Source organism: Panthera uncia (assembly GCF_023721935.1).
Source record: "Panthera uncia isolate 11264 chromosome B3 unlocalized genomic scaffold, Puncia_PCG_1.0 HiC_scaffold_1, whole genome shotgun sequence".
Classification (NCBI taxonomy): Eukaryota; Metazoa; Chordata; class Mammalia; order Carnivora; family Felidae; genus Panthera; species Panthera uncia.
In genome coordinates, this window is record NW_026057582.1 from 12,337,078 (window position 1) to 12,480,391 (window position 143,314).

Consider the following 143,314-nt stretch of genomic DNA (forward strand, 5'->3'; position numbering starts at 1 on the left):
AGACCTGGGCCTCTGGTGACTCTGTTTGCCTACACAGTGGTGGCGAGAGGACACCAGTTCCCTGGCCCGGGGAAGCCCAGCCAGGGAGCGGTGGCTTGAGCGGAGCAGTCTGGCGGGCTGGGTCGTCACATGTCCCCCGTTCCCGCCACCCTGTCCTACTAGGCAGCCTGCCGTTCTGGCTCCCACCCACCCCCGCTGTGCCTGCCTCTTATGTGGAGAGTGGTCTGAGTGGCAGTGAGGGTTCTGGCTTTGCAGGAGCTGGTCTTGTTCCCCTTCCTCTGTGGCTCCGCACACAGAGCCCTTGCAACGTGTCTGAGCACAGTGGGCTGACCGGGAGAAGAAAAGTGCGGCCCTGCCGGTCAGCTTCCCTCGGCCCTGCGCAGTAGGAAAGCGAGAACAGATTGGAACAGTTGGCTGTGGTCGGGCTTTCAGCCCTGACCTTTCCAGACACTGGATGAGCTTTGTGGGAAGTCCTTCCCGTGTCTGGAGGTCTTTTGTTGTTGTGAAGTTAGGGGGCTGCCAGAGTGGCGTCTGGGGTTCTCTCCCTGGTGTTCTGTGTATCGCCCCCTCCCCGTCTTGACCAGTGTGTGGGGGGCACGGGCGATGTTCTGCCTCAAAGAGGCCTAGCGGGGGCAGGAAGCCTCAGTCCTGGCCACCTGTGCTGCCCAGGGGACGTCCTGGGGTGGGGAGGGCCGTTGGAGCGCCTGTCGGGGCCTTGTGCCCACTTCTCACTCCTTCTCTCTTCCCCGTAGGACACTCCCAGCTGCCCGGATGACCTGCTAAGTGACTTCTTCAGAAAGGCCAGCGGTCTCCCGGCCATTGGAAGCCAGCCGGGGCCACCTGCCAGGAGAGAAGGGGCCAAGATGCCCACCAGCTTCGTGGCCCCTACCATCAAGATGCCTGTCAACACCCCTGAAGGGAAGTTGCTGAAGCCTGGACAGTACGTGAAGCCAAACTCCAGACCTGCCGAGGCCGAGGCCCCACCCAGTGCCCCCCCGAGGCAGGCCCAGCCCCCCCAGAGCCTGTCACTGGGCAGACCCCGGCAGGCCACGATGCCCCCGACGTCCCACACACCGGCCGGCCGGAGTGCATCCCTGAGCCGTGCCTTTAGCCTGGCCTCGGCCGACCTTCTCCGGGCCAGTGGGCCAGAGGCTTGCAAACAGGAGGCCCCTCAGAAGCTGGGGGGTCCTGACACCTCAGGGGGCAGAGAAACAGGCAGTCACGTCCTGCAGAGCCCCACGCCCCCCACCTCCCACAGCCTGGCCCGGGAGCGGACCCCGCTTGCCGGAAAGACCTGCGGCAGCTCCGGTCAAGGCTCAGCCCCCCGCAGCCGGCCCCCGGACGTGAGGCGCTTCTCACTGGCTCCCCCAAAGGAGGAGAGGCTGGTCCCCCTGCAGCAGTCTGCCACGGCCCCGGCCATCGCCTCCGGAGGTGGCGGTGCCTGTGGCAGCAGCTCCCAGCCCCAGCACTTTCCATCGGCTGCGGTCCCGGCTGCCAGGACCAAACCCCAGACGCCCCCCCACTCGGGGGAGGCGGCCACCATCGCCCCTGTCCGGGGGGCGCTCAGCCTCTCAGAGGGAGACGGGGTCCCGAGGCAAGGCCACGGCGAGGGCCTCCCTGCCAAGAGTCCGGGTAGGTCTCCCGACTTGGCTCCGCACACCAGCCGGGCCCCTGAGGACTTCAGCCGCGGAAGCAGCTTGAAGAGCACACCGGCGTCCCCCGAGCCTGGCGGGGACCAGCAGACGGTGTGGTACGAGTACGGCTGCGTGTGACTCGTCCGGACCGGCGGCCCCTGAACCCTGAAACTACTGACTCCCCTTCTGGCGGTGACGGCCTTTGCTTCTGCCCCTGTGGTGCCAGGAAAGGGCTTTAGAATGAGGATGGGGGTTCCTGTGCGTCTCTCCTGTTAATGAAAACACTGTGCCAAGCCCTGCGAGGGTTACACTCCCAGGTGTGTGTCTTCTGTAGCTTCCAGCACCTGAGAGCTTTTGAACAGATCCACACTTGACGGGGACACTCAGAATGCAGTGACAGAACCATTGAAGCAGACACTATTTGAGCATGTCCCGGTAGAACACTCATTTGCAACTCGTTGACCTCTCTTAAGGCACGGGTGTGTGTATGTGCGTGTGTGCACATACACTTTCACGTGGCCAAGCCCCCGCGGCTCTGGAAACTCCATTCCCTCTCCCCAAAGCCGTTTGATCCTAGGAGAAGTCCAGACTGGCCAAACTACAAAGATCTTGAGGACCTTGGTGGGGGGACCCCAGAATTAGGCTTGCTGCTGAAAATCAGGGGTGGGTGTCGCCATGCCATTCCTGGGGTCCCAGGCAATCCCCTTCTGCCCCAGGGCTAAGGTGGCCTTCTAGGCAGGTGGCAAGTGGCTTCAGGCTTTGGCCTACCCCCCCCCCCCACCATCCCCCTGCAGCCGGCTCCTGGGCTCTGCATGGTGGGCTCAGGGGCCACGGGGAGACCTGCCTTCCCTGACTCACTTCTCTACAAACACTGGATCTGCTGGGGCTGGGGGGCTGGGGGCAGAGAGAGGGCCCTGCCCCAACCCCGACCAGCAAGTGCACATAGTGTACAGAGGGGAGGTGTGTGCAAGAGTGGGGTACAGCCTCTCCACTTCCCCAGTCTCAGATGAGATATTGATTTATTATTTCTGAATAACTTCTTGTGGTAGAAACCAAATTTCTTTTAATATATTACATATGTATGTACACGCCCCTGTGAGATATATGTTCTTTGAGGGGGAATCTATTTATGTTCCACTGGGAGTCCTTCTTTTCCATCAGGAATCTTAACCTGCTGCTTTTGTGTATTTGGTCAGATTCCTGACACGTTTTGTTTTCTGTTTAGTAAAGGTGCTCTTTCTGGGATATACTAAACTTGGTGATTTTTTTTTTTTTTAAGATTTATTTTTTTTTCTTTTGATTTAATCCGAGGAAAAAATGGGATTGTTAACAAGGTCAGTTTTAGGAGCGCTTTCAGTTGTGTATTGAATAGCCATTCATTCTGGAACACACGGACAGGATTGTAATAAAATGAGATGGCAGAGAACGGAGTCCTGGTTTTCTCACTGGACAGCCTTGGCATTATGGGACAGGCTGTCGGGGGCTCCCGGGGCTCCCTGCTTCACCTCCAAGAGCCTTCTCGGCCTCTGGAATCTACTCTTTGCCAACAGGTCAGAGAACAAGTTTTTCGTGCTTACTATACAGCTTTTTCCCAGACTTGTATTTTTTTTTCCTAGAGTTTATTTTGAGAGAGAGGGTGAGTGAGCAGGGGAGGGGCAGAGAGAGAGAGAGAGAGAGGAGACAGAATCCCAAGCAGGCTCCTCACTGTCAGCACAGAGCCGGATGCAAGGCTGGAACTCACAAACCGTGAGATCGTGACCTCAGCCGAAATCGAGAGTTGGATGCTTAACCGGCTGAGCCACCCAGACACCCCGTTTTGATGTGGGATTCAGCTCCAACTGGTCCTTTGGATTTTCCCAAGAGTACTCGACTAGGATCTGGAATTTAGATCTCCGGGACCTCAGATCAGATGCTTAAATAGGAGGGAGGGAGGATGGGAGGCATATACATATCCACACATGGTGAAGTCTTTCTTCAAATGGCTTTCTGTCTTGCTGCCTCGGTGTGTCTTTCCTCACCAAGCTTTTTTTAACGTTTATTTTTGAGAGAGCACAAGCAGGGGAGGGACAGAGTGAGAGGGGGACAGAAGATCCGAAGCAGGCTCCGTGCCGACAGCAGAGAGCCTCATGAATGGCTTCAACCCACGAACCGCGCAATCACGACCTGAGCTCAAGTGATTGAGCCCCCCGTGTGCCCCCGGATTAAGAGTCTCCTGCCTCCTCTTCTGTCCTTTCGCCTGTCCTTTCGGAAGCTTGCAGCCTGTCCCGTGTGACCGCTCAGCGGGGGGCTGCCATCCACAAGGCTCGGGCCAAACAGCAGCAGCCACCTCTCCGCTTCCTCCTGTGCAGACTTTGCCACCTGGCCACTTAGCACGTGAACCTCGCTTGGGATTCTCTGCTGTCTGGAACGGGTCTCCAGGGCTCATACTTGCCAGCCCCTCATTCATTCATAAAGGTGCCTTCAAAGTTAAGGTGCTAGGTCCCAGAGGCTGCCCCTTCTGGACAGCCCCCCGAGGCTAGCCGAGGGCTGACTGCTGAGCTGTAGGCCTGAAGCCCCACCTGCTGTCAGATCCTCCTGCCTGGACCTGCAGGCCTCGCTCGACTCTTCCACCTGGCCACCCCCACTCCCAACCCCACCCCTCTGGCTCCCTTGCTCATTCAAGGACCAGCTGTCCTGTTATCACAAAAACCAGAAGCCCGAGATGCAGGCTCGGCCCTTCCTCTCTCCGCACCCCACACGTTCTAGGTCACGTTCTGGACTGTGTCTGGAATCTGCACCCCCACCCTTGTCTTAGTTTTTCTCATCTCGGGTCACACACACACACACACACCTGGCCCTGGGTTTGGGCGGTAGCTTGCCCAATAGACTGGCTGCCTCAAACAACTTAGCCCTCGTGGCACCTCTCAGGGCATTCACCCCCGGTGACCTTTCCTTTTGACCCATTCCCCTAAGTCTCTGCCTCCGCACTAGTCACACCCATGCCTTTGTGGACTGGGCCGCTCTACATGGCTCACCGAGGTGCACCCAGCCCTCTTACGGCTCCCTCCCCTCGCCCCAGACAAGCTCGTACACATCCACGATTTTAATTACAGTCTGTTCCCAGAAGGCTCCAAACAGCTCCAGCCCCAGCCTCTCCTTGGAGCCTCCGGACCTGTGTTTCCAGCCTGGATGTCCCTCCAACTCAATGCTCAGCATACTGTTTACCACCTGCCCCCCCACCAAAGCCTCTTTGTGGTTCCCATCTCGTCTTCTCTGTCCCCTAACCTCCAGATGATATTTGACACCCCCCTCCCTCTTCTCTGTGTCCTATCCATTACTTTATCAGCTGGTTCCAGCTCTGACACCTCGCTCACATACGCAGCCAGTCCCAGGCAATGGTCCCCACCCCCGGGCAGTACCACAGGGTCCTGTTGCTAAGCCAGGCATCCCAGATCATGCCCTTCCTGAGCTCCAGGCACCTCCCTCTGCACTGGCCTGGGAGATATGGGACCTGGCGTCTGGGGAGCTGACTAGCAGTTGGCATTCGTGCGCACAGCTCCAGGTTGAGGTCTATACCTGGAAAGAGATTTGGAATCATCTCTGGGACAAGAGGGGCTCACCCTGGGTAGAACACTAAAGTGAGAAAGCACAGGACAAACCCTGGGAAGGATCTAGCCAGTGTAAAACATCCAGCCCAATGTTCATCAACCGAAGGAGAAGGAACATGTATACATCCATAAAATTTTATAAAGATGTGTAATAAAATTTACAGATAGTAAAATATATAATACTTTCTGCCTCAGAACCCGTACAGCCAATTGATTCTCCGAGAAAGCTCTCATCGATTTCTGCCACACTTGTGTATTTGTAGCCAGCCTGCGCTTGCAACGGACATCTGTCAGTATCATTCCAACAGGGATGTTGGTTGAAATTTCCCTTTATGTTAACCAGTACCATGAAAGCAAAACGAACCAGAAACGCATGGCAGAACTTCACTCCTTTGTGGATGACACGGGGACTACCTGGTCACGGAGGAGGTCTGAATGCAGGATGAGCAAGTTTCCTCCATTTTGTGCTGTCACATCATGGCTACAGACGGAGCACACTTTTTAAAAAAATAGATGTACCGCCTTACATGCCATAAATATTCACCCAAGACATACTTTTAAGTTTACTCTGCACTATGAACATTTTCTCTGCCATTTCCTTAAGTCTAGACACTGAGAAAAACATAAATCAAGCCCTGATTGGTAATATCTGCCAATTTCTGTGGTGTAAATATTCTCACCATGGCCGATTCCAAGCTGCCAACGTGGTGTCATTGACCACAGAGGTGGGAAGACATGTGTGGCACCTGTTACAGAGCATCACCTCCACACCGATAAAGTGGGTGTAAATAACCTCAAGAGTATGGGTACTGGTAAAATAATTAGGAAGCAGCAAGTTTTATGTATTTATTACCTTTGTTTTTAATATGCAGTATTTAGGGGTTGCCTGGGTGGTTTGGTCGGTTGAGCATCCGACTTTGGCTCAGGTCACGATCTCATGGTTGACAAGTTCGAGCCCCACGACGGACTCTGTGCTGACAGCCTGGAGCCTGCTTCCGACTCTGTATCTCCCTCTCTCTCTGCTCCTCCCCCACTCATGCTCTGTCTCTCTCTGTCTCAAAAATAAATAAACATTAAAAAAAAAATACAGTATTTAATCAAAGGTTTACAGAAGTTAATTTTTTTTAATATTATTTATTTTTGAGAGAGAGAGACAGAATACAAGTGGGGGAGGAGCAGAGAGAGACGGAGACACAGAATCCAAAGCAGGCTCCAGGCTCTGAGCTGTCAGCACAGAGCCCCACGAGGGGCTAGAACCCATGAACCGTGAGATCATGACCTGAGCTGAAGTCCGACGCTTAAACCGGCTGAGCCACCCAGGTGGCCCTACTAAATTAACATAATTAAATTAATGTTAATTAAAATAAGTTAATTTTTAGTGATGACTGTTTATCAACTGGCTTGCAAAATTCCTGCACGCTCCTGGGAGCACCACCTTTTTAGAGATGGGCTGAAAAAGCAGAGACAGAATTGAGAACCGAAGAAGACCAAAGAGGGAGGAAGCTGTGAAGAGCTGACCGCCTACTCCGTGTCGGTGTGGGTGGCGCGGTGTTCTTCCCGCACAGGGCACAGGGAGCCATCGCTGGAGGCTGAAAGCTCGGACCCGGGCTTCTGGGTCTCCTTCCATCGCCCCTCCCTGCCCTTCTGCCCCAGGTAGAGGGAAAGAGTGGGCCCGAGGAAAGCCCGCGACCTCTGCGTCTGTAAAATGGAGCAGTGAGCGACGTGAAGTCAGGCAGGAGCCCCGGGTGCCGGGCAGGCCTGGCACGTGCTGGGGAGGGGTGAGGAGGGATCATGGCAGCGCTCAGACCCGTCCTCCCCTTTCCAGGCTTCTTGGCCCAGCCCACTGAGGTGAAGATTACGGGGGTCACCTGGCGCAGTGTGAGAGCTGGCAGAGGCAAAGCCGGCCACCTGCTCCCCAAATCCTCTCCTCCAAGAGACCCCCAATAAAGAGCCGGGAGGAAACCCCTGGGCCCCTCGGCGCTCCCCGCGGGAGAGCAATGGTTCTGGAAGCCGCACCCTCCCCGGATCCCTGGGGCGGCTGCTCGGCGCCCGCCGGGAGCCTCCGCCCCCTCCACCTCCTCCCGCGGCGAGGCGGCGCGCGAGCTGGAGCCGGTGCGCAGGGCCGCCCGCACCTCGTCCCCGGCCTGTCCCCGGCCCGTCCCCGCCCGGTCCCCGCCGCCCGCGCGTCCCTCCGCTCCCGCCCGCCGCGATCCGGCCTCCTGCGCCCGGGACCCGAGAGAGGTGAGTGCGCCCCGGGGCAGCGCGGGGTTGGGCCGGGACGGCGGGGCAGGCAGCGCGCGGATGACGGCGGCCCGGCCCAGGGGAGCACGGACCCGCAGCAAGGCCGGCTCCCTGACATCTCCTGCGGCGGAAAATTCAAAATCCAGTCTCCAGATAAAGGCCTTAGCGGGGAGTGGAGGAGGAGGAGGAGAAGGGCTGGGAAGTAGGTCCGTGTCATCCCAAGGTCCACACTGATAGTGCTTTGGGGGCCCAGGGACCTATCACGAGAAGGTGTGTCACGAGAGGGGCGTTTGGGGGTGCAGAGGGCCGGAGGGGGCCGCCCTGCCCAGGGCCCCCACGGTCCCCGCAGATTTCAAAAGTCCAACACCATCCAGGTTCCCGGGACACACACCCTGACCCTGCATAAGTGCAGCTAAGGCCCAAGGAAGTGCGCCGTGGGCGAAGTGCAAGGACCCGGTCCCAGACTGGAGACTTTCCTGATGGGGGGGGGGGGGGGGGGGGGGCGGGGAGGAGGGGGCAAACTAACGTCTCCCGAGTGCCTGCTGGTGCCTGGTGCTTCTCCAGGAGCATCTCCACTGTCTGTCCATTCCCTATGGCCCATTCAGCAGCCCCACATGGAGGGAGCTGGTCCCCGCCCCCCTGCCAGTACAACTCACACTCTAGCTGGAGAGACAGATCCACCTTGTTTCTCTTTCCTGCCCCAAAAGATCAGAATCTAAGGGGGCACTCGCCACCAGCAATATACCCTTGGACTAGTGAGAAATTCTTAAGCCCCCCACCATCAATACTCAAAGGACCCCTTCTGTAGCCACAGCATCATAAACACCAGTCACTGGGAGGAATTCCAGGATGCTCCTGCCCCCTTGTGGGTTTCAGTTTAGAAGTCACCTCTTCCAGGAAGGCCACCTTGACTGCTGTCCTCTTGATCAGATGCTCTGGCACCTTGGGCTCCCACAGTATGGCCCTCCTGCCCTTCATCCTGTGATCATAGCTGCTCTCAGAGTATTGTCATTGCCGTATCACTCCCAGCTTTCCCTCCTAAGTCAGTTTCAAAAACTCAGCCACTCTAGTTCCATGTTAGTATATACATAACATTTTTCTTGATTTTACTTTGGAAACTGGATTGCAGAACCTCTATTCAGGAAATAGAAACTTTTCTCTGTTGGTCATCTCTTCTCTCTGGCCAGCCCGCACTGGCCCGGATGGCCCCTGAGTGGCTCTTTTGGGGGCACAAGGCAAAAAGTTACCCAGAGGTCCCCTGAGCCTCCCCCTCGGTCCAGATCCCATGGGCATCTTGGCTCTAGCACCGTCTCCTCCTGCCCCTCACCCTGGTTCCTGCCCCACCAGCTGGCCCCCCCGGGAGCTCAGCTCCTCCCCTCACATCCTCTTAGCCACACAAGCCTGCATGACAAGTGGAGGATGGCATGCAGGCCACTCACTGTCCCCTGGCTGTCTCCTGCTCCTCTCCAGGCTTCTTTTCTTCCCGTCCAAAAAGGCACACTGAGCAGTTTACTGTGCCCCCTGCCTTAGCAGATGGACCCCAGGCTCCTCTCCTTGTAGCAGCCCCGCCCCCCTCCACGAGAATCCTCTTAGAGAATCTCAGCCTCTCAGTGGCCACCCAGTTTCCACTCGCTGTCCCCAGCCCTGCACACAGCCCAGAATAGGATCTGGAAGTTCTAAGGAGTCAGGCCCGTCGCTGCCCCGGGCACACACTGTGTGCCCCTCTTGGTGTTCAGCTGGACCCCAGTGGTCAACTCCGGGATAGGAGGGAGAACCCCTCACTGACTTACGGTTCCATCCACTTACGTACAGTTCTTTTTCAAAGGAAATTGTGTTCCGCTCGCAGAAGTGGAAAACCAGTACCCTCTGCCACAAAATGAAGGTAATTAAACCAATAAAAACAAGGAAAACCAAGAAGTGTTGTTAGACTTCAATGGGCACCTGTTGCCTGCATAGCACACCCGAGTCTAGCTCTCCAGGTTACAAAGCGAGATTAATAAAAATTAAAGAATTCAAGACACACTAACACCCAGCTGAGACTTTCTCCTTAGTGCAGGAAGACGAGCTAAGGGAGAATTAGCTAGAGGTGCCTGGTGGCTCAGCCAGTTAAGCATCTGACTCTTGATTTCAGCTCGGGTCATGACGTCACAGTTCCTGAGTTCAAGCCCCGCATCGGGTTCTGCCCTGAGGGTGTGGATCCTGCTTGGGATTCTCTCCCTCTTTCTGTGTTCCTCCCCATCTTGTGCTCTCTTTCTCTCTCTCAAAATAAATAAAACTTTTTTTTTTTTAAAAAAAAGAAAGAATTGGTTAGTGAATAATAAAATATATGGCTAAACTCCTCTCAGTCAGCACCTGCTGAGAGTACAGAGCACCACATACAGCCTGAAGTGATACGGAACAAGCCTTCAGTTTACCTATCCTGGAAGGGCCACTTCCTCCAGGAAGCCCACCCAGATGTGCTTCCTTAACAAGCTGTACTCATCCTGCTATAAGGGTTGTTATATGCTTTACTGTAATGGGATATTGGCTTCTACTCCCAGTGTAAGTTCCATAAGAACCCCCGCCAGGTCTGTCTCAGTCACTTACTATCCAGGTGTCTATCCCCCACAGGGCCTGGAGCACAAGCGCTGAATAGGAAGATGAATGAGTAATGATTGAATGACTGTGTTGACCTCCTTGACTTCCGTCCCCCTGGGCCTCTTCCCACAATGCCTTTCCTTCCTCCTCCTCCTCTTCCCTGTCCAAACCCCACACCTTTCATCCTTCAAGGCCCACCTGAGGGTCTAGATTTTCCAGGAGGACTTTTCAACCCACTGAGCCCACCGGGATGTGTCCTGCCCTTTTGTATTCAATCCCTGGCAGTGCCTGTGCCCAGAGGAAATTCAGTTCCATGGTCCAGGGTGTTCCCCACACCTGCACGGGACAAGCAGAGTGGGTGACGTCACAGATGCTTCATGTCTACTGTGGAGTGAGTCAGCGTGGTTCTTCCCTCAGGGATGCAGCTGAGTCGGGTCTCGGCAGCTGTATGAGTTCCCTGCTGCTGCTGTAACAAATTACTACAAGCTTGGTGGCTTAAAACAACGCAAATTTAGTCTTGCAATCCTTGAGGTCAGAAATGGGTCTCATTTCCTTTTTCAGTTTCTAGAAACCTTGTAGAGGCTGCCTGCATTTCTTGGCTGGTGGTCAACTCCCATGTTCAAAACCAACAAGGGCTGGTTGCGTCTTTCCTACCTGTGGAAATTCCAGGATACTCTCCCCATCTTGAGATCCTTAAATTAATCACACCTGCCAAGTCCCTTTTGCCATAAAAGGGCAACACAGTCACAGGTTCCAGGGATCAGGACACGGACATCTTTGAGGAGGGGCATTATTCTGGCTGCCGTAATCGCTGTCCCTGGTGGTCAGAGGGCACTGTGGCTGGTGGTATAGTAATAATAATTGACATTTACTGAACACTTACTCGGGCCACGGACCGTTCTGAACGCATCACCCAGCACTCTGAGGTAGGTGCCATAGTTACCACCTTCACGGTACAGGTCAGGCACTGGGAGGTTAAATAACTTGGCAAGTGGCAGAGCTGGGATTTGAACCCACGCAGTCTGGCTCTGGTGCATCCTCCTGACCTTGGGGCTACACTCCCTCCCTGTCACCATTCTCACCTCCAAGATACCAGCCAGCAGCCTGCGAGAGGCCAGGCAAGGTCTGAAGCCCAACAACAGGAGAGGGAGAGTTTTCACCGAGATTTTCTGGGTGAGGCCCCATCTCTGGCCAGTCCCCTCCCATTTCAGCCCTCTCTCACCCCATTAGGGGTACCTAAGCCTATTTCGGGGAGCTGCAGGGAGCTTCCGATGGTTCTTTTTAGGGGCTCCAGGCAGGTGGGCCTGGAAAAGCTCCTGGGTGCCAAGTACCAGTCAAATTCACCTCTGCCCTCCCCCCACACCCCTCCCCCAGGCATACAAGCCCCATAGAAGGCAAGTCTTATACAACAAACCAAAGAAACGAAACCACATTTCTCCAGCTCGCCATTACAAAGAAGCCTGTATATCTGAGCCAGAGGAGAACACGGAAGCCTTCCACAGGCACTCGGTGAAGAGGGGTGCCCTAACATTTATTGAGCGCCCACTAGGGGCAGGCATATTTCCAAGAGTTTTATACTCAGTAACTCATTTAATACAACAACCCTATGAGGTACTGTTATTATCCCCATTTCACAGATAAGGCAACTGGGGCAGAGAGCGGTCATGTGACTGTTCAAGGTCACACAGCCAGTATGAAGATTCAGTCCATTCTCCATGAACAGGAGAACCAAGGCAGAGGCTGGTCAAGGCTGGCTGAACAGTCCCAGCCTGACTCCCTGTATTTCAGTTGGCCAAGCCCCTTTTGTGCCTTCCCAGCATAACCTGCCCTCTTTGCACTTGCTAGGCTGGGACCCTGGTTTCTATGACAATATATTTCTTTCTTTTTTTTTTTAATTTTTAATGTTTATTTATCTTTGAGATACAGAAAGAGACAGAGCACAGGTCGTGGTGGCGGGGAGGGGCAGAGAGAGAGGAGACACAGAATCTGAAGCAGACTCCAGGCTCCAAGCTGTCAGCACAGAGCTCAATGCAGGGCTCAAACCCATGAACCATGAGATCAGGAACTGAGCTGAAGTCAGACACTCAACCGGGTGAGCCATTCAGGTGCCCCTGTGACAACACATTTCTTGAGAACACTTTTATATTTCATCCTCATACCAATCTTTTTTATCACCCCCATTTTATTTATTTATTTATTTATTTATTTATTTATTTATTATTTAGAGTAAGCAGGGTTGGGGCAGAGGGAGAGAGGGGTAGAGAGAATCCCAAGCAGGCTGTGCACTGTCACAGAGCTTGATGCAGCCCCAGAACCCACAAACCATGAGATCATGACCTGAGCCGAAATCAAGAGTTGGATGCTTAACCGACTGAGCCACCTAGGCGTCCCATTGCCCCATTAAAAAAAAAAAACAAAAAAAAAAAACAGGCACAGGGAGGCCGCATAACTTGCCAGAGTTCTCCCAACTAGAAAGCAACAGGTTTGGGATTTGAACCCGGACATTCAGATGCTACCCCCTCTCCCAGCCCCCAAGCCTGAGCAAGCCCAGCCTGAAGGCCTCCACCGGGAGTCTGTAGCCTGGCATGCGACATGGGTTCCCCAGCTCTCCAGATGTGTGTGCTTGCACTTCAGCTGGACTTGTGCTGTCTTCTCCACCAGCCTCAGAGTTTCCTGCCTTTGGGTGGCTCCATTAGTCACACTCCGTCTGAGAGCCTGGGGATTGTCTGAGTGGGAGCGGAAACAACGTCGTATTAATCAGGTCAGTCTGATTAATCAGTTCAGGCCCGAGCCTGCCGGAGTGTGGTTGATGTCAGAAAAGATAATTCGCAGAAAAACCAGCTTCTTGCTGCTTGAAACTGTCCTGGCAGGAGCATGACTCCGCAGTGACAAACATTTCTCAAAAGGAGAGTCACACATACCCAAGTGAATAGCCAGGAAGCTCACGGCCACAGGCAGCACAGGGCAGGGGAATCTGCAAGAGGCAGCCATGTGGTATTGACATAGCAGAGTGAGGAAGCAGGGACTCCTTCAGGGGATAAAGACAGATTTCCTCTGAGGCTGGCCAGCTGTGCTCATTGGAAGAACGAACTGGAAAAACAGTAATTTTTTTAAAGTAGATAATCTGTGCACATTCTAAATATGTGCATATTCTTCCATTAGTGTGAGTTTGCAGTGAAGACGCATCTGGCCTGTGCACTTTTGTGTCACTCAGGGTCTTGGCAGGAAGCGGGCGCAAGGTCAAGCAGGGTGACCGAGGAGAGGTTAACACAGGGGACGGTTTTTAATGATGTGGGGATAGAGTTAAGGGAACCAGCGCAGGAGTCTGCAGCACCCTGGGCCTGGTGGCGTCGCTGCCCCAGGCTGGAGGGGGCAGAGGAAGAGCAGAGTAGGACAGGGACTCCGGCAGGAGCTAAAAGGAAGCAGCCAACCTGAAGCTACCCTGGCAGGGGGATAAATACTCCCTCCTCCTCACTCTCTTGCCATCTTCTGATCCCAGTTAGTGCTTCCCATTGGCCAAACCCAACAGAAGCCAGAGGGCAAGGGGGCCGGTGATCCGATCCAGGGAGCAGGATGGAGACGGGTGGACAGTGGATCTGGATGGGCCGATAAAAAGTCCTCGGCACTTTTCTGGCCCTCAGGAAACAATCCCTTTCAACCATCCCATCAGCTGCCATTTCCGGGCCCTTCAGCGGCCTCCCTAACCCAGACACTGGGAAAATGCAAATGCCGAGACCAAAATCCCACGAGAGACTAGAAAAGAAATGGACGTGAACGTCACTTATGCCAGGTATGGAGAAATTCTGACCACGTCTCCGGAGTCCAGCCCATTGTGGGAGATGATTGCTGTGGGCAAGGAAGATGGTTATTAGCGCAGTGTCTCAGATCAGCATTCCATGGGCCGTAATTTGCCATTCCCTGGGACCAGGAAGGTTCTGGAAAACAATGCATGCTTCATTTTAACATGGTGAGCTGTAGGTTGTTTGCAAGGCCAGTGCCAGGTTTTGTTTACAAAACAACAAATTCTACTGCTCCTGCCAATGACTGGGCAGCTTGACATCAAGAAAGGGCAGAAGTCGAGCCAGAAGGTGACGTTGCAGGCAGGGCGACGAATCTCTTTGCTTCCCCAAATCTAGCATCTTCCTAGGGAGAGCACAGCCAGAGATGCCAACCCCATCTTCCACAGGCCGATTCTGGATCTTTCAGTGAGTAGTATAGGTGCTATGCTGTTCGGTCTCTAAAGACTAAAGCATGAATCCAAACAGAGCTTTGCTTTAATCGAAGAGTATTTATCCTCGTGAGAGGTTCTGTGTTTGGAGATCTGTAAGCAGAGACTGTGTGCTAGAAAAAGGCAGGGAGAGAGGGCCACCAGACACTGCCACACCGTTCCAACTCCAGGGGACACCATCCGGTCGGTTCCAGTGTGTATGGGCCCCCCGGAACCGTGTGTCGTGGCAGCCCGGACAGGATTCCCTTGGTAATAACCTTTCCACATGGCATGCGCGGTTTGTACCCCTCGAAGCCAGAATCCTGCATCTGGCAACTGACGATGGGCTTTAGAACACCCCACTCCTTTCCTGGGGGACGGGACACGATTGCTGCAAGAACAGCTTCCCTTAAGACTCTCTCAAGTCCTGCTTCAGACACTCAGAACCGAGTGGCCTCAGGTAATTCACTGAATCTCAGCTTCCTGATCTGTAAATTGGAGAGAATAAAACTACTTGGAATTCAAAGAGAGCAGCGTGCATAGGCACTAAGGACAGTAAGCATTCAAAAGATAAGAGCCGTGTAGAAGAGGGTATTGGGAGGAGACAATAATAACAGCTAACATCTACCGAACCCTAATATCTGCTGGGTGTCGAGCTAAGGGCTTTGCCTGATTTAATTGTGGAATCGTTTCAACCCCCTTTTGAAGGGGTGTCCCCATTTCGCACGTGAAGAGCTAGGCACAGAGAGGTTAAGGGACTTCTCCAAGGTCACCCTACTGATAGGTAGCAGAGCTAGGACTCTAATTCAGACACTGGCTTTGGAAGGCAAACTTTTTTTTTTAATTTATTTATTTTGAGAGAGAGAGAAAGAGAGAGAGAGTGCACGCACACGCACGGGTGGGGAACAGGCAGAGAGAGAGAGAGAGAGAGAGACAGAATCCCAAGCAGGCTCCGCACTATCAGATGTGAGACTCGATCTCACTAACCGGGAAATCATGACCTGAGCCGAAATCAAGAGTCAGACACCTAACCCACTGAGCCGCCCAGGGTGCCCCTGGAAGGCATACTCTTTAACAAGTACTCTCAGCCTGGCAACTTTTAAAAAGCATATGTGCATTTTTATGGCCTGAATAGTTAATCCAGAAAACTCCATGTGTGAAGATGTTGCAAGAAGGAGGAAGATGTCGCACCAGGGGCCCCATCCAGCCTCTGCTTCCCCTGCCTTTCCTGCTGAGGTGTCCTCTGCCCTCTTGTTCACTGTCCATCTCCCTCCAGAGACTCCCCTAGGGGCCAGGTCACAAAGTGAGCAGCTTTGAGCCACCCAGAGGGGTTAGCAGAAGGTAAGATATCTCTCCATCTCTTTACGTCCCCTGCCTGCTCTCTGACTGCCCTCCGTCCTAACCCCTGACCGCCGGTCCTAATGACCAATGGCACAAGTCTGCAGACTCCCGCAGTGACCATTCCCAGACACTCAGTTCACAAATAGGAATGGGGTGCCGTCCTCTGAGCCAGGCGCTGGGCCGGGAGTGAGAGTCCTACAGAGAGACGTCTGTGCGCCAATGACCCCCGTGGACGGTGCAAAAGACGCTGAGAAGGGGTCAGGGGAGCAGAGCACAAATTGCCTGGAACAGTTGTCAAGGCCCGGTAGCAGAAGTGACTTCTGGGTCTTAAAACTGGGGCTGGAGTTCAGAAGATGGGGACAGGAGTTCTTGTGGGTGGAGGGGGACACAGGAGTTGATGTGAACGAGCAGAGGTGCTGAGGGAACAGCTAAGGCTGGCTTGGCACAGACTGCTGGCTCTGGGCTCACCTGCCTGAGTTTGAAACCCACTGCCTCCACTTATTACCCGTGTGACCTTGGGCTCATTACTTGACCTTTCTGTCCCTTATTCCCCCATGTGCAAAATGGGGGTGATAATACTATGTACCTAATAGGGTCATCTAAGCCCTTGGCACAATACCACAAGCCCTGGCTGCTGTTTTTGCTGTTATCCCTGAGCCCCAGGGGCAGAGGGGGAGACTGACTGCCTCCTCGACTGCCCTCCTTGACCTCCACAGCAGGAGGTCTGTGTTGTGACTCAGGCACACTCAGGCCCTGGGAAGCACCAGCACCGGAATCCAGGAAGCAGCAAACCTAAGTGCAGACTCCTGGAGGGGGGCGCCCCGCTGAGGTCAGGGGAGGTGCCAGGGGAGGTGCCGAGAGGCTCAGGGCGGCAACGCGGTACCGCATTTACTGAGCGGCTACCGATGTGCTGGCGCTGAGGATAAGGACCCGCAAAGTACAGGAAGGTCGCTTCATGGACTCTTCTCTCAGCTTCCCCAGGGATGTGGCTGGAGAAGGAACCTTGTCCTTCTGCAGCCAAGACCAGTCTGGCCCACCCTGGCCACCCAGAGTCTGTTCCGGGGACACGGTTGTAGTGGGTGGGGAGTGCTGTGCCTCTAGGACAGGTCTGAGCCACTGCGGTTCCTCCTGGCAGGCGCCTAGCCTGTGGCCTGCGGTCAGAAAGGCTGGGTAAGGACCCGGCAGGGTTGGGTGTGCCCGACCGTCAGGAGCGGGAAAGGGGGAGAGGATAGAGGAAATCAGGGCACAACGAGGAGGAGGAGGGCCCGGCCAGGAAGTGGACCCGCCAGTGTTCCCAGACCACCCCTGCCAGCAGTGCCCACCCTGCTTGCTGGGCGTCGGCCCTAGGAGGGGGCGCCGACAACGCGCGGGGTGACTGCGACCCACACGCGGGCCCTTCACCGCGCAGGTAGGTCCCCCACCCCCGTTGCGCCCCCCCCCCCCGCAGCTGGGCCTCTTCCTCTCGCCAAGGTCGTGGGGTCCCTGGCGCGCCCGCAAACTGCTTGCGGACAGCGGCCGCGTCCTGGGCACTGGCAGCCAGTTCCCCGCCTTCGCCGAAGCGGCCCCACGAGCGCGCGATGACGCTTCGGGCCACCTGTGCGTGCGCGGAGCGCAGCCACCAAGCGTGGGAGCGACCTCGTGTGCGCGGGGGATGGGGGGGCGGGGGGCAGAGCGCGGGGCGGGCACGTGCGGGAGCGGCCGGGTGTGCGCGCGCCGGGCGGGGCGGAGGCGGCCAAGGGCGGGCGCGCCCTGGGCGAGCGGTACGGGCAGACGCGGCTGCGGCCAGGCCCCGCCTGGCCTGGTGTCTGCCCCTGAGCACCGGCGCGTCCCGGCCCCCCTCCGCGGTAGAGTGTCTCCTCCCGCGGTAGCTGCCTGGGTTAGCAGCCACCCCCTCGGCTGGCTCTGTGGCCACCTGGTAATTAACACATACACACACACACACACACACACACACACACACAGCTAACCCTTCTTTTCCCAGAGCTCGGCAGCACAGGGGACCCCAGATTCAGCGTGGGCCAGGCTTTCCCTTCCTTCCCCCAGGCCTGCGCGGTGTCTTTTACGTGAAGGGCAGGTGTCTGGCACAGGGAAAGCTTGTCTGCGATTGGCCGAAGGAGCGCCCGGATGAGGTTGGCAAGGCCACCTGCCTGGCAATCCGTGGGCCCGGGTACTCCTCAAGCTGGAGAACAGTGACGCGTTGGCCAAAAGGCACAGGAAGACACTTTGGGATTCAAGAGGAGAAAAAGAGGAGGGAGCACTGATTTGGAGCCAGAGGCAGGTCACTTCCTGTGGCTGGGCCTCTGTGAAATGGAAATAACTACTTTAGTGAGGACAAAAGAGATGTGAGAATGTTACAGATCTGAGATGGTGAGATTGTGTTGTTCTCCCCGCAGGTAAGCTTCCAAAGAGAGGATGGTGGAAAAAGGATTCCTAAGCTTAACAGGGGATGCCGGGCTGGAACAGTGTGGATGCTATAATGAGAGCTCAGTTCCAGAGCGAGATGACGGGAGTGCAAATCTCAGCTCTTACTCTTAGGAGAGGGATCACCTTAGCAAATCAGCTACCCTCTTTTTAAGCCTCCGTGTGATTTTCTACGAAATGGGCATGATAGTTGAGCCTACTCCCTAGGGTGTTACGAGATCATACTGGAGAAGATCTCACCTTGAAAGCCTTGCAGAGCCCCTGAGTGTTAGCTAGGAGTCTTATTATTACCGTCAGGTTGCACCCTTCTGGGTACAGCGCACACACCGTAGGGAGAGAAGACTCAGGGAAACGGTAGAAACCGGGTTTTATCTTTCCTAGCTGGCCAGTCTCAAACAAGATACCTTACCTCTCTGAGCTTTAGTATGTCGTGGGAAAAATGGAGATTATTATATCCACCTCACAAAGTTGTTATAAAAGTTAAAATAACCATATGAGTGAAACCAGCACATGATAAGCCCTCACCTGATTTTGGAGAAAAAGAATACTTGTGTTCCAGTTTTTACTGCTGCCTAACACACCAGTTTAAAGATAAGGGCTTAAAATAACAGTACTCAGCTATTTTGCTCAGGAAGCTGTGATTTGGGCAGGGTTTGGTGGGCGTGGCTTATCTCTGCTCCTTATTGCGTCAGCTGATACGGCGGCAGAGCTGGCGCCAGAGAATCTTCTTCTGAGATCACACACTTGTGTGATCCTGGCTGCCAGCTGGGACTGGGGCTAGGGTCTTGGCTCCTCTCAATGGGGCCACTCCAAGAGGCTGCTTGGGCCTCCCCATGACATGGCGCCCAGGTTTCAAGAGCAACTCTCCCAAGTGATAGGAAATGGGGGTTTATAGTCTCTTCAGCCGTGGACTCAGAAACCAGCACAGTGTGTTTCCACTTCATTCTACTGACCATGTAGCCACAGAGACCACCACCATTCAAGGGGGAGGGGACTTAGACTCCATCTCTCAATGAAAAAAGCATCAAACGATTTCCAACTATCTTGACTGTACCACAACTTGAAAGTCTTTTTTAAATTTTTTCTGGGTGCCATGGTGACAAATTAATTCATCCTCGCAAAGGAGAAGACCAGCAGAGATCCAGATATCCATAACGAGGGCCTTATCACAGAGCCTGTTTCGGTCACGGTCACTTTCTTGGGGCCTGGTTCCGGAATGAGGGAGCAGGCCTCCTATACAGTGGCTTCTCTAGGATCTGTTTCCCGGGAACCTCTCTGCTAGCCCCTTGTCTTTAAAACCGGAGGGAGAAGCCAGGCAGAGGATAATTTGGATTCAGAAAAGTAGATTCTAGCAGGTGGCCCAGGCTGAGTATAATGAACATCTATGTAGCGCTCAGTTCCCTGGAGAAATCTGTTTGTTTTTCACAAGGGTTGCTGCTTGGGTGCTTGGGGAGTGACTGTTGTCCTACATTATTAGGTTATTAACTGATGGGTTGGAGCCCCGGGGGGGTGGGGAGGCAGGAGGCCAGAGAGGGCAGCAGGCCCTAGGAGTCGCCATGGCAACCTTCAGGTCTGTGGTTTTGTGCTTTGGCTCCAAGCAGGAAGGATGTCCCAGACGGCTGAGACCTTTTCAGAAAGACCACAGACTCTCCAAAGAGAGACCAACGTCTCTCTTTCGGCAGTAGGTTTCCACCGTGATGCATTCTCACACGTGGCCACCCACCAGTGTCTTCAGAGTCGAAACCAACCCTCTTCCTGTGGCCTGCCCCAGTCTCTTAGCTCCTGACTTCAATTTCAGCCACACTGGGCTGCAGAAAGAAACGGATTTTAGATTCATTTATTCATTCAAGCATTCAACACATTTCTGTTGTGCGTTTATTTTGGGCCAAACCACCTTCTCCCTAAGAGAGAACAGAACAGACCCGGCTCCTCCTTCCGCACGGGCTTACTGTCTGGAGGTGGAGGTGGGCATTAGCACATAATCATACAGATTCCCATGCACTGCATTGATAGTTACTAGAATACAATGAATTTATTTTTTAAATATTTTATTTATTTGGGTTTTTTTTTAATTTTGGAAAAAGAGAGTGCAAATGGGGGAGAGGGGCAGAAAGAGAGGGAATGAATCTTTTTCTTTCTTTGTGGGTGTGTGTGTGTGTGAGAGAGAGAGAGAGAGAGAGGGCGCAAGTGAGTGAGGGGCAGAGAGAGAGAGAGAGAGAAGCTGGGCTTGCTCAAAGCCGGGCATGTGTTCACCTGAAGCGGGGGTTGAGCTCACCCAGTACAGCACTTGAACTCATGAACCATGAGATGGTGACCTGAGATGAAGTCAGATGCTTAACCGACTAAGCCCCCCAGGGGCCCAAAAATACAGTGGATTTAGACTTGACTTGAATCCCGGCTCTGCCAGCCCTGTGACCCTTGGTGTGTTCGGTGGTAAAGCCGGGATGATAATATTTACCTTCCAGGGTTGCTGCAGGGCATCAGTAAGGCATGTTGTGGGATACACAGAGCCTCGCACGTAGCGGTAACTCTGAGTATGTAAGCACCCACCTGGTGTCCCCTCGTCTGGTGCCTGTTTGTCATTTGGAACTCATTGGCCGCCTTCTTTCTGTATGGAGAGCCCCGGTCCCAGCTCCCTGGCAGTCACAGTCCTCCAGCTGGCCAAGGAAGGATGAAAAGAACCCAAGGAGGGATGTGTGCAGCACATTAAGCTGGGCCTGAAAGCCGTGGTTCTCGGACTTTGGCGTGTGTCAGAAAAACCCAGAGGTATTGCTCAAAGTGCCGCCTCTTGGACCTCATCCCTCAGTGATTCTCAGTGACCCAGGGCAGGGCCTGGGAATACTGATGCAGGTTTGCTGGAGCTCCCCGGGGAAACGGGATTGGGCCTGAAAGACTAGGGAGCAGAGGCCGGGAAGTGGGTGGGCCCTGTGTTGGGACTCAGAGCGAGGGTGATGGGCCTTCTCCCTTCCTTCACACTTCAGCCACCTCTGCCCACCTCACCCGCCCCGCCCCCCCCCTTCTCTCAGGGCACCAGCTCAAAGCCCATCCACACCCAGAGGCTCTATCCCAACTCACCACAGATGGCTCCACGTCTCACAGATGGCTCCATCATTCACGCCGACATTCCAGAAGCACTGCTCTATAGGGTTTTAGATAAGTGCGATGTGGTGGTGTGGTCAGCAGAGATAATGACCCTCAAATGATGTCCAGTTCATAGTCCCTGGAGACAGTGAGTATGTTACCTTACACGGCAAAGGGAGATTAATTAAGATAGCAGGTAGAATCAAGGTTGCTAATGGGCTGACCTTTAAATAAGGAGACTGTCCTGGATTATCCAGGTGGGCCCAGGATGATCGCAATTGTCTTTAAAAATAGAGGAGGGGAGCAGCAGGGTCAGAGTCAGAGAAGAAGATGTGAGGCTGGGAGCAGAGGCCGTGGTGACGCAGTGCGACACGAACTCAACCCGCCACTGCTGGCTTGGAAAACGAAAGCCAAGGGATGCTGGAAGCCTCTAGAAGCTGGAAAAGGCAAAGAAATGGATTTCCCCTAGACCTTCCGGAAGAAATGCAGGCCTGCCAATACCAGTGAAACCAATGTCAGACTTCTGACCACTAGACTCTAAGACAAGAAATTTGTGTTGTCTTAAGCCACTAAGTGGGTGGTACTTTGTTCTGGCAGCAACAGGAAATTCATACAGTGGTCAAGAGTCATTGGTGCCAAACAGCTCTACTCTTTCCCAGCTATGCGAGTCGGGGCGAGTTGCTGGCATGCTGGGTCTCCGTGGACCGAGACAGGGATAACCCTGGCTCACAAGGTTGGTGCCAGCATTAACACAGGAAGCATCTGAGAAGTGCTCATCCCAGGTACTAAGCACATGCTTCCACAATGGCAAGGACTATGCTCTTTGGCTCTATGTTGCCTCCACTTCTTCTCTGACCCCACCAGGGCCGTGGTGCCAGGTGCTCTGGAAGGTTCTCTGCTGGTTCTTTTCCTTGGTCCTTGGAGCCATCCTTACTTCACACCTGGCCACCTTTGAACCTGCAACAATATTGCACCATGTGTTAGCTCCCCTGATGTAAGCCTGTGCTTACAGCCTGTGCTTACAGCCTGTGCCGCTGATGTAGAAGGCCTGGGGAAGGCCAAGGCTGGCCTTCAAGACACAAGTCAGCAAAGGTCCCTGGTGTCAAACAGCCGATGGCTCATGATAAGACACTGGTACTTGTCAGAGCCCCCGGGGAGCCTCCGAGATCGTTACCCCAGCCAGCCCCAAATCGGGAGAGTAGCCATGGGGATGAGGTAGTGCACCATAAGAAAATACCTCACCAAGTTGGCCTGCCCACCCTTCACCCTTTCTAGGGGAAAGCGGACCATGGGGCAGGACCTTCTAGCCTGTCACTTCCATCATCACCATCCTCATCACCCCTGGATCCTCACTAACATGGAGGACCTACTGAGTGCCAGGCTGAACCTCATCTCCTTTGGTTCTCACAGAAGGCCAGTGGTCACAGGGTATGCGATTTCTCAAGGTCACATAGCCAGACAGTGGCAGCCCGGGGATCTAACCCGCACAGTCTGGTCCAGAGCCTCTGCTCTTAACCTTCATCCCGTGCCCATGGCATTGCTGCCATGTGCTGGATGGCTTGCATGGTGCCACCAGCTCAGGGCAGACTCTGAAGTCCTCCCTATGATGAGTCTCAGGCTGTCTGGATTCTAAGAGCCAGGGGTGCCCGAGAGCCTTCTTGCCTATGGTCCTGTTGCCCTCAAAATAGCCTCCAGAGTGGCTCAGAAAAGTCCGCCAGCCCCTCAGAGCCAAGGTTGTTGGAGGAGATGTTTATGCTGGGGGCAGACAGGTCTTCCCAGGGCTCAGTCCAACCTTCTGGGGCTGCCATTCTACTGGGGGCCTACAGGGCTTCCTGTCTGCTGTCACTGAGGGCTGAGAGATGGAGACAGTGAATTCAGGTGGCAGGCGTGGTCCAGTTTATGTCCTGTGGCTTTTCAGGATGGAAGGAGACACTGAGGTGGCCCCTAGCAGCCCCTATGAGGTCACCGTACCCCACAGAGCTCAGGCATTCTGGCCCTTCACTAAACTCCCCGTTCTGCTCAGCTGCAGCTCTAAGATACTATCACTTTGGGCTTAAGGACAGAAGTCTGAATGCAAGGAGGCAGTCCGGGGGCTTCTCTTGAGGCTGTGTTTTTATTACAAACTCATTACTTTGTACTTAGTTACAGGTTTATTTAGTGAGGTTTGGGCGACTCGAGGTTATGGGGCCCCTAGGGCCCCTCAGGCCCCTGCTTGATGCTTTGTGTTATCACGCTTTCTAGGCCTTCTTTCCTGTTTTAGGTTCAAGACAAAATCCTGGCAGCAAAGGAGAACACAGCACGGGCTCCTTTTTCTCTTACTGAGTGGGTGTCTCCGAGGATGTGGGCTCAGCTGACTTGAGTAAAACTAAAGCGCCACCCGCCCCCTGTGCGTGCGTGTCCTATTAGGCCGGGCCCCCCTGCAGAAGGAGCCAGAGACATTCTCTCTGGCCTGTGTGTCCACCGGGTGGTCAGGCATTCACCACTAAGTCAACCCTGCCCTCCTCACCCACGCATTCCTTCCTGTGACATCAGGAAACGCCAGCCACACTTCCGTGGCTCCGGAAGAACATCTGTGTGGAGAAGCATTTGCTCGGAGGGCCCGGGCCCAACCCAGGGGGATTTGTTTTTCCTGAGACCCCTACCGAAACGGTCCCCCCAAAAGACTACAGCAATTCGCCCTCTGGAGAGGACGAGTCCCACAGATCACCCAACGGGGCAGGGAGAACGCACTTTCTCAATGACCCCCATGCATGACGGACATTGGCTTTGTGGCCCCAGCAACGTGTCCCATGATGCAGCTTCCAAGGAGAGTTCTTCAAAGGGAGGAGGCTATGCCAAGACAGCATGATGTCTGAAGTCGCCAGCGTGTTCTGAGAAAATCACGGCTCTGTCATTTAGCTGTAAGGCCCTGGTTTAGAGCCTTTGCCCTTCTGTGTCTGAGTGTCCCCATCTGTAAGATGAGGGGGCTGGGCTGCGTAACCTCCAGGGGGGTCTTCCAATCCCGCTGTGCTGACCAAGCTTAGTAAATGCTCCTGAGAGACAGAAGACCCCGTGAAACCAGAGCCCTGTGCTTGCTCTCTGCTCTGGGCCATGCTATTTTAAAACATCGATGCTTGCCTTCTTCATAGCCCGGAACCTTCCCCGTTGCCCTGGCTCTATCAGTCTGCAGAACAGGATCCAACTTGCCTCCACCACCACATCAGTGCTTCTCCTGGCCGCCCACTGGAATTGTCCTGAGATCTTTGAAAAACATTGGTGCTGGCATCTCACCGCCAGAAAGGGTGATTTAATTCATCTGAGGCGGGGCATGGGCATTAGTATTAATTTTTATAAGTCCCCCGGGTATGTTCTTAGGTGAGTTGCGACCCACTGACCCAGATGTTGGTTGTTTGCCGCTGAAGGGTGACAGCCCGGGGCTGGGGGCGGAAACAGTCCCCTTCCCCTGTCCTTGCCGGCCGTCCCATCGTTCTTGCCGGTGTCCGCAGCATATTCTAGCATTGGCTTGTCTGAACGGCTCAAGCAAGGACTCCTGGGGCAGGGGTTCGACACCCTGTAGCTCCTCTCCTGGTATCTTGTAGGTGCTCAAGGTGGTTTGATGGGTAGAATTAGTGTGGTTAGCTCCTCCTGCACCCCCCACCCCCACCCCACTCCCCAGGACTCTTGCCCCTAACTCAGGCTTTCACATTCCTGGCAAGGTCTCTCCCTGCCCCCCTGGGGTCTGGAAGCATTTGGAGGATGCGGATGGTGGAGGGAGCAGTCCCCCCCTGCTCTCATCCTTGGCTGGCAAGTGTTCCTCGGCAACCACCCAGCCTGATACCGGATCGGAGTTCACATGATTCTGCCTCAGCTCGGGAACGGGCAGCCTCCAGCTGGGATTTTCTAGACCGAGCTGGGAGGTGTGGTCTGTGGGAAATCTCCGGAGGGGAAGCACGGGTCTTGGCTGCAGAGTGGCCTGCTTGGGGCCCTCCACCAGGCCTGGCAAGGTGGGTCCCGTCTCCTCCCCCGGGACTCTCCAGGGCCAGAGGAAGCCCGGCTATTTGAGGTTTGAGGGCAGTGCTCAGCCGAGTAGACAGTCAGAGAAGAGCCAGATTCCCCCTTTGCTGCCGCTCCCTGCCTGCTCTTCACCTGGCGTCAGAGACCATCGCCTTCCCAGGGTCTGGAGGCTGAGAAGGCGGGGGATCAGCCCAGTTGTTTCCAAACTGAGGATCGTGACTCATTAGTGGGTCAGGAAATCAATTTAGTGTAGAAATGATCAGAGTGCGTCGCAAGTAGTGGGGTAAGTATTGCTTCGGGGAAGTTTTATTCTCTGTATGCACGTGTGTGTGTGTGTGTGTGTGTGTGATGTCTGTATGCTTGGTTACAATGTCAAATGTATCCTTGCTACGCTTTGTGGTCAGAAGAGCTTAAAAGGCAGCAAATCAGTGCCGTGATGCCTGGGTTCTGGGTCCTGGATTCAGATTCGCCCGACTTACTGTGTGAACTTGAGCCACTGGCTTAGGCTCTCTGGGCTTCAGGTTCTGTGAAATGGGATAGCAGTGCGAGCCCCACCTGCCCCAGAGCGACTGCCTGAGCCCAGATGGCACTGAACTTCCCAACAGGGACAAGGGCTTGAGAAATGAGATTTTCTCCTTGTTGTTGTTGCCCGAGTGAGGCTGTTTGGGAGCAAGATGGGACTCAGGAAGCCTGCAGCCTGATTTCTACTCCCGTCCCAGAGGGAAATGTCAGCCTCTGAAAGCAGGTGGAAGTTTGACCAGCTAAAGGGAAGGGAAGCTGGGTGCGCAGGAAACTCCCTGCTCCGTGGGCTCGGGGCTCCGTGAGTAGCCGTCTGTGTGCGTGCCTGTGTGCAGCACGCGGAAGAAACGGCGACAGATTAGATCACTGTTTATGCACCGGCTCCAGGCCAGCATCAGGCACCTCCGCCTTCTGGCTGGGGATGTGCAGGAGGCTCTCAGCTTGCGTCAAAAGGCGCTTCCTTCCTTTCAGGGCTAATTTTTCTTGGTCGTTAAGGTCCTGGAAGACCTTTCTCCGTGCCGACGAGCATTTGTAGAAAGATTTGCTTTCAGGGGTCGGTTGTGTCGTGGATAGTCCGTGGATTTCTTAGCTGGATGATGAAGCGTTTGAGGTAGATGCAGAGACTCCTTGTGTTCATTCTCCGCCCCTCCCCCTGCCCCTCGGGCCACCACGGACTGGGCGCACTTTGGGTGCTGAGGACATGGGTGACCCGGTAGACATCTGCCGGGTGCAGGGGAGCAGGCCCGGGAGTAAGCCCGGTGGCCCTCCTGGTGGCATCTGAGGACCGGAGCTTGGCGAAGCCTGGGGGTGGAGGGTGGTTGCTCACGGATCACCGTGATAGACAGAAAGGGGACATGACACAGAGTTCATGTTCACAGAGTTTGGGCCGGTCTGAGCTCCAAACCTAGCCTACCACATCGTAACTGTGGAATCCTAAGCGGGTTGGTTCATCGCTCTGAGCCTCAGTTTTTTCACCTGTCAAATGAGCACTGATGAGAGTGGTATTGAAAGGGAGCGAATGTGCGGAAATGTGCCTGGCACGTCGAGCCCTCTCGGCCGATGTGGCTTGGTTCTTCTATTCCATCTAGGTTTTCCCATTCACGGAACACTTTTGCAGCCACTGTGTCCCTTGATTTTTGAGGAGGAAGTTTCTTATGGACACCAGGTAGAGAAGGGACCCTCCTGGCAAGGTGGAGTTTCTATCTGGGGGTACCTGTCCTCAGGAACTGGTAGAAGGGAAGGTTGGCTGTGATAAGACCTGAGTGCAAAAGCTGGACCCTCTGACCAGCTCTGGAGGCTTGAGCAGATGCCAGGCTTCTGAAGAGGAAACCCCAGTAATCCTTCCTCCTTACTTTTCTATTTCTATTAATGATACCCCGCTGTCCCAGCACCCAACCTCAAACCCATCTACCTATCCAGTCACCCATCTATCCATCTCTCTCCCCATTAACCCATCCATCTGTCTACCCCTCACCCATCTAGCTATACTTTTTTTAATTTTTAATGTTTATTTGAGAGAGAGAGACAGAGAGTGAGCAGGGGACAGGGAGAGAGACAGAGAGAGACACAGAATCAGAAGCAGACTCCAGCCTCTGAGCTGTCAGCACAGAGCCCGATGTGGGGCTCAAACCCACGAACTGTGAGATCATGACCTGAGCCGAAGTCGGACGCTCAACCGACTGAGCCACTCAGGTGCCACCCGCCACCATCTAGCTGTTTACATATTCATCCACCCACCCACCCACCCATTCATCCATCTGTCTACCCATTCACTCATTCATTTATCCATCTACCTCCTCATACATTCATTTACTCATCCACCTACCCATCTATCCACCCATTCACCTATCCACCCACCTAACAAATAATTTTTGAGAGCTTATAAGGACCAAGCACTAAGGAACATCTCAGATTTGTCCCTGACTGGGGTCCCTGCCCCCTACCTCCCTTCTAATTAGTTGTCAGTTTCTGTAGCTCCTTCTTGTCTCCTCTCCGGCCATGCTTCCTCATACCTAGACCCAGTCATGCCAAGCTACTCTCAGTTCCCCAAACGTGCCCATTGTCTCTCTCACATTTGGCCTGTTGCACACATTGTTTCCACAGGCAGAAACTCCCTTCTGCTTGGGTAGCCCTTCCCCCTTCTTCTTAGTCTGACTTGCCACTCAGGAAGGCCTCTCTGGCTGGGTCAGGTTACCTCCCATGAGCTCCCTTAAAGTCCTGTGCTCTCCTTAGGAGCTGGTCTCACCTGTCTTCTCCGCTGTCTCATGAGAGTAAAAGCAACTTGAGTTTCACTAAGTGATAGCGTCTAGGGCAGTGCCTTCCATACAATAGATACTCAATAAGTGTCTGTTGTATGAATGAATAAGTGAATGGATGGACAGATGGATGGATGCACGAAAGCATGGTTGCATGGATGGTTTAGAGGATGGCATTAAGGGCGGTCAGATGGAGCTAGGAAATCCAACAGGAGGCCATTGTACCGATGCTGGGGGTGAAGTCTTGACCAAGTCAATCTAGGGCATTGGTGTAGGAAATGAAGAGGAAGAGATTGATGTGGGAAATATTCAGGAGTTGAAAATGGTAGAACTGGGTAATTAATTGGATGCTTTGGATGAAGATAAGGGAAGAAGCCAAAGGCCATTCATCTGCACAGGTAGAGATGCCCCTTCCAAGAGGCCGTTAGTGCAGAAAATGATGGAAGGGGGCTGGGCCTCATCATGGAGCATGTCTTGTGAGGCAGCGGGAAGCTGATTACGTCCACTGTCCGCCTGGTGGGAGGCCTGGAGTCGTCAGAGTGCAGATGGGGTTGAAACCACAGAGGGAGGCTGTCCCACAGAGGCCGTGTGTGGAGTGAAAAGAACAAACCAAATTAAACGTGAGTATGAGGGGGGCTCACAGTACCACCGTGCGCTGCCTCGAGCGGTAGTCATTTGTGCGTGTTGTTCTGTCTTATGAGACTGGAGGCTCCCTGAGGGTGGGAGGAACACAGAGGAACTGGACTCTTGGACAAGCCACTCCATCCCTCAGTGTCCTCTTGCCTAAAATGGGGAAAATAACAGGGCTGTAGTGAAGATGGGTGAGAGGGCAGAGGTGAAATGCTCTGTAAACTGCAGAAGATTTTGCAAATATGAGGTGTAAGAACCCTGACAGATCCAGTCCCTATTTCTTGAGAGAGTGAATCAGGCTGTTGACCTCCCAAAGGCTGCATCCTGATTCTGCCCATAAGGGTTCTGTTGGGTCGTTAAGTTCCCCTTACAGCTACCTCTGCCTCCCAGCTTGGGAACTCGAGGTATCAGGGTACGTATCCTGCCCCTTATCAGGACTCAGATCCCAGACTTTCTAGAGCTTTGAGTGCCTTGCTACTCAGAGTGTGGTCAGCGGGCTGGCATACCAACACCACATAGGAGCATATTGCAAATTCTCAAGCCCCACCTCAGACCCACTGGATTAGACATTCGGTAGGTAAGGCTCAATAATTTCAATAAGGTTTTTTTTTTTTTTAAGTTTATGTATTTATTTTGAGAGAAGAGAGTATGAGCGAGGGAGGGGCAGAGAGGGAGGAAGAGAGAGAATCCCAAGCAAGCTCCACACTGTCAGCACGGAGCCCGACACAGGGCCCGAACTCGTGAACTGCGAGATCACAACCTGAACCGAAATCAAGAGTCGGACGCTTAACCAGTTGAGGCGCCCCTCAAAAATCTGTTTTAAACAAATCTTCCAGGTGACTCAGATGCACCTAAATATGAAAACCACGGCTCTGGAACACCCAAACCCACTTTTCGCTACAAGGGAACGTAGGAGGTGTTTTAACCTAAACATAGTAAATGTTTCTTCTCTGCCTTGCACGCTTGAACATTTTTTACTTTGGTTGCCAGAATTCGCTTATTGTTGGCCTAGGAAAGAGGAAGCCACAAGCCATTGCCCCAGCTCCCCCCTCACCCGCCATACACACATATATACACTCACCGCTTATAAACAATAGGCTTCAGCCTGGTGACCTTCCAAAGACCCGACAGGACGTGTTTTTCTTCACGATGGCTTCATTTGCCCTGTTTTGGGGGCATCTGGGGGCCTGTGCTTATGAATGAATTTTATCTTCCTGTGGGTGGACTTTATCTGGACTTTGGAGAACCTGAGGTAAATCTAGAGACGGGGGCTGTCCCGGGTGAGTGCTCTTGGGGACAGTTCAGGGACGTGTCCGGCTGTTGACCTCATATGTAAGCCAGCTGAACTGTGCGTGGGCTTGGGATTCAGGGATAGGAGGGTCGGCAAGTGGAGGGTGAGTGGAACCAAAGTTTGACTCACCGGCCGTGGGCAGAGTTGAAGGGTCACAGGGCTCATCTGCCCCCTTTCCCCCTTCCTCTCACCATCAAAACATATAAGCAAAACCAAAAAAAAAAAAAAAAAACCACAAAAAGCAAAAAATAAGAAAACACCCTCGTGCACTGTGGGTAGGAATGTAAAATGATGCAGCCACTATGGAAAACAGAATGGCAGTTCCTCAAAAGAATGAAAAATAGAACTGTCCTATGATCCAGGAATTCCACTTCTAGGTGTTCACCCCAAAGAACTGAAAACGGGGACTCAAGCGGATCCTCGGCATCCCTGTTCATTGCAGCGTTATTCACACTGGCCAGTAGGGAGGATAGAAACAACTCCGATGTTCATTGACAAATGAGTGGAAAAACAAAAACACAGTACATACACACAACGTAATGTTGTTCAGCCTTCAGGAAGAAGGAAATTCTGCAGTATACTACCCCATGAATGAACCCGGAGGACATTTTGCTAAGTGACATAAGCCAGACACAAAAAGGCAAACACCGAACGATTTCCCTCACACGAGGTCCTAGCATAGTCAAATTCAGAGACAGAGGGTACAATGGAGCTTGCCAGGGGCTGGGGGGTGAGGGGAATGGGGTATGGGGTATAGGGGAATGGGAATAGGGTATAACGGATACAGAGTTTTCCAGTTTGGGAAGATGAGAAAGTTCTGGAGACGGGTGGTGTGGTGATGGTTGCATAACCGTGTGAATGTACTTCACACCGCTTAAAAATGTACACTTAAAAATGGTTAACATGGTACATTTTATGTTATATATATCTAACCACAATTAAAAACAGCGAGAAGCACTCCCCTCCGCCACCATCACTGAGATTCCGGGCTTGTGTCCTGGAGAGGGTGGAGAGGTGAGCCCGACGGGAGTCCTGCCTTCTGGAGACTGACTGAGAGTTCGAGAGTGAGTCTCAGGTGGGGACTGGCTGGCCAGGAGGGGGGACATGGAGTAGGCAGACCTGGGTCCTCCTGCCCACGCTTCCTTCCTCAGGCCTGAGGCGCAGAGAGCTGGCCTTTGTAGCCAGAGGGTGGTGGTGGTGGGCAAGGCCGAGGGAGTCGGGGCCAGATCATGCTGGGCCTTGTAGGTCCCGCAAGGAGTTTGGGCTTTACTGTAGGTGTGATAAGAAGCCATCTCAGTGGGTTTTAAGCAAGGGAGAAGAAGAGCTGGTTATATTTAGAAAGATGGCTGTGCCTTCCATGTGGGTAATGGGCAGGAGCATGAAGGGGAGAGCCAGGGTGGGGTGGGGGGAGCCCCAAGGAGTCCCAGGGACTCCAGGTGAGGAGGGTAGCTTTGGACCAGAACCATCTCCTGCCCATTTAGAGGCAAGAGGCCAGGCAGGAGCCACAACAGAGCTGCAGGAGGGAGATGGCGGTGGGAGGGGGCCTGGTCAGCTGGCGGTGAGGTGGCTGGGGGCAGACTCTAAGGCTTTTCCCTTCTGGGTCCTTGCGTCCCAGATTGACTATTGTTGAGAGACCATGCAAAGGACAGGGTTGATCTGCTGATACTTCAAAATAGCTTAATTCAAATGTTACTCATTCAGAATTTGCAACCATATAAGACTGTATGTTCTCGGGGGGGCGGGGTGGTGAAAAAAAATCTGAGCTATTACGATGATTTGTCACCTTCTAAAGGGCTACAGGACACAAAGAGATATGCAATACATATGGGGTATTAAAATTTCATGGAAAGGGGGTGGTTGGGGGAAAAATGTCTAATGAGGGTCTTTGGGAGAATAATTCTTTTTCTTTTCTTTCTTTCTTTCTTTCTTTCTTTCTTTCTTTCTTTCTTTTTCTTTGAGACAGAGAGAGCATGAGAGAGTGAGAGTGGAAGAGGGGGAGAGAGAGGGAGAGGGAGAGAGAGAATCCTAAGCAGACTCCACGCTCAGCACGGAGCCCGATACAGGGCTTGATCCCACAACCCTGGGATCATGACCTGAGCTGAAATCAAGAGTCAGACACTCAACTGACTGAGCCACCCAGGTGCCCCCGGGGAGGATGACTGTTAAACAAGCAAAAAGTTGAAACATCCTGATTTAGACTCACAGTGAGATTTTTCACTGGAACCAGGAGTGTTTAATCAATAGAGGAGCTCAGGCTTTTCATTATATATATATATATATATATATATATCAGATAATTTATAAAGTAGGCTTACAACAACAATTTTTATTCTATTTTGTTCTAATGTATCTGTAAATAGACCAATAGCTGGGGCACCTGGGTGGCTCAGTCGGTTAAGCGTCCGACTTCGGCTCAGGTCATGATCTCACGGTCTGTGAGTTCGAGCCCCGCGTCAGGCTCTGTGCTGACAGCTCAGAGCCTGGAGCCTGTTTCAGATTCTGTGTCTCCCTCTCTCTCTCTGCCCCTCCCCTGTTCACGCTCTGTCTCTCTCTGTCTCAAAAATAAATAAACGTTAAAAAAAATTAAAAAAAAAATAGAGCAATAGCATTTTCTTTCTTAAATTCTCAACACGATAAACTTCTTGCAAATACCATCTGTGACTCCGCCTCTTTCCCTCTGGCAAAACAATGCCGTGCATTTTGACATCCATCATTTGATGTGGCCCTGATACTGCCCCTGAGGGTGAGTGCTTCTATCCCCACCTTCTAGTTGAGGAAACTGAGACAAAGGGTAAATGCCTTGCCCAGCCTGTAAGCGGCTGACCCCGGCCTCGTGTTCATTTCTGTTGGTTCCCGTCTTGTGCTGTTCCCTGCACTGGGCCCTCAGTTCTCCAGAGAAGAGGTGAGGGAGCACCTCCTGGGGAGCATCGGGAATCCAGGCAGTGGCCTGAGGGAAGCACGGCCTTTGTTTCTTGCCAGAGCACAAGAGGACGTGACAGGGTCGGGCCCTGCTGTCTGGAGAGGCCCCCAGAAGGGGCCGTGACCTCAGTGTTAACTGCCCTGGTACATGTCTTGGAGCAAGCAGGAAAGATGTGACGGATGCATAGTGCTGTCGTAGAGAATGGCTGGAGCCCTCACTGTCGTGCGTGGGTTGGAATTGAACTTTACCTTGAGCTTCCCTTGGAGGGTTTGTGCTCACAAGGGCTCCTAGCCTTGCTTGCTGCCCCGAGGGACCAGGAAAATAAATAAGGGACGGGAGGCCAGGGAAGGGGGACAGGGAGGCCCAAACCACATTTTACATTTTAGTATCCTGGTGTGCCACCCGCTCGGATAGGCTAGTGGAGTTGAGGTCGGTCCGTCTTCTCGATCGGGTGAGGCACTTAGAACGGGACCTGGCACACAGTAGGTGCTACAGAAATGTGAGCTGCTGTTATTCCAAGCCTCTCCCGCCTTCAGCTTTCAGGGACTTCCCCGCCACCGAGGAGGCCCAGCCTTTGAACCGGCTTGAGCCGCATCCCGCAAGCAAGATGGCGTCAGAGAGCCCGGCCCCTTCCCCGAGCCCATGAGGGGCGAGGCCCCTTGAGGCCCGAAGATGGGGAACGTCACCGAGAACTCGTCGCTGAGCTGTCCCATCGACCACACCATCCACCAGACTCTGGCCCCGGTGGTCTACGTGGCGGTGCTGGTGGTGGGCTTCCCGGCCAACTGCCTGTCCCTCTACTTCGGCTACCTGCAGATCAAGGCCCGGAACGAGCTGGGCGTGTACCTGTGCAACCTGACGGTGGCCGACCTCTTCTACATCTGCTCGCTCCCCTTCTGGCTGCAGTACGTGCTGCAGCACGACAACTGGTCGCACGGAGACCTGTCCTGCCAGCTGTGCGGCATCCTCCTCTACGAGAACATCTACATCAGCGTGGGCTTCCTGTGCTGCATCTCCATCGACCGCTACCTGGCCGTGGCCCACCCCTTCCGCTTCCACCAGTTCCGCACCCTGAAGGCGGCCGTGGGCGTCAGCGCGCTCATCTGGGCCAAGGAGCTGCTGACCAGCGTCTACTTCCTCAGGCACCAGGAGGTGGTGGAGGACGACAAGCGGCACCGCGTCTGCTTCGAGCACTACCCGCTGGAGCCGTGGCAGCGCGGCATCAACTACTACCGCTTCCTGGTGGGCTTCCTCTTCCCGCTGTGCCTGCTGCTGGCCTCCTACCGGGGCATCCTGCGGGCCGTGCGCCGCAGCCACGGCACCCAGAAGAGCCGCAAGGACCAGATCCAGCGGCTCGTGTTCAGCACGGTGGTCATCTTCCTGGCCTGCTTCCTGCCCTACCACACCCTGCTGCTGGTGCGCAGCCTCTGGGAGGCCAGCTGCCAGTTCGCCAGGGCCGTCTTCAACGCCTACCACTTCGCCCTGCTCCTCACCAGCTTCAACTGCGTGGCCGACCCCGTGCTGTACTGCTTCGTCAGCGAGTCCACCCACAGGGACCTGGGCCGCCTGCGCGGGGCCTGCCTGGCCTTCCTCGCCTGCGCCAGGACCGGCCGGGCCAGGGAGGCCTACCCGTCGGGCACCCCCGACGCCTCGGGGAAGAGCGATGAGCCCGAGTTGCTGACCAGGCTCCACTCGACCTTCCAGACCCCGAACTCGTCTGGAGTGGGCGGGACCCCCGCGGGCGGCTTGGCCTAGCCAGGGTCCCGCCGCCGTGTGGGGCCAAGTGAGGCCTGAGCTTGCCCGCCGCCTGCCGCCCGCGTGGCCAAGCGCAGGTGGGAGCGATGGGCCTGGGCCGCCGTGAGACCTCTCTGGTCCCGGGGGGGGGGGGGGGGCCTCTCTGGTCCCGGGGGGGCTGCTCCAGCTTGCTGAGCCCAGTGGGGATAAGCCCCCATCGGCTGATGGGAGTCATCTGCGGCCGGCTTCTGGGGAGAGGAAGACAGTGAATTGTCACCTCCAGGAAGTTCTCAAAGACAGGCTGGAGGGGGGGAGGGTGCAGAGCGTGAGGGGTGGGGATTGGGAGATGATGGGGGGTATCTGGGTTCACGCCTGCCAGGACCTTCCAGTGCCGTTGTCACCGATGACACCTGTCCAAATGCACGGGTGTTTCCTGAGGACATGACACACGAAGCTGTATTGTCATCATTAACACTTGAGCCCCACCCCACAAAGGGGTCGGAAGGGAGATGACCTCCCTGGAGGCCGGAGGGGAGAAGGGAGGTGGGGAGGCGGTCGGGCACTGGCAGCATGTGGTGGGGGGACAGTGAAGGGCATGTCTCACTTTCACAGGACAGGTGGGTGGATTCTACAAGCCCCAGGGCTGATGGAAGACAAATCCCGGGGCTCCCTGGGGCCATGTCTGTGGCCCTTTTAAACAGCCAGTCCTGAAGCGCAGGGCCAGGACAGAGGCCTAAATCCAGTGTGTCTAACCGAGTTCCCAACACACAGAGTTCTAATTATTTTTCTGTTTCCATTTGCCCAGAAGCACCAGAGGCAGATGCCAGGAACCGTATGTGTTTGTGTGTGTGTGTGTGTGTGTGTGTGTGTACGTGCGCGTGCGTGCAAGCATGCATGTGTTCACCGTTAAAATGCCAGGGTCTCCATGACAGCTCTGTGCCAAGACACTGAGGCTAAGGTTATATGACTACTGGCAGAATTGTCTCCCCCCCCCCCCCAGTCCCCACCTCAGCCCCCTGCCACACGCCCTGTGGAGTGTCTTAGCAGTCTCAGAGAGGACCCTGACATTCTCTCCGAGTTCTCAGATACAACAAAACAAAACAGAGACTCATTCTCTGGCATTTCTCAGCCCAAAGGCCTGGGGTTAAGCTCCATAATGGTTTAAATAGCCCCTGAGACAAGAAGAGGAGGTGGCCCCGGGCTCACCCTGCCTCTTTTGTTCTCCAGCACTGCTCGTCTGCCAGACGTCTCACCCCACCACCTGGAGAGTGATAGTGGGTCTGTAGGGCCGTATGTAGACCAAGGTACTGCCCGCCATCTTCTGTTCTGTCCTGGGAAGCTCAGTACCAGTCTCATTTCTCCTGCAATTTTGTGCCCGACCATGTTGAGCCTCCACCCTTGTGAACATACCAAGGACCAGAAGGACTTCTTGCTGCTCCAAGGATCTGCCCACCTTTACAGAAATGCTAGTCCTTCAGATTTCCTGGTCAGTGGGCTGGGGCCAACTCTGACTTCCTTTGGAGTTCTGGGATTCAAGCTCCTCACTGCCAAGGGGCTAGGTGGACTCAAGCCTGGGGAGGGACCAGGGGCAGGGAGACACAAGCTGGCATCCATAGGACATTTATGGAATCTGCTAAAAGGAGAGCCAAGGAGAACATCCTCTAGATCTCTCTGACTCTCTCCTCCCATCCCTTTCCAAGAGGTGGGTTTATCCTGAGTCGCTTACTCTCCAATCAGGGGTGCCCAGAGGCAGATACCCCAGGTTGGATGTGTCCCAGGGAAGTGGCTTTGGCTTTGACTGGATAGCCCTATTCTAGCTCCTTTTGGAAGGCCTCCCATAACCTGGGGAGCTTCTCTTTCCCTTCTTGGAGGAGGCAGTGACCAGGTCTGAAAGTGGCAGAAAAGTCCACCCAGCCCCAGCCCAGAATCTTACTGGGGCAATGGAACTGGTTGAGACCTCCATGCCTCCTCATGCCAAATTTCCCCCTATTTTGACCTTAAACATGGGTGTTCCCACCAGGAGGATGGACGGGGATGAGCTGAGGGTGGTTCCTTTTACTATCAAGAGTTGTATTTTTGTACGGTCCTCCCTTTTATGCCAAGTATATGTGTGCCGAATTGTGCAATGGATTTACGTAGCAAACTTGAGTCTGCAAATAAAGCAAAGTAAAAAGCCACAGCTGGAGTGTGCTGCAGTCTTTATGGGGAAGGAGGGTCTTCCAACACCAGGGGTATCTAGAAGGCTCTTGAAATACCCAATGGAGTTAGGAAGATCCAGGGATTGGTTTTCTTAGAGAAAAGTCAGAGAAATTAGGGTATTTTGCCTTGGTCAGCCAGCAGTGGCCAAAAACAATGGAGCCTTCAAGTGAAGTTGGGTCTTCTCTCTCTCCTCTTGAGATTCATAAAGTGTCTTCAGATCTGTAGCACATTGTTACAAATCCACATTGTTACAAATCCACTCCGGGACTTAACTCGTTTTCCTCCTTTTGAGGACAGAGTCCAGCCTTGTGATTTGGAGAATATCACTCCCTCTGTCCCCCACAGTGAGGAAGGGCTTGATGAGAGAGACCACCCCGCTCACCATGGAAGATTGCCAAAGTAGAAAGACCTGCTGGAGTCCTCTCTTGGGGATGTCCTCACTTCTTGGGTTTTGTTTGGGGAGGTTCACATTTGTTGACCAGCCCTTTTAGGTTTTAGCATCTTGCCAACAGTGGCAGGCTATGTGTTTATCGCTCAAGATTAACTGCATCATATTAAAATGTAAATTTGGTTTTGGTCACTTAATCCTTCTCTGGGTCAGATTCCTGGAGTCCTGAAGTATTCTGCAAGAATCGATCCTTCTTCCAAACAGACTAAGTGAGGACGTTATTGGGGATTAAGACTCCTTTCTCTCCTGAGGGAATGGATGGAGGAAAAGGCCCATCTGGTTTGGACGGAAGGTGACAGAGCCATTAGATTCCTTTCTTATTCACCAGTGTTGCTTAGCAAGATGAGGGCTCATCTTCCTGTTTATACACATTGGTCTGTGGGTTGGCCAGACAAGAGTGGGAGAAATTTTCAGCACAGAATGCAGCCCCATCTGCCGCATTCCCTCTGACTGGTGGAGCCAAGATAGCCAGAATGTGGTCCACTTGGTTCACTGCTTTTCTGAAAAATCTGCTGCTTGAAGCTGGCGATCCTACAGCCTCCATTCCTGGAATTCATCTAGCAAGACAATGGCCTTTGATGGCAATCACCTGGAGGTCACAATAGTACCCAATGATCTGGAGACATGGTGGGATTTTTATTCCATTTGCTTTAATTCAACTACTCTCAGAAGGACGCTGCTAGATTGTATGTTAGATATCATTGCTGGAATGCACCATACAGGTCATGATATCCCGTTTTCTCTCCATGAATTATCCCAGGTATATCCCCTCTCTCCCAAATGATGGTCCAGTTTTCTGAACAAATACCACCAATGGCACCAATTTGCTACTTCCCGAGATAAGTCGTTCCAGGGTTGGTCAGAAAATCTTAACTCTTAATGAGCCAAAGTGGAACCACTTTCCCCACTGGCCTTAAAGCACATGAACTGTGCCCCTGGAGTACATGGTCCTTCCAGTACTGGCATCTGAAGAGAATTTTCTTATCCTACTTCTCAGTATTAAACCTTGCAAGCTTGTATTAGACAAGGCTGGATTATACTGCAGTAATGAATATACCACCCCCCCCAAATCACAGTGCCTTAAAACAAGAAAAGTTTGTCTTCTGTTCATCCAAAGTCCAACGAGAGGCTGCCAGTTCTGGAAAATCTTCATCCAAGTGATGGCAGTGATTCAGAATCCTTCCATCAAGAGGTTCCCGCATCTTGGGGTACTGTTCCATCCATACAGGTAGGGGAAGCAGCACCAAAAGAATCTCACGGGGCATTTATGGCCAAGTCTGGAAGTGGTTGATATCTACTACTCACACTCCATTGGCCAGATTCCAATCACACGCTCCAACCCAACTGCAAGGGAGAATGGGAAATGTAGTTTTCCTATGTATTCAGGAAGGGGAAACAGAAGTGGTGAGCATCCAGCCAGTCTCTGACAGACGGCAATTTAAGTCACCTACCTCCACTTAACAGGTTTTAAGCTCTCACCTTCCTAAACCTTACCTGAACAAAACTCACTTCTTCAAATGTGATGCTTGGATCTGAAGTGAGACCAAGCCTGTCTGATCTGCACTGAGGAGAAAGGGACCATTTACCTCACACTGTGCTTCTCCTCCTCCTCCTCCTCCCTCTCCTCCTTCTCCTTCTCCTTCTCCTTCCCCTTTCTCCTTCTCCTTCTTTTCTTCTTCTTCTTCTTCTTCTTCTTCTTCTTCTTCTTCTCCTAATGTTTATTTTTGAGGGAGAGGGAGAGAGGGGGAGGGGGTAGGGACAGAGAGAGAGGGGAACAGAGGATCTGAAGTGGGATCTGTGCTGAAAGCAGAGAGCCCAAAGTGGGGCTCAAACTCATGAACTGTGACATCATGACCTGAGCCAAAGTCAACCACTCAACCGACTGAGCCACCCAGGCACCACTACCGCACTGTGCTTCTGTCGATGCATTGGCTTTTCTGGCAGACACAGCACATCATTGACATACATTGAGTCCATGTGAACTGCTCTTATGCCACATCTTCTCTGTCCTGCCTAGAGCGGTGGTCTCTTGAATCTGGGAATTATCATTGAGGAGCAGTGAAACCCATATGGAATGGGCAGGAAGGAGCAGAATGCAGTGGACTAGACGACGGTGGGGCTGGCCATCAGCAGGGCCCATGCAATTAGGGGCATGAAATGAATTCAGAGGAATGTCTTGCCCAGATGAGCAATAGGACAGCACTTGACCAGGGGACAGCAGGGGTCTAAGGAACCCTGACTCCATTGGTTGGCTTGCTTGCCTTTGAGTCCCACCTCCTGTAGGGTCTATGGGGCATGTGCATCTCGATGTGCCTAAGGTCTCCAGCCTGCCCTTGAATATCCAGAGAGCATCTCAGACACTGCTTGCCAGGATCCCCCTCTAACATTCCTGGAAGTGCCCCAAGATGCTCACCTGCCCCATGAATCCATCCTGGGGGACGTTCCAGCCCATCTTTACCCCAGGCTGCCCCACCATTCCCTGTAGGACACTCTTGTCCCACTGCAACTGGCTTCTCCAGGCCATAGCCATGCTCACCCAGTCACCCTAGACGTGAACACAGGCCCTTTATCAAAACACAGCCAACACTAGGATAAATTTGAGCCAAACTTTATGAAAGGCTTGACCAGGAATCATCCTGTGGAACGGAAATGCCTGAAAACTGGATCCTGGAACTCAGAGCTCCAGTGGTCCCTGGGCTGGTCCCTGCTGGCCCCTATTCCTGGCTCTTGCTTGCACCTTAGCCCCTTTCTCCCTGCAGTGTGTGTGTGTGTGTGTGTGCGGGGGGGGGGGTACGGGTACTGCGGATGTCTCACTCCAGAACTAGGACCCCCCACTCGCGGCCTTCTCTGGGCTCCACCCAGGTCTCAGCCTCTGTCCTAAACAATGTCATCATCATCCCATAAACTTCTGGCCACAGCGCACATAACCTATTACACAGTCATGCCTTAAACTTCTCCATGCCAGAACAGAACTCTGTTATTACTATTGCAAAACCAAAGGTCCATTAGTGTCTTTCCCCAAAATATGAATCAGAAGAGTGATGGCAGCTTTACCAAAGTGATGCTTCCTCGCTTCCTCTCTCCTAGTCATCGAGACTTCACAAATGCCAGGGCGGGCTCTCAGAGGCCCCCATTACGCGGAACTCTGTCGTCTCAAGTCAGGGCCGAAAACTGTAAGTGTGGAACACCTGGCCTGTAAAGCTGACAGCTGAGACAGTCTCAGTGAGCTGTGAGAAGTTGCAGATGGGAGGGACTGTGAGCTCATCACAATGAGCACGGCTTTGCCGTGTAAATGGCACTGGAAGTTAATCCCAGATTACTTACTACACGCTTAGGCTTTAACTTCTGTTGAGTAGACAACCTAGGGGTAATTTTTGTAGCATGTGTTTCACGCTTCACAACTAACGCCCCTTAAAGAGTTGAAGTGGACATGTTTAAGGAAATAAAACAAAGCAGGCCCAATAAACATTTGGAGCTGTAGCTGGGAAGCCAGACTACCCCATCTGGATGAGTGAGCCATCGCTCGGCAGTGAACTAGCACGAGATACTGTATTAGCTCAACAGGGGAGTGTAATGGGATGTGGTCGGTGATCCTGCTCCTAATTTTGTTGGGAAACGTGCACTGGATGAGTGTGAGTGAGGTAAGGACAAGCTGACTACAGTTGTCCAGGAGGAGCCTGTGAGCCACCTGAGCCCTAGACACTCCTGACCCCCCAACCCCCTGGCTCCAGGAGTGTGGCCGCCCTCCTATTCAGGGAGGCCAAAGCCTCTGGCTCTAGGCTGGGGCTGAGCCTATGGGGAGGAGGCGGGCCAAGAGTCAGGTTCTGTGGTAGGGGGTGTCGGGAGGTGTGGGGGTGAAGAGAGGTGAGGAACAGAAAGGAGGGGTGATGGTGATAAGCGTAAGGTTTGAAGACCCAAGGAAACAAAATGTTTGAAAAAGAAAGCATTTCAGAGGTATAAATATTTTGTTGGTGGTGGTAGTGAGTAAACCTTTAGTAAAGTCCCAGAGGTTTGTAAATATATGCTACATATTTGTACATTTAACAATTTCTTTTTTTTTTTAAGTTTATTTTGAGAGAGAGAGTGGGGGGGGGGGCGGTAAGGGCAGCGAGAGAGGGGGAGAGAGGATCCCAAGCAGGCTCCACACTGTCAACACGGAGGCTGACACAGGGCTCGATCTCACAAACCGCAAGATCATGACCTGAGCCAAAATCAAGGGTCAGACACTTAACTAAGTCACCCAGGTGCCCCCTCCGTTTTTGTTTTTGTTTTTTTTTTACTATTTTTTTAATTAGCCTTGGGATTATTCATGGCTCTAGTCATGCCTACTCTTGTCCCCATAAGTGGTGCCTCGGAAAACTCTCAGAGCAGACCATGTGGGTGCTCTGAAGAAGCCTGAGGAGGAGGGTTGAAATCAATCCCTCTTAGCACTTAGGAAGAAAAGCAAAGGACTGGAAGCCCTGAGGAAACATCCTCCTCAGTCCCCAACGTCTGCGCTGTCCCATCACAGGCGCTGCTCACCCAGGACCGTGTGGAAAGGAGCTCGGGGCCCTCAGGGAACTCCCTCCTAGTTCCAGGCACGGCCATCTGGTACGCACTCTACATGCACAGTCACACACCCATCGCAGTGACATCCACCAGCTTCTGGATCATCTGGGCGTGGGTGCCGTGGAAGGGCAGCCCATCTACCTCCGGGCCCACCTCGCCCGAGACTCCACTCTGGACTTGGGTGCCGCACCAGGATGCCCAACACTTTTTCTTCCTGGAAAAACAAGGGGATGGGGATAGAATGGGGGAGGGGGAGGAAAAAGAAAGAAACACATACATTTACAAGTGGAGGAAGAGTGTTTCACTTGGCGTGGACTCCTTTTTAAAGACGAATTTTTGCTTAACCACAGTAATGCCACTGGCAGACTCATAATGAAAAGTAAGTGTCCTGTATCACCTCTCATCTGCCCCAAACCTGCTCCCGAGAAGCAGCAGTTTGGAACAATTTGGGATGTTTCTTCCGGTAACTACCGTGGAGTTAGTGTTTGTTAAAGACACTGAAGATTCGCTTCTGCGGGGACAGCACAGGCTACTTACTCCCTGCAACCTAGCCCCTGCTCAGCTCCGGGTCATCCGTCGGGGGCTTTTGTGCCAGGGAGGCTCCCATTCCTCCTGAGTCGCCGCCCTTAGCCTCCTGTGGGGCGTGTACCAACCCCTGCTGCAGCCACCTTCTTGTCTTCTCCATACGACCCAGTGTGGATGTGGGGGCATCCGGAGGGAGCAGAGTCATGGAGAAAATGCAGCCTGACCTGAAAGCGCGGGCCTACGCCAGCCGACTCCATCTTGTTCTGTGTCCTTCACCTTGACCACGCCTCCTCCCCTTGAGTAACCTCCCGCTCACCTGCCTAACAGGACTCTGACCCTTCCCCAGCCAATCGGCTGAGGCCACAGCCATTACCCCACCAACTGCCCCTAGGCCCCAATAAAACCTTTGTCCTTTTGAAACTTGGCTCTCTCTCCCCGGTATCTCACTGCTGTGTCGGTGCAGGTAGGGGATTGAGCTCAAGCTAGCTCGAATAAAGGCTCTTTTGCTTTTACATCGGACTCAGCTCCCTGGCGGTCTTTGGGGATCACGAATTCTGGGCATAACAGACCCTGGGCCCAGCAGGCAGGGTTTAGGATCAGACAGATCTGACTTGGGTCTTTCCTGGTAGGTGTTTTAACTTCTCCTTGCCTCAGTGTCCTCATCTGTATAATGGGGATTTTGATGATAATAGTAGTAATGCCTCCATTAAATAAGACGATGGAAGTAAAGCACCTAGTGTGGTCCTTGGCACACAGTAGGTGCTCATGAAATGAAGTGAATTATTATTGGCAGCGTTGGGTCCCCTGGCCTTTAGCCCAGAGCTTTTTTTCCTTTGACATATTTGCTCATTTTTTAAAAAGTGATTTGATCCCCCTCATTTCACCTTCTGAAAGTAAAGGTCCCAAAGAACTACTTATCAAAGCTAGCATGAATTACTCTCTGGTTGAAAAGTTCTCCCTGAGGAAGGGGGTCTTGGGTGTGGGCAAAAGGAGAGAGGACAGTGCCTGAGGGGCAGAATTCAAGTACGTTCTCCCCCTCCTCCTCCTCAAGAAGCGGGGTGGGGGGGTGGGGGGGTGGGGGGGTGGGGGGTGTTGGAAGAGACATAGGAATCCACAACAGGAAGGTTAGGACAGGACTGAGAAGGGCTCTCATCTTCCTCCTCAGGCATTTCTCGTTCATTTCAGCACCCATCAAAGTTTCCTTGAGCACCAGCTGTGTGCCAGAGCTGAACCAGGGATACAGCGGTGAATGTGACATAGTCCCTGCCCCCCTGGGGTGTTCATAGTCTAGATAAGTGATCAGGCAGGCACAGTCTATGGGGATCACAGCACCAAGCAGGGGGCATCCAACCCTGGTTATCAGAGTGGCTCAAGAAAGACTTTCTAGAAGACAGACAGCTAGGATGTCAGATGACAAAAGAGCAGGAAGGAGCCAAGCCAGGGGCTGTGAGGAGCACTCACTGAAAGCCAGTCAAAACAATGGAGAGAGTGCTGGCAAAAGTCACCTGGGAACCGTCTCTACTCCCAGCTGGTGGGAGAGCCTGCATTTCCACCTGCCCTGGGTGCCAAGTTGGGAGGGACACCCACGGGCATTTCCAGGCATCTCTTTGTCCACCAGCCCCTTCCCAGGGACTACCCAGCCTAGAATGGCATTTCCTGCCCTTTGTTTGGGCTTTATTCTTCCATTTCTCTCTCCATTGGATCATATCCTCTCTTTCTGGGGGAGTGCTCCTGGGTCCCTGGAGGGGGGATGGGCATTGCCTCTTAGCACACTGCCCACTGGCACCATTCCCATCCTTCTGGGTCCCAGGGAGAGGCTTGGGGTGTCAGGGTGCATGTGATTAGACAGCAGCTTTGGAACTGGTTGGCACTCGGCCTCTACCAAGAGCCACAAGGAACAGCTGGGCCAGTGGAGACTGCCTGAAAATTTCCAGGAATCACTGAATGACCACACCATCTTCAAGGAGATGCCACCACATGGAGGAGGTGACAGAAGACAGGAGACTTGACCTGGAGGCAGAGCACCTGGAGGCTGTGACACCAATCCAGGCTGAGACAGTGTGGCATGAGAGGAGGGACAGAGGACTGAAGTGAGACAAGAAGGCCAGGGCTTGGGGCCTAGTTCATTGTGAACAGGGAAAGAGGCCCTAGGATGCCTTCTGGGGCTTAGTGGCTGAGTGTGTGGGTGGTCACTGTTGGTTCACACAGGGTGCGTGGTAGGGTGGTGTCATGGGTAGGTGATGTTGCTGTTCAAAGTGGGGTGGAAGAAAGGGGCCTCCTAGGAAGTTAGAACTGTTCTGTATCATGATCTTGGCAGTGGCTGCATGGATGTATATGTATGTAAAAATTCATCTGCTGTACATGCAAGGTGTATGCACTTCTTTCTTCTATGTAACTCAATTTTTAAAAGTTAGAAAGAAAAGTAGAGTGGGATGAAGGTACTGGAAGAGAAAAGGAGCCCAGGATGAAGTCATGTTCCTGCTTGTCTGTATCATCCATCCATCCATCCATCCATCTGGCCAGACAGCCAGCAATCCAGCCATCCAACCAGAAATCCATCCATCCATCCATCCATCCATCCAGGCATCCATCTATCCATCCATCCATCCAGGCATCCATCCATCCATCCATCCATCCATCCAGGCATCCATCCAGGCATCCATCCAGGCATCCATCCATCCATCCATCCATCCATCCAGGCATCCATCCATCCATCCAGCCAGCCAGCCATCCCGGCATCCATCCATCCATCCAGGCATCCATCTATCCATCCATCCATCCATCCATCCATCCAGGCATCCAGCCAGCCAGCCATGCATCCATCCATCCATCTATCCATCCATCCATCCTTAGTCCCTGTAAGGTGTCATCAATCAGCTCTTAGCCCTCGACAAGGTGTGGGGAATGCTCTCCAGCCATTTAGTGCCCTCAGATAAAACTCTCAGGCACAGCCAAGGGCTGGAGCAGGCAGGGTGTGCCTTAGATGGTGGTGGCTACCTTCCCTGGGCTCCTCAGCCTGGTGCCCACACCTGCTACAGTTACAAGGGGACCCCTAAGAACCGTCCCTGAATATGGGAGGCCCTGCTTACAAGCAACTCACAGAGCAGAGATGGGGGACATTCCTCATCCTGCTAATCAAGCTGCACCACCTGCTCAGGCCACAGCTCTGCCCACACCTCTCGATGAGTCAGGGACATCCATGGAGCCACCTACAGAACTCTAGCATGACGATCCCAGTTACTCCCCCTGCACACTGCACTGCTTCGTGTGCCTGCACCTTGGCTTATGTGGGTCCTCTGCCTGGAAGAGCATCCCCACCCTTTCTTACCTGCCTACTTATATCCCACTCATCCTTTAAGACCTAGCTCAGCACCACCTCCTCCAGGCAGCCTTTCTTGAGCCCCCTGAGGGAGCTGAGTGCCTGCTCTCTGTCCCCACAGCAGCTTGCCCTGCACACTTCTATCGTTCCATGAGTCCCCACACCTGACACCAGGGAGATCCCGAGGTCCCTACCCAGGGCCTGGGTCTGACCCCATTGCCTCTCAGAGCAGAACTGGCCTGGCCCAGAGGAGGGGCTCAACACACACGAGTTTGTACTTTTGCTTTGAAAACGTTTCCTCTTATTTTCCTTACAAGAGTGATACATTATTAATGTATTTATGAAGGACTGGGTGGAAACTAAAAGAATTTTCCATCCCCAGAGGGTAAGCATTTGGTCTGTGTGAATTTGTTTGGCTGGGTTCATTCTTTTGTGCCTGTGTGAATCAGGAATCATGTGTCAGGCAGCCCCCCTGAGTGTTTTTTTCCAGTTCAGATCCAGGAAGTGCAAAGAAAACACAGAAAGCCCTGTGGGCCCCTATGGGGCAGATCGTTTCCCCTGAAAATGTCACTTCAAGCTGCTCTAGTGCCCCCAACCCCACATGGCACCTTGGCATTAGCAGGAACCAGGAAACTTCTGAGCCACGGAAACAGAATGGAGTCAGAAAGACCCAGGCTCAGGTCCAAGGTCATCTCTTAGCTGGGTGAGTTGGGCAAGCCACCTCCCTTGTTGGAATCCCAGCTCCCTCATGTGTAAAGTGGGGACAACATCAACCCAGGGAGGTGTTGGAGAGAAACGGGGTGGCAGGAGGGAGAAAGAGACACAGAGGTAGAGACAGGGCTCTGGATGCATATGCTTCTCCAAAGTGAGGGGCTCTGGGCCTCAGCCCCTGGCTGCCTGGGGACTCATCACAACCACTCGCCCCACCTGAGCTGCTATGTCCAGGCTCGAGGCTCAGGAACCTTCCTGCCTTGGGATTGCCTTCGCTTCTCCCCAGACCAACCCTCTAACCCAGGGTCTCAGAGTGTGGTCACCCAGAACATGTCAGAGATGCCACTTCGGCTCAACTCAGATCTCTGGAGTCAGGTACCCTGGGGTAGGCTTTGCACCCTGTGGTTTACGATGCCCTGAGGTGATTCAGATGCCTCTAGATTTGGGGACCTGCTGCCCTAACAAAGCACTGCATCGGCCTGCCCGTTCGTTTATTCGTTCGTTCTACAAGAATTTATCACTATGTTCCCTCTGCTGGTTGCTGGGAAAGCAGACACAAAAGACCTGGTTCCTGGTCTTGCATTTAGCGATCCATACCTTTGGGAGGCCAGGCTAGGAAAGTGAGGCCTTCAGTTGCACGAGACTGCTTCTGGACTGGTTAGGAGTGGCTGCGGGGTCAGCGGCCCAGCCTGCCCTTGCACGGGAACCCCTCCTCCATCGGCCCACGTCAGAGGCTTCCTCCTTGCAGGGCTGCGCAGCTCTGCAGAGGGCAAGGTCTTCCTTACAGTGAACCAGAATCTGCTTTCGTGACCTCTGCCTTTTGGCCTGCTTCTGTCTCTCAGGGGGTTGAGGGCGTTGTCTGTCTCCCTCCTCCAGGAAGCCATTCAGGTGTGAGCCATCCATGCCCCCCAGTCTTCTCCCCTCCAGGCCAAACACCCCAGCTCCCTCCACTGTTTCTCAGGCTTTGTGGCCCTCTCAGCTTCCCGCCTGCCCCCAGGTGAAGCTGCTGCTCACGGGCAAGTCCCTTCAGGCCTGGGATTTAGACATCAAGTCAGGGCTTTGGCTCCAATTTCCCATGATCCAAATTATTCTGGAAAATTCTCCCAGAAGGTGCTTCAGGCTCAAGGAGGAGCAGGGGATGAAGAGGTGGGTTTGAGTCTGCGATTGGGGTGAGTGGGTAGGGCCGTGGGAACTGAGGCCCCAAGAGAGAAGGGCAGAGTCATTGAGTCCTTCTGTTTTCAAAAAACAATCATCCTAAAATAATCCACATGCCCAAGAGCCACATTTTGTGGTGGCAAATTTTGCTCCCCTACATAGGCAGGCTCTGCCTCTGGCTGTTAACAGGCAGCAGTGGTCCTGGCCCTGGGCTGAAAGCCTGGAGCATGCCTACCTCTCCTGCAGGGAGTGGCCAGCCGGGGTGTGTTACTTTAGCAACGGATGGAAGGGCCTGAGCCCAGTCCTGCTCCCCAGGTGCTCTGGAGGGTCCAACTGCCTCCCTTAGGTAATGTCTGTGGACCTCACATGAGTTGAGGATGTACAGCACACAGGCCAAGGCACAGCCTCCCCAGTTAGAAACACCTAGAACAGAAAAAGATTCTATCATAGAATTGGAAAGCTTATGGGGTCCATCACCCTGCCTCTAAGCAGCAGAACTCATCTCAAAGAGTGGCCCCAAGGGGGGTGTGGGTGGCTCAGTCGGTTGAGTGTCCAACTTCGGTGACCATAAAACCCATGACCCACAAGGAACGGTATGGCCATAGACCACCCCTCATAAAATGGAAACAAGCCAATCAGGAATGGACCACCCAGCATCTAGAGTTATCCAGTCAATAAGGGTAGGACCTGAGAAGAAACAAGAGGGAAGGGAAGGGGCTGACCAAAACCCTATAAAATAAAGACCCTTGTCTATAGTTGGGGCATTCACTTTTGAATGCTCCCTCTCGGTAAAGAGGACTTTCCTATTACTCTTACTTTGTAAGTAAGAGTAATCTTATAGTGTAATAAACTGTTGCCTGATGCTCATTTTGTGTCCACATCTTCATTCTTCAAAGCAGTGAGACAACAAACCCCGGGTATTGAGGTAAAAAAAATTCTGCAACACGGACAGTTCAGAGCCTGGAGCCTGCTTCAGATTCTGTGTCTCCCTCTCTGTCTGCCCCTCCCCCACTCACACTCTGTCTCTCTCAAAAATAAATAAACATTAAAAAAAAAAAAAAAAAAAAAAAAGACCAGTGGCACCAGGAGATCCTGGGAACTTGTTAGAAACACAGATTCTTGGGCCCCAGCGCAGACCTGGGCCTGACTGGCCCGCCATGTGAATACTCACCAGTGATGACAGCAAAGTCAGCCTCCACATCACAGGCAATCCCATCCCCATTTCGTATGTGTCTTTTCACAGCTTCCTTGACTTTGCCCTTCCCAAGCTGATTGCCCCATCACCGACCCCTGAAGGCAAGGGGAACCAAGTCAGTGGGTGTATAGGATTGGGCAAAATGGGGGCTCGTTGTGGGGCAGGACGGTCCCCCCCCCACATGTGTTTTGTTGCCTCAGGTTAGGGAAAAGGGTTGCTTCTGGGTACATTTTCAGACAACTAGGAGATGTACTTCTTCAGATCTTCTAGGAACTTCTTTAGTTAAAATTGAGTTGAGGGGCGCCTGGGTGGCTCACCTGGTTAAGTGCCCAACTTCGGCTCAGGTCATGATCCCACAGTTCATGGGTTCAAGCCCTGTGTTGGTCCCTGGGCTGAGGGCTCAGAGCCTGGAGCCCCTGCTTCAGATTCTATGTCTCCCTCTCTCCCTGCCCCTCCCTCACTAGTGCTCTCTCTCTCAAAAATAAATAAAACATACAAAGTTTTTTTAAAAAAGTGAGTTGAAGTTTGGAACTCACCAGAATGTGGCCAGTGCCCTACTGAGTCATGCTCTCTAGTCACAGATGGAATAACCCCTATACTGATGTTACCAAGCCCGAGGGAGACACAGCTGTGGTTCCTCAACTTTTGAGTGACTCCTGCTTACAGAGGGGCTTCAAGGAAGGCCCTGAAACCCATCCATGTGCTGGGGAGCTGATACAGATTGTAAAGGTCAATTCTGTAATTTAATGTAAATTAAAGACTGAGCCTGGGTGGCTCAGTCGGTTGGGTGTCCAACTTCGGCTCCGGTCATGATCTCACAGTTCGTGAGTTTGAGCCCCACATCAGGCTCTGTGCTGAGAGCTCAGAGCCTGGAGCCTGCTTCAGATTCTGTGTCTCCCTCTCTCTCTGCCCCTCACCCACTCATGCTCTGTCTCTCTCTTGAAAAAAAATAAACATTAAAAAAAAAAAAAAGAGTATGAAATATATGTGTGTCAGTTAATCTACACCAGAAGGGTGCCTGGCTGCTTGTGGAGTAGCCTAATGAGGAACACATACCACAGGGGTGGTTGGTTAGCACTGGAAAGAGACCACGGCCTAAAGGCGATCTGATAAGCAGCACCAGAGGGTTTGTAAATTAGCACAATAAATGCTATCGCAAATATGTTAGAATAAATCAATATCAGAAATGATTTAATTCTTCTGTGACAGGAATGGTGTTGAAGATAGGTGAACTGGCTAAAAATAATTACCAGACCGCACTACCCTCACAGGAACAGGATGCAAAAAAATCTAACCAGGGGCACCTGGGTGGCTCAGTCAGTTATGCGACTGACTTCAGCTTAGGCCATGATCTCACGGTCCACGAGTTCGAGCCCCTCGTTGGGCTCTGTGCTCACGGCTTGGAGCCTGAAGCCTGAATCAGCTTTTGTGTCTCTCTCTCTGCCCCTCCTCTGCTCTGCTCTGTCTGTCTGTCTCTCTCTCTCCAAAAAAAAAAACAAAAAAAAGTTATAACCAACTCTGCAGCCTACCCATCTGAGGTGGTGGTGCTAGAGGAACACCATTTGGTCCTGTGTCCAGGTATTTCTGGAGGATTCTGTAGGCCAGAGGTCAGCTGAATCTGCCTCCAGGAGAGGGTTGTGGCTGCCTTAAGATAACCGCTTACCCAAAGCACTTGTCCAAGGGCCTCAAGGGCAGAGGGCCAGGCCATGCAAGCCTGCAGAAAGGTTGCATGGCTCTTTTTGTGTCTGTTTCTAGAAAGGCCTGGGATGCGTGGAAGCATTCCACCAGAGGCTAGCATTCACTGTGAGATGGTGGACAGGGACCAGAGCTACCCCACCTCGAGCGCCAGAGACCTGGACGCAGCCCAAAGAATCAGACTGTTGTGAATGGCCAGATGCCTTAGGTCCACACCCTGAGGATTTCTCTCTGAAAAATTTTCTGGGTCCACGACGGGCTACTGAAGGAAGGGAAATAATAACAACCCCAGCATTGGTATTTTGTCTATTTCTGTCTCTGCTCTTTTGCATTTTATGAATTTTATCTTGTTTGCTCCTCAGGTGAGTCCTTGTTTTCCTCACTCGATGGCATTCCCAGAATCTCCAAGAGGGATGGCACCTAGGTCCTGGGTGGTCGGTAGTACGTCCATGACAAGGTAGCTACCGGTGGAAACTGAGGAAAACAGGGTGTTGATGGAGCAGAGGGGAGAAAAGACCAGGGGTGGTCCTGCTGAGAAGGGGGTGCTGGGGGAAATCACAGGAGAAGGTTGGGATCCTTTGGGTAAGAGAGGGGTCCAAGGGCCCACAAAAAAGGGGCAACTGGAAGGCACAAACAGCGAGCTCTACCTGCGTCCTCTGGGATCTTGGGGGGATGAGCAAAGATTAGGGGTCCATTCATCAGGGGAAGAGCAGCTCCTTCAGACCCTGATTGCCCCTTTGGACTTGGAGACCCCTTCCCTCCCCGCCCTGGGCACGCCTTCCTCCAGCCCTCAGGTCCCTCGCCTGGCCAGCCTCGAGAGACAGGAAGCCCAAGCCAACTGTGCTGTGGGCACCACACCCACGGCCTCTTCTGGGAAAGACCAGGCGATTTGCAGAAATTTTCTACCCAGCCAGGAAGACTTTCATTGTCTCATCCAACCTCAAAAGCCAAAGGAGACTAATGAGTCTGGGAAACACTCTGAAGTGTTTGAATGAAGAGAACAAATAAACACAGAACAGAGAAACTTGCCTTAATTACCCCAGGGTCTACACCTACTCCCAGGGGAAGAACACTGCTCTGGGAGTTACAGCAAGCCTTTCAGAAATTCAGTTAAAGCAACGTGATTCCATGAAAAGCATGTTTGGAGGGGTCCTGGGAGTCTGGACTCCTAATTCTACCAGCAACACTAATGGGCTCAGCGACCATGAGGAACCTCCCTAGGCCTCATTTTTGGACACTCTATCTTACCTACTTCCCAGGGTTTTAAAGAGGCTTCAACAATATATGGATGTGAAACCTCTTTGAAAGCGATGAAGTTCTGTACAAACACAAATGATCACATTATATTATTAGCAATCGGAATATTACACTAATCGTATATTCAAGATATATTTCAAAACTAAAGCTCTTATAAGATGAAGCACAGTATATACATGGTGCATTGGTCCTGCATGACTAAAAGAATATGTTATGCCTTGATTTTATTATTATTATTATTTTACTATTAGTTTTTTTTAAGTTTATTTATTTTGAGAAAGAAAGAGACAGTGTGAGTGGGGGAGGGGACAGAGAGAGAAGGAGACAGAGAATCCCAAGCAGGCTCCACACTGCCACACACAGCCTGACACGGGGCTCTAACCCACAAAACCATAGATCATGGTCTGAGCCGAAACCCAGGGTCGGATGCTTAACTGACTGAGCCAGCCAGGTGCCCCAATTTTACTATTAGTTTTAATATTTTAGAGTTGGGGGAATAGAATATGCTAAAGCATCATTTTCCTACCTTGCTGTGGGAATGTTGGATTTCTAAGTGATAATGTTGTTATTGTCTACACAGATCACAATAAACAAAGAACATCTCTGGAGTAGAAAAACTATGGACCCCATAGAACTCCTTCATGTCACCTGTTCAATAGTCAACTAAAAAGGCATTTAGTGCAGACACGCTCTTGTTGAATTCTCTGTGCTCCCGGCTTACCAGCAGCTGAGATTCCAGGAATCTTCTGTGCTGCCAGGAAAAGATCATCAGTGGGGTCAACCCAGTGCCTGATGCTCATCTTCCTCGCATTATAGCAATTACCATTGGCGGCCCTTCCTGTGCGCTCAATTGCCACCAGATGGTCGAATCTGCCAGGAAGCAAGGGCATAGGGGCTTTATGGAGGGTGTGGCTGACTTGTTGGGTCATGTGTTTGTGTGAAGGACCCTTGTGCTCTCTTTGATTCCTTCATTCCTACAGAATTTGACTCAACATTTATGTGTGCCACGGCCTGTGCTGGGGGCTAGTTGATCAGATCATTTTTTTTAAAGTTTATTTGTTTATTTTGAGAGGAGGGAGGGGCAGAGAGAGAAAATCCCAAGCAGGCTCTGCACTGTCAGCATAGAGCCAGACTCGGGCCTGGAAATCAGGAACCGTGAGATCATGACCTGAGCCGAAACCAAGAGTCAGATGCTTAACTGACTGAGCCACCCAGGTGCCCCTCGATCAGATCACTAAAAATCTCATCAGAATCTCTAGCGGTTCATTAGAGTCAGAGGCTGTGAGATTGAGAAGGCCAATGGTCAGGGTCACGTGTTTGACACTGCTGATGCCCTGCCCCATCTCTAGCCAGTGGGCACCAGCACCCAGGGGTTGGAGCATTGGCCGCTCCTGGCCCACTTCTGGCTTCTTCTAGGTTCTTGTTCGGTTTACGAACACAAACAGACTTAAAAAAGAGTTGAAATGGAAGACGAATGAATCTAATACAAGACGGAGATTAGATAAGAGGCACAGGGAACAGCGGTAAGCTTGTGGGCTATGGAATCAGACGGTGTAGGCTCTGAGTCCAGACCCTCCTGCTCCTGACCTTGGCCAAGTGCTTAACCTCTCTGACCCACATTTGCTACCTCGGATGACCTGACAAGGGGACCTGTCTCATACAGGGCTGAAAGCAGACTCCCTCGGCCTCATTTTTGGACACTGTGCCTGCAATATCTACTTCCCTGGGTTTGAAAGAGGCTTCAACAATATAGTGGAGAAAATGCACAAGAGGTGCTTAGCAGAGGGCCCTGCACCCACTCAGTGCACGGTAAGTGGTAGTAGTTGTGGATGTTATCACTATTAGGAGGAATATTATCTTTTTTCTCCACTATTTTTAAGTTTTTATTTAAATTCTAATTAGTTAACAGACAGTGCAATATTGGTTTCAGGAGTAGAATTCAGTGACTCATCACTGATCTACAGTGCCCAGTGCTCATCACAAGTGTCCTCCTTAATGCCCACCGCCATATAGCCTATCCCCCACCCACCTCAGGAAAATACTGTCTTGATTATCCAATTTAAAAACATGAAAATCACACTTCTTTATCTCTGCAAACCCTCCCATGATGGAGTTCTTTAAAATCTTTGCTACGGGTAGCTAGGTGGTTAAGCGTTGACTTCAGCTCGGGTCATGATCTAGCCGTCTGTGAGTTCGAGCCCACATCGGGCTCTGTGCTGACAGCTCAGAGTCTGGAGCCTGCTCGGGATTCTGTGTCTTCCTCTCTCTCCGCCCCTCCGCCGCTCATGCTCTGTCTCTCTCCCTCTCTCAAAAATAAGTAGACGTTAAAAAATTTTAAAAATCTTTGCTATGGGAAACTGTGTGGCTGTCGCTCAAAGCACATAAAATAGAATCACCACGTGAACCAGAAATTCCACAAAAGAACGGACAGCGGGGTCTCCAAGAGATATTGCACATCCTTGCTCACGACAGTGGTGTTCCCACCAAGCGAACGGTAGAAGCAGCCCAGTGCCCACCGACAGACGAGCCAAGAACCAAAAGAGGTGCGTCCTCAAAAAGGACGGAAATTCTAACACGTGCTACAACATGGATGAAACTTGTGGATAATTTGCCGACCGAAATCAGCCAATCACAGAAGAACGAATACTGTAGGATCTCACCTTTATGAGGTACTAGAGCAGTTGATTCATAGAGACAGGAAGTAGAAGGGTTGGGGTCAGGGGCTGGGGTCGGGGTGGGGGATGGAAAGTCACTGTTTAATGGGGACAGCATTGCCGTTTGGGAGATGAAAAGGTCCTGGAGATGGACACACGACAATGCGAATACACCTTAATGCCACTGAACTGCACACTTAAAATGGTTAAAGTGGAAACATTTATGTTATGTATATTTTACTACAGTAAAAAAAACCACTAAGCTCTGAATGCTTTTTCTGTACATGTTTTTATTTATTCTATTTTATTAAAAAAATTTTTTTATGTTTATTTATTTTTGAGAGACAGAGACAGAGACAGAGAGAGCAGGGAAAGGACAGAGAGAGGGAGACACAGAATCTGAAGCAGGCTCCAGGCTCTGAGCTGTCAGCACAGAGCCCGATGTGGGGCTTGAACTCACAGTCTGCAAGATCATGACCTGAGCTGAAGTTGGACGCTTAACCGACTGAGCCACCCAGATGCCCCTGTACATGTTTTTAAAAAACAAAATCTTTATGCCTAGTCTGTGCCCTCTGGTTGTGCATAATGTGGTGACATCATATATGCCTGGATGAATAGGCCACCGGGCGGGTTTTGGAATGTAATCCTGAGGCTACATGTCCACGGCAGAAAAAAGCAACCACTGAGAAGCAGAATCAACAAAAGGAAGGAGCTTTTTTTTTTTTTTTTTAAGTTTATTTATTTATTTTGAGAGAGAGGCAGAGAGAGTGAGCAGGAAAGGGCAGAGAGAGAGAGAGAGGGAGACAGAGAATCCCAAGAGGTCTCTGCGCTGTCAGTGTGGAGCCTGATGCAGGGCTCAAACCCACGAACTGTGACATCATGACTGGAGTTGATACCAAGGGTCGGACGCTTAACTGACTAAGCCACCCAGGCGCCCCAGGAGGAAAGAGCTTTGACCTTGAATTTCCTCTAGATCTGTATCAATGTTGTTGAAAAAGCTGTTTACAAGACCTCCAATTGAGATTAATACATTCTCTGTTCTGCAGGGAGAACACCATTTCTGGATCTTCCCCCCAGGAGAATTCAGTTATATACCTCGTGAAGGTGGATTGATTTTTTTTTTTTTTTCTAGGCCTGCAGGGTCCATTTAGCTACAGTGGGAAATAATCCACTCCTGGGAAGCCTGTTCCCTGGAAAGAGTTAATGCATCTTCTCCAAAGAGAGCAGAACCCTCTCTCCACCTCTCTCCGCTCAGCAAACAGAGCAGCACCTGTGTTAACTGCCATCGGGGATGCCACACAAGAGAATGTTCCATGGGGCGCCTGGGTGGCGCAGTCGGTTAAGCGTCCGACTTCAGCCAGGTCACGATCTCGCGGTCTGTGAGTTCGGGCCCCGCGTCAGGCTCTGGGCTGATGGCTCGGAGCCTGGAGCCTGTTTCCGATTCTGTGTCTCCCTCTCTCTCTGCCCCTCCCCCGTTCATGCTCTGTCTCTCTCTGTCCCAAAAATAAATAAAGAACGTTGAAAAAAAAAAAAAAAAAAAAGAGAATGTTCCAGCTTCTCCCCGGAGATCCGGAGCTTTGTTTATATGCCAACTGTTTGCAGAATAGAAACATCTCTAATATGAACCATACATGTTCTTGCAGCTTTAAGTAGCATATCAGCTCCATGATTGAACTTTTCATTGGTGACTCAGGGTTGTCATTATGATCACCAAATTCTGCTGTGACGTGCAGTAAAGCTATGCCCTCCAGGCCTATTAAGTCAGTGTTTTTAAGTTCTAATGGGACACTCATTAGTGGGTTGTGAAATAAATTAGGCCACGTCAGCATTTCCAGAAAAGTAAAATAGAACACCGAAGAACAGAATAGAACAGACTGGAATAGAAAATGTCAGAAAATACTGTTTTTTGAATCTTCTGTTCTAGTTGTGTGTGCATGCGTGTGTACCGTTTTGCAATGCAAAATGTATTATGTATTACTTTTGTCAAAAACGTTTGCAGAACACGGTATTAAAAATTATAAGATCTGAAATTCATCCCTACCTACAATAAAAATGTATTTTTCAAAATGTTTGATCATAACACACAGTAAAAAAAAATACACATACTTGGGGGCACCTGGGTGGCTCAGTCAGTTAAGCGTCTGACTTTGGCTCAGGTCATGATCTCACAGTTTGTGAGTTCGAGACCCGCGTCATGCTCTATGCTGACAGTTCAGAGCCTGGAACCTGCTTCGGATTCTGTGTCTCCCTCTGTCTCTGCCCCTCCCCCACTCACACTCTGTCTCTGTCTCTCAAAAATGAACATTAAAAAGGCACACACACTTGCATAAAGTTTCATGACAGTACTTAACATGATGACTTAAAACATACAATGGTATTTCTATTTCTGTTTCACCTTCCGAAGGTGCTGGTTACCCCCACTGAAGTGATTCACTGCCCTCTGATGGGTCATGACCCAGTTTGAGAAACTGTTAAGGTTTTGTTTTTTATAATTGTCCTATTGTCTCCCTCTACGGAGAAGACATGCCATCTCTCAGGGACCTGCCACTCCCAGAGACCCTCTGCGAAGCCCCCAGTACAGCTTGAGACCCTCCAGCCTGGCCCATCAGAACCCCGAGGTTCTGTCCTCTCTGGAGTTGTCAAAGTTAATAGCGTGTGGGCTTTTCCACCACCACCACTCACACTGGGAGGTGACATACATACCTGGGTGACTTGGGGTCCCCATCTTTGCAGAGAAATGCCTGAGCAGCTCCCGCTGATTCACCTTGGAGAGTGAATACGGGGATCTGTGTCTTCAGGACCCCTTGAAAGTAAAGGCAAAGGGTGGACGCATCAGCTCTAGTGCTGCATTTTGGAAATTCATGTTGGCTCTTCAAAAGCTTCTTTGGAGAGGATCATCATCATGGGTGAGCAGCACCTACCTGTAGAATACTTTGTTAGGAAAGCCAAGACCTGGATGCAAAAATACTTGCTTCCTTTTAGTCATGAGTAAACCCCAGGGCTGGTGGAGTGTGTGACCCTGAGTGGAACTGGGCTAGTGGCACCAATATTGTGGGCTAGCAAATAGGCTGCATGTAGATGTCCATAACACCATGTGATCGGAGGCCTATTCTGGCTCACTGTCCTTGTGAGCGCTGAGGACATATTTAGGTGCCCAGGTGACAGGGAGGCAGCTCTCCACTAAGTATGTGACATGCATGCTTTCATTTAATTGGCACAACAATTCTATGTGATAAGAACCATTATGAATCCCATTTTACAGAAGAGGGAAACTGAGGCTCAGAGATGCTAAACAACTTAGGCAAAGCTGAACGTGGAGGTCAGTGTCATGACCTCAGTTTCCACGCTAAGTTCTCATCTGGTCCCCACCCTCCCCTCCCTGCACACCCTTGGGGAAGTTCGAGAACAACAGAGGAGAGGTCCCAGAGTCTGGGCCTGGAGTTAGCTACTGATAGTAGAGTGATTTCCAAAAGTGAGTTTGACTCTCAAAAATGGCACCTTTTCTAATTACAATAATAATACATATTATTGTAGAATATGCGGGAAGCACACACAAATTCCAAATTAAAATAAAACTGACTTGGGGCAGCTGGTGGCTCAGTCGGTTAAGCATCCGACCCTTGGTTTCTGCTCTGGTCGTGATCTCATGGTTTCATGAGTTCTAGCCCCGCTTCAGGCTCTGTGCTGACAGCTCAGAGCCTAGAGCCTGCATCAGATTCTGTGTCTCTTTCTTTCTCTGCCTCTCCCCGGCTCGAGCTCTGTCTCTCTCTGAATCTCAAAAAATAAGTAAACATTAAAAAAAAAAAAGTCTCCTTCTTGGGATAGATTGAAACTAGTTCAATCTTTCTTAAAAAAATAAATAAATAAAAATAAAATTGACTTGATTTTCTTTAACTAAGACCTCACAGCAGTTTGGGGTGGAATCCATGTGCCTTCACTGGCCCAGGATGAGGTCTCTCCACAGAGCTTGAGACACCTAACAGAGGGCCTGCGACAGGGATCGGACCCAGCGCTCATGGTCCCCACTGGTTCTGCAGGACCCCCCAGACTGCTCTGTGGACCAGAGGGGGTGTCATAATCTCCATCATCAGCCCCTTACACCCCTCACATAAACCCAGCCCAGGTAAGGTCTATGTTACCACCACGTGCTTGTATAATAAATGTGGATTCGGGATGGCCCAGCTTCACCGTGTTGTTGCCCCAAGCCCTTTGGGAACTGCCACAGTGGGTGGAGGGGCCAGAATCATTGTCAGAGACCCTAAAGAGCCTCCCTCCAACCTCTCTCTCTAGCCCCACCCCATGTCTAAGGGGGAAAGACAGAGGAGGGCAGTCAGTCCACTAAGGGAAACTCACTGAGCACATTCTACATGGGGCAGGCCAGGGAACAGGCAGGGAGGGGGGATGCGGGGGGTGGTCACAGCAGGCTGAAAGATCCAGCCCCTTTCTGTGCTGTGAGGAGCAGCCTGGTGGCCCCGCACAAAGACTGACTAAAACACCCCTGGGTGGGAAGCTATGTTCCTAGCTGTGTGATCTTGGACAAGTCACAGAAAATCCCTTAGTTGTGGTTTCCTCCTCTGCAAATAGGGTTAATCATGCTCCCTGCCCCCAGGAGTGCTGTGGATGCAGTGATAGGATATGTCCCAAGCACTGAGCTGGGGGAGGCTGGTGCATAGTAGGTGCTAAGTTAAGGCTGGTGATTTCTTACTTTCTTGACGTTGGATCAAGGATACAGGATTCCTGTAAGAAGGGGTGCCAGGGGCCAAACAGGGCAGGGCACATAATATACCTCCAAGAGGGGGGCACACAGAAAGAGCCCCTGCAAAGGAATGTCAGGGCAAGATGAGAACCTGCACCTGAGCTACGAAGTACCAATTTATCAGTTTGGTCCATTTACGCTCAAGACGGGGAAGAAATGACTAAGCTCTTTCTTCTTTAAACATGTGCAGCCTTTGGTTATAAAAAGAACCGAAATAGTTTTCATCAAAAGGGCCAAATCTCTTTTGCTTTCTTCGTCCACATGTAATGAAATTTCTGCACAACCTAACACAGTAGATTCCACCTGCTAACCCGCCCGGCTGAGCGAGCCCCAGTTCTGAGCTCTTGTGCCGCCGGAGTTGGAGCCAGCGAGCAGGTGAGCAGAGAGCAGACCTGCTTCTGGGAACGCGTGCGGCTAAAAATACCGGACCCGGCTGTCAGATGGAAAAAAGACTGCCAGCCTGTTGGCAGTGGCTGCCACCGCGGCCCATCCCTTCTCCATGTTGACAACACAGTCGGTAAGTTTTCCTCTGTCCTCAGGGCAGCTACTCCCTTCTCCATCTCCCTGCTGGCTCCCCCTCTTCTCCTCAGCCTCTCCCTGGGGAGCGTCCCAGGGGGGCAATCCTGGGCCCTTTTCTCCGTCTCGTATTCCCTCGGTGATCTCACCCTGTGTCTGGACTTAAAAGACCATCAGTATGCCAACTGCTCTCCGATTTATCTTTCCAGCCCAGACTGCTCTCCTGACCTTGACTCGTAGATCTGTCTACTTGACTTCTCCATTTGTGTGGCTAATAGATTTCTCACCCCGAGGCTCCAACCTGCACTCTTTTAAAAACTTTTAAAACGATGTAATTTTGGTAAAATACATAATGTAAAGTTTACTCTCTTAACCATTTCTACGTGTGCATTTGCCCGGCATCAAATACATTCGCAATGTTGTTTGACGAGCACCCCACCATCCCTCTCCAGAATTTTTTCATCTTCACGAAGAGCTTCATTGAAGCCCTTTTTAGAGGCTAAAAGGAAAAAATGTGTCTCTAAAGAACACAGAGAGGTAGGCAATGGGAAGCAGGGTAGAGCACCAGGCTCCCAGCTGATGCCCAAACACCACCTGTGGAAGGGAGGACAGGTGAAGAGACTTGCTCACAGTGCCCCCCAGGCTGATCGTGGTGCACAGACATCAGCAGCACAGCCTCACCCAGCACTGTTTGCAGCTCTCGTGCCACCTGGGTGCTCTGGGAACCTGTGCAGCATGGGGCATCCCCACCCATGCGGCCGCGGGAGGGACTCTGCCACCTGAGCCCTTCAGCCACTCTGTTCTTGACTATCCCGCCTCTGACTGGGGGGCAGGGGTCCAGGGCTGGCCAGGGTTGCTGAGTCCTCTGCAGGTCACCAGGGCTCTTGTAGGGAGGGGAGCAGGTGCACAGTGGGACCGTGGGACCTGGAGCCTGAAGGACTGGGGTTCAAACCCCAGCTCACCATTCCCACCCGGGGAAATCACCTGGACTTCTCAGAGGCTCAGCCTCTTCATCCATAAAACGCGGATATAATGCTGCTTATACCAGAGAGTTGTTCTGAGCTTTACGACAAATGCCCCTGCCCAGTGCACAGCCCTGTGCTGGGTGCTGAGCAGGAGTTCCACACACGCTGACCCCCAGCCTCTGCCCACGGAGGTCCCCTTGGGGAAATGGACTGCCCTCATCTCGCTGCTCACCTTGCTCAATGGCATCTTCAACAAGTTTCTTGAACAAACCCGAAGATCTCAGGTCAACGATCACGGAGACCTCCTTCTCCAAGGCCTGTAGGCAGGCGGCCAGAGCAATGGTTCCTGATGGGCCGTCTGTCTCTTCTGGGGGCTCATGGTTGAAGTGAGTGGGGAAGCCGGTGGTGACGAGCACTGAGCGGGCGTGGGACAGTGACAGGGAGGCCCTCAGCAGCTCATTTTTACAGAGCAGGTGCCCGATCTTCCGGTGGCCTAAAATTATTTGGAAAAAAAAAAAAATCATAAAACAACGTCATTGTGTTTCAAGTAGAAGCTTATGCAAACAGCGGTTTGGTTTTTGATTTTCTTTTGTTTCTCACGTGGATTTGAGGGGTGTGGCAGAGACTGCCGGTCGTTCCCTGGAATGCCTTCTCCTCTGTCCCCTCTCACAAAGGGTAGCCGGTCAACCTCTGCCCAGCAGCAATTCCAGTTAGTGGGGGTGGGGGAGGGGGAGGGCACAGGACTGAGTTCTCTCTGCAGCATTCGGAGAGGGTCAAAGGGAATGTGAATGGAAGTCATGTGCACCCCCTCTGGACCTGCCACACACCTCCCTGCCTACCCCCCTTCTCGGGTGCTGGGGTGCGACAACCAGTGCCTGCTGGGGGTCACGGGGTGTGATGGCAGAGCTTCTGGTGGGGGCAGGTCCCCCTTCCTGCTGAACCTGAACACTCACCTGGGAAGGCCTGCCCTGGACAGTTGCGTGAGAGCCACACACTTGTACTGTATTTGAAGAAAGCATCTTGGGGTCAATTTATTATCGTGGTCTTAGCAAATCCTAACTCGTACAAGAACGTCAAAGGAGGAGAGGCAATGGGGCTGCCCTCGTCGGGGAGTCACCAGAAGAAGCCCTGAGACACGGACTTGGGGGCAGGGATTTCAGTGGGAAGTGAGCCCAGGAACATGAAGTCCGAAGATGGAAGAAGTGTGAAAAAAGGGAGAAAAGCCGCTAAAGAATTCGTGAGTGAGCAAATCAACTCCAAAGGCAGCTGGGGCCTGATCCCGCTGGAGATGCTCTAGGAAACCGTGGGGTACACACCTCAGGACTCTCCTGCCAGAGGACAGGGAGACTGGGCATTGAGGCACCTGCCCCTGTCCCCTGCTGGGTGCAGGTTACCCATCAGGACATAAACTCCCCATCACCCAGGGCTGTGCCTGCTGTGCTGGAGGGGGTCTGGAGGTACAAGGACATGCTCAGGTGGAGCACAGAGAGATGTGAGCCTAAGTGGGGAAGCGGTCCCATTGGGAACCCCCCACTGCAGCAGCAGGTGAACCTCTGGGGGCAGGGGAGACAGGTGGGGTGCCAACGGCATCTGCTGTGATGCCTACTGGTGACTGTCAACCTGGTCCCAACTGGGCAGCACAGCCTCCCAGGGCCTGTCACATTTCATCATGACCCTGTCCGTATTCAGGGCACCCCAGAGCATATCTGCGCCCCGTAAAGGCAGGATGTGGCTCAGAACTTCTCCCACAAGCTGTGGCTGAAACGAGAGGTGGGCTGAGGGATGCAGCCAGAGGAGGTCAGCTCGGCCTTGAGCTGCCTGGAGAACATGAAGGGACACAGGTTGGGCTTTCTGTTGTGGGGAGACAGTTCCAGACTTAGAATCCGGAAACTTCCATTCAAGCCCAGGTGTCGGAACATGGTAGCTGTGTGACCTTGGCCTCATCCCTGGATTGCTCCGGACCTCAGTTTCCTAGTGGAGCATGGGGGGGGGGGGGGGGGTCCAGGTGGAGGAGGGTGCAGGGAAAGGGCCCTTCACATACCTCCAGTAGGAGCGCCAACTGAACATTTGTCTGGAGGGCGCTTTGACCTTAGATTGGCACATTCTAGTGGCACCAGCAATTCACGTGTAGGAATTTACCCTCATAAAGTGATTGTGGGGGGGTCCACACACATAGTCAGAAGGCGTTCATCACAGCCTTGTTTGTGGTGCCAAGTGACAGGATAATAATATAAATGGTGGCACATTCCTCAAATGGAATTCTAGGCAAACATTAGAAAGGATGTTGTAGAAAGCTAATGACATGGAAGGATGTTTGCAATATAAAAGGAAAAATATATTTACAATTTGTTTATATATATAGAAAGAATATATATTCTTTCTATATATATATATATATATATATATATATATATATATATATTCTTTCTCTCTATATATTTCTTCAGTCTTACAGGTTTAAGACTGAAGTAAAAGACCTTAAGGGCAAATATTGAATGGCTGATAATGGTTCATTGGGATGAGATTTTGGTAATTTTTTTAATGTTTATTTATTTCTTTTGAGAGAGAGCGAGAGAGAGAGCAGAGAAGGGGCAGAGAGAGAGAGGGAGAGAGAGAACCCCAAGCAGGCTCTGCACTGTCAGCACAGAGCCTGAGTTGGGGGGCTCGATCTCACAAACCGACAGAGCCACCCAGGTGCCCCGATTCTGGTCATCTTTACTGCCTGTTTACGTTCATATATTTTCTGCTGCTTCTCCAACGAGTATGAACTGCTGTTGGTGAAAGGAAAGAAGAACATTTTTAAAGAAAGAAATTGGAATGTAACCTATTTCATAGGATGTGATAACAAAAGTGAGAGGAGGAGAGAGAGAGAACTTTGTCAAATTTAGAGCAGTGTATGATTTCATCATTTGCGATGATTTTATTATGAGAGAAGCATCGTCGCTATGAACCCTGTGTTCCTTCTTATTCCCCAGGCACCTCAAATGCAAGCCAACGTCGTCTCAAAAATGACTGAGTGGCTCTAATAGTGAGTAATGCTCAGTATACCACCATTAATCTTGTATCTGCTTATGTAATATAGTAGGAATCAAAAGCATCTATTGTTCTTGGGGATTAAAGATGTTCCTTAATAGACCGTACTGGCACATCCGGACAGTCATGAATCTGCCTTTCCCCCAACCCTCATGCTTCAAACCTTGACACAGTCTGACTAAGCACTGAAGGGGGGCTTTGTGGATGACCTCCTAGGTCATTCTTAGTAAGTTAGGGTGTGCTGGGTCTACAGTAAATTTACTTCCCACTTACTTTTTTATCTGAGCTAATGGCAGAGTTAATAATTCATCTTCCCTTATGACCCTTGTGCTGAGTGGAAGAGATATAGCCTGGATAAGAATGTTTGTGAGGGAGAAAGTATTGCAGAAATTAAAAAAAAATCCACCCAGGAGACCAACTATGTAAGAGGTGCTCTCTCTCTCTCAATCTCTCTCTCTCTATATATATAGCCATAAGCATTCAACTCCATATATACATATGTCCTTAAAGGTGCACCTGTGATAGGTATAGATCTCAAATTTACTGTGGGTTTATATGTAAAAGAAACCATACTCTTTGCAGAACCAATGAATGAATGAATGAATGAACGAACAACCTAACAGACATACAAAAAATCAAAAAGCTATGCCCTGTGGTTTTGAAGGAAATTTTGCTACTGTAGACCTTTGATCCCAAACCCAGGGGAGAGAGAAGACTTTTTTTTTTTTTTTTTAATTTTAGAGAGAAAGAGAGAGCATGAGCTGGGGAGAGGCGCAGAGGGAGAGAGTGAGAGAATCTTAAGTAGGCTCCATGCTCTGCAAAAAGTCCAACATTGGACTCAATCCTACAGCCCTGGGACCATGACCTGAGCCGAAATCAATAGTTAGACACTCAACTGACTGAGCCACCCAGGCACCCTGAGATCAGACATTTTTAAGGCTGGTTACTGGTCCTGGAACTATTTGATTTTTGGCCACAGTATTATTTAACATAAAAAGGCACCCTGGCTGGCTGCTCTATGACTCTGCCCAGCTGCTGCTCTCTGTACTGATGTTACTGTCATCAGTTCTGTCTAGGTGCTGGGACTTTGGCCAGGAGGGTCGATGTCTCCAGTCTGACCTTACCCCTCTGCTCTCCACAGGGGACCCACCACCATCAATCCAGGTATCTGCTTAGGAAACAGGGATCAGATGGGCCAGCAGGGAGACCACTATATGCCTTCACCAGACATTCAAAGTACAAAGAGCTACCAAGTCTAGAATTACAGCCCATGAGAAGGTGCAGAAGAAATGGGGTGTGAGCCAGGAGAGACCAGAGCACTGTTTTAACTGGCCCAGTGGGACCATGATATACGATTTAAACTCAGATTCCAATTTATCCAACATTTGTTGATCGTGGGCTTTGGAGTCTGTTAGCGTGGATTCAATATCTGCCCCGACCATCTGCTAGCTAGGTGGACTTGGGCAAGTTTCTTAACCTTACATGCCTTAGTTTCCTCATCTGTTAAAGTTAATAATAGCTGTCTCATAGGGTCACTGGAAGAATTCAATAAGATGAAATGTGTCAAAGCTTTTAAATTTTTTAAAAAAATTTATTTATTTTGAGAGAAAAAGAGAGAACACAGAGGAGGGGCAGAGAGGAGGAGAGAGAATCCCAAGCAGGATTCGCACTGTCAGCACAGAGCTGGATGTAGCGCTCAAACCCACAAACCATGAGATCACGCTTAATGGCTTAATCAACTGAGCCACCCAGGCGCCCTGAAATGTGTCAAAGCTTTTAACATACGGGGAGAGCAGCTGGGAAGGCTGCACCTTAATTCTCTGGGGAGCACTAGCCAGCAAATTGATGGAATTTCCATGCACATCAGCGCCCTCTGCTGGTCGTATGTTTAAAAATTAGACCTTTGGCTCTTACAAACGGTGCTGCAGGGGAAAGAGAAAAGCCCCTCAACTGGCTTACAGCCAACCTCCTCCTACTTGCAACCAGAAGACCCCTAGTGGGTCTCATGTCTAGGAAGCCAGCAGGCCGCAAGCCATAGAAGGAATGTCCTTTCTCTGAGACTCAATATACAATATACATGTTGCTTCCAAACTCTTGTGAGGCTGTCTCTTGCAGGGTCCTGCCCTTCCAGCATCTGCAAGTGAGTGGCAACCCAGCCCCCCGCACCCACCTCTGTTGCCCAGCACAGCCTATTCTGCACCCAACCTCAGGGCAATGGCACAAAAAGATGGGATTAGGGACACTGAAACCCAGGGGTGACTTGTTTAAATGGTGCCAGTTGACTACCTAGGAACCATACTCCCTCTTTTCTTACCTACCCGGTCCCAACTGAGTCCTGCTGGCAATGTGCCCAATTAATAAGCTCACCTTCCAAAGTCCCTCTTATCTTTAGTGTTGACAATTTTGGGGAAAAAAACATAAATAAAAACCCCAAAAATTATTCATAGTCGAACTACCCAGAGATCATCAACATTAGAATTTTGGTGCATTTTTGTGGGATTCATACACAGTATAAACATTTTTAAAAAATCACACTGTGGGGGCGCCTGGGTGGCTCAGTCGGTTAAGCGGCCAACTTCGGCTCAGGTCATGATCTCACGGCCCATGAGTTCGAGCCCCGCGTTGGGCTCTGTGCTGACAGCTCAGAGCCTGGAGCCTGTTTCATATTCTGTGTCTCCCTCTCTCTGACCCTCACCGGTTCATGCTCTGTCTCTCTCTGTCTCAAAAATAAATAAACGTTAAAAAATAAAATAAAATAAAATAAAATAAAATAAAAAATCACGCTGTGGGAATGCTCAGTAGAGGCAAAGAGGGAATTTAGGCAGCCGACCCTTGTATATGTAGGTGGAGGTGGAGGGGAAAGACGACTCAAACAAGTATCTTAATGACTCTCAAGTAACTTTTTAAAGAGTTTGGGAAAAAAAAAGTTTGGATTCTGAATATCTGTTTAAATTTTTTTTTTTAATTTTTTAAAGTTTATTTATTTTTGAGAGAGAGAGAGACACAGAGTGTGAGCAGGAGAGGGTCAGAGAGAGAGGGAGACACAGAATCTGAAGCAGGTTCCAGGCTCTGAGCTGTCAGCACAGAGCCCGATATGGGGCTTGAACTCACAAACGATGAGATCAATCTGAGCCAAAGTCAGATGCTTAACCGACTGAGCCACCCAGGTGCCCCTAAATTTTTTAAAATATTTATTTAGTTTTGAGACAGAGAGAGAGAGAGAGAGAGAGAGAGCAGGGTAAGGTCAGAGAGAGAGGGAGATACAGAATTTGAAGCAGGCTCCAGGGTCCGAGCTGTCAGCACAGAGCCCGATGTGGGGCTTGAACTCACTAATCGTGAGATCATGACCTCAGCCAAAGTTGGACGCTTAATCGACTGAGCCACCCAGGTGCCCCAAGGCTATGCCTACTTTCTTGGTAAAACAGCAACTTCTTCTCTTTGATAGTGCTAGTTAAATAAAGAGGAATAAATTCTTCTTTTCATAAAAAATTCGTACTATAGATGCATGTACTTTGCATGCTGCCTTTTTCACTGACCATTACTTCAATGATGAATTTCTCCAAGTCATTAAGGTGTGAACACTTTGTTTCTTACCTGGGTCTGTGGCAATTATAGTCTCCAGTTCTCTAATCTTCTGAACAGCTGAAGCCGATGCGATGCTGTAGTGCAAAGGATCTTGGGAAATGGGATGGACCTCAGGAATTCCCTCAGGGGTAAGACAACTGGGTGGAGCCTCTGTATTCTTCAGGTTGGTCATGACTGTGCAACCCAGTGCACTGGTGAAAGCCAGCAGGGTCTCTGAAACACACATCAAGAGGGCCTTCATTAGACTCAGTTCATTCTCATCTAGCCCACTGTCGGACAGGCAAGATGGCACCATGCATCGACTCTGCCAACAGTGCTTCACGGCTTCTTGCACCAAGTCAGAAAAAACTGTCTTAGGGCTAAATCAAGTCCCACTCAAACAAGTGCCTCCAATTTTTAGGAAAGTGAAGATGAGTTGGGTATGGAAGAAGGGAGAAGGGAGGTACAGCCATAGCTACAGATAGGGCTCTAGGAATTTCCGTCAATTTAATCCCACGGGTATCCGAAAGTACTTACTGAACTCTTACAATGCATGAAGCCATCTTTCTGTACTTTGCTAATAAATAGTTCTCCCTGAACATACCTCCTTTTTTTCCCATAGGACTTTTATTTTGATTTGGTATATGCTAACTTTGTTCTTTAAAAAACTCCTCCCCACTCCAAAAAAAGGGGCTCAGTCCGTTGAGTGTCTGGCTCTCGATTTCAGCTCAGGTTATGATCCCAGGGTGGCGGTATTGAGCCCCACATTGGACTCCATGCTGATCATGGAGCCTACTTAAGAGTCTCTCTCTTTCTGCCCCTCCCCTGCTTGCATCCTCTCTCTCAAAATAAATACATAAACTTTAAAAATATTTTTTAAAAAAGATTCCCTCTCTCTCCCTCTGCCACTCCCCCACTCACACCTTCTCTCTTGCACCCTCCCTCCCTCAAAACAAAACACAAACAAAACAACACGCCTCTCCCACACTAAATCCTGGGCAATGTGAATCCCGGGCACTCTAGTATAGTTATAAAGAACTGGCTTTAGTGTGCCAGAGTTGGAGATGAGACTTTATCTTCTCTAAACACGTTTCTTCAACTATATCATAATGATAATGCTTCAGATGGTTGTTGTCAGAACTGGAAAATGCACATAACAGTGTTTTCTCCAAGTGGTTCAGAGTAAACCTTCAATAAGTGATGGTTTGCCTCACTGAATCAGGCACGGTATCTTACTCGTCCTATGCTTTTGTGCCTGGCTCATTTAGGTGCTTAATACCTCCTGTCCTTCATTTACGTCTTCTGCTTTCTTCACTGTCATTATTATCCTAGAGTGCTTCCACTCCTACTCAGCTATGTGCTCCCAGAGATGAGGGACCTTTGTTTACTTATCTCAGAATTCGAGTGTCTCAACGCACAAATGTTTCGAATTTCACGGAAAACAGTCACATTTTTTTCAGATTTAACAAAAGTCCAAAGTTGGTCAACACTTCAGAAGGAAAACCTACTGATAACTGCAGAAAGCATTCTAACTTCATTTTTAGACAGGCAAGGACTAAGGATTTTGATGAATGTAATCACTTTAGACAGCATCTAAAACTGATCACTCTAATGCCAGGTACACATCAGAACAGTCAGCTCAGAAGATGACACAGGGTTTTTCCCCACCAGCTGTGAGGTGTGTAGCAACTAATCTAGCACCGAGAGAAGTTCAAATGTTGAAGTTCGAGCATGACTTTTGTAACTCAGAAATATTCAAGGTCATCCCTAAGCCAATGACGTCACTTGGTATCATTTACAGTCAGAAAGGCTATTTCCAGCCAGAGCTAATGGGCTGGGGTTTGCTGCAGAACAGGGCGTCCCCTGTGGCTGGTGGCAGAGAGGAGTGAGGCCACCGTGCTAGACAATATTTACTGCACGTGTGTGGATGTGTGCACACACATGAGCACACACACACTCAGAAATGACCACACACTCCCTGAGAACTGCATCTTGTCTCATGCAGCATTTTATTACCAAGATCTGGGTCCATGCCTGGTACATAGCAGGTGCCTCATACATTTAATGTTAGATAATAGAATTCCACGGATCTCATCACCATATTAATCTTCCCCTGTCATGAGGCCATTCTGATAGCTAAACTTATATGAATGATTTCAAAATCAATTAAAGTAACACTAAATTCTATGGATTGTAGTGTGAGTGTGGCTGACCTGGCTAGAATTTTCCAGTGTCTATGAAATAGACCGCAATAGTTAATGTTTTATCACATCCCTACCTTACTGTGAGCTAGTTAGGGCGCCCTCGTGTGTCGCTTCGTTGTAATAGCATCCTACACTTGGGGAAAAATAAACTGTATATACATCACTTTCAAATACGGAGGTCCTGCCGGCCGGACGAAGATCTGTTCCAAGACCCCCCGTGGACAGGAAACCGCGGATAGCACCGAGCCCTACAGACTATGTTTTTCCCTATATGTACATCCCTATGATAAAGTTTAGTTTATAAATTAGGCACAGTAGGATTAAGAAGGCTAACTAATAATAGAGCAATTATAACAATATACTATAATAAAAGTTATGTGAATGTGGTCTCCCTTTCTAAAAATACCTTCTGGTACTGTACGCACCCTTCCTCTTGTGATCATGTGAGGTGATAACGTGCCTGCGTGAGAGCTGAATGAAGCGAGGTGAGTGACCGCAGGCATTGTGATGGAGTGGTACGCCACTACTGACCTTCTGACGATTCGTCGGAAGGAGGATCATCTGCTTCTTGACTGCAGTTGACTGTGGGTAACAAGCCTCCCGAGGCAGAACTGAAGATGAGGTGGGGCCTGCTGCACCTTGCCAACACCACGTGGAATGGTGTGTTTAGCTGTGCTTTTGCCTTCGCTCTTGTTTTCACAAGCCCCACCCACCTTCAAAATGTCTCAGAGAGTCAAGCTAAATATTGGTCTAGATTATATCACAATGGGCTGGGAGCCCTCTGCGGTGAGAAATATTTTAATCAAAGCATCCTTGGGCTGAGAGACGAGCTGCTGGTGAGACCCAGCCCTGAGAAGGGAAGAAGGAAGCCAGTGAGATCTGTATGCTTTGTGTTCTGTTTTGTGACTCTGTTTCTTTTTTGTTTTTAATGTTTATTTATTTTTGAGAGAGCATGAGTGGGGGAAGGGCAGAGGGAAGGGGGACAGAGGATCCAAAGCTGCCTCTGCGCTGTCAGCGTGAGCAGGGCTCGAATGCAGTGCGGGGACTCAAAAACTGTGAGATTGTGACCTGAGCCAAAGTCAGACACTCAACTGACTGAGTCACCCAGGAGCCCATTATGACTCTGTTTCTTAAATCACTGCACTGTGAGTCTATGCTTTCAAGAACTAGAGCCCCACTGGTTTCCATCGTGGGTCATGGTGATTGTGCCCCATAAGCCCAGACATACTGCAGCTGCTGACAGCTTCGAGGCTGGTCATTGGAGAAGGTCAGAACACTGGGACGTCCCCCGGCTGACACACCACAGGCTCCCCATAGTCAGGTCTAGAAAGATCTTTGATTTCCAACCATTCTGCAAATGGAAAAAGAAAATGAAGTCCATCGGATCCTGCCCTAGTAGGTCCCATCCAAGTTGACACACATTGAGTGGTTTATGCTTCTTTCTCCCAGACAGACTCTGGTCCTAGGATTGCTGTCGATGGTACTGGAGAAAAGGAATTGGGACTTTAACAACCCAGGGCGCTTGCTAACTTCTAGCCCATTCTGAGTAGCACAGTTTCCGAACACAGAACCTCAAACCCCTGGTTTGATTGCTGGAGGAGCCTTGGGTGCACTTAGCCCAGCACCTTGTGCAGGTTGCTAACCAAGCCAGCATTTGTGAGCCCACATTTATCTTGGTACAAGCTGAGTCACATAATGCAGACCTAAACTCTGTTGCTTAACCACCAACAGCACCCCTACTGATGGTCTGGCATCAGAAGGCTCATGAGGACAGCAAAGATGGATGTGTTGGGCCAACCCAAGCCCACCGAGGAGAAGACAATTCAATGATTCATCAATGCACTTTGCTTTGGGGGGTCCTGAGATCATCTTTCTAAGAGGAAGGTGGCCCCGCTGTTGATTGCATCTTTAGAGAAAGCAGGTTTTGTCTGATTGGCTCGTTTTACACAGTTGAGCAAATTCAGTTACACTGAGCTTTGACTCTCACCCAAGACCCAATCCCAGGTTCTCACCAGGTCCTCTGAGAACCACAAAGAGGCCTGGACAGCTGTCACTCTTGGATCTGCTCACTCACTCTCAGACTGAGTTAATACCCTGGGGATCAGTTGAAGTGAACATTTGGAACAAAGCCTTCCCCTGCTAAATACGCTGCTGACCAACAGCCTGGATTAGAGGTTGCTCTCAGCTCAAGTCCCCGGACACATAGCCGTGCTGTCATTCTCTACCACCTGCTTCCCCCGACCCTTCAGGTTCACCTTAAGTTCATGGGAGATGATGGGTGAGGCTGACTATTCTGCCAAGGGCAACACCTTTAAACCTGAGGGGCCTCTGTAAACCCAGCCCGAAAGCTGCTGCGGGAGTCTGATCCTTGTCCAGGACGCCCAGGACCCCTGGGAAGATGAGGACAAGCCGGGGGAGTTCGGGAACATAGCAGGTTCCCGTCTTCTCGTGCTGAAGTTCAGGGGTGGCTGTCAGAATACTGAATGAGAGTGGACACTCACCCGGGTCGCCGATATGAATGGGATGTCCCTTATTCCCTGGGGAGCAACTGGCCGGCACCAGCCCTTCCAGCTTGTTATTGGGGATGGGCCGCATTGTGACCACCAGGTGGCAGCAAAAGCCAGCAATGGTAGCACAAGGCGCTGTCGTCTGAAAAGAAATCAAGGAAAACAAGTTGAAAAACAGAATTAACACAGATGGAAAGCCTGAACACCAGGAGTTCAAAGCAGCTGAATGAAAGAGGGGATCCAAGCAGCTATTATAAAATTATAGCTTCTACTTTTTGTTTGTTTTTAAGACTGATTTAATATATTATATTATATTATATTATATTATATTATATCATATTATATTATTTAGTGACAGAGACAGTGCCAGCAGGGGAGAGGCAGAGAGAGAGAGGGAGATAGAGAATCCCAAGCCGGCTCCTCTCTACCCACGCAGAGCCAGATGGGGGGCTTGAACCCGCAACACTGTGAAATCATGACCTGAGCCAAAATCAAGAGTTGGACGCTCAACCAACCAACTGAGCCACCCAGGTGCCCCGTGTTGCTTCTACTTTTATGTGACATAGAAATGAGAAAGCCTGCTGGTATTTATTGGTCTAAAACAGAGAACCTTGTATGTGCTGTGGATGCTCTGGTAGCTTAAAGCACTTAAAGCAATGTTTTTAACTACAGAAAAAGAAACGCATAGGTTTACAAAGCCAACCAATTATATCGCACATGCAGTTACCAACTTATGAAAAAATGTGATGCAGCGATATGTATCCTTCATTAACAGCTTGGGGAACAAGACGGCAGACCTACCATTATAATTTTGGTGTAGTGATCAACATATAGGATATTTTTGTGCTATCAGCATGGCCATGAGACATGAAGCTATCTGGGAGTTCTCTGGGCAGCCACAAAATCACAGGGTCTGCTGATACAACTGTAGTTCCTTGTCTGCATTCATAATCAAAGGAAATGCTCAGTTTCAGTCTGAGGCTATAAAAATAAAGATGTAATTTTTTCCCCATCCAATTTCATGGGTCCTCTGGATTTTCTCCACAGACTTCTAGGGGTCCGTGGACCGCAGGTGAAGACCTCTAAGACAGTCAGCGGCAGAGGGTTCCAAGGACAAGGGATGTCTCAGGAGGCATTGGGATCTGCTCTGCCTCGAGTCCACACTGGGGATGGGGGCCCCACTGAGCCCTGCCTCCCTCCTCCTGCCTTAGAATGACCTGTGTGACTTTCACTGGTGGTGGTGTTTGTGGTCTGAATGGTTTCTGGTGGCTGCCGTGGGGCTTATGAATGATTTAGAATGTGGCCAGGATGATGATCCACTGGGACGTGGCTGCTGCCCAAAGCGCTTGCTGTTGGCACTGAGGGGGGAAAATGCCACCCCAAAATACACCAGTTTGGCATACAGATTGTTTTGAATTAAAGTTACTTGAGAAACCGCCAGTGCAAGAAAAACACTCTACACCCCTTTCCAGCAACCCCCCCCCTCCGCTGAAAAGCAGGAAATAATCCTCCCACGTGAAGGGGCCCTCCCCGTACCAAGAGGGTAGAAGGCATCTTTATCTCCAGAGATGGGAAATCAAGGCCGAGAGGGCTATGTAAACAAACCTTGTGACTTCCTCGTGAATTTACTACCCCAAGCTCAAACTTGTCTTACCAATTCTTCACAAATTCATTGTTTCTTTGTCTGAAAGGTGTAAAAGCTATCTGTTTTGGTCACTTCTTTGAGCCTCACATATTTGGGGCTCCTGTAGGTATGACATTAAATTTAGTTTTCTCCTGTTAATCCACCTCCTGTCGATCTAAGTGTTAGACCAGCCAAAGGGCCTAGAAGGGAAGAAGGGACAAGTTTTCCTCCCTGGCAGTCCCTGGTGGCCGCAGGATGAAACCTTGGCGTGCCTGCCCAGTCGGTGTCTGAATCACAGCACTGGGGAAGGGACACGCGTCAGGGACTTTCACAGGGGACAGGCAGCGCTCCCCGAGGCTGCCCCTCAGGGCCCCACCTGAATCCAAGATGGCTGCCTGGCCGTATCTCCCAGGAGCCAAGGGCCAGAGGCAACCGTACTGAACAGAAGGCTATTTGGTAAGTGAGCTGTCATGGGAAAACCATGGCTCCCCTGAGCACTGACCATGGCAGTGATGAACATGCTGTGCAAAGCATCCCTTAATCGTCACACTTCTACTAGTGACATTTCATAAACGGGAGCCAGGAGTCCTAGGGTAGGGTCTGGCTTTGGGATATGGGCGGGTCCTTTTCTCTCTCCAGGCCTCAGTTTCCTCATCTCAATGACAGACTGCCCATGATGTACCCGCTGCCAAGGGCGGTGTGTTTGGGGGCCACCTCTGCCCCAGGGCCCCTGCCAGTGACTGCTGTCTCCGCCCTTCCCTACCTTTAAGAAAACTGCTCAGGCACATGCTTCACTCATGAAAATTGTTTCTCATCAGAGGCAGCTCGGGCTTCTCTGGCAGGAGCCCAAACCAGGCAAATTTCAATAAATGTCCGGAAGCCCAAGACCAAATCTGCAGTCCAAGTCCTCCATAGAGGACCCTGCAGTTGGCCGTTGACGTGGGCTGATTCACACGATGTCCTGGAGGGGGGTCAGGGGAATGAGGGAATCTGGTTCTCCTGCCTTGACAAGCAGTGGCTGGAATGGAACTTCAGAGACACGGCAGGGAGGTGACCCCTAGCAGCGGGCACGTCCCAGGAGAGGCGACCCCCAGGGGCCACCGCTGGCCAAGAACAGAACCCAGCTTTCCTGACAGAAACATAACCCGGCAGCCAAGAGGCTGGCCAAGGCCCTGCCACAAATCCCCGGGCCATTTACCTGGCCAGGCACATTCTGCCCGATGCCAGGAAGTTTGAGCCAAGGAGGATTTTCAAAAAGCTCACTGAGATGCTCTAAGTTAAAGGAGCCAGACAAATTCCAGACAGGTTTGGTTTACACAGTTGCCACAATGTCTATAAGGGCTTGACTTGAACACTCAAGGCCACCCTGGGAGCTCACAGCAATCCCAGAGGTGGGCATGAGAGAGGCTGGACATTCCATTTTCCAGATGAGGGGACAAGCTCAGAGAGGTTAACCACTTGTCGGGTTGCACAGCAAGAGAGTGGCTGAGCTCAGGTCACTTTAGTCTCTGACCTCCTGAGTGCATGTTCTCCCCACCACAGGAAAATACAAGGTGATGCACATTTTCAGGTCATTCTGCCCTTGGAGATTGTGTCCTACCTCGTACGCACCCACGTGACCATGCCCTACGGAGTCTCTTCTGGGGAGCCCCACCTTCTCCAAGGCTGCTTCCAGGGAGGAGCTGCACTCCGGGAGGAAGGTCACCGTGTCCCTCAGCTGCTCTGAGTACTCCTCCAATGAGGTCAGGCTGCCTCCTCGGGCACCAAACTCGTACTTCCGGAACTAGGGACACCCTGTCCTGGGGGGAAGCTCATAGTTCCAGAATCAAGATGGCCCCTGACCATGCATTTTAAAAAAGAATGGGGGTTGGGGGCCCTGGGTGGCGCAGTTGGTTAGGCCTCCGACTCTTGATTTCGGCTCAGATTCATGAGTTTGAGCCCCATGTTGGACTCTGCACTGACAGTGTGGAGCCTGCTTGGGATTCTCTCTCTCTCTCTCTCTCTCTCTCTCTCTCTGTCTCTCTGCTCTTCCCCCACTTGTGCTCTCTCTCAAAAATAAATAAATAAGCTTTAAAAAATCTTTTAAAAAAAGAGACTTTTCTGTAGAATTAAAATATGGTTTGGTGCGCCTGGGTGGCGCAGTCGGTTAAGCGTCCGACTTCAGCCAGGTCACGATCTCGCGGTCCGTGAGTTCGAGCCCCGCGTCAGGCTCTGGGCTGATGGCTCGGAGCCTGGAGCCTGTTTCCGATTCTGTGTCTCCCTCTCTCTCTGCCCCTCCCCCGTTCATGCTCTGTCTCTCTCTGTCCCAAAAATAAATAAAAAACGTTGAAAAAAAAATTAAAAAAAAATATATGGTTTTAAGCCAGTTCTTTATTCACTCCAAAATTATTTTGTTGAGCCATTCCTCTGTGCCAAGCACAAGCCAGGTGATGGGACAACAGTGACAGAGAGGACATCGGCCCAGCCCATAAGAAGTATGCAATCCTACGTTGGCGGTGAGACTGCACTGAAAACAAATACTTGCAACACAGAGCAGTGAGTGTTAACAGTGTGGGTGGAGGAGTGACCCACGGAAGGGAGGAACTCACTCTCCCCCACAAAGGGGAAGGTGCTGGAGCTGGATCCTGAGGGATGGATAGGAGTTCACCAGCTGAACAAGGGGGAAAGCACATCCTAGGCAGAGGGAACAGTATGTGAACAGCATGGAGACATCAAACATGTGACACCCCGTGCGATCTGCTCTAAGAGTCCCCAAGATGGTAGTCTGGGGGGTGCTAGGAAAAAAACAGAAGGAGCTGACCTCAGGTCTGGGTGGCGTCTCTGAAGGACTCTCCTAGCCCAGAGTCCACAAAATGGTAGCAGCAGAATGTTCGGGGGGAGCTTTCTCTCTGGGGAGATGGCTGGGGATGGCTGGCGTGTCATGGGGGAGGGGAGACACTGAGCCAGGGCCTGGTCACTACAGGTGACCAGGTATCAGGCCAAGGTGCAAGTCATGGGAAGGCACTGAAGAGTTTATTTATTTATTTATTTATTTATGTTTTTAAAATTATTTATTTATTTTTGAGAGAGAAGAGAGACAGAGCATGAGCAGGGAAAGGGCAGAGAGACCAAGATACACAGAATCCGTAGGAGGCTCTAGACTCCGGGCTGACAGCACAGAGCCCGATGCAGGGCTTGAACCCACAAACCATGAGATCATGACCTGAGCCGAAGTTGGATGCTTACCCAACTGAGCCACTCAGGCGCTCCATGGCACTGAAGATTTTAAATGGGGGAGTCATGTGATCAGACCTAGCATTTAGGAAAAGTCACTCAGGTGGGCGAGCAGAAGAGATGTGAGCCTGAGCTGGGGTCGTGGGAGAAAGGTGGGCTCGTTGGGATGCTATGGAGGAAGCAGAATCAGTAGGCCCATTTATTCAATATGTTATATTTTCGAAGTCTGTGAGAACATACCCACAGTGTTAATAACGGCTCTCCCTGGGTAGGTACCAGTAATGCAAGTGTTTTTACTTTCTTCTTCATCCAGTGCTTCCGATTTCTGGCTTGGGTGAGGAAGTGGATGACGGGAGGTGCCAGCGGCATTTCTGCAGCCAGGGCAGGACTATCTTGGTGATCCCCAAGATTTTTCCCATGGCAAGGGACAGGGACAGGGATGGGAATGGAGGGGAGGACAGCTCATCCCTGAGCAAGAGTCATGGGTGAGGCCTTGAACCAGGTACTGAGCATCCCCATGACTGGACAAAGAGGTCCCCGTTGACAGACACACCTGGCTGCTGCATGTGGCCACTCCCAAGCTTGAACCCTGGTAACCCAAGCATTTTACCTGGTGTCCAGAACAGCGTTCGGGGCAGGCAACGTCCACCTGCCTGGCTCAGTCAGGCCCAGTAGGGGCAGAGGGCCATTGTTGGCTTGGCAGAACTTTTCAAAGGCTGGAGCCAGGGACCTGTGCAGGACCACCATGCTGGCTGGTCGGAGCCCTGAGTTTGGTGAGAGAAGGGACACAGGCATAGTCGGTTGCCTCTTGGTAGAGCCTTTCAATTTTAACTCTTTATCGTAGCACAGCACAGAAAAACGCCCATAAGTGTACAACTTGATGAACACGTAACCGACACCCAGGTCAAGAAACAACATTATCAACATTCCAGAATCCCTCTATGCCCCTTATAGTTAATCACCCCAGCCTCGAAGGTGGCCGCTACCGTGGCTTCTAACACCATGGGTTACTTTTGCCTGTTCTTCATATATTGGAATCATACAATGTGAGCCTTTTGAGTCTGGCTTCTGTCACTCAATCGTATGTCCGGGAGATCCATCCATACCTTTGTGTTTGACAACAGCTGGTTCATTCTCATTGCTGTGTGATATACTCATTACCACAATGTATTTACACAATCCTGTTGTGGATGGACATTTGAATGGCTTCCAGTTTGGGGTTATTATAAATGGTGCTGCCATGAGCATTTGAATACACGCATGTTGGGGTGCATTTCTGTCTGACATACCCCTAGGGTTGCAGGGTATATACATGTTCAGCTAAGCGGTTTCCAAAGCGGTTGTACCAATTTATATTGCAAGTTCTTGCTTGTTCCTTATCCTCTCCAGTGCTTGCTGCTGCCTATCTTTTCCATTCCATCCACCCTGGCAGGTGGGTAGTGGCCTCACACTGCGGTTTTAATTTGCATTGCCCTGAAGACCAATGCGGTTGAGTGACCTTCATAGGTTTTATTGGCCATTTGGGTATCCTTTGTGGGAAAGACACTGCTCATGTCTTTTGTCTGGGCAGATTCTTGACTGAGCAGGTTCACAGAATCCTTGACTCCCCCTCCAAGGAGGTAGGCTTACTTCAGCTATGGGGGAAGACCCCCCACTTGCATGACACCATCTCCTCTGGTCAGGAGCCCTTTTCTGGAATGGGAAGTCCTTTGACAGCTAAACCTGTGTTTGAATCCCGATTCGGCCTCTGACCAGCAGTGTGCCCCTGAGCCTTGGTATTCCCAAGGAGGAGATGGCAGTAATGACACCTGCCTCAAAGAGAACTCTGGGAGTTCATTCCTGTGTGTTAATAACCTAACACACAGGTGTACAGGAAGTAGGGGTTGGAGGCATGAATATGGACTCTTGCATGGACATTTACAATTATGGTACTGAAGGAATATTTAATGATGGTTTGTAACGTACGGTTAAAGGAACAAAACTAGATAACAAAACCGTATTTGGGGCATATTCTCCTTTTTATACAGTTCATGAGAGAGATAACTAGAAGGAAATACATCTACATGTTAATCACAGTTATCTCCTGTATCAAGACTGCGTGATATTTAATGTTCTCTTCTGTGCTTTTCTCAATTCTAAAATGTATGTAATAAATAGGTATCATTCTGTAACTGGAGGAAAAAACAAACAAGAAAACTTATGGTTTGTTTTTTTTTTTTAAGGGATTATTTCCTTTAAACACACCATCCCAAAGAAAAACATAATTATGCTGCTTTTGGAGAAATAATCTTGGTGACAATTCTCCTAAATGCTAGGTTGCCGTATCAACATGTGGGCATCTCTTTTCCACAACGATACTGTCTGCTAGTATTTTCTCTTTAGCTCTGATATTTTCCTTAGCTCTCTGTGCTAAGTCATTTGTAGACGTAATCACTTATATTTTATACGTAAGGAGAACAAGGCTCAAAGAGATGAAGTGACTTCACATGGCTGAGGCATGGCAGAGCCAGGATTTAAGCCTGAGACAGGGGACCGCTGAGTCCCTCTAGGGTCACCATTGGACTGAGGGCATCAGACCTTTGTAGGATGGGTCCACCACCCATTCCGGCACCTTCCTCCTCAGGGATGGTAGAAAGAAGTGGATACAAGCAGATGCAACCATCCGTACGGAAAGTTCTAGCACCAGCTTCTGCTCTAACATCCTGGAACTCATTGCCTCAAACCCTCGGTGCCTGCCAATGCTACAGACTTTGAAAATGGGGACGAGCTGGACACTCCCAGCTGCTGAAAGCCCAAGGAAGCTGACTGCATGTCTCGAGCAAGCCCAGCGTGTCTCCAAAAATAGTCTGGAGTGAGGTGGAAGGGAATCCAGCCAGCCTAGAAGCCTGGCTTTCCCTAGCCGCCTCCTTTCTTACCTCCAAAGCCTGTTGTGAGAGCAAATTGGATTTTTAATACCGCAAATCAGAGAGGTATTATGAGCACAAAGCTTCTTTGTTTCCTTTTTAATTAAACGCACTTCAGAGGGCATTTTCATTTTGTTCATCTCCACTGCTGATGGTACCAAGTCCCCAGTTGTTCCCATTAGTAACAAGACACCAATAGAGGGCTCAGTGGTGGCTTTGGGGGGGGGGGGATGGGTGAGGGGAGGGTCTGAACTGATTCCTGTGTTGCCTGGGTCTCTCCGGCTCCATCTAAGGTCATGACAGCTTTTTCTTTGTGAGGAGAAACAAAGTGAGCCTTCTGAGTCCTTTTACCTCAAAGCAAAGTTGTCCATTCTTTTTTTTTTTTTTAACTTAATGATGGGAGAGGGAAAAAAAAAAAAGCACCTCTAATGTCCCTAATCTGATCTAAAGCCCCGGAAGACGTAGTCCCGAACTGAGGTGCTGCAGCTCTTCTGCAGAATGAGCTTCTTTCCTTGTGGAACATTCCATGACAGCGGCTGATTTGGATGGTACATCTTACCCCCACGAGCTCAGTTACCCCTCCCGACAGCTCCTGAGGGAGGACTGAACTGTTACTTTCAGGGTGCAGGTGAGCTTAGAGAGGTCATACACCTTACCCACAGCTACAGCCAGAAGGAGCCAAGCTGGGACTTACATCCAGACTGGTACGCTCTGCTCTCTTGGAGCCCCGAGGTGCTAGCAGGCAGTGGGGTTCAGCTGGTGTTTGCTGGTACGTCGTGTACAGGGTTGGGGAGACTATGACCCTGGTGGCTCTCTACAAAGCACGCTCCCTAGGGCTCACAGCCCTGAGTGGCTCCTTCCCCGTTGACTCTGTCCTTGGCCACATGCCTTGCTTTGCCAACGGGACGGTAGGAAGCATGACGCAAGCGGGTGTTTGATACGTGCTTGGGCATTACAGCCCCTCCTCCAGGAATCTTGAGCTACCCTGGAAAGAAGTTTGGCTACCACTGCTGGCGAGGCTTCCTAGCAAGAGAGAAGCATTAGGCCGGCCCCAAGTGCTCTGGGCCTCCCAGTAGACACTCCAGACATGTGAGGAAGAAGCCATCATGGATGGTCCAGCCCCAGCAGACGTGGTACCACATGAAGCAGAAAAACCCCCGGCTAAGGCCAGCGTCATCGCAGAATATCGCTTAAGCCGGTGAGTCTGGGGTGCTTTGTTATGCAATAATAGAGAATTCTGTTGGTCCAGAAATAGCCACAGAGGCCAGATACGTCAGTGAAAACTGTCCTGCTCCAGAACTTTAAACCATGCTACTGGTTTTTCTCTTTGGCGATTCCGGTAACCGGAAGTCTTTTGTATCATGAAATTTTGCTGGGACTTGCGTCAGTGACAACTTTGACGGCTGTTTTCTCTCACAGGACCTTTCAGAGCCTTGAGTGTCACTCCTGGAAGAGACTGGGGAGACGGTGCACCCAGAGAGGAACAAAACGGGGAGACGTGGTCTGAATCAAAAACCAGATTAAAATGCAGTGTTATCTGGGGGTGCTTTTCCCCCCCGAGGGAAAACCCCTTTCATCTTCTGAGGCCATTGGCAGGTCCCCCCGTGGAGTTGGGTTGACCAAGCAGAACTGGTGGTACCGGAGCCATCTGGTAAGGTGTTCACGCCTGAGTCTGGCCCAACTGCCAGACCTGCTGGGACATTAATTAGGGACCCGAGCAAATATCATCCTGCTCTTACTTCCTGTCTCCCAGGCAGAAGCTACAAGTTTCAGGAATTCCTGGGCCCTGCACCGCTGGTATTTCTAGGGATTTTCTTTCTTTCTTTTTTTTTAAACATCTATCACTACTTACCCCCAGCCACGCTGGACATATTTCTGATGTCTGGTGTCTTCTGTAGGATCAAGCTCCTTATGGCAGAGGGAAGTGTGAAGGTTATCATGCCATCTTTGAACGGGCCAGAGTCTGGGTGAAGGAAGGAAGAGGAACAAATGAGAAGCTCAGCTTCCTTGCAGGGGGCAGATTTGACGTCAGGTATCCATCACCACCCCCCACCCCCGGCCCTACCTGTCCTGGCCCGAGTGGGCATTGTTTGGAGCAAATTCTCCCCACCCTATTCCCATCCCCTTCATGTCTCAGTTTCTAGTGAGAAACTCCTAACACTTCAAGACCTTTGTCTTGACCTCTGTCATGACCTTCCCCTGGCCCAGGATGTCCTCCCTCCCTCCCTCCTGAAGACCTTTCCATTCCTCAGTACAGGTTCCAATCCTCTGCCTCTATGAAGCACCCAGTAGGCTCACGCCGACTGGTTGCCGGGTCTCCTTGCCCCCAGAGCATTCTTTGAGCCACTGACTTCGGCCTGATGTTTACTGGACTCTGGACCCCCTTTCTCTTTCCCGGGGAGACCCCAAGTACCCAGAGAGCAGGTTCACATCTTGGGCCTCCCGCGGTGTTACGACAGCCAAAGCACATAGCACACACCAAAAATACTTATGCTCGGATGAACAAACGACTGCATGCCACGTGCAATCACAAATGAAAGAATAGGCCAGATTTTCTTTTCTTTTCTTTTTTTTTTTTCCCAACAGTTTTTATTTATTTTTGGGACAGAGAGAGACAGAGCATGAACGGGGGAGGGGCAGAGAGAGAGGGAGACACAGAGTCGGAAACAGGCTCCAGGCTCTGAGCCATCAGCCCAGAGCCTGACGCGGGGCTCGAACTCACGGACCGCGAGATCGTGACCTGGCTGAAGTCGGACGCTTAACCGACTGCGCCACCCAGGAGCCCCTAGGCCAGATTTTCTATGTGTGACTTCTGTTATTTAGATTTAGGTGCCTAGAAGGAACAGATTTTATGTTTTCTTCTTTATATTCCCTGCCCCACCACCCCACCCCGCTACTCCAGGTACAGTGCCTTACAGAGATTTTTGGTGGATGAATAAAAAATATTGCAGATTTTTAAATACAGAGATGGTGTCAAAGCTCCAGGAAATTGCATTCAGAAAGGAATCCTGTATGTTGACTTCTTGTGAAAACTAATGAAAGGAAACCAGTTTAATTCAGGTTATGGTTGAGTTTAAAACGGAGGAGGGAGGCCAGCAGGGGGAGCTCTCACAGCCCCAACAGGAAGACCTACACCTTACCAAGTCCAATACTACTTTAGCTACTAGTTTACTGCCCCAGCAGGAGGAGGAAAGGTCTCCTCCTCTCCTGGCAACAGCCCCGCCAATGACAGTCACAGCTCAGCCAATCAGGAGGCACTACACTTCGAACTCCCAGTTTACTCCAATGGACTTCCGGATTATAACAGCTCTCCCATCTTCCCCCTTCCCTCTGGAAAGGAGCTACCTACCTCCCTTTTGCTCCCCGGACTTGCCTCTGGCCTTGCCTGTAGTTTTGCCACAGCTTGCACGTCCTGGGATTGCAATTCTCTGCTATTTCCAAATAAACCCGTTTTTGCTGGTAAAATGGCTGGCAGTTTTCTCTTAAGGTTAACATGCTCTAGAAAGAGGTTTCAACGTGTCAGCGGCATCTAGGGTTCGACAGATGAAGAGGCGAACGAAATGACAGAGATGAAAAGTCTAGCATAGAGAATGTGGCCGATAATATTGCAGTAGTTTTGTGTGGTTAACAGATGGTGACTACAATTACCTTGGTGAGCACTGAGCAGTGTACAGAATTGTCAAATCTGTGTTTGTACACCTGAAACTACTACAACATTGTAGGTCACCTATACTTCAATTTACAACCATCCAGGGCTAGACAGTCTCATTGTGTTGGCCTCCAAGGCACAGCCCATGTCGTCTTCATCTCAATATACTACATGTCTAGCACAGTGCCTGGCACAAAAGTGTAGTTCAGTGTTTGTTGAATGGCTAGCTGACTGACTGCACAATGGATGAAAGCAGGATTCAAGGGGTGGTGTCCCCAGGGAATGTTCTGGACAAGCCAGATTTTCCACAGCCCTTTCTACCTAGAGAAGAACCCAGTGGGATTCCAAACCACCAATGCACTTTTCAACTCCAATCTCATAGGTAGAAAACCAAGCAAACTCCACGGCCATTTTAATGAAAAATTTGAGATCGTATAAAAACTTTAACAAACAAAATATAAGAAGTGTTGCCCTGGAAGGGGTAGAGGTGTGTTTTAAACTGACAGTGAGTGCTTTAATAGCCACAGAACAAAGTGCTTCGGGGACACAGAGGAGAGAACAGTTGGTCCTGCTGGGCTGAGGGGGTTGGGTGCTGGGAGGGTCAGGTGAGGTTGGATTCCATTCCCCAGTTGAAGATACTGAGTATTAAAGCAGCTGCTTTGGGAGGTCAAGCCTGAGCTTGTCTGCTAGACTGAGAGAGCCCTCCTGGACCTGGCTGGCCTGACCCCTTGGCCAAGCATCTGAGGCACCGGCTAAGGTCGTGGATGTCTGTGTTTTCCCAGGGTCACTGCAGAAATCTTAGCACCTCAGCCAGGCACTCAGCAAAGGTCGAAGAGAGAACCATTCCATAATCAAGTGGGGACAGTGGCCAGACTCCTCTGGTAATGGCCTTCACTTCATATCTAGAGGAGAGAATAGAACTTACCCCAAACCCACCGAAATGAGAGCCCTCAGTGGTACCTGTTAGCTGTCGCCCCTCATTTTTACTCTATAAGACAGCAGGTGGAAGCTGGGAGCTGGTTTGCAAATAAATTGTAGTCAAAAGACCAAAATCTGAGGGTGATTGCCTTTCCTTTCCTTTATTTATTTATTGTTTTAATATAAGTTTAAGTGGATCTAGGTCATTCCTGTAATAATGTTGCTTTGCTGGTCTGGAGATTAAAGAAATGTAGCTTGAAATCCTGCCCTGTGAAATGCATGCTGGGAGTGTGCCAGTCACCTGAATATTACCCACTGTGCATGTTGGGAGGGAAAGGAGGCTGAGAACCCCTACCCTACAGAGTCATCCCCCTCGAAGTCAGGGGCCAAATGGAGCATGAAGGACATGCTCATTAGCAATTGTCAATACACCAATGACAGAGTGCCCAGTCATATAATAAATGATGGTAGCTACCACCCTACCATATATGAGAACCCACTGTTTGCCAGGCACTGTGCCAGACCCTTTACCCTCTTTGGTTTACAACCATTGGTTCTTCACCACTGCCCCACAAAAAAGACACTGTTAATCCCATTATGGACAAAGAATGGGGTCTTGGGGAGATCAAAGAAGCTCCCTAAAGTCTGATAACTATTAAGTGGTACAGCCTAAACCCCAAAATAAGTCTAAATTCATGCTTGCTTGACTGATATCTACCTTTCTATGCCTATGTGTCTATATATCCATCCCTCCCTCCTTCCATCCATCCTCTGGTGTTAATAGGAATCACATCCTCAGTAGGAATAGCAAGGACCTTCCCCTTTTCTCCCAAAAGGTGATTCCAGAACCAGAGTCTCTTGAGTCCATATGTTCCTTTGGGGACTGAACCCTGAACTTCTCAGGCTTTCCACCAGGACCTCCAGTGAACTCACTGCTGAGTGGCCCTGCGTGGCCCAAGTGTCTCAATACCCAGTAAGGCCTTACTCTAAGTAAGGGATCTAATCATTGAGCACTAGTTGGACTCTAAGAAGCTTACCCTTCCACTGTGAATTCTTTTTTCTCTTTAGAGAGTAACAAACTTTCAAGCCCACAGATATCATTCCCTAGCCTGGGATACACCAGAGAGGGGCCCACAGACCATCAACTCCTTAGAAGGATCTGACACACCCCAAAGCCCAGTATAAAAATACCTCAGCTATGCCTGTCACAGATGACTGAAATTCCACCATTAGAAAGTCATTTCTCTGCTTTACCCAAGTAATCCAATTCTAGGAATGCATGCTCCAGATGTTCTCAAACAGCCAGGTGGAATGATGGGAGCACATGGCAGCACTATTTGTAAGAGAAACAATGTAGAAACAACCTAATACAGGTTGGGTAAATACATAGAGGGCTGATTAAATAGAGGCATAGCTAAACTATGGTACATCCATACCGCACAATGAGATACTGTGTAACCACTAAAAAGAATGAGGCTACTCTATACACCCGGTATGAAACAATCTCCCAAAGACATAAAATGAACAAGGTAAGGTAAAGGATTCTATGTTGAATAACACACCCATGATCCATTCAAATGCATGTAAACTATCTCTGTAAAGATGGAAAAGAGCTTGATATCAGTTGTGGCCGCAGAGAGGGAAATTAGGTGGATGGGGTCCTGAGCAGGAGCAGTGGCTGCCACACTGTATTTTAGGTGAGTGGTGCCCTCTGGAGTTGTGCTAGGGGGTGGCCCTGACGGAAGAGGGATTTTCTGCTCTTTATCCTTCCTACAACTTTCAATAGGACAACATGTAAGTATCACATAATTTAAAAACTGGAATTTAATTTAAACATATATAAGGAAGGTAGGATCATATCCTTTTTAAGTAACCTCTACACCCACTGTGGGGCTTGAACTCACAACCTTAAGATCCGGGATCGCATGTTCAACCTTGAGATCGGGGATCGACTGAGCCAGCCAGGCACCCTAGGTCATTCCTTATACTTCTGTCATGAGTTTTTTCATTCATTTGGTAAATATTTATTTAGTCCTTACCATGTGGGTAGAATGTGCTGAGCACACAGAGGTGAGTAAAGCAGAACTTATCCCCATTAAAGGGCATGTATGCCTGGGGCACCTGGGTCGGTCAGTCGGTTAAGCATCTGACTCTTGGTTTTGGCTGCAGTAGTGATCTCATGGTTCATGAGTTTGAGCCCTGCATCGGGCTCTGTGCTGACAGAGTGGAGCCTGCTTGGGATTCTCTCTCCTTCTCTCTCTCTGCCCCTCCATCCCTCCCTCTCTCAAAATAAATAAATAAACTTAAAAAAATAGAAAAATAAAAGGCATGCATGCCTGGGAGTGTGGACACCATGGTGATAATAATGACAGCTGTCGCTTACTGGGTGCCTGCTAGGCACTTAGTATCCAGACACGATCCATCATCCACCTGCCATTCAACAGGCATTGCAGTACAGAGCACAGATTAGGGGGTAGGCTGTCTGGATTCCAAGCCTGCCTCTACACTCAGGAGGGGATCATATTCACCTCCCTGTGCCTATTTTCTCATCTGTAAACAGGGACTCATAACAATATGTATCCCACTGAGTTGTGGTAAGGATTAAATGAGCTAACACACGTGAGATTCTTAGAACAATTTCTGGCTGGGTGCACAGTTAGCACCACAAAAGCGTTGCCTGTTTACCGCTCCTCACCCAGCGTGCTGCACATACTGTAGGGAATAAGACAGCCACAGCCCACGCTCACAGGGGGTTTGCCATCCCCAGAGACAGACATTAAGCACATAATTACCACTGTATCTATCTTCAGTAGCTATAACACCATGTGCTGAGCACTCCTGGGCCACGTGGACTACAAGTGGAGGAGGAAAAGAAGCTCAGTCTAACAGGAAGAGTAGGGGTCAGACTAGCAGACAGGTGGGGAGGGGGCACTGTAGGTCAGGGGACAGCATGAGCAAAAGCAGGGAGGCATGGGAAGGAAACCAGCTTCCTGTGCCGCTGGAATGTTTGATGTAAGGGAGGAGATAGGGGAGTAGGAGCTGGGATGGGGCAGTGGCCAGCTCGTGGGCGATCCAAGAACGATGGGAAATCAAGAAGGTGTTAGGCAGTAGAGTGACTTGGTAAGACCTACCTTTTATGAAGAAGACTCTGGCTGCAGGTGGGGGACTGGACCGCAGGGCAGGCAAAATAGGAGGCTGGTAGATGAGAGGGGAGGCTAGGAGAGAGATGAGCGTACAGAAAGTCTCCCTCCTAGGACGTGCCCAGGTGGCTCAGTCAGTTAAGTATCTGACCCTTGATTTCAGCTCAGGTCATGGTCTCATGGTTCGTGAGTTCAAGCCCCATGTCAGTGCAGAGCCTGCTTTGGATTCTCTCCCTCTCCCTCTCTCTCTGCCCCTCCTCTGCTTGTGCTCGCTCTCTCTCTCTCAAAATAAATAAACTTAAAAAAAAAAGTCTTCCTTCTAGAAAAAATCTTGAAGGAGAGATGGTACCTTAACCCTTTGTTTGCCTGGCCAGACCAGTCAGTGTTCAACACACTTCAGGGCAGCAGCAGAGGCTGGTCCTGTGGAACGGACACAAGAAATCACACACACATAAGAGACAAGGCTTTCTGTTTCCCTTCAGTTCTTCCACGGAAGGAGTTCTGATCTTCTTTATTCCTTGCTATATCTCCAGTACCTACAACAGTGCCTGGCGCATGGAGAATGCCCAATAAATGTCCACTGTTGGAGGACACAGGCAGAGCAAGTAACTTGCACAAAGGCAACCATGATGAGGGAGCCAGGGAGGGAGAGGAGAAACCATGGCTCAGAAGCCGAGGGAAGCAAGTGTTGCAGGGGGGGAATTGGTGGTTATGGAGGTCAAGGAGGACCTATGGAGGTCAACAAGCACCCACTGGAGTTTGGAATTCATGCCCTTTCTCCCTTACCACCATGATGGTGTCATCGTGGTCCTGTTGGCTAACAAGCATCAGGAGCACCCGCCCCGTAAGCAGGATTGCGTTTAGGACCTGACCTGGAAGGGTACAAAAAGTAGGCGGAGACAAGTCCATTCCCTTGATGTTCAGAGTCTAACCAGGAAGATCTTAATTCACAAGCATGAGCAATTCACAGTAACACAAAACTCCATTTCTGGTTTCTGTAGATGTCCCCTGGATCACTTCCCCAGAGTCCTACAGCTTGATAATGGAAGAACAGAATAAGTAGGTGTGCAGACCTTGTCTTTACTCATTAATTTTTGTGGTGGGAGTCGCTCGACGTTTGCCAAGAGAGTGGCTGGTGGCAGCCTAAATACAACTGCAAATTTGCAAAATAGATGTTGCTGTAAGGAAGAAGCCATCCTAACTGTATAGACATTTCACAAAAATTGTTTTCATTACAATAAGAGAGACAAAAGATTAGGGAGAATGCTGGCAGTCATGTTTAGTATTGCTTATCTAATAGGCCAGATTCAAGTGCTCCCAATAAGCAAAAGATTGTGAACAAAACAAGCATTTTCAACCAAAGCCAATGGGTTCCCTTCCTAAACAATTCAGTCATTAGGTAGAGCTGAGTGAGGAAGGAGTCCATGGTGGGGGATGGAGGGCAGGAGCCATGGTGGCCCAGAGCAGGGGATCAGAGTCCAAGTGATGAGGAGGACAAGCCCAAGGAGGGTGACATGACCCGTGGTGTCACCATCCGATCAGTGCAAGGAGAGATTCCTCATACGGTGGGACAATGGCAGACTGGCATGTAGCATCAGAGGGAAAGAGTGCACCCACGTGGGGGCGTGCCCATGTGCGTGTGTGTGCGCATGCACAGGGAAACACGTATCTTAGCTCTGCCTGGGAGCACTAACATCTCAAAAGGGATGAGCACATCTGGTGCCCAAATCTTGGATTCCAAATGCCATTTTCCATTAAAATGAATCAAGATGCCTTGGAGAAATGGTTGATTCACTAACTGGGGCCTAGAAGTCAGAAGGTGAGCCTTCTGGAAGTCAGAAGTCCAGAAGGTGTGCTGGAAAGTAGGGATGTGCTGAAAGAATCATGGAACCATACACAAAAGCCACAGAATGAAGGAGCTCTCAGTGGTCAAACTGGGGACAATGTGAGTTTTAAGTTAAAGAATGATGGGAATGGATATAACTCACTAACTTTTCTAGGAATCCAAAAGTTCATATGGAGATAAAAAATAATTAAAGTTGATGAGGAATGAGACATTTACACAATTGCAAAGTACCTCCCCATAAAATACCTATCAATTACAAAGAGGAAAAGTCTAGTTTTATAGTGAAGAAACCTAGTAGACACCACCTTAACCAAGTGATCAAAGTATAGGAACAAGCCAAAATGGAGAACGCCTCGGTAGGAGGCAAGGGGAAGAAGGCAGTGTCATTGCATGATTTTCCTGCTATGGTGTATAACTTGAATCTGATCCGGAGGAAACATTAAGCAAACCTTAACTGAGGGACGTTCTACAATGTCTGCGATCTTTAAAAGTGTCAAGGTCAAAACATTAAAAAAATTTTTTTTAAGGGGAGCCTGGGTGGCTCAGTTGGTTAAGCATCCAACTTCGGCTCAGGTCATGATCTCATGGCTCACAAGTTCAAGCCCCACATCCAGCTCTGTGCTGACAGTGCAGATTCTGTGTTTCTCTCTCTCTCTGTGTCCTTCCCATGCTTGCTCTCTCTCTCTCTCTCTCAAAAATAAATAACAACATTAAAAATAAAGTGTCAAGGTCATGAAAGTCAAGGAGAGACTGTTGAGCTGTATTTCCAGACTGAAGGGGACTAAACAGACTTAATTAAGTGCAGGAGTGATTCTGAACTGGATCTTTTTGTGGTCAAAAACATGGTTACGATAATTGGCAAATCTTGTTTCCTAGTTTTGATGGTTGTGCTGTGGTCAGGTAGGGAAGTGTCTTTGTATGCAGGAAAGACACAGCAAAGTATTGAAAGATGATGGAGTATCAGGGCAATGTATTCCTAAAGAGTTCAAGAAAAAAAGAGGGTTTTGTTTTTTTGTACCACCCTTGAAATTTTTCTGTCACTTTGTGATTGTTTCAAAATTTAAAAATGACAAGAAACAAATATAGAAAATTAAATTGTAGATAAATAAAATGTAGCATATACATATAATGGAATATTATTTAGCCTTTAACAGGAAGGAAATTCTAACATGTTACGAACATGGATGAAGCTTAAGGACATTATAGAAAGTAAAATACACCCATCACAAGGGACAAATACTGTATGATTCTGCTTATAAGAGGTTCCTGGGGGCAGGGGGTGCCTGGGGGACTCAGTTAAGCATCTGACTCTTGATTTCGCCTCAGGTCATGATCTCATGGTTCAGGTCATGATCTCATGGTTCATGAGATTGAGCCCCATGTTGGGCTCTGTGCTGACAGCACAGAGCCTGCTTGGGATGCTCTCTTTTTCTCTCTCAGAATAAATAAATAAGCCTAGAAAAAAAAAGAGGTACGTTGAATAGTCAAACTCATAAGGACAGATAATAGAAGGGTGGTTGCGAAGGGCTGGGATGGGGGTAACGGGGGGTGAGTGTTTACTGGGGCCAGGTTTTAGGTTTGGGAAGATGAAAAAGTTCTGGAGATGGAGGGTAGTGATGGTTGCACAACGATCTGGATATATTCAAGGCCAGTGAACTGGTGAGGACAGTAAATATTATGTTACGTATATTTTGCAACATTATATTTAACTTAAACAAAGGAAACTGTGATTTGCTAAGGTGCATTCTGGTGACATGTTTAGTTTCAAATTGTTGCTGTGAAAAGTGTCACCAGGGTCGGTGTGTGTCTTGAATTAAATATCAAATATTCTCGGGGCGCCTGGGTGGCTCAGTCGGCTAAGCGTCCAACTTCAGCTCAAGTCACCATCTCGCAGTTCATGGGTTCAAGCCCTGCGTCGGGCTCTGTGCTGACAGCTCAGAGCCTGGAGCCTGTTTCAGATTCTGTGTCTCCCTCTCTCTCTGACCCACCCTGTTCATGCTCTATCTCTCTCTGTCTCAAAAATAAATAAACGTTAAAAAAAATTTTTTTTAATAAATAAATAAATAAATACCAAATATTCTCCAACTCAGGGTTCCTGTTCCAGCTCCGTGAAAAGGAGCTTACCCTGAAAAAAGGAAAGATTTTGTGTAAATGCTTCACGTCGCCAAACATTAACTTTATGACTCTGTGACAATTTAGGAAAAACTCTTCCCGACAAACGTGGTCGTGAATGTCCATTCTTAGAGAGTGATAGAATATTTGGGAGCCTCATTCTTCAAAGTAAATCTGCTTTTAGTTACTTAGCTAAATAAAGCAACCCAACCAAGTGGCAAGACTCCAAGGTACGACATTGCTATGGGCAAACAAGGCGAACCCTTCTGCTACATAGTTTGCCTTGCTTGTAAAACTAGAGCACGCATGTCTGCTTATTTAATACAGAGGTTCTGCAATGCTCTGTCAGAGCGAATTCCTGTGGCCATGAAACATGACACACAAATCCAGACGGAGGTTAAGTCTATGATGTTACTAACAGTAAATGCTGCCTTGTAGTTCCTTGGGTGAGTCCTGGGGATAAACCAAACAGTTGCTTTGATGTCTAGCTCCCCGTCCACTGCACTGCTCAACCAACAGCACGACCTACAAGCCTACCTCAAGGTCACAATGAACACTGTTCTCTGGTTGGAGGAGCTGGAGGCTCCATGCCCTTCCTTGGCTGGGAAAGGTCTCACCTAAGTGGTAATAATCTGGCACAACGTAGAAGATACAGTGAATCAAACAGCAAAGCACCTTGATTCCTTGGGCCTGGTTCCTTCGTGTCAAATGTCGGACGTGCCAGGATAGACATTTCTTTAGTGCTTTCCAGTCCTATGGTTTTCACAATCTGTAACTACTCAGGCAATAATTTATGAGTTGATGGTGGTATGGGTTACTAAAGTTTTTTTTTTTTTTTTTTTTTTTTCCTTAATTCCTGTGTTAGGGATATGTATGTGTGTTTCTTTGAGAGTAAAATTAACTCTTAGTTGGTCAGTTCTTGGAATGATTGGTCTCAGAACCACACATTAGTCCGGAACTATACTTACCCTACCCTGCAGGAAGTATTCCACCTGAGATCATAATTGTACAGAAACAAATATATTCAGTAATAGAGCCCCATTCCAGAAGTACATATTATGAGACAGATATAATGACACATGTCCTTTAAACCTAATCCTCTTATGCTGGGCCTAATATAATTTAGGTTTCAAGGCCATATGTATATATGGGTTACATTTCAGAAGACAGGCAATTGGTCTAAATCCAAATAAAAATGAGCTAAGTTTGGCCCCCTTTCATTTATATCCATCCATCAACAGCTGTACAGAGACAGTTGTGTAAATGCTACGGGATGGCTCAGGCAGTTGTTCCAAAGGGTCTTTCAGTCCCGTTAAAGCTGCATCCAGAAATAGCTGAGGCTGAGCCAGGGTCTGCACTGCCTGAGGTCTCACAAACTGAAAAACACACTCTCAGACATGATTATGCCCTTCCCTGCTCTGTTTTCTGGTTAAGATTCTCTGAGATTTCATTTTATGAGTATTCCTGACCACCAGATGTTTGCGACTCAGGGCCTGCACCGCAAGCTCTTTATTACCTGTTGCATAAAACCAGTGACAGCTGTACATCTAGGCAGGATGGGGACAGTGCAGGGGACAGCGCACTCCCAACGCTGGGGAGGGGAACCATGGCGGGCGCTAGTTCAGAGGCCGCTGTTTGCCTAGGTGATCGGTGTGCTGGGGCAAAGGGAAGAGCTCCGTAAGGGAGTTGCCCAGGAGGATGCCCCCGCGGGCGCCCTCAGAGAGAGACCATCAGAGGCCTCGGACAAACACAGTGAGAAAGTTAGGAGCTTCAAGGGGCCTAGGAGTCTCTCCTGACCAAGCAGTCGGCAGGTGGGACAGGGCCCTTGGAGGGTCCTGTTGTGCCCAGCAGCCAGACGCAGCGGAATCGCGGTGCGTTTCCATGGGAACGGCTGGGCAGCCCCACACTCAGCGGTGTGCTCCGTCTATTTCTATGGCACCTATCACCATGGCACCTACTTGCTCTGAAAAACACAGGCTAAAAACAGAACCTAAAGTAAAGGGGGGCAATCCGCTTCCCCGCAGTCACCTTCTGCAGCTGCTGTTACACTTTGTGATTGCTCATGCGGACCTTCTGCGTTCTGAGTTTCCGTGTTTTTGCTGTCGGTGTCTTTAAAAAAATAAAAGGCTTACTTACTATCAGCATCAGCATCATCTTGGGGTGATGTGGCCTGAGGCTCCAGGAAGTCTGTACTTACTTGCTGCAGGTGTAAAATTTCCAGCCAGAGGGAGCTCCTCTGAAGTGGCTCCTCCTCCCAGGGCTTGTTCAGGGCCTCCTGTAAGGTGTTTGGGAAAGTGGGGGAAAGCTGGGGGTTAGTGGACAGGGACAATGACAGTGACATCAGTATACACAGATGACCCAAGAAAGGACCTGTGTTTATCCCAACAAGTGGATCACAAGCTCCTCTGGGAGCGAAATCCACAAGGACAAATAGCTTCCCTGAAAGTTTTCCCTAAGTTAATGGCCACCCTTTATAGCACAGCCCTTAACCCAGTCTCTGGAGTCAAACAGAGCTTGAGTTTGAATCCTGACTCTGTCACTGGCCAGCCATGTGAGATCGGTGTGCAACCTCTGAGCAGATGGTTAACGTACTCATCTATAAACTAGGGATGAGAAGACACAACCCACAGGAACAAGCCACTTCCTGTGATCTCAGCCTTCGTGGTCGTTCCTTCATTTGTCCAGCTATAAAATGGGGAGAATAACAGCCTCGAAAGCTCAAAAGAGCTTTGTGACTGTTGAGGAGACAATATATGAAAAGCACTGAGCAGAGTACTCACAGCTGCTAGAGAGGAAACTGTGAGCAGGTGGGCAATGACAATGGCCAGGACAGAGTGCTCAGCCTGCCCTGGTTCTCCGGGCCTGACTTCCTGCCCTCAGGCCTTAGAAACAGGGCCCTCAGCCATGAGTAGCTTCCTGCTTCCAGACTCCCACATTTATCAGTGTCCTTGGGCACAACAGATGTGGCTAAGGACAAGCTCACTCTCTGCAGCAAGAGTAACCATGCAGAAAGGTCATCAACCTGGTACTTTCTGTGATACATAGGACAACAAAATTCTCACGAACTGGAGAAAACCCCAACGCAGTTCCCTGTTTGTAGGCTTTGGAGTCAAGCAGGCCTGGGGACTCAAGTCTCCCCCCTGCACATCTGTTGGCTGAGTGACTCAACTGAAATTCCCTTTCCTCACCCATCTGTGAAGTGGGCTGATGCCTCCTATCTCAGAGAGAGGTTGGGGCATTAAAGGAGAAGATGTAGGAAGTGCCTCCAGCCCAGAGTCCACACAGAGTGGGCTCTCAGTAAATGTGGGCTCTCCTCTTCTCTAACCCCCCACTGAATGTTTTAAGGTACAGTAAATACTCTAATGAATTAAGGGTTAGCCTTTATAATAGAAGGAAACAGGCGTGTTTCCTGAATTTGCTGAGGTGCTGGTAAATGCTGGTAAATGCTGAACTCCCAGGCTCACACAACACCCGGCCCAGGGTTGGCATGGCCCCCCTCCAGGGCCCCCGCTGCCCTTTCTCACCACCCCCTCTCAAGAACGCTCTGCCAAACAAGCCTGTAGGCTCGCTCTCACCACAGCTTACCCTTTCCTTTTTATTTTATGAAAGTAACTTTCCCCCTTGCGAGCATTGTGGCTGTCTCCCTACCAAATCCCACCCTCCAAGAGGTCCCCCTTTCCACTTGAGGCTTCACGTGCTTCCAAGAAACTGGGCACGACTCCGAGGTGCTGGGGACGGAACATGTGGCCTGAGCTAAGCCAATCACATAATTCCAGCCCCCCGCATGCAGGGATTGGTTCATGGGTTCAATGCCACTTGGAACTGTCCAGAGAATAGGGAACAGAAGGTCTGCAGGGGCTGTCGATTTGAGGCTGGGCCGCTCCAGTCATTTGACTATCATAAGCAAAGCCAGCCTGTTGGCAAAGCCAACACTTGAAGAACAACAACCAAAGCCTCACGAAGAACGGTTGCCAGGAGCCATGGCGTCATTCGTAGGCCTAGATCAAACTGCGTCTCAGACTTGCCCCGCTTCTTTCTTGGGTCTGTGAGTCAGTATAGTCCATTCATGGTTAAACCAATTTGAGTTGGGTTTTCCATAACACGAGGATACAAGCACCAGGAACATTACTTCCTCTTTAGAGTTCCAGAGCCCTCATCACATTCAGACCTCAGTTCCAAAGCCAGGTCTTGAAGAAAGCCCACCTAATTCTATTTCCTCCTTTACCCCCAGCTCCTGTGTGTTGTTTGTTAGGAATCGACCACGTGTGTGACCCTAACAATAAAATCGGTCATGTCTCCATTTTCCTACCGAGGACACTGAGGCCCCAGTGAAATCATTTTCTCCATGGCTACACATTTAGTAGTTGGTAAGATCAGGACTAGTCTAGAAATGAGGACCCTGTGTGATAGGTAGGCTATTAATAAGTTTTCATTTTTTTCTAAATATGAAATTATTTTAATTCCCCAGTTGGATTATAAATTTATTGAGTCCAAAGCTATTTTTTCTTCCTATTTTGACCATCCATTGTAGTCGCTTGAGACATGTTTGTTACCAAATGGCTAAGGGAGTCTCCTGGCCCAGGGGCCCGACAATGTCCAGAGGTCTGCTGAGTACCAGGCATTGGGTGAAGTGCTTGACATATGTAATCTTATATTTTTATTATTTTTTAAATTTTTATTTATTTTTGAGAGAGAGTGCTCATGAGCAGGGGAGGGGCAGAGAGCTAGGGGACAGAGGTTCCAAAGCAGGCTCTGTGCTGACAGCAGAGCCCGATGCGGGGCTCAAACTCACCAACCACAAGATCATGACCTGAGCCAAAGCTGGACACTTAACTGACTGAGCCACCCAGGCGCCCCAGTAATCTTATTTTTTTTTTTAAATGGCTTATTGTAGGGGCACCTGAGTGGCTCAGCCAGTTAAGCATTCAACTCTCAGTTTTGGCTCAGGTCATGATCTCACAGTGTGGGATCAAAACCCACATTGGGCTCTGCACTGACAGCATGGAGCCTGCTTGAGATTCTCCCTCTCTCTGTCTCTTCCCCCTCTCAAAATAAATAAATAAACATGAAATGAAATGAAATGAAATGAAATGAAATGAAATGAAATAAAATTAAATTAAAAAAAATGGCTCATTTTAGGGGCATGTGGCTGGCCTAGTCAGTGGAGTGTGCAGCTCTTGACCTTGGGGTTGTAGGTTCAAGCCTCCCAATGGGTGTAGAGATTACTTGAAAATAAAATCTTAAAAAAAAAAAAAAAACCAGCTCATCATATTTATGTGATTCTTAGACCCGAGGATAAGTGACCTTTTGCCAAGGCCTGTGAGCAGAACCTGATTGTACTGGAAGGGGAGGATCTATCCTGAAGAAGGAACACAGAGAGCAGTGGTCCCCTACTGTGGCACATGGCTGTGTGGAAAGGGCAAGGACTCTGGGTTTGATTCTCAGGCATGTGTCCCCAACCCCCACCCCCACTCTGTGGATGATGGCCAACCCTACTCAGGAGCCAAAGAGAGATAAAGAAGTTCAAGGAAACACTGGCCACCAGGTGGGGAGAAGTTTCCATCCCATTCCTTGCCAAACATAGATTTGCTGCTGGAAACCCAGACTGCGCCAAGAAACAGTTATAGCCCAAGCTGCTCTATTTCCTTGAAGATCATTGTGTTTGGATTATAAGAAAGTGTTTTTCCTTTTGTCTCTGCCCAGCAAGCCATGAACAGTTCCAGATCTGACAGCCTGAGCACTGGGTCTAACTTATTAAAGAAAGGGAAGGGGATTTGCTGCGTGGCTCAGTGTGTATTTTCAATTAAGATGTGAAACTGTTCCTCAGACAAGCCAGGCTTTGCTCAGGTGTTGAGCGTCATCATATAACCAGTGTACCTCTGCTCAGGGCTCTTTGTCAGTCATGGGGAATGTTCTTCCTCTTTGGGTAAATGTGACAGAGCAGCACTTCTCTGTGGCTTGGGTGGGGAGTTGGGTAGGGAAGCCTGAGGGACAGGAAGAGATAAGATATCTGACATTTTGTCACTTCTTCTAATCTCCTCTTGCATTCACAGAAGGGGGTAGGCCCAGCAGCTTGTTCCACCCCAGGGTGAGGCTTCTGGTGTTAAACAGTTCTACATTTCTGCTGGAAGCCATTCAGTTTCCATTTATGGGAGGCAGTGTTCTCAAAGTATAGATCTCTAGGACACCTGCATCAGAACCCTGGAGCGCTTGGTAAAATTGCAAATTTCTGGCTCCAGAGGATTCCCGCTGATTTAGACTCTACCAAAGATTGAGAACCTTGGGTAGCAGGTGAAGAACGTGAGTTTTAGAGTCAGATCAGTAAGGACTGAACCCCAAGCTGCAGCTCCACTACCCACTACCTGTGGATCTTGGCCAGGTTATGTAACCTCTCTGGGTCTCCATTTCACCTGCACAAAGGGAATGCTGAACAATCAAGACGGATGGAGCTCATGTGGTTGTTACACGGATGAGGTGAAACATCACGTGTTTAGCCATGCTCGGCAGAAACATTCATTGCATGGTAACTCTTCTTTTTATATAACAATACCTGTACTCAAAAAGTCTGAGGACTTTACTATTTACAAGAAATAATAAACTTGGCCATCACAAGCAGTGTTAAGAGTCCTACTAGTACGTTCCACTGGTACAGGTTTTGATAAGTCTACAGACCAGCACCCAGACCTGGAGGTATCTTGAGCCACATGAAACGCCACCAGAACTCACATCTAATCCTCAACAGTGAGCCAGCCAGGAGAGGGCAGCAAGAGAGAGCCAGAGTCTAACTCTAGCTGTTCACGTCACCATGCCTGAGTGTTAGAGGCACTTGGTGTGATCCTGGTTGGTACTAGTTTGAAAAGACACTGGATTTGGTGGAGGGAGATATGGTAGCATGGTTTTCCTGCTGTGCGGTGGCTGTCCCTCTGACTCTTGACTTCCATACATATTTACTTTAAGAAATCACACAAGCATCACTGTATTGTAGGAAACAATAAAACTTTATTGAGATGTAGATACTGGGAGATAATCTAAGTCAGGGATTGGCAAATTCTTCTGCATAGCCTGTGAGTTAAAGAATAGTTTTTTATATTTTTTCTTTTTCTTTTTAAAGTTTATTTATTTATTTTGAGAGAAACAGAGACAGTGTGAGTGGGGGAGGGGCAGGGAGAGGGAGAGGGAGACGCAGAATCCCAAACAGGCTCTACGCTGTCAGCACGAGCCCGATGCGGGGCTCGAACTCACGAAACCTCACGAAACCATGAGATCGTGACCTAAGCCGAAATCAAGAGTTGGACGCTTAACTGACTGAGCCAGCCAGGCACCCTAGTTTTTATATTTTTAAAGCATTGTTAAAAAAAGAGGTGGAGGGGAACAATATCAGTAACAACAAAATAAAAATAATGAAACAAATAAATAACAAAAACAAGAACACTGTGATAGTTAATTTTATGTGTCAACTTGGGTCGTGGGGTGCCCTGGTAGTTGGTTAAACTTCTGGTGTGTCTGTGAGGGTGTTTCCAGATGAGATAAGCATTTGAATTGGTAGACTGAGTAAAGCAGACAGCCCTCCCAGGGTCGTGGGCATCATCCAATTCTTTGAGGGCCTGAATAGAGCAAGAAGGCAGAGAAAGGGAGATTTTGCTTTCTGCCTGATGGTTTGAGCTGAGACATTGGCCTCCTCCTGCCCTCTGACTAGGTCCTATACCACTGGCTTTCTTGGGTCTGTAGCTTGCAGCCAACAGATTGTGGGACTTCTCAGTCTCCATGATCCCATGAGCAATTTCTTCTATATTATATATAAGATATAATAGATAATACAGACATAATATATCTCTCCTACTGGTTCTGTTTCTCCAGAAAAGAAAAAAATAACAAAAAATTTATACCATGCTTAATGGTGAAATATTGAAAGCAGTCCCTTTAAGATCCGGAACAAGGCCTAGGAAGTCCCATTATCACCACATTCTACTGGTGAGTGTGGTAGAGTAAGGGAAAAAAGAAAAGCAAATCAAATTGTGTAAGGATTGGAAAAAAAGGAAAAAAAACCTTTCAGGTCTTATGATTGCACAGAAAATCCAACATTATCTACAAGTAAATTATTAAAATTGGTATGAGAGTTCAGGAAGCTTTCCAGATACAAAACCAATATGTGAAAGTCAATTGCATTTCTGTTCATCGGCAACTGTTAGAAAATGTAATTTAAAAAGATACCATCTATAATAGCATGAGCAAATGTCAATACTCTAAATCTAACAAAAATTGTGAAAGCCCTTTATGGAGAAAATTGTAAAACTTTACTGACTTTTTACAACACCTATGTAAATGGAGAGACAGCATGTTCGTGACAGGAAGACTCAGTATTGTAAATATATCAGTAATCCTCAAATTGATGTACATGTTTTAGGCAATTCCAATCAAAATCTGAACAAGATTCCAAAAAAAGAAGCTCAACAAATGATTCCAAAATTTGTTTGGAAAAGCAAAGGGCCAAGAAATGCCAAATCATTTTTTAAAAACAGACAAATATGTCTCTTTTTGGCGGGAAGTTACCTTTCCTCTACCGGATATCAAGACTTGTTATAAAACCATAGCAATTAAGATTAAATGAAAGAACTCCCACAACTCAACAGCAAAAACAAACAAATTAAAAAAAAAACAACCCTCAACCCAGTTAAATAATGAGAAAGGACTTGAATAGACATTTCTCCAAAGAATATATACAAATACAAACGACTAACAGGCACATGAAAAGATGCTCAGCATCACTAATCATTACAAAAATGCAAAGCAAAACCACAATAAAATACCACTTCACACCACAAAACACAAAAACAGAAAATAACAAGTGTTGGCAAGGATGCGGGGAAATTGGAACGCTAGTATATTGCCGGCGGAAATGTAAAATGGTGTAGGCTCTGTGAAAACACTGTAACATTTACTCAAAATCATTACGTATCAAACTGCAATCACACTTCTGGGTATATGCCAAAAAGAATGGAAGGAAAGAACTCAAACAGACATTTGTACACCTATATTCATAGCAACTATTCCTAACAGCCACAATAGGTGGAATATTCACAAAATTATTGTTTACGGTATTTCACAATAAGTGGAAACAATCCTCATGTCCATTGATGGATGAATGGATAAACAAAATATGGCAGACACAGACAATGGAATATTCCAAAAAGGAAGGACATTCTGAAATACCCTGCAACATGGGTGAACCTTGCTGACATGTTTGTGAAGAAAGCCAGCCACAAAATGACAAATACCATATGCTTCCACTTCTCTGAGTTAGCTAAGATAATAAATTAATAAAGACAAGAGTAGAATGGTGGTAACCAGGGCTTGGATGAGGAGGGAGTGGGGAGTCATTGTTTAATGAGGACAGAGATTCAGTTTGGGATGCTGAAAAGTCCTGGAGATGGATGGTGTGGATGGCTGTATGTTAAGTGAATGTACTGAATGCCACTGAATTGTACATTTAACAGTGGTTAAGGGGCACCTGAGTGGCTCAGTCAGTTAAGTGTCCGATTTGGCTCAGGTCATGATCTCACGGTTCGTGAGTTTGAGCCCCACATCAGGCTCTCTGTTGTCAGCGCAGAGCCTGCTTCGGATCCTCTGCCTCTCTCTCTCTCTCTCTCTCTCTCTCTCTCTCTCTCTCTCTGCCTCTCTCTCCAGAATAGATCAATATATTTTAAAAAGTAAAAATAAAAATGGTTAAGATGGGGAGCCCCTAGGGGGCTCTGTCAGTTGAGCGTCTGACTCTTGATTCTGGCTCAGATCATGATCCTGGGGGTTGTAGGATCAAGCCCCACATTGGGCTCTACACTAAGCGTGGAGCCTGCTCAAGATTCCCTCCCTCTGCCCCTCTCCCTCGCTCACACATGCAGGTTCTCTCTCTCTCTCCCAAATTAAAAAATTTTTATAATGGTTAAAATGGTAAATTTTAAGTTATGTATGTTTTACCACAATTTTTCAAAAAGATTGGGGGATATTAGAGCAGGAATAAACAAACATATTAGTAGGGCAAAACACAGTAGCACCACTCAAAGTGTAGTCTGAACACTGCTTGTCATCTCTGAACTGTTTGCCATGGGCCAACCATCAGTACAGACGTGAATAGTAAGCATTTGGAAACTTGGATAGCAACTTGACAGAGTATGTTTAAATTTGCTGGGTCTTGGGGCGTCTGGGTGGCTCAGTCAGTTGAGCGTCCGACTTCAGCTCAGGTCATGATCTCACAGTCTGTGGGTTCGAGCCCCGCATCGGGCTCTGTGCTGACAGCTCAGAGCCTGGACCCTGCTTCGGATTCTGTGTCTCCCTCTCTCTCTGACCCTCCCCTGTTCATGCTCTGTCTCTCTCTGTCTCAAAAATAAATAAAACATTAAATTTTTTTTTTAATTTGCTGGATCTAATAATAAAAAACTGGGGACTTTATTTTGTGTATCTTTTTGAATTTCATTTTTCTAGCAATTGATTTTTATTGTATTTCCAAAACCATTGTTCTGCAATGGATTATGGGAAAAACTGGCATTCAACACAGAACGTTTGAGAGGTCGGAGGAAAAAGAACAACGAGTCACACATGGAAACTTGATTTCTGATGGAGTGGGGAAAAAAGTAGAACTGGGAGCCGATCATCTTACAACAGTCACAAAAATCAAATCCAGGTAGATTAAATACTTAAAACATGAAAGATTTCATACTTCAAATATGAAAGACAAAATATGAAATTCTTAGAAGATAATAATAAATAAGATCTTTATGACCTCAGCTTGGAAAAGGTTTCTTAGACAAGAAAAATTTGGCATGAAAATGAACAGCTTCTGTTCAAGTCACTACAAGTAAAATGCAAAGGCAATCCCAAACTGCAAGTAAATATCTGAACATATAGAACCAATATCAGATTGTAACCCTCTAAATCCATAAAGAGCTCTTATAAATCAAGAAAAAATACCAACAGCCCGTTAGAAAATAGAGAAAAGACATGAACAGGCATTTCACAGCAGAGAAAAAGCAGATGGTTCAAAAGCATGAAAAGAATTTCCAATTGGTGGTAAGCAAATACATGCAAATTACAACCATAATGAGACACAGGCCATGCCCATTCAACTGAGAAAGTTAACAAGAATGAGATCAACCAAAATATTGCCGTTGACTTCTAGTAAAAATACAGATTATTATAATCATGTGAGGGGGGAAATTAGCATTACCCAGTAGACTTGAAGGTGTGAGCACCCTTAAAACTAGCAATTTCATACACTGGTATACACTCTAAAGAATAGAAGAAATACATGCCATGTGGGATTATCCCACAGTGGAATAGTATGTAGCGGTAAAAGTGAACTACAGTGATTTGCATCAACATAAATGAATCTCCTCAGATATATAATGTTTAATGAAAGAAGTCACAGAATATGTATTATATTTTTTTAATTTATTTACTTTTGAGAGAGAGAAAGACAGACAGAGTGTGAGTAGGGAAGGAGCAGAGAGAGAGGGAGACATAGAAAATGAAGCAGACTCCAGGCTCTGAGCTGTCAGCAGAGCCCGACATGGGGTTCGAGCTCATAAACCGCAAGACTATGACCTGAGCCGAAGTCAGACACTTAAGCGACTGAGCCACCCAGGTGTCCCTATCATATTATTAAATGTAGCATTAAAATAGGTATCCATGCTCTACAAAATCAAACAATATACTGCTCAGAGATTTAAGAGTGTGTGTGTGTGTGTGTGTGTGTGTGTGCATGAGTGTGCATGTGGGTAATAAAACTGTATGGAAAAGCATGGCTGATAAACATAGAATTCTGTATAGGTTCTCTTCGATAGAGAGAGGAGTGTTGACTAGGGAGGAGCATTCAGAGGCTTCTAAGAAACTCACACTGTTCTATTTTTTAACTTGGGAGGTGGGATGCAAGTGTTTGTTTCACTGTTCTTTAAGCTGAACATATGGCTTATATGTATGTATGATACATTTCACAATAAAAAATTAACATAAAGGAAAAAAGGCCTCTCAGTGATGGGTAAGGATGCAGAAGAAGGTCAAATCCTCCGAGGGTGCGAGCGAAGGCTGGGCAGGCTGCCATGCTCTGGACCAAAAGGAAAATGCAGATCAAGAACCTGCTCAGGGGCCTAGCTCCTACACATTTATTTTTGCCTTTCAAGCATTTTTTTCCTTTCAGAGACTACCTCTCCCTGCAACCCAGAGGGGCTGTCTGGTGGGCATGTGACTCAAGGCAGCTAGGCAGGATACTTCTGCTTTTCTGGCCTCAGTGGTTAATACAGGGATGAACAGAGGTCCCAAGCCAGCCCAGTCAGAGTCATCCATGTCCTTCTGTTGGAACAATCAAGAAAGAGGTAACATTACTATATGTAAATGCATGGCAGGCCCAGAGCTCCATGAAATCTGTCTGAAAATGAAGCTAGCAGAGAAAAAAGCAGAAAGGAGGACTGGAGAGTCACAGAGGGGTAGAGAGAGGGGTAAGAGAGAGACAAAGTCCTCATCCTGTCATTCGAGTGTCTTGATCCAGCCATTCCTGATACCCATTATGCAGACAGCTGCAGATCTAGTTGCAATCAAAAGTGTGGTGTGTGTAGTGTAGAATTGTGTATCATGAGCAGGGGTTTACAAGAGGCAAGACCTACTATGTGGAATTGGCTGTGCTGGGGTGGGGACCAGGGCCGTGTGGAGCTCCCCTTCCCTGACCAGAAAGTAAGCAATATCTGCTACATGGAGCAAAGCTGCTAAACTCTCTCCTGTTGGGTCTGGGGAATCAAACCACATGCTCAGTGAGGTTGGAAATTTAAAGAGCGTATTTTTTAAAAAGCTGGGCTCTGGAGTGCATTGGCTACTTCTTCAGACTTTAGTAAGGTTCTATAACAAAAGACATACTTGAATCTCAGCTGGCCTTTCTGAAAGCAGAGAAATGGGAAAACAGAGCCACGAGATCCTCCTTCTGCCTGTGGCCAGTAATTCAACTGAGCTGAGAGCCAGAAAATTATCTTTCAGGATCGCAGAAGTCAAATCCCTGCCCAGGCCAAGAGAAGGAAAACACAATGGGAGATAAGAGAGGAACACTGGAGAGGGCCTCTTGTCCTCCAGCAGCTCTTGCTGGGCCCTCCCTGCCTGGCCAAAGTGACCATTCCCCCCCACTGTAGACAGCAGTCCACTGGGAAAGAGCCTGAGGGCAAGTGGTCAAATCAGCCCTGCCTCTCCCCCACTACTCAGTGTGTCCAGGGCAGAGGCCAAGTGGCTGTGCGTCTAAATGAAAGCTGGCGGAGGGAAGAGCATGGAGATGACTGTTAGCAGACAGACATGGTAAGGACAAGGTCCAGATTCCAGAGCATGACTTGACTGGGCTCCAGCGTTGGTTGCCAGCTTATGGACTTATCAGAAAACTAACTGCCCAGCAACTGTCTCCAAGTTTAAAGAGTCATACTGCCAGTGACACCCCCGTCTAGCAAACCACAGCATGAGATTGCTCAATTGCTGGGTCCAGCCCCAGACCTCTGTCCTCAGGTCCTCATCTAGTGGCCTGCTAGAGTATACAGTTTCCAGAAGGCACATTCTCTCTGATGCCACTCATGGAGGGTAAAGAGCAACAGAGAGTCTTCCGGAGAGCAGAACCCCAGGCACCCCTGGACGATTGAGGAACTCAGATCTTCCAGCAGATATGAAGTGGCTTCTTGCCAATTCTCTTCTGTAGAATGTTGGACGAGTGACCACAGTGTGCTGTTGCCCCATTCCCTTTAATAAAGGCAAGTGGTTTTTATTTTTTCTCTCGACCATTAAATGCTGGGGTGTTTGACTTGACCACTTGCTCTTAATAACTGACAGATTATTAAGAGTAACATCCAGACCCGACCAAGAAGAATGCACATCCACCAGCTTGGCTGACATGTGGGCAGCTTGTACCATGTTGGGGTGGCACATTTCTGAAATTGTTTGTATGGGGGAAAATGTTGGTATGGTGGTGCATTTCTGAAATTGTTTCTATGCTAGGTAGTCAAGGGGCACAGTGTGGTGGCTATCTATTACTTACTTTCTGCCCTATAATTAGTTGAATTATGCCTCCTCCCCCCAAAGATATGTCTAAGTCCCAATTCCCAGTACCTGTGAATGTGATCTTATTTGGGGAAAGGGTCTTTGCAGATGTAATTAAGTGAAGGATCTCGAGATGAGATCATTGTAGATTAATCAAGTTGGCCCTGAATTCAATGACAAATGTCATTATAGGAGGACAGGACACCCACAGAACAAGAGAAACACAGAAGGAGCAGTCATATGACAGTCAAGGCGGAGACTGGAGTGATACAGCTATAAGCAAAGGGACACCAAGAACTGCCTGGGGTCAAAGAAGCTGGATCAGGCAAGGAAAGATGATTCCTCAGAGTCCTTGCAGGGAGTGTGGCCCTGCTAACAACTTGCTTTCAAACTTCTGCCCTCCAGAGCCGTGAGGTAATATCTCTCTGTTGTTTTTAGCCACCAAGTTGTGGTAATTTGTTGTGCAGCCCCAAGAAACCCATACATGCCCAGACATTTTTAAGACTGTCCCTCCCCTGGTAGGGCTGTCAATCACTATCTCAGACCCAGGTGACCAATCAAAATACTCCATCCCCAAGATCAGGCTGTTTGCCTTGGGGATGGTCCTTGCAATGGACTGTTTATCTGTTCCCTAAATTCATATACTGGAATCCTAACCCCCAATGGGATGGTATTAGGAGATGGGCCTCTGGGATGTGATTAGGTCGTGAGAGTAGAATCCTCATGAATGGGATTAGTGCTCTTACAGAAGAGACCCCACAGAAGAGGTGCCTTTCCCTTTCTGCCTTGTGAGGACATAGTGAGAAGATAGCTATTTGTAAGCCAGGAAGTGGGCTCTATCCAGACACCAAATCTGCGGACACCTTGATCTGGAACTTCCCAGCCTCCAGAACCGTGAGAAATAAATGCGTGTTAAGTCCCCCAGTCTGTGGTATTTTCGTTTTAACGGCCCAAACAAACTAAGATAGCCACATGACCCAGAGTAGGCAATTAGAGGTACCTTTTGACTCTGTATAATTGTTGGGAAAGAAGAATTTCTTGTCCTGAAATTGCTAGATGTTAAGGACAATTTCTGTCCCTCCATAGAGAGCTTGAGAAGGAAGCCAGCTAAGAAGGAAGCAGAGCCAAGGGTACACAGGGAGAGGCATGCCTTGACGATGCTATCCCTGAGCCTAGAAACAAGCATATCCAAATACAGATCTCCCTCTAGCATTTTTCAGCCAGAGAATTCATCTTTCTTGCATAGGTCATGAGTTGAGACTATCACTTGCAAACCCTGGGTCTTGATTTGCACATCCTGTGAGATTCCAGCCAATCTCCTCAGTCATGGGAAGCCCAGACTCAGGGGAGCACCAGAAGTAGAGGTCTTACCTGGTGACAGGAATGAGGCTCCGGATATCTCTGGCTCTCATGGTCTGGGAGATGGGACCAGCCTAGTTCCACACTGCTGTCTAGCCAGCCAGTGCCGTATTCGAAATGCTGAGGCGACCACCAAAGACTAGAGATAGAATCTCTGCTGTTCCAGAGAACAGATTTGGCAGCAAGTAAATTTCAAGCACGGCAGCTAAAACTATCATAACAAACAATGAAAACTTCTGTAAAACGAGAAGATTTGCTTCTGTGCCGCTGGAGAATTAGAGCGAGACACAAACAATCTCTCTGGAGCACTATGCTTTCCCTGGCCAGGGCAACATCACCTCCCCCCAAAGCTTTCTCCAAACCTTCAGTGCACCTGGCTGAGGAAAGTCACCGTTCACAAAATGTCCAGTCCACCATGAATTAACAAGCAGCTACCCCCACAGAGACCCTATTTCCTCCCTGAAACCTTGAATCCTGCTGAACTGTCAACCCCTCGGGCCTAATGCAATAATATAATGAATTCAGAAACCCCCAGAGAATAAAGGACTCCAGGGCATATGCAAAAATACCATGCACGCTGACAGCCCGGAGAAAGGAGGCAGCGGGGAAGAGGGGCAGTGGTGCTTCCTTTTGCTCAAAACTTGGGAGTGAATGAGGAACGACTAACTGCTCTACCCTCAGCTGACTGGCTGCGCAGCTTCTACATGTCTGATTGTCAAGGTCAAACCGTGCTTCTATTAAAAAACTGGAGACACCCTGAAGAGCTTTTACAAGGGACCTTAACTTGATGCCTCAGGCTTCCTGAGTGAGAATTAAAAGTTTCTGAAAAAAATAGTCCATGCCTTCACCATTTGTAGAGCACCTTGTGTGTGCTTCGGCCCTGGAGCTGCTGACGGGGAATCTGGTGTGTGAAGTTGTGACAGCCGTGCCGGGCAGACGTGGCCTGTGAGATGCTGCCCGAGCTGAGTTTTGACAGACAACTGGAGATCAGCACCAGGAGGAAGGCAGAAGGTGCTGCAGGTGAAGGCATGTCGCTAGGCATGAACCTGCACCGCCCCGCGTGGGGTAAAGATGGAGAGGGGCTGTTATAAAAAACGTTGAAAAAAAAATTAAAAAAAAAAAAAAGGGGGCGCCTGGGTGGCGCAGTCGGTTAAGCGTCCGACTTCAGCCAGGTCACGATCTCGCGGTCCGTGAGTTCGAGCCCCGCGTCAGGCTCTGGGCCGATGGCTCGGAGCCTGGAGCCTGTTTCCGATTCTGTGTCTCCCTCTCTCTCTGCCCCTCCCCCGTTCATGCTCTGTCTCTGTCTGTCCCAAAAATAAATTAAAAAACGTTGAAAAAAAAAATTAAAAAAAAAAAAAAAAGATGGAGAGGGGCTGTAAAGGTCGACCCGGAATTATCAGGAAGGGTTGTGTGATTAACTGAAGGAGTGTGAGCTTTATCCAACATCTCTGGGAGCACTGAAGAGCAGGAGGATGCCCTGAGCCAACAGCATTAGAGGGATGACCCTGGCAGTGGAGGATGGAAATAGAGGCGGTCCCTCAAGGGCCCTTTGCCATGGCTGTGTGAGAAGCAGTACAGGCTTTTCCCCCAGCGGTAGGAGAATGAGAGGCAGGGAGATTCAGAAGCTGGAAGAGCTAGACTCACCAGAACATGATACCTGTTCACTGAGATGCAAAGAGAAGGATGGATCCAAGATAATTACTAGACTTCTTTGCTCTGACATGGGCAACTGGGGTAACGGTACCATTCCTGACAACGGGGGGCATAAGAAGAGGGGCAAGTCTTGGAAGAGCCTGACGAGGAGTCTGGCTTTAGAATGCTAAGTGGGAGGAGCCTGGAGAGAGCCAGAAGCAGTAGTCCATGAGAGGCTGGACATTCAGGACCAGATGTCAGGAGGGAGAGCGGGAGAGTGTCGGCTGATACATGGTTGAGGACACCAAGGGAGAGGGTGAGAAGAGCAGTGGGTGGGACAGAGAGACCCTGGAGACATTCAGGGAGTAAGTAGAACAGGAGGTCTCCCTAAGGAGACAGGAAAAAAATATCCAGCAAAGTAGGGTGGAAACCTAGAGAGCAAAGTCATCTGGGAAGAGAGGCTCAAAATGTGTGGGTGTGTAATGGTACCAATGCCCTCGAAAGATGGAGTCATACTAGGGAAGAAAAACAACAACTAGCTCTCGGGAATGGCTGTCTTTCATGACGTTAGTCTGGGCATTTGATCATGAGAACATACGCCAGACAGGTGATGGCGGACTGAATGGGCAGGGGGGCAGTGTCAGCAGCCAGTGTAGATGATTCTTTCAAGAAGCCTGGGCTGCGAAAGGAGAGAGAAAGGGAAACTGAAGGCAGAAGTAGACAGAAGTATGGGTTCGAGAACAGGGTACTATTCAGATTGGAGAGATTGAACAAGTTCAGGTAGTGATGAGAAATACTGGTAGGCAAGAAGCTGAAGATGTGAACAAGAGAACAGAATGATTGGAGGGTGTCTCTAGGGGAGATGGGAGAGTGTCTGGAGCACAAGGAGTGTCGGCCGTGGGCAGGAGCACACCCCTTCCCTAGCACGGGAGCAGTGGAGAAGCAGAGTAGGAGATATGCTGGGGGGATTGCCAGAGATGACCTTGAGAATTTCTTGGGGCCTTAAATTGTGTTCAGTTTTATCAATGGACAGGATGGATTCCCTGTCAATGAACAGTGACAAGCAATGAAATGGAGGTTTAAACAGGGCGGATGAAAGAGGAACAGCCAGGAGGAGACACCAATAATAATGGGACAGGGGAGGCCTAGGGACATCTGGGAGGGTTTCCAGGCAGCCTTGGGAACCTAGTACTCTAATGGTCCAGACAGACTTGGCAGACAATTCCTCCAGCTATAGTCAGAGCCCAACAAAGGAGCAGGGCAGAACTGTTCCAGAAGTGGGGTTCCACCGGGTGGGTGCACAGAGAAGGATCAGTGGGCAAGGGTGATTAGAGAGAGATGCAGGTTAGCGCAAAAAATCCAACCACCACAGTCAAGTGAAGCCAACCCCCTGAGTTTATAATAGTCACCGTTTCAGGTGTTTAGCACAGGGGACCACGTCTCTCCTACATATAGGCTAGATTCCCTCTTCAACACAAAAAGTGTCTGGAGGCCGATGGAATAATAATGGAAAGAGCAAGAGTTTTAGAATCAGGTAGATGTAGGTTTAAAAGCATCCTTACCATTTCCCTCTCTGAGCTTGAATTTTTGGCCTACAAAATATGAAAAATACACGCTTTGCAGAATTTACAAGGATTAAATGAGATGGTTAATGCATGGTACTCCTGCTAGGTTGTAAACTCCATCAGGTGCATGTTTTGTTACTTAATGCCTGGACTGCTGCCTTGAGCAGGTGCTTGGCACATAGCAGGCCCTCAACAAATACAAATGTTCTCCTTCATCTGTTAGGCAATATACCTCAAAGTACCTTCTCTGTCCCTGGAGTAAGCTCCCGCTAGACCATTGATATGCCTTTCTTTGACCCAACCAATACGTTACTTGCAATAATGAGAATGGAATACTGATCCACACTTCCTTTCATTGAGCCAGGCTGCTACTTAAACTAGTGCTTTCAGGAAAGTATGTATCACCGAAGTTGAACTAAAAGACTACAGAGCTCTGGGACCACGTGGCTGCCCATCCATTCAGCAAACATGTGGCTTGATTTCTTTCTTACAGTCCTGCGGGCTCATAGATAATCCTTGATGAGGTGGGGAGAAGGTTCCCTCTTCAACGCATGCAAGGATGAGCTCTAGGAGAATGGAAGGACACAGGGACCCTTCCTTAATCAGCCACCACAGACTCAAGATCACAAGGAAGAGTGACTCTCTGGAGACAACAGAGTGTGGAATTTACATTGCCTGTTGGGGAAGTTGTCAAAAGAGCCAGAAGAAAATAAACAAACAAAGAGAGCCAATGCCACTCTTGCTAGGAGGTTTGGGCAGTAAGGGGACAGGCTGCCCAACCCTGTGGACAGGCAGTCTGACCAGCCAGCAGGAGATACCCATGCTGCCACCAGGGGTATTTATCTGAAACATGAACCAAGAGCTGTCCCTGGATTTTTCTAAAGAAGAAATCCACGAGCAAATCAGGCATCCAGTCAGAAGTAGAGCTCAGGTGGGCTAAGAACCCAGTGACTGTTCCCAATTTCCATTCTCCCTTTCTTCCTTTTAGTAAGAGAATTCCTAAGTTTTAGTTGGGCATATTTAGTTGGCCTAGCTGGAGACTACATTTGCCAGACCCACCTGCAGCTAAGTGTGCCCAAGTTCTGGTCAATGAGGGATATGAGTGAAAGGGCATGAACAGCTTCAGAGTTACAACATTTGGAAGGGGGCCGTTTGCCTGCAGGCAGGAGCAGAAAGGAGATATAATGTTGGGGAGCTGTAACTAGGCAGAAGAGGGGGACACCCTAGGGGATGGGAAGAAACACAACACAAGGAACCTGGGTTCCTGAATGACCCTGTGGAGCAGAATTGTTTACCTGTCCTGGACCGACCATCTACCTCCAAGCTAGCAGGTGAAAGAGAAATAATACGCTTCTATCCTTTTTAAGCAAATGCATTTTGGGGTCCTTTTGTTACAACTTAGCCTGTCGCAAAGGTACCGATAATAATAATTTTAGTACTGATAGTAATATTTACTGAAAACTTACAGCGTGCCAGGCGTTGTTCTGAACATTTTGCATGTGTTATCTCATTTAACCCACACAACACTCCCTAGATAAGGGCTGTCATACCCATTTTACAGAAAAGGAGGCACGGGGAGATTCAGTACTTTGTCTAAAGACTCACAGCTACCGAGTCGCCTAACCAGGAGTCAAGCTAGTACTCTGGATGGACATCCTACCTATGGTCACTATGCTTTTCCAAGCCTAGCTTTTTATAATTCCACGCAGTCTAAGGGACACAGCTTACTTTTATTAACTTTTCTTCACAACTGCTGCAGGACCAAGGCATTTAGTTTCTCTACTGTCGGTTTTCTCCAAGAGAGCACAGGAAGGGGGCCCAAACTATCCACCTCACGGAACTGCCAGAAGGAGAAAATGAATTCGTGCATGTTGCAGAAATGCTTTAAAAGCTAGAAAGTGTGGCATACATGAAATATTGCCTTCAGGCAGGCTGGGAAATACTTAAACCAAAATAAGAAAATGCACTCAAAAAAATTTTTTTAAATGCAAATACCATCTCGCAATTTGGCAGATAGCCTGGAAAGGCTGCAGAGTCTGTAAGGAGAGGGGTACATTTGGTTTTCTGCATCTGCCATCCTCAGCTGAAAAGGGGAGAGATTAATTGAAATTAATTGAAAGACAGCATACCTGTGTGCTTGGCATGTGCACACACACAGCCTCACGCGTGCACGCACGTGCGCGCGCACACACACACACACACACACACAGGCTCAACAGAAGAGAATCCTTATGATTGAGACCAGGAGTAGCAGCAGTTTGCAATCAATGCCTGTGGGAACCCGGCAGGTAACAGAAGTTGGGGAGTGGGGGTGGGGAGAAGACCAAATGCTTGCGGTGAGTGGGGACTTCGGCGAACAGGTGCAGCTCCAGCTTCAGCTGCCCTTCTGCAGTTTAAGCGTGGTGTGCAGACCTTTCAGAGTCACACGTGGAATCTCCCCACTTTCCAAGGGTGCTCACATTAATAAATAAAACATGCCAGGGGCCAGCAATTGATCTCTGGGATCTAGCCCCCGCAGCCAGAAGCCACATCTGGCTCTTGAAGATGCTTCATCGTTATTATGGGCAAGCTACCATTCGGCTTCCTCTCCGTGAACCCCGTCCTGCCCTGCCCTGCTCTCCCCATGCCACCTTCCTCTTCCTTCTTCCTCATCTTCACTCCACCCACCGGTAAAGCCAACTTTCTCTTTGCTCCCTACTCTTGGACCTCCCCTTCCCTTCCTTTTAGCTTGTACCCAGTTATCTTGAAGACACAAAGTAGCTTCCCTCCTCTGCGTGCCAATCAATGCCAACCTTCTCTCTGCCAACATAATCTCAACCTGCTACCCGCTCCCAACGCATGATAATTTTCGCATACGTTCTCAGGCAGTAAGGTGGAGTATAGTTAGCTCTCAATTGTCTGTAATGGAGGAGGGGGCAGGGCAGCACAGATGACACGAGAGAAGAGACACCCAGAAGTCACAAGGCTTTGCCTTTAGCATTTGGTGGCACACACGGGTCAGGGGCATGCCACCGTAGCCACCTGTGCCAATTGGTCCTGCCCCCTCCCAGTGGAGACTGAGTCAAGCGGACTCAAGGCCTGGAGAAAGTCTTGAATAGGATTAACAGAGCTCTGCCTCCAGCCAAGGTGGAGGTGATGTCCTGGCTGCTGTCTCCCCTCCACCTTTCCCTCCTCTAAGTCCCTGCCTATGCCCTGCAGGTGCCTGGGGAAACTTGGGACGCCAACTGCCCCGCATCTGTCACAGCCCCCACAGCCACCCCCATTTTGGCCATTAGCTTCATTGCCTTGTTCCAGGCAAGCTGGTGGCCCAAAGACCGACAGTTAAACTGACAGGTTTCAATTTCACTTTCTCTGCTTTCACGACGGGACCAAGGCATTCTCAGGACAAGGACACGGACCTCAAGGCCCCTGCTGGCGGAGGGACAGAGTGCAGAAACACCACTCACACCTGAGGTGTGGGCAGTCATCAGGTGCTACCTGACCTGTGCTGAGCCCTGAAGTTCAGAGCACCCCCCCCCCCATCCCCCAACCCTGGAGAAAGAATTTCAGGGAATTTTCTGTCCTGTTCACTGGCTTGGCCAGGCTGTCCCTGGGTGGGCTGTGGGCAGAGCCTGTCCCTTAGCTGCAGGGGTGTGTGTGTGTGTGTGTGTATGTGTGCATATGTGTGGTGTCCTGGGGGAGGGGCTGTGCGGTGTTCGTGCCCTCCTGACTTACTGTTTGTTTGGGACGTCTGGACTAGGGCTACAAACAGTTCCTCTCTTTGTTTCCACGGCCTCGCAGAATGTGTGCTTCCCCCAAAAGGCATAAAGGTCCCCTTTCTTCGGCTTGCCGGCGCCACTGCCGCTGGGGCCGGCCTGCGGGGCTCGGGTCTGCAAGCCCGGGCGGGCCCAGCGCTGACTGTCGCCGCCTGCAGCCTGTGCTCACGTGGCCCGTGCAAGATGGCAGGCGGCCTCCCGGGGCCTCCGTGGCTGGCAGCCAGCTCCCCTTCTTAAAGCTGCAGAGCCTCCGGGGGCCGGGAGCCCAGTCCCCCCCTCCCCCTCCCCCTCCCCTCTCCCCTCCTTCCTGCAGGAGTCAGCCTGACCTCCCTGGAAAGGGGGACGCGTCACGCAAGGGCTTGGGGGAACTTTGAAAAAATCCTGATGCCTGAGCGGCAGCCCCAGAAACTCTGCAGTCCTTCATCCAGGGGTACAGTCCACCCAGGAGAGTCTCATATGCAGCTGGTCCCGGGAGTCACCTTAGAGCTTCTCTAACTTCAGTGTGCTCAGGAATCACCCTGGAGGATCCTGCTGAAATGCAGATTCCGTTCTGGAAGGTGTAGGACCAAGGTTCTGCATTTCCAGCAAGTTCCCGGGAGATACGGTTGATTCTGCTCCCCAGACCACACGGAATAGCAGCGGTGATGGTTATGATGACGTTTTGGGGGTGATGATGGGTTCGGAGCTGACGGCCGAGAAAGAATTCTTGAAGATGTCTTTGGTGCAAAAAAGGTGATTTTGTTAAAGCGCACGGGCAGGAGGACCCTTGGGCAGAAAGAGCTGCACTGGGGTTGTGAGGAATGACCGGCTATGTACTATAGAGTTGGGGAGGTAAGGTCAAAAGGGAAGTTTCCAAAGAGATTTTCCTGTGCTGAAAAAATTCACAGGATACTGGAGGCCTCGCTATTGTCAAGCTAAAGTTGTTTTCCCTCTAGCAAAGCATTAATATTAAGACGGTGGGGGGTTCCTGGGGAAATGTTTTCTCTGTATTTGCCTCAAGTATTTGTTAATGGGCTGCAGGTTATAAGGAAATTTAATTTTACCTGCCATTTCTTTCTTGCCTTTGTTCCCCATATCACTGAAGAGGAGATGTTGGGGCTCAGGAAACTGAGCCTACCAGTTTCTAGAGATTAAGCAATTGATAAGGTTGCCTTTTTCTTGTAATTTACTAAGATATTTGTGAACTGATGGAGACTCGTGTCCTGCATGACTGTGATCTCTATCAGTTAACCATTTGTTTTCTTTCCTTTCCTTTGGTCTTGGGCAGCCGGGAGTGCCTGAGAGATGTCACACACATCCCACCTATATTTGTACTTTGCCCTCAGCCTGCCTTATGGTCCCTCATCAGTGGGATCTGCATCCTGCCACCCACGCCTGGAGGCCTTGGTAAGATTCTCTCTAGGTCTCATCATTCATCCTGATCAGCTGTTGTGAGGGTTAACTGAGATAAGCATGAGGCCCCAGAGCAGCACTCAGGCCTCAGAAATGCTCAGTAGATGTTGGTTCTTAGGATTTTCAGCTGGATGCCTCCTTCAAGGGTAGAACAGGATCTGCTTTCTTCCCTTGCTTCAAAGCCCTCAGAACTTCTCTTTTGCCCCAGGGTTGAGCCCAAACACCACATGAGTTCCCCTCTCCAAATGATCCCTGCCCACATCTGTGGCTTCACTGCCTCTGCCTCTCACACATCTCCACACCCCCACCTCAAATCCCAAGTCACACACGTAAGCCAACTACAGGTCCTTCCTTTCATCTCTGGGCCCTTAGGTGACCCTCCCTAGGCCTGGTTCACCCTCTCCATCCTCTGCTCCCTCTGGCTAATTTCTTCCCTTCCCTAATGACTTGGCACAGGTGTGAATTCCTTCAGATAGCCTTTCCTGGCTCCCGAGGACAGGAGGGGCACCTCTCTGGGTTCCCATGGCATGCCATCCTGCTTCTCCCAAAGCCCTGAATGTTGGGTTTTGTCAGTGTCAATTTACGGGCCTCTCTGCCTCTAACGGTTAGAAGCTCAGGGCAGTCTGAGCTCATCACTGTGTTAAATAATATTGGAATGAACGAGTAGGAGAATGATAGAATGAATGAGTTTAATGAATTGAATGAATGAACGAATGAATGCAAGTTCTCTTTTATTACAGAGTCAGAACCCCCGTGTTGTGCAATCCCACTCACCCAGGGTGCCGTCTCCGACCAGCTAGACCCTCAGGTGTAGCTCTGCAAAAGTCCATAGTGACCACGGGTCCTCATCTTTCACTGACTATCTCCAGCACCAGTTTTGCCTGCAGAGCCCTGGTGGTGCTCTAATCGATGTCCTATTTCTATTTTTTTTAAATGTTTATTTATTTTTGAGAGAGAGAGAGAGAGTGGGCCTGAGCAGGGAAGGGGCAGAGAGAGATTGGGGGACAGAGGATCGGAAGGGGGCTCCATGCTGACCCCAGAGAGCCGATGCGGGGCTCAAACTCACGGACCACAAGATCACGACCTGAGCCCAAGTTGGACAATTAACGGACTGAGCCACCCAGGCGCCCCGATGTCCTATTTCTAGAGAATGAAATGAAGTAAAAGGTAGTTGTTACGCTGGTCATAGGTCACAGAGGAGCCAGATCCCATGTATTTATTATGTTAAACTTTATTAGACACTAGGCAAAAAATGGAAATAACCCAAGTGTCCACCAACAGATGTGCTGGATAAACAACATGGGGCATATATACACGCAATGGGATCTACAAAAAGGGATGAAAGTCTAATATATGCTACCATGTGGATCAACCTTCAAGACGTTATGCTAAGTGAAATTAAGTCAGACATCAAAGGACAAATATTATCTGATTCTACTTATATGAGGTAGTTAGAATAGTCAAATTCATAGTTAGAAAATAGATTAGTGGTTACCAGAGACTGGAGGAGAGGATAATGGGGAGCTACTACTATTTAATGGGTACAGATCTTCTGTTTCAGATGATGAAAAATATCTGAAAATGGATAGTGCCAAAGATTGCATGACATTGTGAATGTATGTGATGCCACAGAATTGTATGCTTAAAAATGGTTAAAAGGGTAAAATTTACGTATATCTATTTTACCAAACACACACAAAAACCTTTATTAGAAACCTAAACTATGGCAACATGCTAACATGCATCCCTCAAGGGATGACTATTATTTTATTTTTTATGAAATTTTTTATTAAAAAATTTCTTTTAATGTTTATTTATTTTTGAGAGAGACAGAGTGCAAGCAGGGGAGGGGCAGAGAGAGAGGGAGACACAGTATCTGAAGCAGGCTCCAGGCTCTGAGTCGTCAGCACAGAGACTGACATGGGGCTCGAACCCACAAACCATGAGATCATGACCTGAGCCGAAGTCTGTCGCTTAACTGACTGAGCGACCCAGGTGCCCCAATTTTTTATTATTCTTTAAAGGTTTATTTATTTTTGAGAGAAGGAGAGAGAGTGCAAAGGGGGGGGGGGAGCAGGGAGAGAGGAAATCTGAAGCAGGCTTTGTGCTATCAACGGAGAGCCCAACACAGGGCTCGAACTCACGAACCATGAGATCATGACCTGATGCTTAACCGACTGAGCCACCCAGGTGCCCCAAGGGGTGACTATTTATAAAGAAGCAAAGTTTCAGGGCCTAAAACATACCCCAGGCTTTTCTTTCCATTTTCCCTTGAGGCTTAAAACTGAAATGGAGAGCCCCAGAAGGCTAAACAGTGCGGACTACCAGAAGTACAAGGAATGTCAAATATTTACAGTTGGTTTCTTCAGTGGGTGAGATCCAGGCAAAACTGCTGGGGGAGGGAAATATTACAATATTCCGATAGCTCAGTGCATGCTTTGGAAAAGAAGCAGTTGCTTGTGTCAAAAGCATTTAGAAATATAATCAAGCTATTGTTTGTAATCGCTTAGCTAAAATGAGTTCCCCTCAAAAAAGAAAAAAAAAAAATTAAACCCAGGTGACTATTGTATGCCGAGTAATTGAAGCTATTTCGAAGTTAAGAAAAGGGAAGGCAATTGAATGGATTTAGTGGGTGATAGAAATAAGAATTCAAGGCTGCTTTTTGCAGCCTGAATTAGATGTGAAGCTTCCAGAAGTGGCTGTCCCTGACAGTGGGGAGGCTGAGGGATTAGTCCTCAAAAGTTGATTTGGCCTCTGCTTGGAATTGAGCTTTCTGCCAACTGCTGAAGAGAGATCAAAGTCCATGTGTTGTTTTGACTCCACGGAAACCTCAAGGAGAAACCACAAGCCATCGGCCCGCAGCCAGCACCCCTCAGCAGCCCAGGAAGTATCCGTTAGGCAGGAAAGATCCAAGTCCCCGTCTGCCGAGTCCACAGAGGTAGCTGGGTAGGGCTTGGATTCCGGTTTCCAGCTGTCTTCCGTTCGGGCTGGGTCTCTAGCTGGGTCTCTGCCTTCGCGGGCTTCATACAACTTCCCCTTTCTGCAGAGCACATTTGCACCTCTGATCTCCAGTCTGCTGGACCTCTCGAAGAGAAAACAGGGAGGGAGGTGACTGTAACAGTCTGTGCCTTACAGCTGGCGGGTGAGACTCCCAGAGTATAGGGGAGCTGAGATGTGAAGACCTCCAGGCGTCAGAGGGAGGGACACGGGGGTGGACTTAATCACTTCCCTCATCCGCAGATCTCAAATCAAACTTTATTTCCTCCAGAAGTCTCCTTGACCCCCTAGGCCAAGCTGGCACCTCCTGTTATATAAGTTCTCATAACTGCCAAATATTTCCTTCAAAACACTCATTACCTTCGGGAGCTCTAAATCCGTAAAATTATTTGATCGTCTGATTCTCCCACTAGATCTTAAGCTGCACGAGAGTAGGACGCATGCCTGTTTTGCTGGCTGCCATGTCTCCTATTCTTAACAGTGACCAGCAGAGAGTAGATGTTCAATAAATGCTTGTTGACTGAGTCGGTCAAAAGGAACCAGAGGAGATGGAAAGGGAGTTCTGAAATAATTTCACTGGGGTCCTGAAATTCAACTTGCACCCATGTTATTGCACTTTATTCCAAAATGAGGCTGGAACAGCTTACCATTTCCAACCATGGCAGCAATTATATTAACCATTTATTGAGTTCTAACTGTATGCCATGTTCCTATTTTATCTCATTCAGGGGTTTGTCTCATTTGATCCTGACAACTAGGCTCTGGGGTCGGCACTATTGTTATTCCCGCACCGAAGATGAAAACACCGAAGCTCTGAGAAACTGGCTGAGCGTCTTGCCCACGGTCACACAAACGTGTGGCAGAGTGGGGTTTTGACTATTGTTGGTTGGGTTTCGTCTCACAAACGCCATGGAGGGTCTGGGGCTCAGAGAGGTTAAGCAATCTGCGTGAGGCTACCCAGCTAGGAAGCCACAGAGTCAGGTTTCAAACCGGACTCTGATTCCACAAGACCACTCTCCAAAAGAACGTCTTCATGGCCCAGTGAAAAATGTCATTTTAGAAAATGGCTAGAGATGTCTGAGCAAGTGAGGCCACCAGGGTGAACCGGAACTGGCAATTTCATTTCCGCTGAACAGAAGACTGGAAGTTCCTGCTGAAGGGTCTGGCCTCCCAACTCCAGCTTGGTACCGACCACACATTCCTGTCTGCCTCTGTCTCCGGGAATTACCTTTCCTCTGAGTTTCCCCAGCCTGCGGCCACTACCTCACATTGAACCCTTTATCTGGGACCAAAGCCTGGGCGGGGGGAGGGTTTCCTGTGACCTCCCAGTAAATCTCCCTGCCTTCACAGTGCCCGCCTGGCACTCAGCCAGCCCCTCTCCACTGCAGTGCCAGGGCCCCACGCAGCTGGGAGTTCCCGAAAGTCTAAGCAACCTTGTCCCCTGTCTTAGGAACAGAGCCGCTCTTGAGTTCATTCTGCTGGCAGAGCAGAGGGAAATCACGGCCCCTGTTGGAAAGGGGCCCACCCGACGGGAGATTCCATAAGCACGGCTGAGCTAGCAGCACAAGGGACCCATGGTTTTTAGAGTTCTCAAAAGTACATTGCTCGGCCACAAATAATGCCATTGTCACAGCAGAACTTCCTGTTTTGCACAAATCGACCATATTAAAAACAGAAAGAGGCAAGAGGCTGGCATTCATTGTGTCTGCTCAGTTGTTTGGGAGATGTTGACTTCTGGGGGTGGTTTAGGGGCAGGCAAAAATATGTGAGGGGCACAGGGCCACCGAGCTTCCTTTCTGCTGCCTACTCTTCCAGCAGCCCTGGGCCTGACTGTCACAATACATTTCCTGACTGGTCCCGGCGCTGGGCTCATTCCCCTTCGGTCTCCACACGGCTTCTAGACCAACAGTCCCCAGGTGGTATTTTCAGTCACATCATCTATTTGCTCAAGACCCTCTAGTGGCCTTTCCAAAGACCACAGAGGAACTTCTGAAGACTTAGCAAAGCATCCGAAGCCCTCCTCTGGTGACTGTGACCACATTTACACAGACCCTGCTTCCGGGGCTGAAACCAGGGTGAAACCAGTGTGCAATTGAAGAGGGCACCAAAGAACTCAGTAACCAAAAGTACCGATCTTAAAAAATCAAAATGAATGCCCCAAACCCCTGCGATGAACAAAATACCAAAATTTCACATAAAGACACGGTCGGACCCTGTACTCGTAGCAGCCCCTCAGGGGCCTGTTCCCTGTCTCCCACCCTCCCCCACCTGGTTCCTGACCTGCTTTAGTTTTTCATGGCATTTCTCACCATCTGATGTGTCATTTTGTTTACTTCTCGCCCGTTCCTGTACTAGAATCTAAGCCTCACGAGAGCAGGGCCTGATGACCCATGGCTGACTCCCAGAGTCCGGAACGGGGCCCGGTGTGTGGCACATATTCAATTATGTTTGTCAAATTAAATCTCTTCAGTCTAACTCCTATGTGCAGCCTCAACACATAAAGCAGATAAATGAAGATTTTAGTTAGTATGAAATAATTTTCTACATTTAAATTTATATAATTACTTAGGCAGCTGAAGGAAATGTTTTATGTTCACTTGAGCATAAAAATTTGAAAATTGATGTTAGGGACACTTGGCCTCACCACACGCCATCCTCATTTTATTTTATTTTGTTTTTAATGTTTATTTCTTTTGGGAGAGAGAGCGAGAGCGCATGAGGAAGCGTGAGTGGGGGAGGGGGAGATAGAGAGGGAGAGAGAGAGAGAATCCCAAGCAGGCTTTATGCTGTCAGTGCAGAGCCTGGCACGGGGCTCGATCTAGTGAACCATGAGATCATGACCTGAGCCAAAATCAAGAGTAGGACGCTCAACAGAGTGAGCCACCCAGGTATCCCTCTTATTTTACTTCATATTGCATTTTCTTGGTACAATCTCAAGAGAATCTTGATTGACCAAGATAAGCAGTTGAAATTGTAACTATTAAAAAAACAACAGCCTTTCAATGGGTGAATTGTATGGTACGTGGATTATATCTCTCATAAAGCTGTTAAACAAAACAAAATTGTTCCCCTTGCAAGTCTCTAGATGAATGAAGATTTTCTTTTACGAAATAGAGGTGGAAGGAGACACTTCCCCACAGTCTGGATGAAAATCTATCAACCTGAAACCAAGCTTACTGTGTCAATGCTCTCTACCATCTTGAAATTTAGCCTGTAACCTGTCATAAGTATGTTCTTATTTATTACAATTAAAAAAAATTTTTTTAGTGTTTATTTATTTTTGAGAAGGAGAGAGTGCAAGCAGGGCAGGGACAGAAAGAGAGAGGGAGACAGAGAATCTGAAGCAGGCTCCAGGCTCCGAGCTGTCAGCCCAGAGCCCAACGCAGGGCTTGAACTCACAAACCGCGAGATCACGACCTGAGCCGAAGTCGGACGCTCAACAGACGGAGCCACCCAGGCGCCCCTAAAATAGTTTAAAATAGGGGTGCCTGGCTGGCTCGGTCAGTAGAGCATGTGACTCTTGATCTTGGGGTTATGAGTTCAAGCCCCATGTTAAGTGTAGAGATTACTTAAAAATAAATTAATAAAAAAAATCCTAAAACAACTTTTTAAAAAACTTAATAAATTTTACTAAAATCTTATCATTAATTTAATAAAATAGTTTAAAATACACCTCAAAACAGAAATTTGAATACTGAATCTCTAGTTTTAGCTGTGCGCCTAAAACCTCATATTATGTGTCAATTATACCTCAATAAAAAAAATAGAGATTTGAATTCAAAAATTTGAGGACCCACCTACTTGAAGTGTCCCTGATGAACAGGTTTCTGAAAATCACTGTCTTCCAGTAGTTGGGCACCCATCGTATGCCAGCCATTACTTCCTCGTATTTTCTGGGTTTCTGTCCTGTGTACTCCCAGCAAATAAGCTCTCTGGGGCAGGAATTTCCAGCTGTGCCTGGCGCACAGCTCATGCTCAAGCAGTGTTTTTGTTTCGTTTTGTTTTTAATTGGCTTGACCCGTCTTGATTTGATCTGGTGAGTCCTCAGTGTCTATCGGTTTTTGGGCTCTCTGGTAAAAACGAAAAAGACATGCAGTTTTCATGTCAAAGAGTCGTAAACACCAATAATAACAATTAACATGCGTTTAAACTCTCTGTTGTGAGATTTACTTGGTTTTCTCCATTTGGTGATTACAACTCTGTGCACTAAATGCTATTCTTATCCCCATTTTACTGAAGAAGAAACAAAGGCTGCCAAGTTTCTGAGAAGAAATTGTTACTACGGTCACACAGCTGGGAAGCTGAGAGCTGGCACTTAAACCAGACAGGCTGGCACCAGAGCCAGCGTGCAAATGATAGGAAGTCACTGGATGGGCCAATAGGAAGAGAAGGGAAAGAGAAATACAAGAAGAAAGCCCAGAACTGAGTCAGGTGGAGGAGGAACATGCAAAAGAATGGCCCAAAATATAGGTGAAAACCAAGAAAGAGAAGCATCACAGAGTTCAAGGGAAAATGGCTGAGTGTGTCGAGCATGGAAAATAGTTTCTCAGACTTAGGCATCATGGGAACTCTTGGAAATCAAGAGTTGGAAATCAAGAGTTGGAAAACAAGAGCCCGACGAGGGGCTCGAACTCACGAACTGTGAGATCGTGACTTGAGCTGAAGTTGAACGTTCGACTGACTGAGCCACCCAGGTGCCCCTGTGGCTAGATAATTGTGTGCTGTGGGGGCTGTCCTGTGCATTGTAGATCGTTAAGCAGCATCTCTGGACTCCACCTGCTAGGTGCCAGTGGACCCCTCCCCTGAGTCATGAGGACCAAAAATGTTTCCAGACAGTGCCAAGTGTCTCATGGGGACAGAAGCTGGATTGGAGTGAGGAGAGGAGAGAACAGGAGGTGCGAGGGGAGATCCAGAAATGAGGGGGGAGGCAGGGCCAAGGGGGACATCTGTTGTTGTCTTTAAAACCCATATATACTTAAGAGTTTTATACAGATGTGTATGTATATATACATGTAGATGTGTATACATATATGTATACATGTATACACATATGTATACATAACACATACATCTACACGTAGGAGTTATTTTTACATGTATATTATGCTTTAACGTATGCACATGTATTTTATATTAATACTATATGTTAAAGTTTTAAAACTCTTTATGTACATATAAGAGAGAGCAGAGAAAGTCTATAGGTTGGTCCAGGGGAGAGTGAAAATTTGCAGATGAAGGAGAGAGAGAGAGAGAGAGAGAGAGAGAGAGAGAGAGAGGAGATGTGATTTTCTGGGATAGACAAGAAGGAGTAGGATCCAGGCCACAAGCTGAGGGGTTTGCCTTTGAAAGGAGCGGGGACACTTGCTCCAGTGTAAGAGAAGAAAGAGAGGCCTGTTGCAGAAGTAGATGTAGGAAGGTGTGTGCATTTGGTGGCAGCAAGAGGAGGGAGTTCCCATCTGTTGGCTTCTATTTTCCCAACCAAACATGCGGCTGGGTCAGCAGCAGAGCTGGGGTGGAGAGCGGGGTGGAGGAGGGAGGAAAAGGCCCAATACTTGCATTGGAGCAAAGCAAGCCAAAAGGAGAAGAGGCAGTGTTGATAGCCCATTTGCAGTCTGAAACCAGGAGTTGGGACTGAAGACAGCCCGTGGTGGTGTAAGGATTTTCTCCAGTAAAACCTCATCTGTGCTGGTGTCAGCGTGGAGCAGGTGGTTGAGGCCTCTGGTCCCTGGCAGTAGCTCCCCCAGGCAGCGTTCCGGAGCCAAGCCTCAACATTTGGTTGTTCTTCCTTTAGCCAGAGGGAAACGTGCACCTTCAAGATCAAGAACTGGGGTGGGGTTGCACAGCACCCTTTCGTCCCCAGGAGCAGGTGCACAAATCTCCCAGCCCGTCCCCCGTCCTCCGAGTCCACATTCTGTGCATGCACCTGTGAGCCCTGACTCTACTCCACTGAGCTGCAGCCAAAGTCCACTGACCTTCCACATCCTGCCAGTGATGCCTCTGCTCCTCTGCAAGTCATGTCTGCCCCCCACTTCCAAGGACACCTTCCTTTTGGCTACTGTTCCCAGTCCCAGTGAGAGGGACGGCAAATATGAGCAATGATTCCATGTAGGAATCAACATGCAAAATTCTATACCTTATGATCAGCTCGTCTTCAAATGAAGCAAGTCTTCCAGTAGACACGAGACAAAAGGAAATTCCAATGAGAGAAATTTCAATTCACCCCAACACCTCCTTCTAGAATCCACCCATCTTCCCCTAGAGAGCATTCTGGAATGCTGATCACTTTTTTTGGAGCCAGGAAGTCAAATTAGAAAAACGATCTCTGGCAGCTTATTTTGACTTGATTCAAGAAGGATTCAATAAGCCAACTTTATGGTTTCTGTGACATTTGGAACACCCATGATGTCAGGATATTACCCCCAAACCAGGGAGTGGATGGTTTTCACTGTCCTGGTCAAATCATTGTGAGGGCATAGGAAATGTTGGCTCTCTGAAGATCTCCACAATGTGACTGCTGACCAAGCTACTGGCAAGGGACAGCCTAACATCATACAGGGGTTCTCAAATGTGAACAAGCATCAGAATCCCCTGGAGGGCTTCTTGATTCAGTAGACCTAGGGCATTTGCATTCCTAAGCTCCCAGAAGATGCTGCTGCTCTGGAAGCCATACTTTATAACGCCGGCATAATGGAAGAAGATAGGCATTGATTGGCGTTAGATTCGAGTTTGAATCTGGGTTTCATCGAGCTATGGAAGCCTGGGCAAGTTACTTCACTGCTCACTTATAAAATTGGGATCATACTGTGCACTTGTTTTGAAAATCAGAGAGAAATCATGTCAAGTCCAAGGCCCTTAGTAGGCAGTCAGTAAAAGAAAGTGGCAGCTATTTTTAATCACTATTCTAACACACCTGCACAGCTCATAGTTATTTGGATTAGGCATTCAAGACAAGCATCGACTTGGCCTCAGAAGTCGTGAGGAGGTTACTGAATTGGTAATCTCTCCACCCTCTCTTCCTCCTCTTCTGAGCATCCAGGCACCAAAATAGCCCCCCCAACGCCCACCAATGCACTTCCAGCGATGACATTGCCAAGCGGAGGAGATAACTGATCACTTTCACATTTTGTAATATTTTAAGTACATTATCTTTAAAATCTAGGTCAGGATGAAAAATGAACTTGGGCTCATGAAATGTTAGAGCTGGGAAGAAACTTTAAAACCATCTAATTTTCTTGTTAAAGATGGGAGAGTTAAAGGTGAAGAAACTGAGACCCAGAGAGGGGCAGTGACCTGTGAAGGTGGCACAGTAAGTCAAATGGCAGGTGCAGACCTGGAAGCCAGGTATGTTGCCTGCCAGCCCTGGGCCATCACCTCCTGATTCTCAGCCTGCGGGGTGAGCATGGAGAGAGGTCATTGAAAAAACAGCCCAATCGTGCTTTCTCCTCTAGGGTTTTGATGGTTTCCTGTCTCACATTCAGGTCCTTTATCCATTTTGAGTTTATTTTTGTGAATGGTGTGAGAAAGTGGTCTAGTTTCAACCTTCTGCATGTTACTGTCCAGTTCTCCCAGCACCATTTGTTAAAGAGACTGTCTTTTTTCCATTGGATGTTCTTTCCTGCTTTGTCAAAGATTAGTCGGCCATACGTTTGTGGGTCTAGTTCTGGGGTTTCTATTCTATTCCATTGGTCTATGTGTCTGTTTTTGTGCCAATACCATGCTGTCTTGATGATGACAGCTTTGTAGTAGAGGCTAAAGTCTGGGATTGTGATGCCTCCTGCTTTGGTCTTCTTCAAAATTACTTTGGCTATTCGGGGCCTTTTGTGGTTCCATATGAATTTTAGGATTACTTGTTCTAGTTTCAAGAAGAATGCTGGTGCAATTTTGATTGGGATTGCATTGAATGTGTAGATAGCTTTGGGTAGTATTGACATTTTGACAATATTTATTCTTCCAATCCATGAGCAGGGAATGTCTTTCCATTTCTTTATATCTTCTTCAATTACCTTCATAAGCTTTCTATAGTTTTCAGCATACAGATCTTTTACATCTTTGGTTAGATTTATTCCTAGGTATTTTATGCTTCTTGGTGCAATTGTGAATGGGATCAGTTTATTTGTCTTTCTGAACAAATCAGGAGACTATAAATGCTGGAGAGGATGTGGAGAAATGGGAACCCTCTTGCACTGTTGGTGGGAATGCAAATTGGTGCAGCCACTCTGGAAAACAGTGTGGAGGTTCCTCAGAAAATTAAAAATAGACCTACCCTATGACCCAGTAATAGCACTGCTAGGAATTTACCCAAGGGATACAGGAGTACTGATGCATAGGGGCACTTGCACCGCAATGTTTATAGCAGCACTCTCAACAATAGCCAAATTATGGAAAGAACCTAAATGTCCATCAACTGATGAATGGATAAAGAAATTGTGATACACAATGGAGTACTACATGGCAATGAGAAAGAACGAAATATGGCCCTTTGTAGCAATGTGGATGGAACTGGAGAGTGTGATGCTAAGTGAAATAAGCCATACAGAGAAAAACAGATACCATATGTTTTCACTCTTATGTGGATCCTGAGAAACTTAACAGAAACCCATGGGGGAGGGGAAGGAAAAAAAAAAAAAGAGGTTAGAGTGGGAGAGAGCCAAAGCATAAGAGACTCTTAAAAACTGAGAATAAACTGAGGGTTGATGGGGGGTGGGAGGGAGGGGAGGGTGGGTGATGGGTATTGAGGAAGGCACATTTTGGGATGAGCACTGGGTGTTGTATGGAAACCAATTCGACAATAAATTTCATATATTGAAAAATAAAAAAAATTTTAAAAAAACCAGCCCATTCAACCAAAACCATTATGCTTTCATAAATAAAATTGCAAATCCCCTGGGCTTGTGGGTAGACCCAGGAGTTCTGAGTATGAGAGATTGTCATCCAAAGGCAATGGTTCTACTCCCTAGGGGGACAGATCACAATCTCTGAGGAAAAGGGGGCATTTTTTATGCTAATCAGTGAAGGGTATGTGTTCAAAAAAGTTTGGAAACACTGACCTTATGCCATGTCACCTTCCTGCTTAATCTTTCATTTAGTAGGTCAGAAGGTAAGCCAGATTCTTTGCCTTAATTCTTCTAAAACTACTTCCTGTAAGCAGATTCCTCTGGTCTCCATCTTCCATCATCTTCCTGTAACATTACGCTCCACATGCAGAGAGATCTTGCTCTGTGCCCAGTACAGAACAGACATCTTTCACTTGTATTTAACTTATTAAAACGAATAGGTTAAAGACCGATTTGCATTAATTTTTCTCTTACTCCATTATCTTCCGCTGTTCAGAAGCCTATTATTTGCTAGTCTTTAACCGCTGTGGTGGTTCAAAGATAACCTCTTGCTGTCAGTCAGCGAGCATGTGTTGAACATGCCTTGTAACTGTTGGCCACCGAACCCCACGGATGATTAGATGATCAACAAGCATGGGCCCTGTCCCTGCTCTTGAGAGCGTCCAGGCTGCGTTCTAGGAAACGGTGTCTTTCTGGCAAAAGGGCAGGCCTGGCCAGGTGGGATGCTAGAGCTGGCTCATACAAGCTTGTAGGAGCTGATGGTTAACTTTTCAGGGATTTTGTGAGCTGGTGGTTAAACACAGCCATTATTTCAAGTTAAGTTGTATAAACTGACAATTAACTAAATAAAAGACAGAGGTACACCCTCAAAGCTCATCACAAAGATGATGGAAACACACTCAAAGTTGATGTGCACTCAAAAGTCCTCATTTCCCAACCGTTTTAGGATGTTTTGCCATGGTCCTGAGGTAATTTGCATCTGTATGCTAGAAATGTTACCTAATGGTGTCCTGCCAGGCCCTTCCCAACTCTGCTTCAGCGGTCAGGTACTGTAGCTCAGGTGTGGTGTTAGTATTTACATCCCAGAAATCATCAAATGTTACAAACTAGGGTGTGGTTGTTTTTTTTCCCTGAAGAGCTGGTTGTTAACCCTGTAGTAGCACACTGCTGCATAAAAGTGACATAGTATAAGGTAGAGGAACCAAATGAGGAACGAAGAACATTCGGAGGGAGTGTCTCCAATCGGTCCTTGAATGCTAAGCGGAGAGAGACGGGGTGAGGGGTAATGGTGGGTAAATCTGCCTACACACCTGTCTTGAGGGGATTGTCAACATTGTCTTTGGAGGGAAAGATGAGGCTATTTGTTTCAATAATCAGTTTATTGAGATTTAACTCACATACATGGCTTAAAGGGCACAACTCAATGACTTCTTTTTTTTTTTTTTCAACTTTTTTTTTTTTTTTTTTTTTTTTTATTTTTGGGACAGAGAGAGAGACAGAGCATGAACGGGGGAGGGGCAGAGAGAGAGGGAGACACAGAAACCGAAGCAGGCTCCAGGCTCCGAGCCATCAGCCCAGAGCCTGACGCGGGGCTCGAACTCACAGACCGCGAGATCGTGACCTGGCTGAAGTCGGACGCTTAACCGACTGCGCCACCCAGGCGCCCCAGTGACTTCTTAATATATTCACAGAGTTGTGCAACCATCACCACAATTACCTTTAGAGCATTTTCATCACCCTGAAAAGAAACTCTGGTACCTATTAGCGGACACTCCCCATTTCCCCCCAAGTCCCTTCCCCGCCCAGAATTTTAGGCAACCACTAATCTACTTTCTGCCTTTATAGATTTATAGTGTTGTTGTTTTTCTTTTTAAGCTGACACAGAAACCAGAAACTATGAGTTAATCTTGGAGAGTGTTTCGTGGGTTCCATGCCCCTGTGCCAGTCAGTAATTTACCTGATTTTCCCAGTGTGAGCTTGATAAAATGGCCTCTTGACTGTCGCTGACTCACCCCCTCATAGTGGGCCAACTGGTTTCCCTGGGAGGGAGCGAGGAGGAAAAATTCATACAGGTGAGCTGAGTTGTCATTAGAGATAGCTTCAGGCTGAAGGTAACAAGCTGTGATCTTGATAGTTGAGGAATTCAAAGAAGCAAGCCAGGGTGCTGCTCACGTTGGGTGTGACTGGATGTAACTGTACACCCAAAACATTCTAAGGGCTGACAAGCCTCTCTGGAGAACTGTGCGGTGGTCAGTCTCCAGACATTTCTAAGAAAGCCCAAAGCCTGTACAGCTGTACAGACTGTTCTACCACTGACTTGGTGGCCCCAGGAGGAGTGGAAAGAGGGTCTTACTTCCTACTTCCAACAATGCATCACTCCACTGGTTCAGGTGGCCACTTGTGCAATATAACTTGAGGGCATGACGAAGACTTCACCTATCTTGAAATAAATGCCCATCTCTAGCCTACAACAGTGCCTGAAATCCCTGTCATTCCTCTGAGTTGCACCATCATCCCCAGAGGCTACAAGAAAGGTTCCTGTGATGTGGGCTGGGGTCAGGTGGTTCAAGCCAGCAAGATGTTACACTGGGGAGCAGGGACTGGATCCTGTGTGCAGTGGGACGTTGAGATGTGAGGTGTGGATTGAAGTGGTGAGGAGTAGTGACCATTCTAGATTATAAAGATAAGAGGGTATATTTTGGGGAAAGATGGGTCCAGATGAGAAAGTGAGGAGAGTAGAATAGGCCAGTGGAGAGTACCATTGAAGAGATGTAGAAAGGAAAGGTCCCTACATTTAAGGAAAAATATGGGGCGGTCGTCCCATCCCATCTAGTTCCTTCAGCCACCATTTTCTCTCTGTTATTTGCACAGTCTTTATCCTCTCCTCCCATCCATATGACAAATAATTGCAAGTATTTATTTTTTGCGTTTGATCTCCTGCTGTTGCCACATATCTGAACTGAATAAAACATCTCTTTTGAAATTCACAAAAGAAATTGATTGAACTGTGTTTTTAAAATATATATATATTTAAAGAGTCTGGATTCCATTAGGAAAAAACACTCCCTTGGAAGAAAAAAAGAACATGGAGTGCATCAAATACTCACTTTCCTTCATGCGCAAGGATGTAGCGGTGAGCACGCTCTTACTGGCCACTTGCCTTGCTGTGGCGGGAGGTGAGATAAACAAGTATAAGCTGGAAGTAGGTCTGTACTCTGTGAGGATCTTGAGAACCAGCCCCCACCCCCCCACCCCCAGCCCTCCTGTCCCCTCCAGGGGACAGCATTTCCCAGCCAGGACTCTTGGAGGTTCTTTGGGCAGTGACTGATTAATTTCTTAGCAATCATCACTGTTTTTATGATCTCCAAGTGATCCCACCTGTGTCTATAGGCTCCCAAAGTGTTATTTCTGAATGGTCACCCTGTCTCTGGGACCCTGTCTCCACGCGGGCTACTGTTGCTATTTTTGTTTGTTTTGTTGTTGTTACTGTAAATTGTGGTAAATTCCCATAACATAAAATTTGCCATTTTTATTTGTTTTGAATTTTTTTCATATTTATTTATTTTTGAGAGAGAGAGAGAGAGAGAGAGAGCAAGAGGTGGAGGGGCAGAGAGAGAGGGAGACACAGAATCCAAAGCAGGCTCCAGGCTTTGAGCTGTCAGTGTAGAGCCCATCGTGGGGCTCGAACCCAAGAACTGTGGGATCATGACCTGAGCCGAAATCGGACGCTTAACGGACTAGGTCACCGAGGTGCCCCCAAATTTACCACTTTTAAAGTGAACACTTCAGTGGCATTAAGTGTATACACAGTGTTGTGCAACCACCAGCACTATCTACTTCCAGAATATTTCATCACTGCAAACGGAAACCTCATATCTATTAAGCAGTTCCTCTCCCCTTCCCCACCCCCTCACAGCTCTTGGCAACCACTAATCTGCTTTCTCTCTCTATGGATTTACCTATTCTGAACATTCCATATAAATAGAGTCATAGAGTGTGTAGCCTTTTGTGTCTGGCTTCCTTCATTTAGCAAAACACCTCAAAGTTTGTCCATGTTGCAGTGTGAACCAGCCCCTTGTTCCTTTTTTATGGCTAAATAATATTCTATTGCATGGATAGACCACACTTTGCATACCTGTCATTGCTGTTCTGTATCTCATCTACCCACATGCAAAGCTTGAGCCCTTCCTCCATTTTCACAATGACCTCCACTCACAGTTTGCTCCTGGGAATAATGATACTTCATAGAATTCTATGACGGGTAAGTCATACGTAACAAATAAAATGACCTGGGGTGCCTGGGTGGCTCAGTCGGTTGAGTGTCTGACTTTGGCTCAGGTCATGATCTCACAGCTTGTGAGTTCGATCCCCACGTCGGGCTCTGTGCTGACAGCTCAGAGCTTGGAGTCTGCTTCAGAGTCTGTGTCCCTCTCTTGCTCTGCCCTTCCCCTGCTCATGCTCGCTCTCTCTCTCTCTCTCTCTCTCAAGAATAAGAAAAACATTTAAAAAAAATGACCCAAAGCATCCAACAATTAGTGCTCAACAATAAATTATTAATGCTATCATTATGAATCTATGAATTCTTCCTAACCCCTTTTTCTGTAGTATCCATCCATGTATTTTACAAAATATCTTTTTTAAAAGTTTATTAATTTATTTTGGGGGATGTGTGTGGAGAGAAAGAGAGAATCCAAAGTAGGTTCCGTGTTGTTAGCACAGAGCCCAACGTAGGGCTTGATCCCACGAACCGTGGGATTATGACCTAAGGTGAAACCATGAGTTGGATACTTAACTGACTCAGTGACTGGGAGCCCCTGTTTTATAACATATCTTAAATGCAATCAGGGTTTGACAGCAGAGAGAGAAGGTGCACGGATTAGGTACTTATAAGCATGGTGTTGAATGCATCCCCCAGAGGTTCCCAATCTGTAGGCCACGGAGTCATAGGGTCTCTGCTACCCAGTTACAGCAGAGAATTCCTGAACCGTGTCTGCAGCAAACATTCTCCAGTGCTGAGTGGCCACTCTTACTCTGCTGCATGGCATGACTGTTTCTCAAATGTGTTAGTCGCTGTTGGGATGAATAAATGATAAGTCATCCAAAGCATTTGTCATCATGTGCCCCCTCAGTCCAGCAAAACTCACAATACCATTCATCTCGGGCGGAGGTCCTCCTGACTTTGAAAAGGTCAGAAGCTACCAGCGCACAACGAAACCAAATGGAACCAAGGCATTTCCTCTTAGTCTGAATATCAAACCATTAACAAGAGTTGATTGAACATCTATTGCGAGTTCGGTACTATCCCAAGCAGCACGGTGGGGGAGTGGGAGTATGAATAAGCAGAAGGTAGTTTCTGTCCTGCACACTTTGAAACTGAGAAGACTAGATCCAGGGGGCAGTGCAATAGTGGAGAATGTCTGCACAAGATTGTAGGGAAGAAAAAATACATTTTCCTCTACCCTTCCAGGATCTTGGCAGAGATACCCCCTGCAATGAAAGAGAAATTAACAGAAAAAAATTAAATTTGTGTGTACTGGGGTCCCAAAGATATGAGACTCAAAGAAGTGACCAAAGTGGGCAGCTTTCATACTTTTTAGACAAGGAAACAATACCTTTGTGAAGAGTTGACAGGACACACAAGTATGGGTTTGGGGGTAGAATATGAATGAAGAAGTAAGAGGTTTGTTTATATGGCCTTCTCAGCACTGAATTCCTTTTCTCTGGTGATAAGGATGCCTTCTATACTCCAGGTGCAGAGAGAGTACCCTTTGCGTGGGGGGTTTATTTTCTGCTTTCAGGGGGACAGAGAAAGTTCAGAGTGTCCTTACACTGGCTGTTTCCTAAGTAACTTTAATTCAAAATAATCAATATGCTGGAATGGCACACCTTGGGGCAGCCTGCTCTGAACCCCATCAAGATCAGCTGTTAAATTAGCCAGATGGATACTAAATAAACTCAACGGGGGCTGATATCCTCAGGAAAGGATTCAAGGAAGAGTCTGTCTTAAAGGACAGGGGAAGCTTAAAAGGGGCAGGGGGTTCCAAGCAGGTAGAGACAGGAATGAACAAGAAAGTGAGGATATGGGAGGATGGGTATTGGCTTGCCTGGAGTCCAGGGTCTGATTTGGGAGACATGGTCAATTCCTATGATGAGGAGGTCAGAGGACAGAGCACCAGAGTTGCAAGGGTGACTGATGGGCAACCAAAAGCCCTGAAGTTTTAGTGCTGTAGATGGCTGAACCAAAGCTGTGTCCCAGGCAACTCAGCCTGGCTGGAGCAGGAGAGCCGGGGGCCAGGGATGGGTTCAGGGGACTCAGGGACATTTATTCCAGGCTGCAGTTATATCACAAAGACTCCACCAGGGATGAAACAGGAGTCTGTACCCATAGTGTCTCTTTCTCTCTCTCTTTTTAATGTTTGATTGTTTGTTTGTTTGTTTGTTTGTTTATTTAGAGTGGGACAGAGGCAGAAAAGGAGAGAGAGAATCCCAAGCAGGCTCTAAGCTGTCAGTGTAGAGCCCGACACGGGGCTTGGTTTCATGAACCAAGAGATCATAACCTGAGCCAAAATCAAGAATCAGATGTCTAACTGACTGAGCCTCCAGGTCATAGTGGTCCTCATAGTGGTCTCTTATGACAGGAACTGAACGTGTTTTCCCTGTGTACCAACCATCTTCTGCCCTAGACATGCAAATTTGAATTGCCTAGACAGGCTATGGACTTTTGCTTAGCTGCCAGAACTTTTTGCATTATTTCAAGGTTTGGGGAAAGACCTATGCCCCCGGGAATGGATAAATGGACTGGAAATTTGCTAAGCTGGTTTTATAGATATCTTCCCATACTTGACACTCCTTAGAACAATAGCCCTTCACATGGCAAAGTCCACACTGGCCACACCTTTCACCCACTCTTGTTGAGCGCAAAGGTGGAAGGCTAAGAGGGAGGGTTGTTTAGAGAAGCCAGAGTACTTGGCAGATTTACACCTGAGGATGCAGCCTCTGGGGCTAACCCTTGATAGTCCTTGACAGCTCACCCTAAGTGACCTTGGAGGATGGGGCCTTCACCACCCTCAGCGTGTACATTTCCTTGGATTCTGGCCAGAACAGCATAGAGCAGACAGCCTGGCTCCACGAGAAGCCATGGGCACCTCCCCCTTCCTACTTGTCCTGAGAGCTGACCTGTGTGATTCCTCAAATGGCACCACGTTGGGGGGGCTGGGGCACTGGATCATGCATTCCAGGGCCATCAATGGACTCTCTTTCTTAACACCAGCAATCTCCTGCCAGTGTGGCTCCTAGTTTCCTAACTAGGTTGCCCCCCTCCTCCCCCAGAACCTAGGCGGGAGACACTACCCAACCCCTCAGGAGCATCTTGTCGTCCTCAGCTGGGATGAGGAGTGATGCTCATGGTCAAAGTAACCTGGGAGGTGAAGTTTTAAAAAAACACACAGGCAGGTGGTAGCTCAGGAGGCAGTGACATCTGAGACAGGAGAGCGGAGCATGTGGGGACAGCATCCCTGCCATTCAACAGCCTACCTTCCCCTCTTCTTTTGTGGGTTGAGAAAAGTGGGATACATGGATAGTAAATGATCCTTCCTAAGATCCACCTCTGGGGCCGGGACCCGTCTAGTTCCTAATCTGTGGAGGTCTCCCCACAAGAACCCCACGCAGTTTGGAACGCCGGGAACAAGGTGCTTTCCTCTCTGTGCTGTAGTGAAAGTGTGGCCAGGCAGTGGGGAGGGAGGAAAGGCTACGTGGGCACACAGTTCTGCAGTTGCCGACTCCATACCTACCGGATCAGGCACCCCCTCCCTCTTCTCGGGCCCGCCCACTACACCTCAATGCTGGACGGACTGAATTCCCCCATCATCATATTAGTGGGTTAAAGGGAGCGCCCGCCTGGGACTGCCCCAGGTGACATCCGTTGTCCCAGGGTAATTAATACTAGCGGCGTCTTTCATTTTTAAAGTGTCCTGGGTTGGACAGTACATTCCTTGGTCGTCCTAGTTATGAGGGACAGGCTTACATAAAGCACACAAGGTAGCTTAAGCAAAGTGACATTCTGTGGTCACGTCTGCGTGACAGTCGGATACAGTGGGAACCAGGGACTTGCACCCCACGTGACCCCTCGCTGTCTGTCCTGCTTTTCCCTGAGGCTTCCGTTGCCTTTTCTCTCTGCACTACTGTCCTTGTCTTCGTGACAAGAGCTGCCACCAGCTCCTGAGTTGCACATTTGACAGCTTCCATCATCAAAGGGACACCAACGTTCTCAGGTGCAAGTGTGAAACTGTCCCAAGGCAGGGACTTATGGCCACATTGTGGGCAGGCGGGCCAGGAGGCTTCAGAATGTTGTAACTCTCTGGGCAACCAGAGACAGAACGGAGGAAGAGGCAGTTTTTAGAGGAGAGAAGGTGTAGAATAGACAATCCCTTCAGTGTCCAACACAGACAACTTCAAGTAGTTATTAATGATCCCCGTGGCGTGCATCTGATCACTTGTCTGTGATTTATGTACCAGAGAGGAGGCATATTCCTTCTCGGTCCCCCAGAGCGATGTCATTTGATCTGGAGCAGGAGGCGGAGGGGCTTCCTTGCTCAAGGGAGGGATTCTTGGGGAAAGATGCTGGTTCCCAGAATGCATGTGGCTCTAGTTTGGAAGTCCCCTGCCCCTGAAGCTGTGTGTGTGTGTGTGTGTGTGTGTGTGTGTGTGTGTGTGTGTGTCTGTCTCCACAGGACCTGAGACACTGGGGTTGAAGTCCATTGTGTCATGTAGCATCCCTCATTGAGCGCGACTCAATGGAAAGGAGGCCTCTTCCCTTCCTCTCTCCCTGACTACATCTGCCCCCGATGAGTTCTGTCCCAGGTCCCCGTGTGTCAGCAGAGGCACTGCGGCAACAGCAGCAACAATAACAGTGTAGAACACAACCCCCTAGGGGGCTCCTCAGCTTTTCTGATTTTCTCTCCAAGAGGCAGAGTCACTAGGATGCCCTCGTGGACCGAGGAAGGCCCTGGGATTGTGGGATTTATCGAGGTACTCCCAAGAGGGGGGAAAGGCATTCTCCAAACAATAGCGGGGGGCTCAGAAGCACATTTAAACTGTCATTTTATTGGGGCACCTGGCTGGCTCAGTTGGTAGAGCCCGTGACTCTTGATCTCAGGGTCTTGAGTTCAAGCCTCATGGTGGGTGTGCAGCTTACTTTAAAAGAAGAAAAAAAAAAGAGTGCAAACTCTCATTGTATTAAGTAACCCCTGGAGAGGTGAAGCTGAGAGTCGTGCTTCGAATTGTTACTTATTTCACTTTTCATGTATCTTTTACTGTAAATTCTTGAGGGCAGGGCCTCTGTTTTCCACATTGTGGTAACCCCAGAGCTGGGAACAGCATTTGGCACGTACACTGAATTCTCAGTAATTTCAGTAATTACTTGCAGTTCCCAATGGGGCCCTGTTCTGCCCGGCTTCCGGCTTGCCTTCTCTGCCTGGAACATCTTCTTCTGACCCTTTAGCTGCCTAACCCCTCCTTGTCCTGGGAGACCCCGTTCAAGTGTCCCCTCTCCAGGACGCCTCCTCCAATTCCCAGGCTGGGCTAGCGGCTCCTGCCTAGGGCTGTCTCAAGGTCCAGACCATTCCGCACTATTGTGGCTGGTTGTGGGTCTGTCTCTCCTACTTCTGGAGTGCAACACAATTCCTGGCACACGGTTGGTGACCAATAAATCTTTTCTGAATGGACAAGATGATTTTGCAAGCAATGTTTGATTCTAGGCACAAATCAGAGGAATAAGACAATGGCCCAGTCCCTTGAACTTCTTTGGGGATTGACTTTCTCAATCTGTGACAAAGAGACCAGGTGACAAGATCCATTTATGTCAACATTGTAGCAAATTGCTAGATTCCGTCTGTGACTCTCACTTTCCAAGGTGGGTCCTGTGAACTGCACCTGCTTTGGACCCTGGGATCAGTCCTGTCCTTAGGGGGAATTGAAGGAAGCATAGGTTCTTTCTTTATTTAAAAATGCTGGGCCACCTGGGTGGCTCAGTCGGTTGAGCGTCCGACTTTGGCTCAGATCATGATGTCGCAGTTCGTGGGTTCGAGCTCAGTGCAGAGACTGCTCCGGATCCTCTGTCCCCCTCTCAGCCTCTCCCCTGCTTGCCCTCTCCCAAAAAAATAACTAACTTTGAAAAATGCTTACTGAGTGTTATGGACAGAATGTTTGCACAAGTTCCCCTGTCCCACCTCTCATTCATACATTGAAAACGGGGCTTTGGGGAAGTAATTAGATTTAGATGAGTTCATGTGGGTAGAGCCCTGGGCTGATGGGATTAGTGTCCTTATAAGAGACACCAGAGAGGTGCCTGGGTGGCTCAGTCAGGTGAATGCCTGACTTCAGCTCAGGTCATGGTCTTGTGGTTCATGGGTTTGAGCCCTACATCAGGCTTACTGCTGTCAGCACAGAGCCTGCTTCCTATTCTACGTCTCCCTTTCTCTCTGCCCCTCTCCTGTTCATGCTCTCTCTGTCTCTCTTTCTCTCAAAAATAAATAAAACATTTAAAAAAAGAGACACCGGAGAGCCTGTTCTCTTTCTCTCTTTCTCTACCATGTGGGGCACAGCAAGAAGGTGGACCCCACAAGCCAGGAAAAGAGTTCTCACCAAACCTGAACTTGCTGGCTCCCTGATCTCAGACTTCCAGCCTCTAGAACTATGAGAAAATCATATTCTGTTGTCAAAGCCACTCAGTCCACGGTATTTTGTTATGGTACCCTGGGCTGGCTAAGTAAGATACTGAGTGACGGGGAATCTGAACAAGTACAAAATAATTACCCGTCAGAGCTGTGGACACAGTGCTCTGAAGCTTAGGGAGTGGGCAGTCCTCTTGGCTGAGGAAGAAGAAAAATATGTGGGCAGGCATCACAGAAAAGCCCTTTGAACTGGCCCATGAACAGAAGCAAGGGTTTCCTAAGCACGGATCGGGAGGGAAGACCTGCCTGGGTAAGGGCAGGGTGAAGGGGTGAGATTTCCCAACCTATCTAGGAGGCAGGGCAATTGACTGCTCCCTTAGTTTTAAAAACCACACCCCAGCCTCCTTGAGAAGCACAAAATTGCAGGCCCTTCCCTAACATTTGATACAGAAAATTAAATACTGCGAGTATAGAACAAAGCAAAGCTACGGGGAGGAAGCACAGCTTTGTTTTCAATCTGCACGTCCACATCCTCAATCTCACCACCAGCTTCAGTGCATCTGCCTGGTAAGGCCCCCCTCTGAGCTGGACAGCACAAGTTTGCACAGGGTGGCAGCAAAGGCAAAGCTTGTACACGGGGAAACACGGGGAGCCCTTGGTGGCAGGGTGGGACAGCAACTGCGGCAGACAGAGCAGGGAGGACCACTGCCATTGTTTTTAGGGCTGAACATTAGTGCTGGGGGTTAGGGAGGGAGGAGAGGAAGAGAGGGACTCGAGATGGGTGACGGGGGAGAGAACTGTTAAAGCGTGGAGCTGAGTGGATGGGGGGCAAGCAGGAGCTCAGGCCCTTGGTCCAGGCAGCACCCCTCCCTCATCCGACAGTATGTACCACTAGGGCTGCTGTAGCCAGAGATGGTGCTAAGCACTGTGCATGCAGCAAAGACCCGCAAAAGCAATCCTCCTATTTGCATGGAACTTGTGTTTGAGAGGGGGGAAGATGGGTAGCCAACAAATGAATAAATGCATGAGCAAGATCATCTAGTTAGTGGTCGAGGCTGGGAAGACAATACAGGGGGGTGAAGAGACGGGGGTGGGACAGGGTGGAAGGAAGCTTGGGGGTCATGGAAACCACTCTAAGCTGAGACAGCTGAGCTGAGCCCTGAGCAATGCGTTAGCAGTGAGCTATGGGAAGTCTGGAGGCAGAGCATCTAGAGCTCTAAGACAGGAACACGTATTTCTTACATACTAAAAAAAAATTTTTTTAAGAGTAAACATTGCTGGTATGCCCGTTCTTAAGTTGACATGGAAGCAAGGAGACATCCCCATTCCCCAGGAAGGAGCTTCAAGGAGCATATTCTCCCTTCTCCTTCTGTTCTTGCTTGCCCACAATTGGACATATGGAGACCCACTCTTTTGTGGGTCTTTCTCACTTTGTTCTATAAGAGTGAGGCAGACCACAACCCTCAGTGTGGTAGAGGTGTAAATGTGCTTAGAGCAGGCTCGCAAACAAGACTCCTCTATGCTGTTCTCCATATGCAGATTTAGGGTTGAAAGTGGGGGTGGGGCACACGATGCCTGCCCTCTTTCAGAATGAAAGATGCCCACCTAGAGCTCCAACAAAGTTAACCAAAGCCATTGTTGGGGATGATGGAGTCTACACTGAGCCTGAGCTTCACTGGGATCCTTAAGTCCTCCTTACACTCGTTTTCAACACTGAAGGCAGGCAGGGTGGTTAATTGTCACCCTCCAACCTCTAGGAGCTGGTCTCAATCTTATAGAATACCAGAGTTCCACACTGAGGGCTGGGAAATGTTGAATTACAGGAGTCGCAACCTCAATAAGTCAAATGTAGGCCATATGCTCACAAGATTTGCTGGTCTCCCTGGTACTGAGACCTAAGAAACCCTTCCCTTCGTGAAGGGCGTGATGAGGTGCACTTGGTTCTCAACAGTGTCCCTGAAGTGACCACAATAACAAGTTCCATGTGGCTGTTTGTTAGAAGGTCCCTAAATCAAGGCCAGAGCCTGAGTAAAAGCAAACCGATTTGGTCAGAATGGTAGGTGGGAACATCACATGGGCCACACCTGGGTCATGTACCTCTTTCACGGGAAGAGGGTTGCCTGTCTCACACTTTATCTTGGAATCCCTCCCAAATATGAAAGGGTTTTTGCATGCTGGTGGTCCAACTGACAAATACCCTTTACATGTTCTTTCGAGCACAATTTCCCTCATTTCTGCTTTTCCAGATGTTGCTCAGCTGTGGTAGGTTGAATAATGGCCCCCAAAGATGTCCACAGTGATTGCTGTAACCTGTGAAAACATCATTCCCTCACATAAAGGGGACTCTGAAGATGAGATTAAGCTAGGGATCTTGAGATGGGGAGATTTTCCCAGATTTTCGAGGCAGGTCCTATGTAATCACAGGGTCCCTATAAGAAGGAGGCAGGAGGGTCAGAGAGGAGAGAGGAGATTCAACAATGGGAATAAAGGTTGGACAGATAGTCTTTGAAGATACAGGAAGCGTTCATGGGCCAAGGAATGCAGATTCTGGAATCTGAAAGAGCATGTAAAATCAGATTTTCAGAATCTGGAAAGGACAAGGAAACGGATTCACCCTTGGAGCCTCCAGAAGGAACACAGCTTTGCCAACATCTTGATTTTAGCCCATAAGACCCATCTCAGACTTCTGACTTCTGGGACTGTAATAAATGTGTGTCGTTTCAAGCCACAAAATATGTGGCAATGTATTACAACAGAAAGGAAACTAACACACCAGCTAAAATCCTCCAACCTTTGGAAAGGTTCTGTAGGCCCAGACCTGAGGTCTTCAAGGACTGTGCTAGTTTATGAATGCCTATTACTTGCTATTTAGGCATTCAAAAGTTAATACCGTGCTGCTGTGGGATGGGCCTCCCGTTTTCATCTTGGGCATGTCCCTTGGGTTAGCTGACATGGCATTTCTAGAACACAGAGCAGGGCTTTACCTATTTTGGTGAGTGAAAAATAAACTATTTTTTCCCTGGGCTTCTTTGCATTTCTCGAGAGAACGAACACTGCATGAAGCACACATAAGGTACTCATATATTTGTTGATCATTTTCCGGAAGTTTAAAGCATTTTCCCCAGGACCCCTCTTTTGGCACTGGTTTCACACTTATAGTTGAAGGCTTTTTTTTTTTTTAAGTTTACTTATTTATTTTGAGAGAGAGACAGTGTGAGTGGAAAAGGGGGAGAGAGAGAGGAGGGAGAGAATCCCAAGCAGGTTCCGCCCCACCAGCACAGGGCCCAATGCAGGGCTCAGACCCATGAAGCCATGAGATCATAACCTAAGCTGAAACCAAGAGTTGTATGCTTAACTGAGTCACCCAGGCACCCCTATAGTTGAAGACCTTTTGTATGAGTTTGGGACTGGTTGAATAAAATGGGGGAAACCATTAAAAATGGCAACACCTTCTCTATAATCATTTATAAACGTGTAATCATTCACCAAATTTTGATGGAAGACCAAGGACTTGTGTGTGCGCTAATAGGAGTTCCTGCTAGTCACGCTTGCCTAAATTACATACAAACCTCATCTGTTATTTCCAGGTTGGGTCTCTATAAAATGGCATGAGGTTCCTCAAAAAGTTAAACATAGAATCACATACTTCTAGGTATATAAAAGAGTTGAAAGCAGGGACTAAGACATCTGTACGCCAATGTGCATAAGAGCATTGTTCACAACAGTCAAAAGGTGTAAACAACACAAATGTTTACCAATGGATAAATGGGTAAACAAAATGTGTGATAGTGGCAATGGAGCACCACTCAGCTATAAAAGCAAAACGAACATTTGTTGGATGGCCCTTGAAAACATCATGCGAAGTGAGATATGCCAGTCACAGAAGGAAGAATATCATATGATTCCACTTATATGATAAGTGCCTGGAAGAGACAAATTCATAAAGGCAGAGAGTGGAGTAGAGGTTACCACAGGCTGGAGGAGGGGGTCACAGGGGATTATTGTAGAGTACAGAGTTCGTGTTGGGGTTAATGAAATGTTTTGGGCGGGGGTAGATAGTGGTCATGGCTATTATAACATGGTGAATGGATTTAAGCCACTGAACAGCACACTTACAAATGGTTAAAATGGTAAATATTATGTTTTATATATTTTACCACAAATTTTAAAAGTTATAAAAACAGGGGCGCCCGGGTGGCTCATTCGGTTGAGCATCCGATTTCAGCTCTCACGGTTCCTGGGTTCAAGCCCCACATTGGGCTCTGTGCTGATAGCTCAGGACCTGGAGTCTGCTTGGATTCTGTGTCTCCCTCTCTCTCTCCCTCTACCCCACTTGCGCTCTCTCTCTCTGTCTCTCAAAAATAAACATTAAAAGAATTTTTAAAAAGTCATAAAAAACATTCAAATCTCTTCTCTGAAGTTATTCTAGTGTAGTAATATGAAATGCAAGCATCTCCCCCCCCTTTTTTTTTTTGCAGAAGACTCTTTACCACATGGTTGTTTCTAATTATAAAATATTCTAAAGACCTTATAGTTTACTAGCAGGTGATTTGTTAGGAAATTACTATGTGTCCAAAGTATGGACAGGCCTTAGAAGTCATGTTTACGAAGAGATTTTGCTGACACGAAGCAATGCTTATAATATAATGTTAAGATAAAAAAAGCAGAGTAGGGGTGCCTGGGTGGCTCTGTTGTTTCCGCGTCAGACTCTTGTTTTCAGCCAGGTCATGATCTCAGGATTTGTGAGATCAAGCCCTGCATTGGGCTCTGCTCTGGCAAGGTAGAGCCTGTTTGGGATTCTGTCTCCCTTTCTCTCTGCCCTTCCTCCACTCACACACATACACACTCTCTCTCTCTCTCTCAAAATAAATAAATAAACGTTAAAAAAATTTTTTTTTAAAAGTCAGAGTATACTATTGTGCTTAGTATGATTCCCAGGTATGTTCAAAATAAAAAACCCCAGGGCATCTGGCTGACTCAGTCAGTGGAGCATGTGACTCTTGATCTCCGGGTTGTGAGTTCCAGCCCTACTTTGGGGGTAGAGATCACTTTAAAAAAAAAATCTTAAAAAAAAATTACAAACCTATATAAGAAAAATATTAGGAGAAAGTACTCTAAAATGTAACAGAGGTTGCCCCTACATGATTGGAAAGAAGGTTACTTCCTCCCATCTCTTAATTACTTCCCTGTACTCTCCGGTTTTCCTCAGAGAGCCTGTATTATTTTAAAGACCAGAAACCAAAACCCAAAAATGTCCCAAGCCCCAAAACTTCAGTGTGGCATAGTCCTTGCTTATTTGGGCGTCTGCCACATCCTCCCTGGTACAAGACTGTCTGTCTTCTTTTCTAACAACTGCTACTTTAATCCTAGTTGTTGAGGTCAACCTAGTGTTTTCAAAAAGAGGCATAGGCTTGTCCACAGAAACGCATACATATCTGTCAGTGAATGGATGGGTGAAAAGACAGAGAAAGAAAAGGACTCCAAGGAGGAGACCCACTGCGGGCAGGGCGGGGAGGCGGGGGAGGAAAGCGTTTCATTCTCCCCCACTGTAACCTCACCATGAAAAATTAGGTTCTAAAACCACAAGTTTCTGTTTTCAGTATAAAAGCAGACGACCAAGTCCCCTGAAAGTAAATGTAAGGCCAAGGTTATTAAATTCAGTTTTGAGTTCAATTGTTCACTAGCATACCATCCAAAGTAACTTTTACGGACGTTGATATTGCCTTTAAAAATAATCAAAACAAAATAGTTTTTTAAGGCCCACCAATGCGTATTGCACCACAAAGACCCTATCAGCAGGGTCTGTATTGCAGGATGTTATTAAAAAGAAATTTATATATTTTTGTTCTGTTTACTCTGCCATCAGTGATTCCCCAGCTCTGCGTGGTTGCCATGGCCCCAGGGCTTGGCATATGACGCCCTCCCCACGTGTAGCCTCACTACGCTGGGCGTTTGCTGTCCCCAGAACTTCCTG

General features: G+C 49.0%; 3 protein-coding genes across 5 annotated transcripts in view; 2 read left to right on the forward strand and 1 right to left on the reverse strand.

Moving 5' to 3' along the window:
• CCDC88C (coiled-coil domain containing 88C) overlaps positions 1-3,060 on the forward strand; it is a 129,218-nt gene extending 126,158 nt beyond the window's left edge. For all 3 annotated transcript variants that reach the window (XM_049612305.1, XM_049612308.1, XM_049612307.1), the window contains one exon: positions 753-3,060. In XM_049612305.1, the coding sequence (XP_049468262.1) occupies positions 753-1,772 (1,020 nt within the window). In that variant the 3' untranslated portion in view covers positions 1,773-3,060. The remainder of the gene's footprint in view (positions 1-752) is intronic.
• Positions 3,061-24,981: 21,921 nt separating this feature from the next.
• GPR68 (G protein-coupled receptor 68) lies at positions 24,982-36,615 on the forward strand. Its single transcript, XM_049612313.1, has 2 exons — positions 24,982-25,365; positions 33,234-36,615. The coding sequence occupies exon 2, from the start codon at positions 33,370-33,372 to the stop codon at positions 34,450-34,452; it is 1,083 nt and encodes a 360-aa protein (XP_049468270.1). The 5' UTR covers positions 24,982-25,365; positions 33,234-33,369; the 3' UTR covers positions 34,453-36,615.
• Positions 36,616-41,179: 4,564 nt separating this feature from the next.
• Positions 41,180-81,900, reverse strand: DGLUCY (D-glutamate cyclase). Its single transcript, XM_049612315.1, is given in 14 exon segments — positions 41,180-41,806; positions 41,808-41,840; positions 47,608-47,759; positions 48,508-48,615; positions 48,618-48,626; positions 52,205-52,353; positions 56,841-56,940; positions 60,607-60,867; positions 67,002-67,205; positions 70,404-70,526; positions 71,677-71,824; positions 74,907-75,105; positions 77,130-77,283; positions 81,275-81,900. Coding segments are annotated over 14 exon segments (1,845 nt in total). The 5' UTR covers positions 81,363-81,900; the 3' UTR covers positions 41,180-41,689.
• Between the last annotated feature and the right edge of the window lie 61,414 nt (positions 81,901-143,314).

Bases quoted from the DNA above. Each gene is read 5' to 3' on its own strand.
- GPR68 (XM_049612313.1), top strand. From the start codon at position 33,370: ATGGGGAACGTCACCGAGAACTCGTCGCTGAGCTGTCCCATCGACCAC.